At 38.4% G+C, this 124,101-nt stretch overlaps 2 protein-coding genes across 7 annotated transcripts; both read right to left on the bottom strand.

Moving 5' to 3' along the window:
* Positions 1–10,402: 10,402 nt before the first annotated feature.
* On the bottom strand, positions 10,403–19,362 carry EIF1AX (eukaryotic translation initiation factor 1A X-linked). Its single transcript, XM_062600629.1, has 7 exons — positions 19,137–19,362; positions 18,418–18,501; positions 16,764–16,867; positions 15,225–15,275; positions 14,245–14,326; positions 14,049–14,140; positions 10,403–11,751 (listed from the first exon to the last, which is right to left on the bottom strand). Exons 1-7 carry the CDS (start codon positions 19,150–19,152, stop codon positions 11,746–11,748), a joined length of 435 nt encoding a protein of 144 aa, XP_062456613.1. The 5' UTR covers positions 19,153–19,362; the 3' UTR covers positions 10,403–11,745.
* Positions 19,363–20,974: 1,612 nt separating this feature from the next.
* On the bottom strand, positions 20,975–95,639 carry RPS6KA3 (ribosomal protein S6 kinase A3). Of its 6 annotated transcripts, none has more exons than XM_062600607.1 (22): positions 95,370–95,639; positions 82,516–82,572; positions 62,604–62,720; positions 60,440–60,521; positions 53,522–53,602; positions 52,392–52,471; positions 51,741–51,847; positions 49,207–49,244; positions 48,691–48,833; positions 45,368–45,438; positions 41,413–41,501; positions 41,060–41,124; positions 40,853–40,955; positions 40,589–40,713; positions 38,644–38,769; positions 36,715–36,804; positions 32,946–33,104; positions 29,493–29,654; positions 29,232–29,308; positions 28,035–28,152; positions 25,668–25,808; positions 20,975–25,144 (listed from the first exon to the last, which is right to left on the bottom strand). In XM_062600607.1, exons 1-22 carry the CDS (start codon positions 95,439–95,441, stop codon positions 25,022–25,024), a joined length of 2,226 nt encoding a protein of 741 aa, XP_062456591.1. In that variant the 5' UTR covers positions 95,442–95,639; the 3' UTR covers positions 20,975–25,021. The 6 variants fall into 6 exon arrangements, with proteins under 6 accessions (XP_062456591.1, XP_062456598.1, XP_062456560.1 ...); XM_062600614.1 differs by having other exon boundaries at positions 38,644–38,766; XM_062600576.1 differs by having other exon boundaries at positions 41,060–41,118; positions 95,370–95,524.
* Between the last annotated feature and the right edge of the window lie 28,462 nt (positions 95,640–124,101).

The following is a 124,101-nucleotide window of genomic DNA, read 5'->3' as shown; positions in this document are numbered from 1 at the left end:
TTTGGCAGAAGGCTACCAAGATAGTTAGGGGGCTGGAGCACATGATATCAAAGACAGCCTGAAAGAACTGGGTTTGTTCAGCCTATAGAAAGGGTGGCTGAGGGGAGATCTTACTGCTGTCCACAAACAATTACCTACTAGGGGGCTGTAGAGAAGACAGAGCTGGACTTTTGTCAGCAGTGGAGAAATGGACACAAGTTGGAACACAGAAAATTTCCATTAGATGTAAGGAAATTATTGTTAGTATTTTTTTTTTTTTTAATCATGAGGGTGATCAAACCCTGGAACTAGGCTTTGGAACCTCCATCCTTGGAGATACTCAAAACCTGACTGGACAAGGCCACAAGCAACCCGCTCTAATTGGCCCTGCTTTGAGCAGGAGGTTGGTCTAGCAATCCCCAGAGGTCCCTTCCAACCCACACTGGTCTAGGATTCTAACATCTAACTATGGCCATAATTTCCTCAAAGTCTTCGGAGGCTCTACTGGCTGACAACAGTCTTCATACATGCGCTGCCTTTCTCACAACTAGTGCATTTCTCCCTCAGCTTGGCTGACACAGACATGAACTGATCTGGAAAACTAACCCAGCTTAAAAATAGGTATGGAAAAAAAAAAAAAAAAAAAAAAAAAACTTAAGCAAATTAATTGCACTGATCTGGTTCAGAACATGCAGCACAAATTGTTGTATTTGTGCACTATGACAAAGGTACAAAATGAGCATTATCTGGGGAAGTACCTTAAAAAGAATGATCCAAAAACATTGTCTTTCCAATAATCACATTGGTAGATTTTTTACTATTTCAGAAACTCTGATGCTTTAATATAAGTTGGCTTCTAGTCCTTTGTTGTGCCAGCTTTGCAAATGCAATATTGCCCTGCCAAAACAACCCTGCAGAAATAGTCTCACATAAATAGCAGCTTCATAAACTGGTCAATATTCAACTCTATTCTAATAAATGGAAATCTAACCTTTAGTGCCATTAAAGGACTAATTTCACTCTAGAAGTACAACAGGGGAACTTTTAGTTAAAAGAAAGACTTCCATTCTAACACCAATAAGGTTTCTGTAGCTTCTGATTTCTTATTATTGTATAAATCTGCAGAAGAAAATGGACAAATATAATATTAAGAAAACTAAGTGCATTCATTATTACTATGAAAAATATCAGAAACTGTGCTAGCATAGAGGATCCTCTAATCTGAATGTGTGATGTAGATGTAAGATGTAACAGTCTTTCTGCCTATCATTTTCTCCTGAGAGACTATGCTGTTCATTGTGCTCTGGGAATCAGTGCTAACTCCCCAAATGTCATGAAAGTTTAAATTTCTGAAAGTTCTGTCATGGTCAGAACTCTGTGGTTTATACCTTCTCTCTCTAGGGATGCACATATTATATACACAGAGGCTTTGCACAGGGATCAAGCATACAGTTATTCTTTTGGACCATGAAATAAAAGCTAAGTTCTTCAAAACCTATTGTCTAAAGGCATGTTACCATTGTGCTACACGTGCATGTGTTTATTTGAACTGGAAACATTTTTAGACCTAACAATATTTTACTTTGCAAAATTGCGCACTACACAAGCAAACTATAAAAGGGAAGAATGTGCCCCATCTTCTGAACGCATCTCACATCCAAATTTTGTTGAGTGACTCAGAGGTAGACAGAAAGGAAGAATGTATATTTTAAAGAGCTTCCAGTTCCTGGTGAATGACTTTTTGTTCCAAAAGATTGTCACAGGCTAGATGCCTCTGAAAAGTATATCCCCCATACCTTCACCTGGCTACACAGTTGAATGAAGAAAGGTGTTGGAAATTTGTTAAAATCTGCTAGAGGAACATGTAGCCACAGCACCATGAGGTCTAAATGCCTTTAAGCATACTTGGCACTAATGCTTCTGTGGTGCGGAGCAAAGGTCTGACCAGAGCTTGAGATGGCAGCTCTGCAGATCTCAGTAGCTTCTGGAGAATGCCAAAGGGATTGCTCAGAGAACTATCACGCTGGCTGATGGCGGGGGGAGGGGGGAAGAGATCTGCTCTGTGGTGTACCTTGGCAGCCTGCTAGCAAGCGAGGCAGACACCTCTATCTCTCTACAGAAGCAATAAAATTTTAAAGTCTCCCTAGACAGGTTGAGAGTAGGAAGCCTCCAACAGGAGCTTAGAGAGAGACTTGATTTGGAGTTGAAGGTCTAGCACTTTGCTAGTATGTGATGAATAGAGTTGCCTTCAAGAATCTGTTCAGTCCTGAAAGTTGAGTGCATTTTCCCTTTGTAAGCCACTGTTCTAAAATGAATCTGCTAGCATATACAGTGCTGTCAGTAAATGACTTACAGCTGAATTTTTTTAATGGATGAACAGGTTCCAAAAGGGATAATGCTTTTTTGACCAAAAAGATCAAATCTTGTGCTACCAGCTTTTTGTAACACAATTGAAATGTATTTCTGTGAACACTTGAAGCTCACATCTGGAGCTATACATTCCTGATGATTCACAGCACCAGAACATGCATGTGTAACCTGATTACACATGAAACCAAAAACCTCTTTCCTGCTTTTTTTGAATGACACTCTCCCTCCATCTCCCCTCACTCTCCCAATTCCCGTAACTGAAAAAGAAAAACTTTGTCATGTTAGAGTGAACTCCAGCTGGGGAAATCCCTACATTGGTTAGCATTGGAAATGGGGGAGCATACAAGGAAAAAGATTTCATTGTATATGATGCGTTTCTTACATTCTTCTCTACCTGCTTTTGGTCATTTTCAAGAATAGAATGGCAGGGTTCAGACGGTCCTTTCAATCTGTCCCAGAATGGCTAGTTTCATACATTTTTCTATGAAGTGCTTATTTTTCAGTATCTCAAACTTGGAACATAAAATTAGATTAATGGGGAAGTGCAATGGAGTATGGTGGAGAGAGAAAGTATAAATTAGAGCGTGAAGGATACAAGATACAGAACTTTACTTTTTCTGCCACCTTTGGATTCCTTAATCCAGAGTTTAGACTTTGTTGTAATAGAAAAAATGGATAGTGGTGGAGACAGAACAGCCATGTACAATACACTTCAATCTACTTGCTGTTCTAGTAGCTTCCCTTAAGCATCTCTTACCACATACAAGCAATAGATTGTAGGTAGAAGAAAGTGCACTGAACAGTAAGTGTAGGCTTTACTAAGCTAAATGTGAAGATGATACCTCTTTAACTAAATTATGCTTAGTGAGTTATGTATACTCTTTGAAGTAGCTGCCATACAAATCAATTATGAAATATTTCTGAAAAGTATTAAATTGCCTATGGCTTGATAAAGCATTTTCTAACTTCAATATCCACATTAAGCTATTTTGTGACATACAGTGAGATAACACTCCTTGATCCTTTGAAGTTTTTGGAATAAGCCAAGAGTTTGGCTAAACAGCTTTACTTTGGTATGTCTATGTTCAAATTACACACATATGCTCTTTCTTTGAGAAGAGTATGTTTTTTGAGGGGGAGAGAGAAAAAAAAGTATGCTTAGGAGAAAAATTAGCCATAGAAGGGAGTACTGAGTGTGTAACCACATCCTCATGAAATAAGTAGCTGATGCTTCTACCAAGTTCACCCACTTGTATGTTGAGCTAAAGTCACAAGAATAATATTTTAAAAGAAAATACATGGAAAGAATAATTATTAAGGCATGTTAAGCTATTAAGTATGTTGTATTCCAGTGATGGCAATACTTCTCACAACAGAGGGCTGCAAAAGTCCCTTGAGAAATCTCAACAATGATCAGTACAAGAGAACCAATCTGTAAAGTGTTTTTTTATTTTTTTGGGGGGGGGGAAGAAAGCTGAAGAAACAAACACACCAAAAATACAAAGATATGAGGAGTCTTAGATCCTATATGAAAAAACAGCAGCAAGAAGAATTGAAAGAAATGCTAGTATTTAAAAGCATATGTAGAAGAGTATTTTCTGTTCTAAATTAGTACTTGCTTATTAGGAAAACATGGCTTCTTCCAGCACATAAGCTGAGCAGAAACAAGGCCTGGATGAATAATTTTCCTAGGGTTTGGGGTTTTCAAATCTAAGGAAGCTCTAAGAGGACCCCTCAGTATGTTTTCGAGGAACTCTGCAGTCTTAGCTGGGAGACCTGTAGCACAATAGGGATGTCAGCAGAGCCTCCTAGTGGAGATGCAACATGTATTGGCAGAAAACATTTTCTGCTGGCCCAGTATTCTATCACTGAACAGCGTCTTTGTCAGCTTTCTTTGTTAGCATAGCTGTCTCCATAGCAAAGCTTTGCTAAGACACTGTTAACAGACATTAACTAGGAAATCACAAGTTCAAAGACTCTGTCTCAGAAGAAGCAGGGTGTCAAAAGATGAAAATACATTATTGTGCAATAAGAGTAAATTAAGAATTTAACACAATATAAAATATTAATGTGCTACAATGATATATATGTGCAGATGATTATATGAATATAGAATGAAAAGAAATGAATGAAAATTCCTCTTAAATCCAGAATAAAGATTATTTTGAAGACCACTTATAAGGAAATAAACTGTTTCAGGAAGGGTTTGGCATTAAAGAGGGACACAATTGTGTACCAGACTCTCCCTCTGCCTCTTTTATTATTTTAATTTACTTAGATGTTAATCTATACAAAGTAGTCATATCTGGTCATGCTATCTTTTCAATCTATATACTGTTATTGGCTACTTGGCACACAAGCTTTTTCTTCTAAACATTTCCCCATGCCCTAAATCAGTCTCACACCTTCAGTATTTTCTGATCCTCTAACTTCTGCTTAGGCGACAATTGCCAAGTTAATCTAAGCTGCCTGTAATAATATGTGTATGTTCAGCTACTAGCTGTATTCTCCTCCCTCATAGTTACATTTTTTCCCTGTGTTACCACATTATCATATACTAAATATTATAGTTAATCTTGTCTTTTCATAGTCCTAACCAACAGATTTACAGCAGTTTTACATTTTTTTTCCTCTCACAAATCAAGCTAAAACACCTATCAGTAAGGCAACAGATTAGATCAAAACCTAAAGCTACAAAGCAGGAGATGACACTTCCTAGCTTTGCAGGCAAGATGTAAGGTTACCAATATCATATTATCAACTCATATCAGGAAGAGGAAGGAAAGAGAAGAATGCAGTCTGTTGAGGTTTACTGCATAATTAAATACAGAAGAGCGCTAGCTAATCTCAGTTTGTTCACTTTTCAGCAATTGTTTTGTTAGTTGATGGTGGTATTCCAATAGACCAGCACCAGTATATGTTCTACTTATGGGTGGAATAGTAACATTTGTAGTGAATTAATCCCTAAAATGTTGCAGATTTCCAATGCTTTGGTGAATTGGTGCCCTATTTTAGAAAGGAGTTTCTGCTCACTCGCTAATGCTCTGGTACTAGTAGTGGTCCAAAGACATGCCACTACTTTGCATGAGGTGAAAGCCACTATGAATGGTACATAGCACTGTCCATCAACCGCATTGCTGTACTGGGTGCCCATTACTCCTATCCCAGTCATTCAAGTGGCACCCACTAAGGCTGGAAACCTGGGCCTGCTGGGCATAGGGCTTACACTTTTAAGATGTATTTAGCTGACAGGGCTGGCAGACCCATCCAACATCCTAGGGAAAACTAAATCAATAGAAGCGAACTTTTGGTTTTCTTCTCTAAATGGCCAGTGCTGTGACAGTAGTGCTACAGTACCAGATATTCCATTAAAAACTTAAGATGCCTTGGGTTCCCTGAGAATAGGACACTGCAGGCCCTTCTGATTAGGCTAACAGCTGCCACAATCTAAACACCACCTCTCCAAAGCTTAAGATGTTATTTCCCGCTTCTAGGAAAAACCTACTCCTATGCACACTGACAACTTACCTGTAGTTTCTTCCTTTTCATTTGTATTCAGGCTCTTACTTTGCAGTCAAATAGAGGCAGAGAATTGTGAGGTTACAGGGTCAATCTGAAGTGCAAGCTCTATATGTTCTGTCACACCCTGTACAGTCTCCTACAGCTGGCTACTTCTGCCTTTTCCACAAAAAAATTCTTTGACTTAGGATCTAGCTCCGTATCATCATTTGCTAAAGACGCACACATTCCTATGACTGAGTTGTTAAACATTCCCTTTAGCCAGCCTGCTGCTGCATCAGCTGATAACGAACACCTCAGTCCTATAATAAAAAAAACTTGAGGCGGCACTGCTCATGTATCCCAGATCATGGGTACAGATGAAGGCAAGGTCCTTCACCTGTTTCACCTGTCTAGAAAAGACAGGTGGAGGTTTAGGCTCATCCAGCCTCTATGCAACTTTGCAAAGGTGCAAGAGAATGGCAAAGTTGCAGGTATTAAGTATATAGTGTGTTGGCTGGCACTTCTGATCCACAGGACTATCAGATTCTTCCTCTCTTTTCCTCAGAGCCAGTGTAGGGGCCATATGCAAAAGCAAGTGTTGATATCTGTTATCTCATCTTGGGAAGTGGGCCCTTGGCTTCTCATCTAGTCTCCAGCATTGCAAGTTCAACCACTGCAGTGGTTTCGGGATAAATCATCACTTGGTTTTAACCATCAGCAGGGGAAAACTTTCCACTAGCTCAGCCAGCAAATGAGTATGATTCCTCTCAGAAACCTTGTTAATGCATTTCTCTCTTTTCTCAGCACTGTCTAGTACAATTAGCTTTAAAGCCTTGTAAGTCAGAAGCTGTTTCTTCAAACACTTCATGGATTTCTTTGCCTTCTGTAAGAACAAAGACTAAACACAGTAACTAAATGATGACTTCTCAAAGGCTGTCACAAAGCTGAATCCTCTTTGACAGTAAGTACCACTCGTGGCAGACATGCCCCAGGCAGGTCCCATGGGGATCCTCTAGCATATCTGCCACTCTTTGCTATGCCTGCTGCTGATGGGGACAGCAGTATTTATCAAATGTTGCTCATTAGCAGTGACAAACTTGCACCTCAAACATTACATGTGTTAATCAGCTTGTTCTTTAGGAAGGTGCGTTACTTCAAAACCTTGAAAAAATTCTCAGGTTTTTCCACTCTTAGCAATAATTGCTCTTGCAGACACAACGCACCTCAAGAGTTCCCCAAATCCAGTGGTAAAGTCTTCTTCTACCCAAGTAGAGGAAATCTGCCAAGTGTCTTTTCAGTAACTTGTCTTCTCTCTTCAGAGGCCACACATGCACGGGCACTTTGCTGGTTATCTTCCTCAGTATGGGAATAAAAGTTATTAACTAACTGTAAATAGTAGGGCTGGAAAGGTAGTACATTTGCTGGTGACTATTGGAAGAGACTCCCATACCATCATGGCTGACACACAAGGTGCTGGAGTGGAGTTACCCACTTTTACAAGAGGGAAGAATAAATGTCTGTAACAGTACTTCAGAAAGTGAATTTACTGTTAGGCAACTGATACAGTAAAAAGTTCTGATTAATCTTCCCTTTCTTGAGCTGACAACCTGAGTATAAATAAAATGTGCAAATGTCCTTTCTGTCTACATTTGAGGAAACATGAAGAAAGGCTAATTCACAGGACAGATAACACTGAAAGTGCTAGAGGCGAGGCCTGCCATAGCAATCAATAGACTGGGGGGATGAGGAAGCGTGTGAATTATTTGAACCATCGTCTAGTCTATTATACTACAACATCATTATTATTGGAACAAACGAGATTGAGATGAAGATGAATTGAGTGACCATCTATAAATGTAGAGGAAAAAGAAGTATTTTTATTCCACGAAACCTTTACAGGAAAAGGCAAAAGCGTAATGGATATAATTAAAAAATCTAGATCCCAAAAGTGGGCCATGAATAGACTGTATGTAAACAAGCACTTGGAAGAAGAAACAGATTGAGATGCTCCAGACAGTGGTACTCACATTTAGTGCCTATTTTCTGGATGGAATTAGAACATGAAGGTACTTTTCTATTATTCTTAGCTGGCCTCTATACTTGGTTGAGATTGTGAATATAAAATAAAAAAAAATTAATCTTCAGCATAAATTTAATGGTCAAGATACAACACAAATAACCTTAATTAATCAACAGGAACTCTTGACTGATGGATACATACTTGCTGTTGATAAAAACAGTAAAAGAAAAGTATCTTCTTGGCTCACTTCTCCTTCCTTTCCCAAAGGGCATGCATATCCACAGAAATAAATTCTACAAACTCATTTTGTATTGCATCAGAATGAGAAAATGTTGTCAATAACTCTCTTCACAGAAGCCAACAACAAGCACCACATTTAAAAGGGACAAAGAAAACTGTACAGAGACTACTCCAAGATTATTTCAGGTAATAATAATTCCCTCTTCCACCATTTTCCAGAAGTCTGGGCTTATTTGACTTTCAAGTCCTCACTTCTATGAGCTACCTAGATAGCATAGTTTTTGTAGATGGAAAGCTAGACTTGAGCCCTCTACTGCAACCAGATGAGACAAGTGTTCAAGTTCCATAATATTCAAAATAAACAACAGCAAATGATAATTTAGATAGACTGCTCCTGCTGTTGAAAAAGCTTCAGCACCCATCCTCAACTGAGAACAAGACTTACCTCACTACCTGAGCAGCCACAGGGAGGAGGCATTTCCAGCATTAGTCCACAGTCAGATATCATGCCACAAATCCTATCAGTTCATTATGGAGAAGCTGATTAGGGATAGAGCTGGGTACCACACCAAGCAAGTCATCGCTCTCAGTCAGTCAGCTCATTTCCATTCATGAGCATCATTCAGATTCCCCAGCCCTACCAAGTCATGCATCGTACCGTTATATATATACAAATATATTCGGTATATATATGCAAATATAATATACAGTCATATGATATAACCCATAAATAGTTACATGCAAACAGCACAGTGCTCAACATTCATGGATTACCAGCTCCTCCTCTTCCACAAGGAAAATTGAGTTGTCTTTTTTTTTTTTACTTGACTGTAGGTGGATAATATCTACTAAGGATTAAGGTGGAAAAGGTCATTCTCATTGTCCAACCAAATGCACAGCTGCAATTATTATAAAGTGTAGAAACAAGGGTGAAGATCTGATTTGAAACAAAGAACAGAAATCATTTTTCAAGGTTTTAATCACAGAGAGAACTACAAAGTGGGAAGCATCTCAGAGAACACAAACTTTTTAAAACTTGAGCTGCAGGAAAATCATCTTTAAATCCCCATTTTCAATATTACACTACAAGTAAAAAGCTTGCAGCAGTTCCCCAAGCTAAACAAGAATCTTATTAAAAATTTATCAGGAAAACACTCTTACAGATGGAGCACCTTTCATGGCTTTAGTCAGCAATCTTGCAATCCTCCTCCAGCTACTGTTCTGCCACTGCTTGTTGCACAGAGACACTAGAAAGAGAGCTATTTGTATAGGTTTTCCTTCCTCCAAGGAAAGGAGAAACAAGAGATTATATAAAGCTTTCTGAAATGTGCTGAGAAAGGAGTTATAATAACAGACAGATGAAGAGAAGATGAGAAAAGGTGTTCAAGAAAGGCAATGCAGTCTAACATGTAAGTAGAAATTATATAGTCTTGAGCCAAAGCACTAATGGAAAAAAAAAACAACAGCTAAATAGGAAATTCCCTCAAAAGCTCTGCAAAGAGGTCGCAGACATGAGCATGTGAACAACAGACTGAAATGAACCTGAGGAGCAAAGCCAGGAACAAAATTCCATCCCTGTCCATCCCTGAGCTGAAGTATCCATAACAATATGCCAGGGAACTCTGGTACAGTGAATGAAATTCCTTGCAATACGGTATTCATTTGTATTTCTCTTTATCACTGTTCATGCACTCTACATTCTTCACAAGTGTGGAATATTGGTTTTGGCAAGTATAAATTCTGTAATACCTGTCTCTTCAGTAAACATTCATCATGATTTAATCATTAATCTTTCTGCTAGCACAAATAAAGAGAACATATACCTTCTGCTGTTGGATCTCAAAGCAAATTTTGAGTTTTTAAGCTATTTTCAGAGCTGTTTATAGACTGTTTAGTACACTGAGAAAAACAATAACCTAGGAAATGGCTTATAAACATTTTCCTGAAACATTACAGCTTTTCTGTTTGTTTGCAGTTGAACTGTACAGATGGTCACATTAATTTAATACACTTTCAGATCAGTATAGTAAGAATGTTATGCTAATAGTATCTTTTCCCGGTATTTAGCAAGTCTTTACAACAAGTACATAAACCTCAGGAAACACTTGGCAAAATTACTTAGTACTAAGAAAAGATCAATATCTCTAGAGTAAGATGCCTGATCCATATAATAATAATAGAAACTGCAGTAAAAAAAGGAAAGAGAAGCCATTTTCTTAAATGCCCTTGAAGTTCAGATCTAGTAGAGAATTCCTCCTTAAAAATCACATAAAGCAATGAAGCCACTCCATATTTAAAGCCATTTTGTTTTTATCTATTGGGGGAGTCACTTTACATCGTACGAAAAGACTGTATAATCAATACAAGTGTCAAGAATCAGATTTTTATGGCACAAAATAGTTTTCTATTAACCTGTCTTCAGAGTTGTTAAATACATAATTAAAGAAATAGAAACTAAGGCTGCCACAAAATATTTGCACAATGATGTTAGTCTTTATTCAACTTGTTAACTGACTCCTCCAGTCAGAAGCTGGAGAACAATCTTTCCATTAGCTTGTTTCAGTGATTAATTCTGGATGAAAAGATCCTTTTCCTAAATTTGACACAAATTCAATTTCTCATTCATATTGTTATTCAGAATTCACATAAACTTTAATGTTGTACCTTACAATGTATGGAATTAAAGATTAAAATAAAACTCTACTTTTAACATAACCTTTTCTATAATGTAAAAATATTCTACATGTTTAACATATCAAGATTGTTAAGCATTCACTCTGGGGAAAAACTATTTTATGTATGTTTCAGTACAAAACCAACTGTTAACCTTTTGCATTAAGGTGTCTCTTAAGTTGGGTGCCACCCAGTGTTCGTCTTCTGCAACTACAGCTTAGCTACTGTACTCAAAATACAGAAAAGCTATGCATACAAGATATTTTTAACAACTGAAAATTTGAGATGCTGCTTACTTCTTATCTTCACTTTCCCCCTACCACTCCTCTGTGGCAAATTTATATCTCTGAAATAATGAGTGTTAATTATCAAAATCAGTATAAAAATAGCAGCATGCTACTAGACATGAAAAGCAGATTCTTACATTATGAATTTAAATGCAGATTTCTGCCTTCCTTTTATATTATCAAAATCTTTTCAAAGTTAACATCAAGGCAAGGGGTATAAGGACAGACACTGCATAGTATGATCTGATACTAATCTGAACTGGGTATTTAATCAAAATCCATGATAATCACAGGGTAAACAATTTTTATTTCAAAATACAAGTTTAACTGGAATTGTAGTGATGAAAGAAGAGGGAAGAAGGCAGTCTTTTACAGCCCATGTCACTGTATCTCGCTTACATCCAGAGGTAAAAGCTCTAATTGGTGAAGAAACAAAATATTTGTGGCATTTCATTTAACCTTTGTGATAATCCAGCATTATCCATTTCTAAAGAAATATAAATACTTTAAAACAAACATTGAAAATAAATCCTTTTGATGTAACAAACTACACTCTTTACCGAGAATTTTCAGTCTTCTTAAAAGAAAGGGACTTCACCCAAAAAATAATCGAAATATCAATGTAGAACAATCCTTGGAGGAAAACTGTTGGAATGTAAACCTCTTTGTTCCAATTTAGATCTGAAAAGTAAAAAACAAAAGACTCATTTGTAGTCATTTCACATACGTTTGTTATCCAGCAACTCTCTTTAAACTATTTTAACTTAAAATAGGAGACCTCAAAATCACAGTAGTGTTTCTGCCTCAGCTCATCTCCCATTTTTTCCAAAATGCGAACAATTACTCTTCTCCTACATCCTAACCAGTACAGACATAGTTAAGCCTACAATTCTCAAAATCAACACACAGAACTGAGTTTAAGGCAAGCTTCCCAAAGTACTTGTCTATTAAAATGAACCCAGTGGCAACATGAACAGTTTTCAAACTATTCTTTCAATATAAACTACTAAGGAAAAGTTCCATCAACTCTCTCATTTTAACTACGACTTTGGAGCTCACAACTCATTCAAAGTAGATCAAGATGATCTTCACAGAACTTACTTATACTTTATCTCTGTATATGCGTTCCTTTATTAAGGCATATTATATTGCATGGCTGACAAACTTAAACAGTGTTAGCTGCACAATTCAATACATTCTCCCACACAGAGTTCTGTTAGTTTGCAAATTTTATTCTTTTGATATTCCTAGAGCAACCTATGATTTTTAACATCTTACAATAACTTCATTATTAAAAGCATGCAGTACTAAAATTTTTAACTTCAGTAAGCTAAACCTCAACCATTGGCAGGTCCAAAGTGCTATTTTAAGTGTCTGAAGAGCAATCTTCAGACACTATCATTTTGAAAATGTTTTTTCGAATGCACCAGATACTGAGAACCTCAAAAAGGTAAAAATAATGTCACAGCATTTGAAGTGAATTAGTCGTATTACCCACTTGGAGAAAGGACTAAAAAGATGAAGAACTAAAACACAGGAATACACTTAGAATGATCTATCCAGTTAAATTGACTCACTGGCTCAGTAAGTTACTACTTACCCTCTGAGCCAACAGACCCTGCACATATTCATCCTCCAATCCTCACAGCAGATTCTACTTCTGCATTTTAGTATATAAATTTGAATTATAAGTAACGATTTTACTATTGTAATTTGGATTAAGTGTGTACAGGGTCAGTTACCACAGTTTAGTGATAAGCAGTATCACAGTCGACTCTGACAATCTAAATTCAGGATTACATAATGTAAGTAGCTGCTAAGACTCAGCTTTTTATGATTTTTTTGTAATTCACAATGTGCAACAAAAATTGCAATTTAAAGACCCCCCCCCAAATCCCTCAGTTATTTCTACAGTTATTATTAGATGGTGAGCCTACTAAAACAGAGAAATCAGAAAGGTGAAATCCACACATATTCATGCAATTCATCAAAACATCAGTTATTTCCATTTTATCATTTGCTACATCTATATAACCTGTGACCTGTTCCAGTGTTTGGTGTCCAATGCAGTTTGCATCAACATGGTTTATGGCTCGCCTTGCTTGAGATAAACTGGACACATCTGCTCTGCATGGCAAGGAGGCAGACCCCCAAGTCCTTTTGCCTGCTCCCTCAAAGATCCTTCTAACCTTCCATGCAGGAGAGAGAAACGAATCCCACAGGTCTGGCTCTACCTTGCTGTATCATCTGCTCTACTTTCCATCGTGAACTTGTTTTGAGGAGTTTAAACTTTAGAGAGCAGTGCGGAGGGCTACATTCAATTCCTTCAGTATTAACACTGACAGTTACATCTGCGTACGTAGTCAGAAACTTTTGTAATAGCAACTCCTCACATAATATACACACACACATATGTGCATATCGATACAGAACCACTTGAAGGGCACTGCTATACAAGTCTGGGTCTTTGGGGCCAAATTATTTCAATGATTTTTTTTAAGCATCTGAAGAAACATTGTAAAGTTTGTTTTTTTTAGGTAGTGAGAAGATTGCTTTGTAGCTCACCATATTTGTGTTGCAATAACATGACACCAAGCACACACGCTTTGCACAGAAGAGAATGGTCAACTAGAACAGCCTTGCAGGAGAGAGGAGAGAATGGAGAGGTGGTATGCATATATCCATACCACTTACTGAAACAGGCCCTGGCTTAACCAAACTTCTGTCAGGCTTGTCTGAGGGAAACTGCTCAGCTGTTCTTCTCCAGAAAAGATTCTAGAAACTGATACAGTAGAAGAACAGGACCCTGGAGCAGTACAAAATACACTGTCATAAAAGGCTAAGAATAAAACTCTTAACCAGGTGAGATATTCTAAATATTAATATGGTATTTTACTTGCACTAAAACAATAAAGAACAGCTTACTGCCAAAGATGAGCACTTCAAGCATATGATATTAAATATATGTTTATACTTACGTCATCGATATCTTCATCATCATCTCCAATATCATCAAACTGGATTTCGTCATCATCCCCAGGACCAAATGTGTCTGTTTCATTGATTTTAGCTGAAAAATAATTCAGAGAAGTTAAGGAGTATACTTGTAACAAGTCAAGATTAACTGGATATTCTTGTCCAGGAACTCTCAATTTGAACTGAAAAGATTCTTACCATGTTCTGGAAGCTCCCCATATGCTTTCAGACTTCTAGCTTCATCTGCATTGTACTTTAGAATAACATCAGCCTTGTTATCCTAAGTAAGAATTTATTAAATTTATTAGTCATCTGTGAAAGCAGACTAGCAAACCCCATTATTTTATTTATATATAAAAGCAGTGTCTTGATCCTTCTTTTCCCACCAGTTCCTCTAATTCTGAAGCAAAAAATGCTTATTTGTAGAATATCTTCATTTCTTCTAGGCAAGATTTAATTTTCTCCTGTTACAACTAGCCTGAAAAGTTGTTTTATGTCTTTGAGATTAATCTTTCTTCAAAGACAGAGTGAGGTGTTTGGTGGTCCCTACAAAAAAAGTGCCACAGCTTCCTAGTTTTAAGCAGTTTAATATATGCAGTAATCTTAAATATTTTACTATTCTATAACACGTTTCAGAAGCAGAATCCAGCTTCTAACAACTGATGACACTAGAAAAACAGTCACATAAAGGCATTTACCCAATGAAAATTTGGTAAGTGTAGCTTTAAATTAGGTGAAATTATTCTATTTTTGGAATTTAAAGTAGAAACTAATCACTGATTAACTGACCTCTTAAAGTAAAAGCCTGAATACCAAGGCTCCAAGATTCTCATTACCACTGTAAAATGTTTGGTGCTTTACTCCATCTTCCTTTTATTACAAGGCCCAAATACCAGGCCTGGGAAAAAGAAAAGAAAAGAAAAAAAAAAAGCTCTGGCATGATGCCAGTAAGTAGCTTCACCCAAAGTCTCAGGGTACAATTAATTAGAAGAAAAGTGGAACCAGAATTTGTCATCTATTTATGACAAACTTACTGGAATTAAAAATCATTCTTTAGCATAATAAACACAAATCAGAAGAAAGTTAAATAGGAATTCCCTCAGCAAGCTGCTGTAATTTAACATTAAGCACAGCCATTTGTTGTAAATTCTTCTACGGTAAATTGATAAAATTTTTACCTGGTAGTCTCTTAAGCCCACCAATATAATATCAGATGTATTTATCCAAACCTGAAAGAGTAAACATTTGTTATATTCCAGGAATTCAACTTTTTCTCCTGTAATACTAAATTTAAGCACAGCATATTTAATTTTACTGAAAGACATTATACCTTTCACTACAGTCACCATTTCCACTTTCTAATCAATAAGCTGGAAATATCCAATTTCACATTTTAACAGCAAAACCAATCTCACAAATACTAAGCATGTTACAGAGCTAAGGTAAATCACATCCCTCTAGGAGCTTCTTTCCAACAGGATGGCTAGTTAGCTACAACTTTGGTGAAAACAGCAGAAACTGTCAGATGATCACTTTGTGAACTGAAACCCACAAGGGCAAAAAAAAAAAAAAAAAAAGCTGAGAAGAGGTGATGGACAAGTAAAGAACTCAAGAAACCTGAATGAAGTTGTTTCTAGTGACTATGCTAATCAGTCAAACCAAACCAAGAAACCTGCAAAGCAAGAAATACTAATTTAAATGCACAAGCCAGTTCTGTCCCATATTAGCTTGATTTTTTGAAGATGGAATTTAATTCAGTCAGGACTTCCTTTTAGGCACAAGGAATAGCTAAGGGATGCCTTCTGTAGTGAGAAATGAATTCTGCACCACCTAGCATTTATTTATGTATATCCATCACATTCAAGAGTTGAAGTGAGTGAGTGAAAGAGAATCTTTTTAGAATTATTATTTTTAAAGAATTGTATTAGCTCTTACACAACCTAATATTCCTATAATAATTCAGGGAGAAAAATATCTAGCCAATATCTCAATTTTGCCATAGCTGACACGTAAAAGGCTTTTCTTTTCAAGCATCTGACATTTCTTTGGTCCTTTTTACATAATGACAACGTTAGAAAGTGTAATTGATGTTTCTTTCCCATAAAATATTTGAAGTATTTTTGTGATAAGTCATTTACAGTCAAGAGACTATGCATCATCTGTTTATAAACAAAGCTATTATGGGTGTTCTTTGCGATGTAAAACAAGCCTTGAGTGACTTAAAGAACATGAGGTATACCAAACTTGAACTGAAATCAATCCAGTTCATAGCAGTTTAAAGTAGAACAGAGGAAAAATAAACCCCAAATATATGCAAAAAGTATAGAAAGTCTTCATTATAGGAAGCCTAATGACCCAAAAATTGGACTACTGACCCCTTCTGCAAAGTCATTTAAATAAGCATGGCTTTTAAACTGCACTATCATTATATTTCACATTTAAAGCATGACAGTGCACACTTCAGTAATTCAGATCCAATATAAATGCAATTTTAGGAAGCCCAATTAGTAAGATGTTTCTTCAATATGAAGACTTAATATTTCATAAACAACCCAAAAATATTTCCTGGGACACACATCAGAAGAGCAGCCCTTCACTCACAAGCTAGACTTGGAATCTAAAGGTTGCCAATTTTTGTGCTCAGACAATACAAAGTAATTTAATATTTAAAAAGTTTGAATACTACTTTTTTTTCTATTTAAATGCTTTAAGATTACCTTTTTTCTTAGTTTCCCTCTGATATGACATAACCTCTTCACACCATCAAAACATAATGCCTCCAGTCTTCCATTGCCTAACATCTTGATCACCTGGGCATATTCTGAAAGAGACAGTAACATACAGTAAAGCTTCTATACAAAGGCAGGTTTATGAAATGACCAGTAACTTTTGTCATTGCAGTCAAAATCTGCTGTAGTATTTTATAAAACACCAACAGCTGAGAGGAACTTTGATCAGCCATAACACAGGCTGCTATAGTTTTCGTATCATTGTTGAACATTTTCCAATGCTGCTCACCCTCAGTTGTATCCTTGCTTTTTTTCCCTCCAGAATGTTTACAAAAGACAACTTTACAGCTATCAAGAAGAGTTCTCAGTCTTACAGAGTTTAGAAGTTTATTACAGCACCACATCTGTTCTCCCCACTGACAAAATCTTGTGTATCACTGAGGCAAAAGGAGAAAGTGGCACTTGAACATTCATTCTGCATTCCCCCGATATTCTGAATCCCTTCTGCAGAGGTTCTACAGAGAAAACTCCTGTTCTTAAAAGGATGATACTCTCAGAAACTATCCGAGAGGCATTCCTGTACTTACCAAACTTCAACTGAGAACATGAAGCTTCTCCCTAAACCCCGTTCCCCCAAGCAACTCTCACATTGTATTCGATCTCCTTGCTTCACTTGCCTCAGTTGGAAAGGATTTTAAGTTTTATATGGGCATCAAAAGTCAACTCCTTTTTGCTTTTGTCACAGAATTATCAGCAAGAGCTTCAGAAATGCATTCAATCATCACATATGCCTTTAAAATGATGAGAAAGGCTCCAGTGATTTAAGTCTGTACCTTTCCTGTACATCCTTTGATTAATGCGTCATCTAATTAGTTAGCTGCCAGGCAAGTACTCACTTACATGCATGCTGGTACGACAACGTTACACACAAGACAGGGTGAGCCAAAAAACAGGTGAGATCACTGCCACCAACAGCAAGGGAGAAGGGAACTCTCCCGGCCATATACTCACAGCGCTTACTTGACTTGACAAGATTCAAATAAGGACCTTATCTATCGTTTCTGTTTTAATAGTTGCTAGACATCTCATTCCCAACTTCCCAATTAGTAAACTAATTCAACTAAATCAACAGAGAATGGTAGAAGAAGAGTGAGACATCCTTTTTTGCAGTGTTAGCAACTTCAGGGAGCTCACAAAAATATGCAAGAAATGATACAGTTAGTATAAAGCAGTAAGCAGGACTGAGTTAAACATCCAGCAACTACTGGCAACATTGACTTAGGTCACCTAAGCTAGCTGCTTACGGACCCTCACAGAGAGCAACTCAGAAGACTTCCACAGAACGTTTACATGTGGACGGCATGACACACAGCATCGCATTAAGGTCAAGAAAAAGCAAGCTTCATTCTTAACTGGTGAGTCTCCAAAACTTCCCATTTCCTAGTATCTTCCTCCTACACTCAATGTATCATTTAGAATTCAAATATAGCCCCAATAAGAATGCATCTTTCTATTCTATAATAACTTTGTGTTTCTCAGACACCCATACACGTTTGCTTTCTGGACTAACATCCAATGTGCGTCAATTCCATACTGGACTGAAAGCACCAGCATTAATGGCTTATTGCAGTTAAAAACTCACCTTGCCCGTCCTCCTTGAACACCAGTTCTCTTTTTTCTGATTCATTCTCATTCTTACCTCGCCGTCTATTTTTACCTCCTTTGCCTAAATTAAGGGGGGGGGGGGAGGAAAGGAAAAGAAGAAAAAATGTTACTACCTAGTTGGTTACTACCTATAATTACAGCGAATGAAATAATCTATTAGACCTGGGGGAATTTCTGTCCTTGCTCTCAATATGGCAGTTTTGAGAGTTTTATCCAGGCCTAGACTATTTTCTTATGCTTAAGCATTTTTAGCTCTACGTTTTTAACTGACCGAGTAGCGGCGCGCCTGTTACGAGATCGGAACCTCCACCGCTAAAGGCTTCCTGCTCGCTCGGGAGTGACAGTGGCTTTCAAAAGGGATATGCCCCCAAATCTCCATTTTCGGTTCTTGTGGCGACTACGACCGAAGAGCTCCAAGCAGCGGCGGGGCAAACCGGTGCTCACAGCCAACAAAGAACAGCGGAGGACGAACCCGAGCGCTTCTCGCGGCGCCGCGCCCCGGCACCAGGCCGCGGCGGCGGCTCCCACGTGAGAGGCGGCAGCGGCGGCGGCGCGCGGGCAGCGCCGCTCGCGCCTCCCCAACGGCCGCCCGCGCCTCCCCAACGGCCGCCGCCGCCGCCGCCTGGACCCAGGGAGGGGTCGCGGCCGGCCGGCCGGGCTGCCGCGGCAGGCCCGGGGGAGGAGGGAGCGCCTCACCTTTATTCTTGGGCATGGCGCCGGTCGCTGCGCAGCGAGGGGGCTGCAGGCAGGGAGGGCGGTTGGGGCTTCACGCTGCTCCTGCGAGGAGGAGGCGGCAGCGGAGGAGGAGAAGGAGGCGGCAGCGGCGGCGACAGTAGCGCGCGGCGCGAGTCGGGCCGGGGTCGGGGCCGGGGCCGGGGCTGCGGCGGGCTCGTGCGCTGCGGGCGCTGTCGCGGATTTCCCCCCTCCCCTCCGACAGCGCCCCTCGGCGGGCGGGCGGACTTGCGGCCGCCGCGCCGCGCCGCCCTGCCGCTGCCGCGCCTGCGCGCCGCCGCCGCGCCTGCGCGCCACTGGCCGCCGCGCCACGCTCGGCGTGGAGCCCCTCGGCGGAAAGGCATCAATGGGCACGGCGGACTGCGGAGGCGGGCGGGAAGGGGCGGGGGAGGAGCGGCGCCGCGCCATTGGCCCGGCCTCTGCGCTAGGCGGATCGCGGCGGCCAATGAGAGGCTCCGCGTGGAAGCGCCTGGCGGGAGCCCAGTGCGGGGCGGGGCCCGGGCGGGGGACACCGCCCGCTGCCCGCTGAGGCTGCCGGGAGCGGCCTCGCCCGGCGGCCGTTGAGGGGCGGCGCGGTGAAGCTGCGGGCAGAGCGGCCGCCGGCGGGAGGGCAGCTCCGCGCTTCTCGCGGCCCGGCGCGGCCTCCGAGCCAGCCCGGCCCGCAGCCCCTCCGGAACCGCAGGACCTGGGGCTCATGGCGTGCTGGCAGGGGGTAGGGGGGAAGCTGGAGCAGATCTCCAGGAAACAGATCCAAAAAAACCCCAGATCAGGCCCCCCATCTCTGCCTTGCGGAGACTGCAGCTAATGCCAGCCCCAAGGGGATAGTCATATCTCAGTGACAGGGGAAAACCAAAGTTGTCGCGACATCGGGACCATCGTCAGAGCCAAAACACGAGGAGCGTGGTTGCCAAGTTCACTGTTTCCTTTTCAGAGCAGTGAGAGGCTTGCAGGCTGTTTGTTCAGTTAATTCCAAACTTTTATCTGGAAAATGTCCATCCATACACAACTCTTGATGGGCAAGTTCCAGCCAAGAGATGATGCCCTTCTCACCCTTCAAATTCCTGGTCAAGTGTGGTCTGATAGTTGCCAAACCTTGTGGCCACTGAGGTTCTCCTGAAAAGTTGAATGAGACCTTTTGAAAATTCTTGAAATATCCTCCATCATAATTATTATTGCAGTCATTTTATGTGAAATATGACAGCTCCTAAAAATCACCTTTCCTAGGGTGCAAGGCTGAAGAGGGTTGCTCTTCCAAGACTGCAGTCGTGTGAGCTGCTGAATTAAGAGGGTTTAAGCCTGGACTCATTTTTTTGTTTATTGAGTTCATACGTATATATTCTCATTTTCTAAGTGCTTAAAAGTTCATGGAGCATCAGTACGACTTGATGCCACCCATGAGATTTGCCTCATCTTCAATGACTAGCATAATGCAACTATTATTTTGGGGGGTATTGTAAGTACTATTTAGCAGCATTAAGTGTGAACTACTTCACAGCAGACTGGAGTCTTTATGTGGTGGTAAAAGGTAACATCCTTGCATTTATTTCATCTTACTGATTTAAATATATTGGGTTTATAGTTTCTACTGAGTAGAAGTGTTTTTCCTTCAGGTCCCAACTGATCTTAGTAATAAAGATCAATCTGATCAAATATGCAGTAATGTATTTGAAGTGACTTACCTGCTTATTAAAAATTTGCTGGTTGGAAATGCACATGTGGTATGTTGCAAATACAGTTCAGTATCAGTTATGAAAAAAACTTTCGTAACTGTGCAGAACAAGCGATTATCCAACAGAACACGATATGTTTGAAAGTTTATTCATTGTAGAAATTTCAATTTCTTTTGAAGACTACAAAACCTGCCATCAGGCAGGGGTACAAGCAATGATACCTTTCCAGAACTGCTCATAGTTACATCTGGAACAGTTCTAATTACACATTAATAACATGATTGGAACATTCCCTAGATCAGACTCTGAATAAAACAATCATTTAAAGTATTCCATACAATTTTTTACTAGCATTTCAATTCTATGACAGCAATGCCAAGCATCTAACAGATGCCATTGTAATGGTCTAGAATAAGGTACAATACCAACTGGTTTCCTGGAACAGTACCTTAGACTCACTTACATGCCATGCTGAGAAAACTAGTATAAAGTATGATTGTATAGAATTGTAGAAAAATATTTTATCTGTGATTTTGTCATTTTTTAAAAATGTTTTTAAGTAGACCCCCCCCAGCTAGATTGCAAAATAATTACATCCCTCATAAGTACAGCTTCCCTTTGATTAGGTCAAGAGTATCAAGATAAAGCTAATCATTTACATCATTTTCATGTGTGAAAATTCATCTGTTAACCACTGCTGCTTACCAAGGACCAGCATACCTTGAATCCTTTCTTTACAATAATAGAAAAGCAGAGCTTTAGTTGGTACACTACATTATAAAAGCAAAACACACAGAGAAAACACCCAGACTCATACATCTCTTTTCTTATGCACTTGGCGCGCTTTCCAAACAAAAAAGTTTTAAATACTTATCTTGAAAAATTCCAAGTTTCGTTCAGAATTACAGTGACATGAATAAAGAACTTTGCCCTTATTAGATGTCATTAAATGAGTATTGCAACTGTTCCCACTGTTCTCTCACAGTGTTAAACACAGTAACTGGTAACTTTAGACTCAAAAATAAGCCATAGTCTATAAAGAAAATTCACCTGCATCTGCAGTTCTCCCCTCCGCCCCCATGACTGCGCGTCCTAGAGTCATTTGCTGTGCTTTGCAGACCAAGATGCAGTCCGGCAACAAAAATTTACACAGTCGGTCATGTATTCTCAAACAGTCTAATACAAAGGTGCTGGGATTTTCAAAGAAGCATTATGTGGATTTCTTTATAGCTTCTTAACAACTGCAGCTACAAATAGATGATAAAAATAAACATGATAATTGTGAACAAAGATCCAAGGGGGGGGGGGGAGGGTTAAGGTATATAAACCTACCAAGTCTAGCCTGTAAAACATACTACCTGCATAGATCTTCCCTTTATGCTTCGGTTTAGAAAGTATCTTAAAAACGTTGTGGATCTAGACCTTAACACATTAAGTTATCATTTGCTAACTGCCATGTTTTGACTAGCATTTAAAGTGTTCATCCTATGCTGCTATATACATGACATAGTAGCAACACCTTTGAAGTCTAGTCTAAACTAACAGCTTACTTCAGAACATAGATGCATTAAAATGTAGGAATTAACTTTGCTCGACTATTTGGCTAAAGACCAGTTAGCTAGAGGGCTGCAAAACATGACTAAAATAAAACTAACACATATTGCCAATAGAAAAATGGCATAATGCTTCCTCCTGTTAGTCTGTTCTGTGCCAAGCACACACACACACACATATATATATGCTATTAGAATGTGGGAGAAATTCCTTCCTGATTCAAAATGCCATCGTGAATGTACTTGCAAGTACTGCCATCCCTTTATTTCCACAGTACTAGTCTTAAATCCTATTTGTTGATTTGATACGACAATCTTCAGATAAATACATTTAAAAGCAACTCCAGAAGGTGTAGTTTCTTGACTTTGATGAATCTGACTTGCAGTCACTTAGAGTTGAATATACTCTTTTCTGAAAGGCAAGAAGGTTTTGCTAAATCCCACTGGAACTGCAGTCATTATTAAAGGAAAAAAAATGCCCTTTTCCTGCTACCAATTGCTCTGAACAGTTGAGCGTTTAGATTTGAGATTATGGTAATTTAAGGATCCTTATCATAAAAGAGATTCCTTTACAATAAAAAGTAAGGTATAAAGACTGTATATGTAAAAACAAGTCTCCATCATCAGGGTCTGCTAAAGCACTGGAACTTGATTTAGGGAGTCCAGCAGCTAGCTTGGCAAAATTAAGGAGATCAGCATCAGAGCAAATTATGAAGGATTAAATATTTATCATATTTTTCAAGAGCAGCAATAAAATTGGCTCCCTTGCAAGTTTAACAAAGGAAGCTTCCCCAAGAAACTCAGAAAATCTTGCAACAGAAGAAAGATTCTCATTCATATAGAGCAAGTCAGTGGTATCAAAAGTGATTCTCCCTTTCAACAAATCTATGATTTCAGAGAAACAGAAAATTAATCACGGTAAGAGCAACTTGATACCACTAATCAAGAAAATACAAAATGCTAACTTGTATCTATCTCTTGCTTTTTAAATGTTACTGGTCAAAGAGGTGTTCAGCCAGAGCTACATGTATTAAAGCTGAAATTCCATAATGGCCATTTTCTTACCTGGAGTGAGCTGATGTAGCATATTATTTTGGTGGAATGGGATACTCACTAATTTCAAACACACTCCCATACACCTTCTCATTTGGGCAACTGATCTTTCAAGACTAGACATATGCCTTTAGCTACTTAAGACACCAAAAGGCCAGGATTATTAAAGGCTTGTAGCAGTATTTAAACTATGAGTCTTTCACTCTTGCTTCTATCTAGGGAAAAGCAAGAGCACTGACTCTGAACAATTTCATTTTAACCTCACCTTGACAATACTATTTTCATGTTCAGTTATAATGACAGTTTCCCACTCCAGATTGACCTGGATGATTCTTCTCTCATTTTGCTTCGGCTATTAATTACAAATATTAGACAACAGCTGACTGAACATCAGCTTAATCAGTTTTGCAACCACAACGCATGTAATTTAAACCTATTTTTACCAAGCTACTGGTTATTAGTGGACATTATATTTTGCTTTATCTTCAACACTGCCTTTCTTTTATAATGCCAACATTCAGTGAACAAATCATTTGCAGCTTATAATAAAAGAATAGAGATAAAATATTAACAATGTATTATAACAAACAATACAGAAGTGTCCTCTATCAGAAAGTATTTAGCAATGATTCCTGAGTACAGATATTAGATGGGAGAGAATAAAAGGGGAGGGATGCGTGTGTGTGTGTGTGTGGGGGGGAGGGGGCGGAGGGATGACACAAAACACAGCGAGATATGGAGCAAGTTATTTTTCCTCCGGGTTATATTATCTATTGTATATATAGTATGGTGAGAGACCCACTGTTTTAATTTTGAATACTACAAACAGTATTCTGACTTTCATAACATGACATGCAAACTCAAAAACATGGAAATGTAGAAAAAAACACAGGTAAGGAAAAATACATATTCATAGTATTACATTCAATAGCTGTTTAACAGTCAGGCTTCTTTTAGAGCTGTCCAACAATACTGATTAATTCAGGTGAACTGTTTAATCAGACTTAGCTGTCAAAATGATTAATAAAATCTAAGTAAAAGAAGGCATGTATACATTAAAGAAAACAGCACACATGTACTGCTTATGAACTGTTTACAAAAACATACAAAATGTTGGATGGCACAAAGTATATAGTGCTAATATAAACAGATTGTTTAAGCTAAGTGCTTAACATAAACTGTCCATCTCTACCTGTAACAAAGAATATCTTAGGGGACAAAAAATATTCCTTATAAAAATAATGCTATGTGGTGCAGAGTGCTTTATTCAGTGTATTTTTGACAAAGGTGGTGTTCGTAATTCTTCTGGTTTATTCGATCGTGAACATGATCCACTCATGTGAACGTGATTCCACTCATCACTCCATCTGAAGCTCCAGTAAGATCAGTAACTTGCCATCAACAGTTTAAAGCGAGAATAGATGAAAGCAGTAGCAGCAGCAGGAGCAGCAGCATTATAGGTACCAGCTGGGACAGAGTGTGCTTGCAGGTATCTGTCAGATATGTGCTACCTGTCGCCATGATTTGTGCTATCATCTTATACCATGGTACCAAATATCTGATTGAGGTCACTTCACAGGGCTGTTGAGGTAATTTTTTTTATACCTCTCCTCTGAGCAAGAGTAGATCGGCCAACTGGCTCCAGAACTGGTGACTGATTACGATTCAAAGCAGAGTAGGTTGCTGCCATTGCACCCTGATGCAAGAATGCCAGAAGAGAAAAAAATACACTGTGTTAACAGACCTATGTACTAGAGATCACACAACATTAAATGACTGAGATACTGAACAAATTTTAACTTCTGTCCATTTTCATCTACAGAACAGAAACATACTTCTACATTACTCAAACAACTGCAGTGCTATATGTGAATATTTTAAAGTACAATCAATAGTCTTCCAATCTAAAGCAATTTTACCATGATTAAAGAAACAAAAACAAAAGGTGTAACATATATTGCAAAATTATTTCCTCATGCTTTGTGAAATAATTGGGAAATGAAATCCCATCAGTGGAGTGTTCTTTTTTGTAATTCATATAACCATTCCAGTTTTCAGCAAAATATTCAAGAGTTGCCAACATTATTCAGCTGTATAAACATTTAAGCTTTAAAAAAACCATAAGGTTTTAAGTTGTAGAACTGGAATTTGTTCCTCTTCCTTCTTGTACTTTCAGATGCTAGAAATTTTTAACAGCCGACTCAAAGATCTTAACTTACTTTCACCAAATGGGGAGCATCCTGCCTGTTCAGCTGGTATTGAGGCAACTGGTCACAGTGAACTATCCAGGGGTGGCTAAGTACTTGGGCTGCAGTCAATCTTTGATGTGGGTCAACATGAAGCATTTTTGAAACAAGATCCTGTCAGTAATACATAAAGAGTCAGCTCAGATAATAATAATAAAAAAAATCTTAAGCTTTATTATTAAGATCAGCTTTAAAACTGAAGATTTTAGTAGTAAAATCTATATACATGTGTGTGTGCATGTGCATAGATGTAAATATACTACATATACATGATGTAATATATAATATACAAATGCGAGTATAAAACATATATGTTACATATAAACATTAATATGCATATGTGCATGTAATACATACACACACACACGTATAAAATATCTGTTTGAAACAACTGAAAAGCTGCCCAGTAATGCCAATACTATGTTTATTAGTTATATTTCCTACTGAAAATTAGGCCATGTAACAGGAAAAGTATCCAGTTAAGGGATGCAAAATACACAAGCAGGCATAAGAATAAACATACGGGGCTCGACCAGAGATCCTGCTATAGCGGGGATGGCAATGGCAAATAGCAGATATTTAGGAAAGAAGCATTGAAAAAAGAATAACTGAGAAAATAGAGATGATCCTTTCCCTAGCATGTCTTCTGAGTTTCTAACAATCTTTTCAAGGATTGCACCAGTTAGAGGTTGAATTTTAGTACTCCTTTTAGCCATGAATAACCCTCATTTTGCTGTTGATACTTTTGTTCTTCCCCCTCCCAAAATACCTTTTGCACTTATTTCACAATTAAATACTGTATTGCATGAAACATTTTTATTTTGTTGATTTACATCATCTGCAGATTATATTAACTGAATGATCCTTGATTCCCTTAATACAGTCTTCATACAAAAAAAGGAATTACTGTTTTGTTCTTGCCTTCTCGGTATCTTTAGTGAAATGTTCTCTCATCTGTCAGTCAACTTTTTTCAGTTGAAACATCCTATTCTGTTTATTCTCTTCCTATAGAGGAGACTATTAACTTTTGCTCATGATTTCATTTCTTTGATATATCCTTTTCTAATTCTATCTTTTCTGAATTACAGTGGTGAGAACTGTATAACACAAGATATCAAAAAGACGAATTTATGCAGCAGCAGCATATGTTAAGTGGTTTCAGATGTCAATCTATCAGAAAGGGCACAGCATATGTAGCATTTCTACATTAGATAAATCTAATTGCAATCCATAGTGGCTAAGATAATTTAAGTTACATTAGCAATGTCAGTTACATTTTCATACACGATGTTGTTTGGTAGTTCCAATCAAGAATCTTACACAAAGATATTATTAAAAAGGAAGTTAACAAGATTTTTTCATAGCTGTTGGGGTTTTCATTCATTCCAAACTCCCAAGTAGAACTGAACAGAATGATTTTTGAAGAAAAAAACTGCTGATACTACAGGGTTAGCGTAAACATGTTTGTATAACAGGCTGACTTGTCATTCAAATGAATGACATGAATTGTGGAAAAATGTCTGATTTGACAGAACAGTAGAAAGCACAGCACAAATTAATCATCAAGACAAGGCAAAACATATAAGTAAATTATCTGAAAACACTAGCACCTTACTGTAGCTGCACAGAAGGGGCATAAACACTATCATTACCTAAGTTCAGGGTTCATTTGCTGTATAAAGTGCACTTAAAAAAAAAAAGTTGGCTAAATTTTTTACCTTTTGCAAGGATAGTAAGAAGAAGATACAATAACTTCAGTGCTTTTTATTTTTTAAGTAGCTATGATACCCTTAAAGGCCAAGAGTTCTTAAAGTACTTAAAAGAATAAATTGCTCAAATCCTAGTGAAAGTCCTCCTTGAGTTGTTCTGAAGAACTGATCCCAGTAAAAGTGTGAATATATTTTTTATTTTTCCTAGCCTGAATCAATGAGGCATATGGTAATTAGCATATTATCATCATTACACTGATCTAGATTTTCTGTATGATTTCAAATGTCATGCTTTCACATGAAGTTCTATTACAGCATTTATCGGTATGATTGTCTGTGAATACTGAAAAAATACACTAAATGTCTAGAGAACTACAAATATACCTGTTGACAGCTATGGAATAAAGGAGCATGTTTTTCTTCCTACTAATCTCCTAGTGACTCACTGTTGAAATTTGAAGGGATTATAAATAGGAAACAATCTTTTATGAATAAAAAGGATCAGCTCAGTATTTTAAAATAACGATGGGCAAAATTTACCAAATCATGTAAGATATGATATATGCAACATAAGCAACATGTTACACTGAAATCCATTTCTCATCCCCCAAAGAACAATAAATACACTTGCCTTAGCTGTGTCTGAAACTGTATTCCAATAACCACCGCTGAGAGAGAACTTTCCACTACCTATTCGGGCCAAAATCTCCTCTGGGGTATCATCAGGACCATTTGCAAAAGGAGTGTAGCTAATTAACCAAACAATTTCAATGTTAACTTCCATAATCTGGACCTCAGTTATTATTGTAAATTTAATCACAATATTCAGCATGTTCAACATAATTATAGATGACAGATATTTACATGCCACTGGCTATAGTCTAACTGTTAAAAGAAGTTATTCCTAGGTGGTGAAAATGCCTGACAGACAATAACCAAAGATCTGTTCTTACTATATTCCCCATATATCGACTCTTTAAAAATTCTATATCCAGTCTAAGTACTGGTGGTTCTAAATTACAGAAAGGAATCCTTAAGCACTTTATCTTAGTGAAATAATAAAACAAGCTGTTATAAAAATGAAATGTGAAGATTTTATAACTGATCTGAAAAAGAATTTGAGTTGATTTGATACTAGAGGAAGCAAAGTACAGCAATTTTACTTGCTTCACTGTAAGTACTCTTGCTGCTAATTAAACAGCCAAAATGAGAATTATATATATATTTAAAACAAATGTGTTTGCCAACTTTGATTAACAGTTAATCAGGGACATTTTGGCATTTTAAATAAGTTACAATGAGAATAATCCAGGCTAAAGATTATTTGCCAGATGCAAATTTTTGAACTTGTGGAACTGTTGAACTTGTTAAATCATCTTTTGTGAAAACCATTCTGTTGCACGCAATAAATGCATTTCTATTGCATGTATTATATCCTAACTACATTATTACAGACTATCCAATTGCTGACTTGCATACAATCATGCTTCAAAACATGCTACATATATTTCTTTCAACATATATATTTTGCTGCTTTTCAGCTACTTTTCACAAGAAACAATTAATTCTTACTCCTAAATCATTATGATGCAGAAACTAGACACCCAAAATAACACGAGAAACTAAAAATTCTTTGCATCAATCTCTGCAAATTTGAATTCTACTAAAGCAAAGCACATTCAACTTACTCCCACTGAAGCCAATCAAATTGGAGATTAATTACTGCCTTGATAGAAACATTTTCAACAGTGAATCTACAATAATTATTCCTTTTGTTTACAAAGGTTTGCTATTCTAAAATAAACAAAAACGTGAAAAATATTCTTACCCAGTAAGCATGGTATAAAGTAGAACACCAAGGCTCCATATGTCACATGCAGCATCATAACCTTGCCTCTTTAAAACCTAAAGGAGACAAACACTTTTCTGCAAAAAAAGGCTTAGGAATGCTTTGATTATGCCATAAAAATGGTGATATTTCAAATACTTATTGTTTCTAAAATGATTACACTCTTTATACAAAGAAACATCTAACTAGTAAAAAAAAAATCAAAATAAATCAAGGCATGTAGGCTAATCTGGTATTTACCTCTGGTGCAACAAAATTTGCTGTATAACATGGAGTCATCAGAAGACCATTTTCTGCTCGCAGTTGTTTTGCAAAGCCAAAATCACAAATTCGAATTGATTCTGGATTACCAGACTCATCAACATAAAGAATATTGCTAGGTTTCAAGTCTCTGTGAACAACCTAAAAAACAAAACAAAACCCTCTAAATATGCTAAATATAGGAAAGGGCTTTCTATTGTAAGTATTCTGCTACTTAGCGTTAAATTTTTATCAGCAATCAATTTCCAGATTTCCAGTTTCTAATCTCAATGCAGTACTCTAATAGTCCGTACTACCCAGAGTACCATAACTTTAATGTGGAAACTCTAATGATAAAAGAACATTTATTTGTACAAGAAGTTTTACAAGATGTCTTGTTCCTACAGGAGTGCATGTATACATATATATGATTTTTTTTATTTTTAACATGTATAACTAGAAGCCTCTTTAGATCAGAATCTTTGGCCAGCAATGTCTTCTGGACTTCTGAAGTCCGTAGGTTCTGATATGCCACTGTGCCGTGTAACTACACTCCAGTTATTGCTGGAGTAGCTTTCTGTATTCCCTTCTATCCATTCAGATAATCTAAATTGATCTCAATGCAAACATTTAAAGCCTAGCTAAGGAGGAACTTAATACAACTCTGCTCCCCACCTCCTCCCCCCCCAAAAAAGAAAAAAAGAATCAACGATATATTTTTCTAATGGAATAGCATTTCATAAAAGCTGGTACTAGTTCCCAGGTGGCTATTTTGTAGGGGTTCGAGTTGTAAAATGCTTGAGAAAAACCACAGAAGTTGCTAGAGTTCTGGCAGAATAAACTTGGTCTTTTTTGAAGATGTGTAATAATGAACCTTAATAAAACCTGGAATATGTAAAGGCACTTTTTGAAATCAGATGACACATTACACTTCCTGAACAAGACAAATTATCCTAAGTCTCAGGAGAAGACTTTGTTCTCTGTAAAGGAAAGGCTATGTACCTCTGTACACAATATAACGGATTTAAACTACCTCTATCAGAGACTTAAATAGACCTACTGTGAACGCCTTTATCTTCCTGATTGTCCTATATAATTTGATTACTACTAAATACAGATTTTCATGATTAAATTTAAATAGAACATTCATTTACTTTTGGAAAAGACTATGGTGAAGTGTTTCAAGAATGTAATGATATTAGAACAAGCAGATATCCCAAACCTCCCCAGAGTAAGTTACGAACAGAAGATATACGTACTCTTCCAGAAAATAAGTATCATGGGGAGACATAGAAATAAGACTGCAGCTGGATCTGCAGTTTGCAAATCCACTTAACAGAGCAAGACTACTTAGTAGCGGCTTTTTCTACTATGTAAATACTTTGCAAGTACAAGATTTAATAAAATAGATATTTAAAAGTCTTTTGAGCTGAAAGGTACAAAAGTATCTTAAGAGAACTAGACTTGGCACAGTTGACGTTCAGGAGAACATCCTAGTTTGAGGTATCAGATAACATATAGAAGAACCAGCTCATTCTTTGGTGTTCAGATAGATTAGAATCCTTTCTTTTTAAGTAATAATAAAAATGAGACAGAAGATCAGAAGAAAACACACTTTCAGTGTAGTTTTTTTTTTGAAACAGCTCCTCAAAGGGGTAGAAAGGGAGTGGTGGGCAACAGAAACAGCACAGAACTGGATGGAAGATTTGGCCAACTATTTCTGAAATTCTATTCTAGAAGCAATTATTGCACTAGATTACATTTGTTCTTGAGTTTCACATTTTTTTGGAAGAAGGGGAAGCAATTCTCATATCAAAGGAAGAACAAGTGAGTAAGCATAACAGGCTAGTTCAAGTCCAAGCCCTAACTCCTAAGCAATCCATCAAAAAGTTTATGTGAAAAAGTAAGCAAATATCTTCCTATATTAAACTGCTTTCCCTACAATGATTTTGAAAAAGATGTCAGCTTGTTTAGATTATACTAACATTTTGCACAGGAATAACATTTTATTTTGCAGCAACAAAATAGAGCAGAAAAAATGCAGGATGTTTCAGTTCTTTATTTTTTAGTAACATATTTTTGATTAGCAACATCTACCCAAACATCTACCAGCACGTATAAGTATTCTGCTCCAAGATGACATGACACTTTTTGTTTATCCTTTTTATGATACCTATTGTGCTGGTTTGGAAGGATTCTATTAAATCTGATTAACGAAGAAGGCCAAGAACCTTAGGCATACTAGTTCACAAAAGGAAAAAAACCCCAAACCACAGTTTGTGTGAAGACTGAAAACTTGTTTCAGCACTATCTGTGGAAAAAGCCCTTAATTCTTATATACAAGCCTTGATGCATTTTAGAATGGCTTGAGTGAAAGTTGAAGTATTGCTTAATGTAAGAAGGATGATTTCACTGCTTCCTTAGCTAAGTTTTCAGCTCAGAAGTCTCTTATGTCTATGAAAGACTGCAGGGTTATAATGAAGGCAACAATCGCCTTCTGGAAGTGCTGTAGAGATTGTACATAGTCTGGTAGACTGTCAGACCAGATGCTGCCTACTACCACATTCAAATGAGCTCCTCTAGCTTTCAAAAGAGTTATAAAAAGAAAATCTGCTGAAGATAAGGAGGACTTTCCCAGACAGAAGTCACACACTTCCAGTGGTAACTGTTTACATATGTTGCAATGCTTTATGCTGAATTATATTTAAAATAAGGAAACGAGAAAACTTATGAAAGTGAGTAATTGGAATACTATTTATTCTGAAGCTTCTTTTCTCTCAGATAATAACATTAAGTGTTAGCAGCTTGTCTTTTTTTGCTGCACCTTTACTTTCTGCCTCTTCTCTAGCCTGTTTTCTCATTTACTTAAAAATGCAATAGGATTTGTCATTCTTGCCATGTAATTGCCACACTCACCTTCTCTATCCTCTGAACTGCTTTATCTGTCTTCTAGTTAACTGTTGAAGCACTAGTATTTTTTGCTTGCTAACAGTCCACTACAGCTTCCTGACCCTATGGTGCAGAAGCTACACAATAAAAATCATGTTCTTCAGAATCAAGAAGAGAAAGGAAGTATATGAGTGATAGGCAGAAAACAACAGATTTTCAGGGTCCATCATAGGATGAGGCTGAGAGTACATTAGGCCTCAGGACTACACAACAGTCCTCATCCTAGCACATTCTCCAGGCTTACTTCCTCCCCATCCCCTCTATTATAGTCATTAGCTGCGTATTCCCCAGAGCTGCTTACAGGTGCACGTAGGATAAGAGAAACAGCGATGTCACCTCTGCTACCTAAAGAATCCATGAGGTTTCAACAAAAATTTCTGTTGCAATGTAATTATTTCACCAGAAATTACTTAGTATTGCAAAGAAGAGCACAGAGATGCAGATTTATGTACCTAAAAGAGAATATTAGCCATTTTATGCTGTTTGTCCAAGATGAGTACTTACCCCTTGTGCATGGAGGTATTCAACAGTTTTTGTTATTGTGAATAAAACAGCACTAGCTTCTCGTTCTGAGAAAAATTTTTGCCTAAGAATTTTATCCAGCAGTTCTCCTCCTTTCATAAGCTCTGTTACTACATATACATATTTTCCATCATCATACACCTGCAAAAAACAAAAGACGTAAACTTTAAAAATATTTATTCTCTTCTATCTTCCCATGAAATGCACAGGTAGTGCAGATGGGTTCACAAACTGTTTTGATTAGATGAGCCACTAATTATTTTTACCGTATTTCTTCTCCCCACATACTATTCAAACATTTTTGTAGAAAGCTTTGTGTTTGAAGATGAATAATATTACGTACAAGAATGAAATAATACAAAAATATTGGCAGTAAACTTTTAACAACAAGAAAGGATGAATAATATGTAAGTTTTTCCAAGTGGCTTTACTGAAACAAATTCAACTACACATGGGAGAAATGAAGAAGAGGTAACAAATGGAGACTGTTCGAGTTAAAGTATAATTATAGTTAATTCTAGAAGCAATTACTGCTCTAGATTACAAACATGAACAGGGATCATTCCAAGTGAACAGTCATACACTATTGAAAAATATTGAAGCTCATCTCAAATAATGCCTCTGTGAACACTTCTGTGAAGTTACCATGAAAGCCTACAACTTGCACATTACTCTGCAAATAAAGCCTATTCCAAACTCTGAAATCAATGTATACCTGTATGCCCATATTTTTAATTACAGAAAATTGCTTAAGTGACTGTCAATTTTCAGGTAGCTTCTATCTTAGGTTACAATAGTTGAGAAGTTGGCAGAGAGGAACCTCATGAAGCTCTAAGGCAAGTGCCAAGTCCTGCACCTGGAGAGGAAAAACTCCAGGCACTAGCACTGGTTGGGGGCCAATTGTCCGGAGAGCAGCTTTCCAGAGAAGGACCTGGGGGTCCTGGTGGACACCAAGTTGACCACGGGCAACTTCATAGCAAAGCTGGCCAACAGCATCCTGGGCTGCATTAGCCAGAACGTTGCCAGCAGATCGAGAGAGGCAGTCCTTCCTTCCTACTCAACCCTGATGAGGCTGCATCTGCAGTGCTGGGTCCATGTCTGGGCTTCTTACTACAAGAGAGATACAGAGCTACTGGAGCAAGTCCAGCAAAGGGTTACTCAGATGACTGATGGACTACAGCATCTCTCAGGCGAAGACAGGTGGAGACAGCTGGGGCTGTTCAGCCTGGAGAAGAGAGGGCTGAAGAGGATACTATCAGTTGTATAAATACCTGATGGGAAGATAGAACCCATCAAGAGGATAGAGTCAGACTCTTCTCAGCAGTGCCCAGTAACAGGATAAGAGGCAATGGACACAAACTCAAAACACATGAAATTCTGTCTGATCATAAGAAAATGTTTCTTCTCCGTGAGAGTGCCTGAGCACCTGCACAGGTGCCCAGAGAGGCTGTGGAGTCTCTGTCTTCAGAAATAATCAAAATCTGTCTGGACAGGAAACCTGCTGTAGGTGAATCTAGGTAAACTGGAAGATCTCCAGAGGTCCCCTGCAGCCCCAAGTCTTCCATAATTCTGTGAAATTATTTGTGCTCTCACCAGGGGGCACTAAAGACTCTAAACTATACAGAACATTTTAACTGAATACTTAAGCATTTCATTTCAGTTGCACTTCGTTGGGGCTTTAAATGAAACTCAGAAATTGGTTTCTGCTTTAGAGAAACCTTTTACAGACTGTTCCCTATTATTTCAACACAAACTTTTTCACAATGTAGTTCGTGTTTAACACACGAAATAACTAGTTTGTGTTTAAGCAGAAACAGTTGTCCAAGGTATAGTAAAATATATTTAGGAATAGATAATTACATTAAGAAAAAGTTATTCCAACTTCCTCCTCTTAAACTGTCTGGCAAATACAGGCTACTAAACACTTGAAAACTAAAATTTCCTTCAGTTTGAAAATTGAAATTTTCTAAAGCTAGAAGTTTCTGTGCTTTTAAGTACACTAAAAGAATCATTTCCTCACAAATAAAAAGGAAATGTGTTTAATAATTTTGCAGACTTTACAAGCTTATGTTCTTAAGGAGAGGGAGATGTGACAGGTTTCTATGTTCTCATTTCAAAATAATTTTTTCTCATGAAATATGAACGATTGAAGATCGTCTAAATACATTTGTATTATGACTTCAAATATTATGCAGTATTAAAAACAGAATTACATAATTCTAGATTTCTAAAATGCCATTTTAGAATCAAAGCAAATTATTTTAATAGGCATAAATCCTGGTAAAATAGAAAGAAAGAAGCTTAATTCATTTGATACTATGAAGTATACACATTCAAGCATTACAAAGGACAAAAAAAATCTGGGTTCGGATACTATGTCTGTTGCTCCTTCGCTGATCCTGTGTGGCTGGAGGAAAAAAAAAAAAAAAAAAAAAAAAAACACACACACACAACCAAAAAGGCCCTCTACCACACCCCCTTAAAATCTCTCTAATGGTACTATCAATGTAATTGTCTAATCTCAGGAAGCTGTTTGTACTGAATAAATGCTACTGAAATTTCTTTGACAGTTAAGCACACAGTATTATGCTGAAATGGTGAATGGGACGCCAGTTAAAATCCTGGGAGATCCCAAGGACTACTAAAAATCAGTCAGTATGTCATATCTACCAGGCAAACTGGAGGAAGCTATTATGGAAAAAAAAAATCAGGCTATGTGGACGACATGAACAAATTATTACCTAGTGGACAGAGCCATGGCTTTTTTAAAGTAAAACTGCAGTTCACATAATTAGGAGTTTTTTGAAGTTATAAGCAGTTGGACAAGGAAAGTGGGTTGATGTAATGTTTCAGGTTTCCAAAAAGCTTCTGAAAAGGTTTTTTATCCAATGCTTTAAGTAATTTAATTCAAAACAGGATAAAAGTTGTGTTATAGAAGAGTAACTAATGACTTAAAAAAAAAAAAGTAAAATACATATAATAGTCTGGCAGAGGAAGTTCCTAGGTAATGGATTGTTGGAAGCTGTGTGCTTCCTCAGTCCTTAACACTGTTTCCTAGGCACCCATTACTGACCACTGTCAGAGGCAGGATATTGGATAAGCACATCTGATTTGGTACAATAGAGCTCCTTCTTTTGTTTTAATACTACGTAACTGAAAGAGACCACTGAAAACAATCGTAAGAAAAAAACCTAGATGATCTTGTGTTGCAGAAAGAATGTTCTGAATATCCAGTGTTTCAGTACAAACACATTTACAGTTAAATTACTGAATAAGGCTAAGTCAGAACAAAAATTTCCATCCTAAGTCAAGTATTACTGCATTTATTCTGGAGTTACAAGGAAAGAAAGAACGAAATTATTTCTTGCAGAAGAAACATTTCCCACAAGGCCCGCCTGAATGCAACCCTGTCTACCATGCTCTAGGTGACCCTGCTGAGCAGGGGGGTTGGACTAGATGATCTCCAGAGGTCCCTTCCAACCTTACTGATTCTATGAAATGCTGAAACATTATATTTTGGCATTTCAAAATAGAAGCATTTGAATTTTGGTTGTGGAACTGAATGAAAAGCGAGTCAAGTCAACACTAATTTAAATCTTTCTGACGATACCTGGTGTTTTCAATGAGTGGAGGTCCAAATGCCCCACATTTTTTCTTCTGAAAGTTGTAATAGACCACCAATATATTGTGGAAAATGCAAGGAATTTGACCAACACATTCACATGAAAACAGTGAAAACAAAGTTACTTACATCTTTTAGGGTAATAATATTTGGATGTTGTCCATAGCGCAGTAGGATTTCAATTTCCTCTGTTGGATCTCTTTTACTCTTGTCAATGATCTATATGATCAAATAGATAAGTAGGCATCATTTTTGGAATGTTGAACAGTGCAATACTTCAGTGTGCTTACTAGTATCAACATAAGCACTATTTACCGTTGTTGGCAAACAGTATGGATTATAACGAAGATGAATTTTCCTAATTGAACAGCAAAACAAAGCAAAGAATGATGGAAAAATATGCAGAATCTCTCAGTTCAAAACAGTTTTAGTAGATAAATGGATTCCCTAGGTTAGGATAGATAATGCAAGTTTGGTAGCAAGACTTCAGTCGCCCACTATTTAATAAAATAGAAAGTTCAACTTGACAAAAGATGGTCGTTTGACAAATCTAATGTACCGATGTTCACAAAGCTAATCCCAAACAAACATTTAGTGCAGCAAAAACCAAAAGGAGGACAGGGCAGGAGTCAAAAATTAGAAAAAGGAAAAATCATCTATAGTTAATTCAGATGAACTTTTCATAGTAAGATGCTTATCTGAATGTCTGGAGACTTGCTATCAGACTCCGAAGTTCACCTTGTGCAAATAAAGTAACACTATTTTGCCCTAATTAAGAGGATTCTTATTCCTATATTTAGCGTAATTGGAGGTGCCTGCTACGCTTATTTCTGCTATCTGCAAATGAAGATAATGATTCTCATTTTTTCCTCTTCTTCTGAATTGCAGAATCTCCTCTAATTTCTTTTCCACCTCTTACTCCTTCTTCTTCTTGACATCTTAGAGCCCTGACTGCTATCAGCATCATCCTAGCGTCCTGGACACTCATTGCCTTATTTATCTTAATAATTTCTTGAGAAGCCACAAGAGAGGCAGAACAAAACAGTCTTAAAAGAGAAGGAAGTGCAACAGTTAATTGTTAAGGTCCAGAAAAAGAGCAGTAAAGCAAATTATTTTCTTTCAGTTTCAAGAAATTACTCCAAATTGTGAGCAAAGAACTCAAATCTGTTCCTGGTTACAAGCAGGATAATGAAAAGTATGCAAACAGTATTGAAACTGGAGGGTTTCCATTGGCAATCTGTATACAAGAAATACAGCAAAACGTTTATCTTTTACATATTTGAGTGGTAAATCATTCAATTCAGCAATTCAAAAAAAAAAAAAAAAAAAAAAAACTGCTTCAAGAGCAGTGTTTAAAAGAAAAAAAAAAGAGTTTAAAATCTGCTAATCTACATGCCTGCTTTCAAGGTATTCAACTCCACAATGCTATATGGGAAGTGAATAAAAACCAAACCAACTTATCACTCCATTTTTGTGAACCCTAGTAATTTCAGTAAGAACTTAATGCTTTTAAAGAAGAGTTAAAAAGCCTGACAGAATAACACTGAAATAACACTAGAAACCCCGTTAAAAACTAGCGAAGACAAACACAGTTGAAGTTTATTCTGGAACACAAACTAGACAAGCACTGTTGGGAACACATATCTGAATCTGTGAATCTACTTTAGAAGCAAGAAGAAAAGATTTAAATAAGCATAATCAATTACAGTTATTAAAAATGATGAAAAGCAATACAAGCTTTTCAGAGTAAATTTCCTTCTAGAAGCAGTCCTGTAACTCCCATTCTTACTGGAATTACATAGGTGTTTCAAAGACCAAAGATTGCTTTTCACCACCCAAATCAGTACAATATAACTAACAAAACTATTGCAATGCTACATAAATATTTGCCAGTAAATATTGTTTGCTTAAACAGTAAAATTCCCACTGTTATCTAAAATAATTTTATTAAAGTGAAAATATTTAAGCTTGCTATGTTCTTTATGATATATTAACAATGACTGAAGGCTAGGATGGTAAATCCTGAAAAACAGGCAGTGCATTTTAAAACATAGTTACCTTTACAGCATATTCCATGTTTGAAGCTTTATGAATACATCTCTTGCAGATAGAGTAAGACCCAACTCCGATATCTTCCTTTACTTCATATCCATCAGTAAACTGAATGCTGTTCCTGTGCAACTGCTACCAAAATAACATTATCAGTTGATGAATATTCTAAAATATTCTTAATATAAATTTCAGTTACCCAGTTCCTACTGATTTGCTTCTGATTTTGAACTGATGGCTGTACTAGGTCAAAGTGTTTTCAATAGCTCACTACCTTCTATTTGAGATCAGCACAAAATAAACAATATACTAGACACTAAATAATGCATACTTTATTTTAGAAATTCACAATGTAATATTTCTGGTTACTCATTTAGACTGTCCAAGAGAAAGAAGATCAGAAGACTATAGTTAATGCTAAAAAACCACCACTGTTCATATTATCCACACAGATGAACAGTGAAGTCTATTTCCTTGCATGTAAAATGCTAGCTGGAAAATTTAGATGTACTGAATATAATCAGAATAACTGGAAACTGCAAGTATTCATAGGAGCAGGAGTTAAAAAACCTTTCAGAGAAACAAAAAGCAGAAAGGAGAGGAAGTGTTCACTCTTGCATGAGAAGGAAATGGTGTTTTGGTGTAAGTGAACAGTTGGAGTTTGTGCAAAGGATGCAAAGCATTTGCAGGAAACCATCTGGGTATCCTGCAGCAGAGAAAAGAGGAAATTGTAGTGAGGAAGTGGTTGAGGGGCACAAAGGAAAGGCAGTAGAGAAATGGAGATTTTTAAAAGAGAAGGAAGCCATATACAAAGTGGAAAAAAAAAAAAATCATCCACAAAACTATGCAGGAAATAAGGAGCACAGTAAAGCTTCTACAAACTGTTAGTACAAGTCATTCTGATGTGTATACCAAATCAGACAGCTTCTTTAAAATAAAAGAGCATCTAAAACCCTTAAAATTTAACAGTTTATTAGAAGCAAAACAGGTAATGCACAAATAGGCGTATTATGCCTATTCTAGAAGTAATAAAAGGATTAGGTGAGAAATACAAGAGCTATTCATGTTCTGAACAAGCAGCTTTTCAAGAATTAACCTTCTTAGACATTTGAAAAATGTCTTACCATGAAAAAACAAACAAATCCAGTCTTACAGGATGTCATTTTAGTTCCTACCTACACATCAATAAGAAGTTTTCACCACATAATGAATTTTCCTCCGTAATTAGAATTACTAAAAGCAGAAGCAGGAGGTAGAAATACAATTTTTACTGACAGCTTTCATTTTCCTTTCCTGTAGATAGATACGCTTTTTTCCCTTTAGGTAACACTCTCTAAGCACAAAGTATGTTTTCAAAATGACCTCAGTCTTTTAAGGCAAGGCATGCCTCTCATTCTGGCTTGAGGTCATCTAGACGTCTAGCAGACGTCTGTAGGCACCTACGGCTTTTTCATCCAAATATAAGCAGCACTGACAGTAATAGAGTATATAAGAATAGCAGCCACTTTAGGCTATTAAAAGCAGTAATTTCACAATAATTAATTCAGGATACTATATGCTAATTTACAATTTTACTTCCATTATAGGAAACAACTGATATATTCTTGCATAAGAGAAAATGCTCAAAATATCTGCTGTTTCTCCCCCACATTAATAACTATGGCCTGATATTCTAGAGGCTTAAAAATTATTACAGTTCAGATGATAGAATGTTTTCATTTAAGGGTTGATGCCCACGTCTGTTCACACCTACGGCTGCTGCGTAATGAAACAGGTCCTGCATCTTCAGAGATCTTGTTTGCTTAAAATAATTTCAGCTCCAGTTTTCTTGCAAAAGGTTGATAATGTTTTTTGTCACGATGCTTTGTCTTATGATGAAGGACTCCCCCCCACCACTGCCCGAAGTGAGACACAAACACTGCTTTATTGCCCATTTCTCAGCAAAAGTACTCACCTGAACAATTGAATGAACTCCAACTGTCTGCATTGCTTGGCTTTCATCATCTGATGCAATAGCTACAAAACTAAATCCCCGAAAAAGTTGATGTGCATTAGCGCTAGGTGGAATACCAGGTGAATCTGAAAAAAAAACCCCATGTCATCTACTTAAAAATGCAACAAGTAGAGTTTTTAAAATGAACAGATGAAATCATGTAAATATTTTATTACATAAAAACAGTACTTGTAATTGTTCAATCTTGCTTTTTTTAAATTTTACCTTTTGGAGTTTTTGCTGTAAACTCAGGATCAAAATAAAATGTATCTTCAGGTCTGCCAGTTGCAGGTTTAAAAGGGGGATGAATTTCTCTCCTGTACAATTTCTGAGAAGAAGTTATAGACCAGAGTGGATTAAAAAGTTAAACTACACCACCAAATGCTATTTTACCATGAAATTTATTAAATTATTTTTGAATTCAGTACTCACATTCCAGTCTATTTTGGAAAAAAATGGATGTCTCTTAATTTCTTCAACTCCATCCGGACCTGCTCCTTTTATAAGGAAGAAAAATGGCTATGAATTTTCTTTTTCTTAGTCAAAAGAATGTCTAGCTGACAATTTTATTTCTTTCTGCATTAGTTTTTGAAGCATGAATAGCAAAAATGATATAATTTTTGACGATCATTAGAAAAAACCAGTAAATAGACCAAATAAGTTCTTGCTTCAGAGCCCATTTTACACTTAAAACTAAACTTACCCATTCTAATGATCACTTATTTGCTCAAATTTACAGTCAATTCAAAGCCAACCAATTTAAAATATTCCATTAAACACTTCACCTAATCTGTTTGCTGGGTTTCTTTTGAAGAGCATTCTGAGAAGACTCTGTGCTTCAGGACTCAAAAACTGGGGCATTCCAAGTTTGGCCCTATACAACAAAAATAATTAATAACATACAAACATGGTAAGGATTACCTTTGTACTCCCCACCCCCATGTCATTCAACACATTCATATTGAGCAAAATAATGTCATCAAGATATTGGTTTCAGACATCAGAGAAAGAACAAAAGTGCTGTCAGTCATGTAGACATGTAACTTCAAATTGTCTATTTTCAGTGCTGACTCAGGAACATAAGCGAAGAATAGTGTTATAAAAAAGGCAAAGAAGAATAGAAAATTGTAAACTTTTATCAAGTAACTAAGTCTTTAATCTATTTTGATCCATTTTTAAGCATACTTATTACAGAAGCATCAGGTAAGCAAATTCATTTTGGTATTAGGATAAAAGACATTTTAGAAGGTGTAAGAAAGCTACCACAGTGACATACACCCAGCAAGACAATAGGAGACCTAAACTAGAAGATACAAATTGAATTCAGACAGGACAGATTTTGAAGATTATCAGTCCAAAAATGGAAGATTGTTTCCTTCTTTGTCACCTTCCCACTCCGTTTAATTTCAATTCTTACCTTGAAACTTGCCACGTTTTTGAAATCTTAGATTTTGTACCTCAGTCATTTCACTGATTTGAAATCCTTGCCTCATTTTTCTCCTCCTCATTTAATGTTTTGTCTCTAGTTAACCAACTCTCTCACTGTTACTAGATCTCACTTTTTATTATGATAGCGATAATGGACACTATAAAATAGTTCAGGATGAATATAATTCCCTCCTTTCCATCTCTTATTCAAGCTGTATCCTAGTTCCACTCTAAAGTCCCTTGTATTTGCCTGTACAATCTATGACACAGTTTTTCTCTGTTTTGGACAGAAGACATGACTTGCCTTGTATTTCAGCTTTTACAGATGTCTTCCTCCCTGTGACTTCAGCAAGTGCACGCACATTGATATCAATCCATTATTTATTACTTTGAGAACACAGAACTTACTAAATCTGCCACTCCTTTTGCAGGAAAGCAGCTGGAACACTTTGCTTTCATTGGGCTCTTCAGTAACATACTTCAGGCAAATCAAAAGATCAGTAGGCTGGTTGAATGAATAATGGACCAACCAGCCCATGCCTGATTGGCATAAACCTGTAGCAAGTGAACTCACACATGCATTTGATTCTCAGTGATTTCATTGCAGTTTCACTTGATGTCACTTCTGCTCACAGCAAAGTAGCCAAGAGCTATAATGTAAGAAGGGGGCAAAGAGCACAACATCTACAGAAGCAGAATGGTATCACTTACAGTAGAACAATGTTATTAAAGGACAGAACAGACAACTAAATATGAGGGGACTGTACTGGAGTGGGTGGAAATCTTTACCCAATTATTATTATTGAAAACAACTCTAAAAAGATGCAGCTCTGGAGGCTCAGCATGAGAGGTCAACTGCTTAGAAAAACTAGTTCAAAAACATAACTGCAATTAATCTCAAGGAGAAGAGACTCAATGATCAGAAGTAGAATATGTAGAAGAAATTCTAGAGGACAGGTATGTCCACACTAGAGTGAGACAAAGGCCTTTCTGTACACCACTGAGACTAGGACTGTCACTGCTTACTTCTATTATGAAAGACTATCCTTCTGAAAATGCTGTACTGGCCACCTTACACAGAAGAAAAAGTGACCACTATGTCCTGTGAGTCCCTGGGTTATACATCCATATAAATGACAGCAATTTTATTCTGACATTCCTGATGGATGAAGACCAAACTGTTATGTAAAAGGCATACCTCTTCAGTATAAGAGAAAAGATACTTAAAAAACAAAAAATCCACACTTTTGTTGCAAATTATGATTTCTTCAAATGGCAGTGTTTCTCAATTACAGATAAAAAAAAAAAAAAAAAAAAAAACAAACAAAAAAAAAACCAAAAAACAACTTTTTTTGGTGATGTTGTGAGAAACAAAGTTCAGGAAAACATGTTGTAGGAAGAATGCACTTCTGTGGATTTTCAGGAATAGAAAGAAAGAAAAGCAGTATACCTTAAATGGCACACAATGAAAGATACGAATTCAGTATGCACGCATCTCCAAACAGTTTCTGCAAATGGCTTCAAGAATAATTTGAGGGGAATTACAGTAAATTTGTCAGTATAAGGAAAATAAAAAGAAAACATACTGCCATTCAGTAATTCTTAAGGAGCCAGGAAAAGAAAAAGAAAGAATTCATCAGAAAGAGTTTAAAATATTTTTTGGTTCCAAGCTGTTCATATTACTAACAGCGCAACAGATTTATATCTATATAATAGTTAGAAATACAGAATATTAAAAGAATTAAAATTTCTTCCAGTTCTTTTTAATTTGTACCAAATTTTTGTACAATTCTCCAAAATAAAGAATATGATTACAGAGACTAGAAGGTACGAAAAGAAGGAATTCATAAAGGGAACCAGAGAGATACATGCTGAAAGCATAACTGAAAGTAGTTATGAATGTCAATTAATGGAGAGAGACTAAGAAGATATTCTATATGGCAGCTGAACACAGAAAATTCTTATACCAATAGTGGAAAGACTGTTGAGGAACAGAGTGGAGTCATAGGTGGACAGCAGAGAAAAGAAAAGGTGCAACTTGTGAGACATGGTTAGAAAAAAAACATATGGCTCCTGAAATAAATGGGCATACAGAAGAACTATCTCAGACTTGTTTCTTGTTAACAGGAGGTGGGCAGAAGTTATTTACACTTGCTGTGAATAGATAGAACCTTTTAGTCACCAAGGTATTCAACAATCACAACACAACCAAAGATTTGCATTGGTACGGTTTTGAGGCAGTAGTAAAAGTTAGCATCATCAAATACATTGGCAAATAGAAGACGAAAAAGAAAAATGAAGGCCAAGAATAATAACACGTATGCATTATGAAAACAAACGTGAGGGAAAGAAATGGCTTTATATTTTCCAACAGTTTTTATATCAAATTACTTGAAAAAAATCAGAAAATTTCATATATTTACTTTTCAAAACAGGCTGTTGGTGCAAAAGTAGTGTTAGCCTTCATATATAGGTAGATAAGACTAAGGACAAACAGTGAAGTGGAAAACACATGAGAAATCAAAAATAGTCTTATGAGCATCCATGGAAAAAAAAATAGTATTAGTAAATGATTGTTTAGATACACAAGTGAAATTATGACACAAGGAAACAAATGTTTGCAGAGTTAGGCTAAAGTCCTGAGCCTATTAGAGTGTCACTGTCTGTAATTAGTTCAAAGAAAAGATAGGGAGCAACAAGGAGAAAAATGCAGGCCTTCATTAGCAAGAACAAGAATGTTAACTGCATGAAGGAAAGCAATTTCCACGATATAGCTTATGCAAAAACTACGCTGGAAATAGTATAGGGGAAACTCAGAGCTACAGCAAGTCACAGGAGAGTACTTGAGAGGATGCCCTTTAGCAAATAGGGGAAGCATCAAGAAAGCAAGCTGTTGGAAGTAGCAGCAATATCAAGTAGGGTGTGGAGTTGGTAAGAAAGAGAAGAATAAGGAGAGAAAATACTATCAAAAAAACCCTGCTAAAACAAAAACATGGAATAACGTACAGGGTACCAAAAAGGATAAGAAAGTTAAAAATATATGGAAATAAGATGGGAAAGATCACATAGCTGGAGAAGATTATTACAGGTTAAACAGTTGCTATGAAATTTTTTGTACCTGGTATGAGAAAGGAGTAAAAAGGCAAATCAGGTAAGTGATAAAGGGAATTAAAGGGAATTAGTAGTACTGAATAGGGAGTGAGGATTTACCAGTACCTTTGGAAATGAGGGAAGAGTAGAAATTAGATATTGCAGCCCGGAGGGCATCCCTGTAGAATACCTGATGAGATATATAAATAAGAGTGTACTCACTTGAGAATCATAGTCATGGTTTCTTTTCTGTCTTTCCCTTGGAAAGGTAGAGTACCAGTGAGCATTTCAAACTGTATAGAGTAAAACTTTCATCAATTACATTACCTGAACAAAATCTAATTTTTGACAAAACTACTTAGCATCTTAACCTTTCAAAATTCATGCATGTTAACAACCAAGTGTATGCAAAACAACCTCTCATTGTACAGACTTAAATTACTATGAATATCTAGCAGCCTCTGCCATTTTTAAAGCTGCAAAACGTTTTCCTATATAAAAACCTTGCTTTACATGCTTTCATCTGAACAGTTTAAGTTATAATTTTCTGTGCTGCTTTTCTACCTAACCAGAAACCAGTTGGAAAACTCGAGCTATACAACTGTATTTCAGTTTTCAAGATGATGGTGGTAGAGAAAGATTCCCCTTTCAGAAGTTAGTGACAATTTCTCTTCATGCAGAGATATTTAAAAAGGTCAAGATTAAAAAAAATGGCATGTACATAGTCTTTAATGGAAAAAGGAAAAAGGTTAGCTGATTGACAAAGACATGCATGATGAAAAGTGATTACTGTATGCATACATTGGAAATAAAGTCTGATGGAACACATAAGATGCACAGTACATGCATGCATATTCTACAGTGCCTGGCAGTCAACAATGGACACTTAAAATACTGATCTGTTCTGAAAGTGACTGAATAAAAATAGGTAAATATAAAGACACTTCCACCGGGCTGCAGTGTAGAGCAGAGATACCAGAGCTACCTTTGGTACTGAAAACAGTCTGGCAGCAGTCATGGCAGCCATAACACTGTTGAGGCAAGAATTCTTATTTCTGGTTTAAAAATTGCAAAAATTTAATTTAAAAACATTAATGAAATAGCATGGTATACATTTAAAGCTATCAAAATTAAAATAATTATAAAGGTACAGTCTGATGAACTTATATCACCCTGTGCTCAAGGCATCTTGTATTCCTGATTTTTCCCATATGACTCAAGTACTCATTCATGTACATTTCTAATGTTTAGATTGAGTTGAGCAAATAACGAGCAACTCCAGTAGCTTTAGACCTCAGATAAAAGCAGGAAATTGCACTAATCGCATTCTTTAAAACATCTTTCTATGAAAGTTATTTATTAAATTTCTTACTGTCCTATATTCAGAGAATAAGAGCTGCCAACTCTGCACTACTAGTAGATACTTTGGTTTTGTACTCTAATCTTTCATTAATTTAAAAAAAATTAACGTAATGCCATTATGGAAAAATGTTACTTTTACCTTTAATAGTTCTTACCATAGTTGTCAGAAGGATGTCCTGAATCAAGGCCTAAACCAAAACTATCAAGAAGTAATTGAGTATTTTTGTTTTCAAGTTTAGAATGAAATGCTTCATAATATATACCTGCCAAAAATGTATCTTTCTTAAAAAGGTAAATTTGTGGGTTTGCTTGTTTCTCATTTGCTTACTCAAAATTCTGTAGACCAGCAATAAAGTTTCTTTAGCAAGCTTCTATTTGTCACAAGCCTACCCACTAAAATCCAGACAAAACCAAATATTTCTTATATAAAAAACTAAGCAAATACATTCTTTGTCTTCCTCCCCAAAACACCATAGTCCAATACATAAGGCCAATAGTACTCTAAGGATAACTCAATATTGGCTTTACCTAATTATCTTCTAATTTCATCAGGAAAACACTTCAGCAAATACCTAATGCTTCTAAAAACTTTAAAATAATGTTTCTAAATGTCTGGCATCCCTTAAAACATTCACTGTTTTAGAGGACAAGTAAGAATATACTTCCCAAGGACAGTTTAAATACACTTAACATGTAACACTAGCAGAAAAGTGGCCAAACGATTAAGATATCTTTCTAGTCTCTGTTTCTATGCTATAACTGCCGTTCAGTCTCAGATAACATGTACAATCACTTGAATTCTTCTCAGAGATTGCACTAATGAATTACTTAAGAGTGGGTACGTACAGATTGTCTATGAAATTTATCATGTGAACTAGAGATGCAAGCAATGAAAACATGTCTTAAAAGAAAATTACACTGTTTTCCATTTATTAATTTAGAGAATTTTAAGGCCATATTTTCAAATTCAAAACAGAAGCAAAAGTATTTTAAATGCAGTGCACTTAGACTGTGGAAGTTACACCAGTCAAGTCCAGTATCTTTCAGCAGTTTTTAATCTTAACATAAATACTTTAGAAGCACAAAATTATGTTTTCCGATTCTATAAACTAAAGTTGAAAATTTTAAACTATGCTTTCAACAACAAATAGCCTCAACTACATTGTAGTTATTTAATTGATGCCCAAGCTTCATTTTGACATAGAGGCTGCTCAGAGCTTACAGCAATGCTAAAATGTGTTCTCACTGATAAAATGTGCAGTTGCGAGGGTGTACATGTGTGTGTCTATCTGGAGAAAGTTTAGTTACCAGGTGCTACTTTTACACAGTCAACTTTCAGATCATATCAGCATTCCAAATGGTAAAAAGGTGATAGGATAGCTTATTTTCAAGACATAAGAGTCCTCATACTACAAAGCCCATAGATTGGTTGTACTGTTATAGTTACATAGGTACTACAGAAGCAGTACGGAACAAAACCATTTCCTTTCAAAAAATACAATTATTTAATCTTGCTGTCAAAAACACACACAAAGATAAATATTAGAAGTCACTCAGCATGCCTAAACTACCATATATGATCATTTTCTTTTTTAAATCTGTATTTACTATGCAAATTAGTTCCTCTGACCCTGCAACTTAACAAGTTAGCTTCCTGCAGAATCATCATTATGGATGGTCCTGCTGACAACTATACTGCATATCAGCTCTGTGTCATTCAGATTATTTTGAGATGTGCAAAGTAAGATCTGCCAATATTTCCTTAACTTTTAATTACACTAGAGAACATAATCAGAAAAATAGAGTTTACAGGTTTTTTTCCACTTGAAAGTAAATTCAATTTTAAAATTTGGATCTAGGTTTCTCCCTCACCTTGAAAAACAAATCAATATTTTTTACTCCACATACTTATGTATTCTTGTTAACCTCTCTAATGTTCAACTACAACAGATATGTAATATTTCACTCAAATGGAAATAAAAGGGTAGCATATTACTGATACTGAAAGGAGATCTAGTTCGCATCTTGATCCAAACTCTGCAGTGCTGTTAATTTCACATGATTTGGATTTTTTTTGGTAGTTAAAATTCATTTAAAGCTCACCTTACAATTTAATGTTTGATTTGTTTCAGCAATCTCGCTCAGTACAGTTTTGGTATCATTTACATTTACCAGAAACCTACCATCAAAACACCAAATGACCACCAGTCTGCACTCTGTGTATGGCCTCGTCGATTAACAACTTCTGGTGCCATATATTCCACTGTCCCACAGAAAGAGTAGGCTTTTTTTTCATGATCAATTGACTCTTTGCTTAAGCCAAAATCTGGAAGGGAAAAATAGGTCTGAAATACTATCTGTCTATAGCTGTTTATATGTGCGTGTGTGTTTGTCTATGCATGTATATATATCATTCATATTCTTACCATAATGTGAAATGCAATGCCTTTACCATTCATGTGTATAGCCAAGTATATATGTAAATTAATTTCCCCCACCAAATGATTACAGACCTATAGCATCAGCCTTATGTTCAAAAAAGGTATCTTATTTAAATGTTAATACATTTCAATTATTCAACATTAAATAACACTCTCCACTCCATGAAATTACTTACTAATATTTCTCTGAAAAAGAAAATTCAGAGATTTTTATTATAAACAGAAAAGATCCAGTTGTTGCAATTTCCTTTTATTCACCTGTCAATTTGATATGTCCTTCTTCGTCAAGCAGTATGCTAAAAAACAAAGGAATAAAGTAAGCTATTTTGAGTATCTTAACTGTTATTTTGGAAAATGCACTGATAAGATTTAAGAACAAAAAAGAATAGAATATACAAAGACAGGTAAAAGTGAACATGCATGGAAATGAAACATTAGGATGAGATAATTTAAATGCATATGTTTTGTTTCCTTTGATTCTTTCATATTAAAGAATATAAAACAGAATCAACATATCAGATTTTTGTTAAATTTGCTTGTATTCAGTGTGGCAGACAGTAGCTTTTATCTTGAACTTTCATTTTTAGCCACCTGCATGTCATTATCACAATATTGTTAGAAATATTTTTATTTCTCTTATACTAAGCAAGAAAGCTGTAACAGTTAATATAACATGTCTGCATACATATAAATTGTATATTCATTTGTATTCAGAAATTTCAAAAGGGTGCTGACCTCCAAATAAATATACTCACATAATGAATACCATCACGCTGTTTTTATCAAAGCATAGGACACTAGGTCCCGTAGGACCTATATACTTAAAGCAGGCCTTATGTTTCCATCTATGTTTATGTAAGCACAAGAAAAGCCACGCTTCTCTCAGACACCAACTATCCTTAACAATCACTGAACGCAATGACAATTCAAAGCATTCAAAATGCAGGTCTACGACAACACCTGCACTGCAGTCTGAGAGCTGCATTTCCTCTCTGTGATAACATGCAGACGCTTGTCCATTCCCCCCGTCCTTTCCTTTCCTCATTCCCGTTTCCATGGTGGGAAACGGTCCCACAGTATAGATACAGCCTGTGAGAGTTACTATCATCTCATCTATAACTTGCAAAAAATTTCAACTTTTGAAAAGATGTTGAATCAGATGCATGCAAGACTTAAAATCAAGGTTTTGATAGGTATGGACATACGCAAATTTAAGAAAAAAGCACCTGCGGTATTTGCTGTTTAGTCTTAATAATTACTGTTTCATCTTCCTCCTTATTAAAGTAGATGTTAGCAAAAATTGAAAAAAACTGAAGTCCTCTTGCTTTCCTTTCAAAATTTTCTATTTGGTAAGCTTGTTTTCCTCACTTCATAATTACTCAATAGAACACTTTCAAGGTTTAAAGGTAATTCATCTCCCTGTTTGTCTGTAAGTCATCAAGGAAGATCATATATATCTGAAAATACTGTCACAGACAACACAGAATATTAAGCATCAAATACCTCAAGATATGCTGCAATTATGTTTGGGATATCAGACACGAGAAGAAATAAGAAAAATGATTTCTCCCCCTTAGATTAGGTGCAACTCCCACTCAACCCCTAAATATGTCTAAATTGCCCATCTGAGTATGAATCTTGCCCCTTCCTGTCAGACAGTACTAAAAATTTTTAAGTTTCCGTCCATCTTTTACAAAATCTATACTAATGGAAACTCCATGTAAGTCAGCTTTTCGGATTTTTCTCATCCGTGTTTGCCCTTTCCACCAATACTCTACATGAGACAGTTAGCTCACATAAACTTTTCAGGTTTTCTATATAAGGCGTAATAGAGAATTGAGATCAAAGACATTAGGGCTGCACAATAACTACAGATTTCCCGACACTAAGACAGAGTACATTAACCATCTGATTAAGCACAACTGAGGAGATGCACACTTTGTATTTTCGCTTAGGACATCTCTCCAGGTAAACAGTAATGCTGCAGCATACACAAAAACTTCAGCATTTTATATCTGAGAGGTCCAAATGTTCCAGATAGTACTACTGACAAGACAAGAAACATTTTCTTCTTCATATCTTGTAAAACCTAAGAGAAGTAATGAAGGAAGGAAAGAGTAGATAGAATTCAGTCATTTGAAAGAGGCAGGGATGAGTAAACTATTGAGAAGTAACACTACACTGTAGTGCACTGTAGTAGTGTAATTGTAGCTTTAAGCCTGTTCTAAGTTTTCTGTGTAATTATTTAATTGTCAATAGTTTAAGTAAAGTAGGTGACTTACTATTTTCACATTTTACTTCAAACTGCAAACTCCTTTCCAAAGCTGACTTTTAAAATACATTGCACTCAGAGCATAAAAAACTGTTTATAGTTAAGCTTTCAAATGCAGAAATACAAAACTCAGCTGTAACCTCACGCCACGTATTTGTTTTTACTTTATCTTTAGTCCAAAAACTCTACAGTAACACCAAAAACAAAAGCATAAAAAGAACTCTTCCCAAAACAAACAAAATACACGTATCCTTCCCTATTCTGCACTCTGCAACACTTGGAAAATGAAAGGTGTATATTTTCCAGTATACTTAAAGCCACAGTAACAGGGATGTACTCAAACTAGATGCTCATTTTCTAGTGGAAATAAAATCCAATCCTTTTAATTAAACAAGGTTTTTTCCTCCCCTGTTCACCCTACAAAGTAAACTACAAAGTTTAACAGCTGGGAAGAGAAGCGGACAAGTAGAACTGCTATAAAAAACAAATTAATATTGCATTTGCTGCAGCTGATTCTTACTTTTCTGGTTTCAGGTCCCTGTATATTATTCCAAGACTATGTAGATGATCTAAAGCAAGTGCTAATTCCGCCAAGTAAAATTTAACATCATCTTCCGTGAACATCACCTGAAAAAGCAAAATTATTTATTTAAAATATAAAACTTCTCAAGTTCCCATCAGCACTGAGCATCTGAGTCGTTTTGCAAAACATGTCTTCAAAATAATCACAGTCATTCTGATAAAAAAATCAGAAATTCAAATTGCTTGCTTAGACAAATTCAGATTTTATTATCAAAAAATGATACACAAACTACTTAATTTAAATCCAACAAATACTTCATATAAATATATATTCTGAGACACGTATTGAAACGTAGTAGCAGTAGCAGAAAAACTACGCCAGATGTAAAAACAACATAGAGAGACTGCTTGCCGAAGCTTTTTCAAAAACAATGTAAATTACAACAACAGCATACTGATGAAGTGGATACTTCGTGTAAGAAAAACACACACACACACACATATATATATATATGTATGTATGTATGTATATATTTAAAAAAATTCAAAACTTTATTCAATGAAAACAAAATCAAAACTAAACTCTCCTAATATAAGCAGCTAGTAGTCAATTTTTTTATTTTAAAAATTTGTTTTGATAAAAGTTTACCTCTTTGGATAATCGTGTAAACAAGTCTCCTCCCCTGAGAAAATCCAAAATAAGATATAGCTTCCCTTCTGTTTGAAAAGCTGAAAAGATCAACATAAAAAAATTAAACACCATCTTTTTTTTAAGATACCACCTATCTATTTTTACAGAAGAATAATATGTCAAAACAATTTACCCTTGATTTCATTATCTATACTATTCTTTTTCCTTTTTGGAATAATTTAATTAAAAAATTAACTTTTTTTTAATCATGAAGCAAGTAAGTTTTGTACTGTGTGAAAGTAAATCAAATCATTAATGGAATTCATAAAAAATGAATTAGTCAGCATTTCATTCCAAATTTTGGCAGTAGAAAGCCTAGACTTAAAAGGGCAGAACTAGTGCATTCTAATACTTCCAGAAACTCAGCTTGATAGGGAGATCTAGTATAGTGTGCATTAGAGAGAAAATTAAACAGTGAAAGCTACATTATATAAGCCACCTCAGAGAGGGACAGATCAGAAGACTGAACTATGGAAAATCTGGATCTTAAAGGAAAAGTATTAATTAAAGCGTTCTCGTTTGTAAGAATAGCAGCACAGCGTGTTCAAACAAATACTTTATGTTGATACAATAAACAACATTCGCTCTCTTTTTTGGTTTACTTTCTGCATGACACATTAAGAATAACTTTCTTTTTCCCCCCTAATGATTAAATTTTTATGGTTGCCAATACCACCGAAATGAAGAGTCATATTCCCACCAACAGCGATGCAATTGGAAGTAATGCAACTATATGTTGTTGTCTATAGAGCACTTTAAGGATAAGAAATCATTTTAAAAATAAGTGAAAGATATATACAGAAAACACTACATTTTAGAACAAAATGGCTACATATAAACAGATAACTAACTGTCCTTTTAAATAGAGCAAAATGCTATGAACTCAATCCTGTGAAGACTTGCTACTAAGTATTGAGTTAGCGGTATGCATATATGGCAAGAAATTTACCACATAGCAAGCCTTTGCAGGATCAGTGTTTAGATAGTACACTCCCTGCTATGATTCTCAGAACCACTAAGCAAGTATCAGGCACCATCTTGACAAGGACACTTTACTAAGTTTAAAATTGCATCTTTTTGCCACTCACCATAATGTAACTTGACAATAAAAGGATGATTAACTTCTACTAGGATATCACGTTCCATTTTTGTTCGAACTCGATCTCGAACTACAACAGAACAAAGAAAAACAAAACAGAAACCAAATCATACTATGAATCAGTATTTCTATGTTTTCCAATATGCTTCACACTATATACTGTTGTTTCACTGCTATCTACAGGTCATTATACTTTACACAGAAGGAATATGAGACTTGAAAGAATTTATTTCACACTACAGTCCAATAAATCTCCTTATGCATTTCAATTTGCTCCAGTTTCTGCAATCGGGAAAATCTGATACTGGGTAAATAAATTTAGCAAAAGCATAAGAAGCATAACAAAGTATACAGCAGATAGAGGTAACTGCTTAAACAGTATAAAAAAGATGGCCACAAAGTTATAAATAAATTTATAATAAAGATATAGTTATACTGTCACAAAGATGCCTGCACTGGTGCTCATTCAAATAACTTATATTATTAAGAAACAAGTGCTTTCACAATCTGGATGGAAGAAAGTTGTTACTTTCTTTACTATGATCGTGCAATATATCCAATGTACTCTGCTTTCAGACAACCAAAAGGTTTGTTTATTTTAAAGGAAAGTTTACTGACAGAGTGAAGATGTACATGGAGGAATGTATCAGAGTAGGACATCAGAAGCAGTTAATGCTCAAGCTGTCCATGCTGTCCCACTACACTCATTCAGAATGGGACACACGTCTCCTCCCGAGCCACTCTACGTTGAGCTAAGGATCACAAGCAGATGCTCCTGCTACGGGGCTGGCCATCCACAAGGACCAGTAGGGAGCTGGGCACAGTACTCGCACCAGCTACCTGGGTTCCTCCCCTGCCCTTCCCCAGCCTACGCTTGGCTCCCTTCTGAAGCTCCACATACCCCAAGGCACAGGTAAAATTCACCACTCTGACAGATAACAGCAGGCAAAGTTTGCAACAGTGATTTAAGATATTGCATTTCTCTTCCTTTCCCTTATGTACCAGCTTATTACTACCCCCTTGCCAAGCATTACCACTTTTTGAAGTAAATGAACATTTGTAGTGGGGATGCTGGGGTGCTTTGCGTGGGAGAGGGCCATGAGCTGCCCCACAAAAGAAGGGCATGCAAGGAGAAATGCAAACAGATGCACTTGGAGAAATGAAACGGAGATGGCATGTGGAGGGGGGCATTGCTGGGGACACAGCAGGAAGCATTCTGTGCTGCTGCAGGGACACCCCCAAAGGCAGCACAGAGTGCTGGGGACCCACGCCAGGGTAGGGACACCCTTGAGGGACCGCAGCCCATGGAGGACCCACACCGGTGTACGGACTGCTCCGGAGGGACATCAGCCATAAGGGACCCACAGCGGGACAGGCACGCTGCCGAAGGGACACGGCCCACTGGGTACGCGTGTCAGGGCAGAGACAATGAGTAAGAAGGACAAGGCAGCAGCAAGAAGCCAACGAGCCCCAGCCCCAATGTCCACTGCCTCACCAATGGGATCGGCAGGGGGCCAGAGCGCAACCCGTGGTGGAAACATGGGGGAATGGAGATGAGGAGTGGGGAAGAAAGGTGCTGGGCTGAAGCTGAGTCTGAGAAAAGGAGGAGGAAAAGGCATTTCCTTTAATATTAATTGTTTATCTTCTTAATTTCTTAATTCCTGAATCTGCAGTTATAAGTTTTTGTTAACTGGCAATGAATTCCTTGAGTCAAAACTGTTTTGCTTACAACACCACCCAAGTGCAATGCATGAAGTCCAGGTCAAAGTTTAAGGTGCCACCATACTTTGTATAGTAAACAAGCTGAAGTTCAGATTTACCATATAACAAAGTTGAAAAGACTCAAGATGTAAAAGGGTCTTTTAGAAGTTTAGCTCTTCTTTACAGAAGTAGTCACTTACAATAGAGGTATTTAGCAATATAGATAAATTTTCATGAATGAACTTATCAACTTTCCATGTCTGTGCTGAACATAAGATCTTTAAAAAAGAAGGCACGTAAAATACAGTGCCTCCTCAAATACAGAGCAAATACCACATTTGAATATTGACATTAACATCTGAAGTCATAGAAATGTCACAAGGCACTCATGCGATCTCACTATTTCAAAGGTTCAGATGAATTGCAATATTTAAATTTGGAACATTCCTTCTTTGAATAGATTCATTTCAGAAAAAAATTAAAAAGTTTAAAGTGCGCATAGTTACGAAATGGTCACATGGATAACAAAACGTCTTACTGAAAAGCTGGAATAACTCCAAATTCACAGAACCTTAAGCAAAGAAGCATAAGGAAATGAACACATTTCAGACATTAGTATTAGCCAATACTGGGTAATAATTATTATTAGCAATACTGGCTAATACTGGTGGAGATGGTGGAGTTCAGGATCCGGTAGGGAAGAAGTAAGGCAACAAGCAGGATTGCAACCCTGGACTTCAGGAGAGCAGACTTTGGCCTCTTCAGAGGCCTAATTGGTGGAGTCTCATGGGTTAAGGCCCTAGAGGGAAGGGGAGTCCAGGAGAACTGCCTAATACTCAAACATCACTTCCTCCAAGCTCAAGAGCAGTGCATCCCTATGAGTAAGAAGAGCAGCAAAAGGGGCAGGAGACCTGCACGGGTGAGCAAGGAGCTCTTGGCCAAATTCAGACAGAAGAAAATACACAGAATGTGGAAGAGGGGACAGGCTACTTGGGAGAATTATAGGAGTGCAGTCAGAATATATGGAGATGCATCGAGGAAGGCTAAGCCCCAGTTGTAATTGAGTCTGGCAAGGGATGTTAAGGACACCAGGAAGGGCTTCTTCAAATATCAGCAGCAAGAGGAGGACTAGGGAAAACGTGGGCCCACTACTGAATGGGGCAGGGGCCCTGGTGACAAGGGATACAGAGAAGGCAGAATTACTGAGTGCCTTCTCTGCTTCAGTCTTCGCTGCTAAGGGCAGCCCTCAGGAATCCTGTAGCCTGGACGTGAGGGAGAAAGTCCAGAGAAGGGAAGACTTTGCTTTGGTGGAGGAGGATAGGATTAGAGACCTTCTGGGCAGGCTAGACATCCACAAGTCCATGGGCCCTTATGGGATACACCCACAGGTACTAAGGGAGCTGGCGGATGTTGTTGCCAGGCTGCTCTCCATCATCTTTGAGAGGTGCCTGAGGACTGGAAGAAAGCCAGTGTCACTCCAGTCTTCAAGAAGGCAAGAAGGAGGACCCAGGCAAACACAGGCCAGTCAGCCTCATCTCCGTCCCTGCAAAGGGGATGGAACAGCTCATTCTGGATGTCATCTCCAAACACATGGAGGAAAAGAAGGTGATCGGGAATAGTCAGCATGGATTCACCAAGGTGAAATCCTGCTTAACCCATCTGATAGCCTTCTATGACGGAATGACTGGCTGGGTAGATGAGGGGAGAGCAGTGGACGTTGTGTACCTTGACTTCAGCAAGGCTTTTGACACTCTCTCCCATAACATCCTCTTAGGTAAGCTCAGGAAGTGTGAGTTAGATGAGTACACAGTGAGGTGGATTGAGAACTGGCTGAAAGGCAGAGCTGAGAGGGTTGTCACCAGTGGCGTGGAGTCCAGTTGGAGGCCTGTGGCTAGTGGTGTCCCCCAGGGCTCAGTACCAGGTCCCATCCTGTTCAACTTTTTCATCAGTGACCTGGATGAGGGGACAGAGTGCCTCCTCAGCAAGTTTGCTGAGGATACCAAGCTGGGAGAAGCAGCTGACACACCTGAGGGCTGTGCTGCCATTGAGAGAGACCTGGACAGGCTGGAGAGTTGGGCGGAGAGAAACCTCCTGAGGTTCAACAAGGGCAAGTGCAGGGTCCTGCACCTAGGGAAAAATAACCCCAGGCACCAGTACAAGCTGTGGGCTGACCTGCTGGAGAGCAGCTCTGCAGAGAAAGACCTGGGAGTGCTGGTGGATGACAGATTGACCATGAGCCAGCAATGTGCCCTTGTGGCCAAGAAGGCCAATGGTCTCCTGGGCTGCACTGGGAAAAGTGTTGCCAGCAGGTCGAGGGAGGTGATCCTGCCCCTCTACTCAGCCCTGCTGAGGCCTCATCTCCAGTACTGCCTCCAGTGCTGGGCTCCCCAGTACAAGAGAGACATGGAGCTACTGGAGAGAGTCCAGTGTAGGGCTACGAAGATGATCAGAGTGTTGGAGCATCTCCCATATGAGGAACAGCTGCAAGAGATGGGCCTGTCTAGCCTGGGGGGAGAAGACTGAGGGGGGAGTCTTATCAATGTGTATACTTACCTGCTGGCAACGCTCTTCCCAACGCACCCCAGGAGACCATTGGACTTCTTGGCCACAAGGGCACATTGCTGGCTCATGGTCAACCTGTCATCCACCAGCAGTCCGTGAAGGGAGGGTGTCAAGGAGACGGGGACAAACTCTTTTCAGTTGTCCTGTGTGACAGGACAAGAGGCAATGGGCAGAAATTGAACCACAAGAAGTTATGCTTGAATGTGAGGGGGAATTTCTTCACTGTGAGAGCGACAGAGCAGTGGCACAGGTTGCCCAGAGAGGTTGTGCAGTCTCCTTCTCTGAAGATCTTCAAGGCCCGCCTGGATGCAACCCTGTCTAACATGCTCTAGGTGATGCTTGAGCAGGGATGTTGGACTAGATGATCTCCAGAGGTCCCTTCCAACCTTACTGATTCTATGAATACTGACTTTAAAACCTAACTTTTGTCAACTACTATTTCCATGTGCATACTGCTGGAAATAACAAATTGGTTTAGGAGTGAAAACTTTCTTTCACGTATTTTGATAAATTACTTGCGTTGCAGTGTATGCCAGGAGACTGGTAAGTTTCCTGGTGATATATTAAGAGAAAAAAAATTGCTTTGTCAAATTAACTGAGCCTGCTCATTTTTAATTTCTTTCTTAATATGGTTGATGCCAGACTCTCTAGCAATTATTTAGTCCTATTTCTTTCCATCTCTCCTACAGGGGCTTTGAAAGTTGAGACATCCTTTCATTGTACGTTAATAAACTAGTCTCTGCACTAAAATTGTTGTGTGTATTCCTGAACGTGCTCTAAACATTAAAACATTGGACTGTGTTTAGTTACATCAGTGTATTCTGGCTAATACGGCTGCATTCCTCAGAATTGTCTCCCTAAATTTGCTTTGAGAATCATGAACATTGCCTTCAAATAACAAGAAATCTTAAAGGGTATTTTTTAACTCTAATGTTACATTATAAAAAGTCTTCTGGAGTAGATCTGAAAGAGCTGAAGATCCTTAGACAAATCAAGTCATGCAGTGTATTATTTAAAATTACAGTATCAGCTCTTTAAAAATACATCTACCTATTTTTTTCTATTGGAAAAAAATAATAAATATTAATAGACTTCAACAGTAACCTTCATTTGTCTATAACTTCTTTTCTTAAAGCATGAACTTAAACAGAATTCTGTTCAAAAGCACCTGAAAATCCAGCAAAAGCATTGAGAAATGTGGCATCCTCCTGTTACTGACACCTTTCTGCTCATGCCTTTTGCATCCTTGAATTCTTAATGCCTTGAAGCATCTACATTTCTAAGCAAAAGTCACGCTTTCAGTTTCAGGGAGTATCTATCAGTCTCCGCATCCACACACTAATCCACCTTTGACTCCAGCTATTAGCTGGCTTGGGAATGAAAATCTACGGAGAATATCAGAGCAATTGAAATAAATGGATACCACATTCAAAAAAATGTAAGTAAATAATGAGAACCTCTGCCACAAAACATCAAGATATAAGAAACTCTTCAAAAAACACTCAAAGCCTTCTCTAATAGTATTAAATAAAAGTGAAGCATAATGAGATCCACAAGACAGACATTCAACACTAGTTCTTAACCAGGAAAACTTCAGGTTCAACATTTTAACAGAGTTCGTAATTCAATGCAAGTATGCAGTTTTCATTCACTAGTCCCTATGAATGTTTTCAGATGAAAATTCACATTAAAATCACAAATCAGTAAAATAGAGCAATAACATAGGTAACACACCACAGGTTGTTGAAACTCTCCCAAAACTATCACTTCAATTTCAACTGTAGCCATGAGTTACTTTAAAAGAATCACAAATAGTCTCAAATACAGAAGTATAAAACAAGGGCATGAAGAAAAAAATCATACAAACACACACACACACATATATATCACAGTTAGGGGATTTACAGTGTGATAGATCCCTTTCCTTTTCATCTATAATTGAAAATACATTTTTTCCTTTTTTCTATGGTAAACTACAGGACAAGAACTGAGACTGTTCAGGTGTGAACTTTTTATTTTGTTACTGATATCACCCAAACACCCAAGAAACTAAACATTTTAAGGACTCTTTTTAAAATTCATTTTTTTTTCAAGCAAATAAGATCGACCTAAATTTTCATGAAATATATCTTATACCCAGAGCAAGTGCTAAAGTTTTGGGAAAATATACAGTACATTGCTGATATAAAAGAAATTAAACTCTTGTGTTAAGAGCTTTTATAATAAAACAGCTGATATAATGTCCTTGTAAATATCATGACCTAAATTTAAACTGAGCAGAAGGCTGGAACTATATCCTTAGTGATGTACAGCAAATGTAAAAAGGAAGGATATTAAGTTTCAACTAACAGCTCAGAAGCAAGTCAGCTGGCAGATATAAAACAGCTACCCTAGTAAAATCATCCTGCTACAAACAATGAAAAGGAGCTAACACTTAAAATAGGAGAGAATTTATATACCCACATAACCCTATCAATGCAATATTTCTGAGTACTACGTTCTTCAGGGTTTACAAAACAAAGCAGTAAGTTCTACTGTTTGCTGTTTGGTAACAGTAAGCTCTAAGATACAATCTTTTTAAATGCCTGTAAGTAAAAATTAAGTTTTGTTATTACATCTATCACTTGCTCTAAACAGTACATACCTTTCAAGGTGGCCTTTTTTAATACCTTCATTGCATAAAGCTGTCTAGCATCTGATCCTGAGATTTTTTTGACAAGAAATACCTGCATTGAAAAAGAATTTGTAAAAGAAAATAAGGATAAGACAGATTACTATATTTGGCTATTTACTTCTTCCATCACTTTTTTTTTTAAGATTCTGTAAAACCCGAATGCAAGGTTTCCTTACATTTTTATGTACTATCCCTTTCATAAACTAAAAGGTTCATTCAAGGCAAACAATCTGTGAAATTATGATTTAACTTAATTGATTTCAACAAATAAAAGCACAAATTTGAATCTCTCAGAAATTAAGAAAAATCTACATGAAACATGAAATTCAACTTTCTAATTGTCTTGTTAAAAAAGTCTTTAAATATTAAAATACAGAATATTAATATAAATCTCTCAAGTATAAAGTAAAATCCTGACAAAAACCCCTATAAACTTATGAGAACCAACCTCTTACATACCTTTTTTGATACATCATGGTTGAATTTTACATGCACCAATAAAGTAAAACCAGACTCTAGCAAAAGGAGCTCATTTCCTTTTCTAGAGTAATAAGATTTTGAGTGGAATTGATTTTAATATCTTTAATCCAAAACGAATTCCAGTAGAATCAAATTTTAGATTTAGTAATGAGAAAAGTAAAGTATACCGGTCATAGGTTTTCTGATTGTTTAGGAGAAAATGAGGAAGACAGTGGTAAATGAAAATGCTGAACAAGTGTTCTATTATATGAATTTTATCTGTTTTTCTTTTTTAAATACAATTCACACTTATGTTTAACATTCCTTTGCATTACCAGAACAGCACGAAGAGGCCTTGAAAAACAGGCAAGATAGTCTCTTTAAACAGAAGCAGTGAGATCTTCTCAAATTATTAGTATAAATAGATTCCTGTTTTTTTGTAATATTATTCTTTTTTGCATAAAGGCTAAAGCAACTGAAGAGAAGTAGTACTTTTCTGGTATTATGAATCAGCTGAATAGTTCTTTTTACTTTTTCAAAACTTGCCTACAAAGAAATACACAGCATTGAACTTAGTTTTATCAAGACAATCAGAAGAATTGCTGAAGTGATCACAAGTTTATTAGCTTATAGTTCTTTATCCTTGAATGATTTACTTTAGTATAATTCTGGATGAAATCAAACAACATAGGAAATAAAGAATCTTTGGAATCAGGCTTCCCCATGAATGCTTACTAGTTTGAGAACAGAATGTAACAGTTTCTAAATACCCAAATTTCCAATCTTAATTGGAACTGCTAGTTCAATTAATACAACTACTAGTAACTTTCTATCACTAAAACAGGATTGGACATTATTCTCATCTTCCTCATATCAAATATTTGTTTGGTTTTATATACTGGAATGTAACATTTTGCAGTTATGACTTTAATGTAAGGCTGAAAACGGACTTCAAGGCTCTATTTGCTTACATGGCATACTCGTTTGTTTCTCAAAGATCTCTTTGTCACATGAAATTAATGCTTTAAGTTGGATTTGAACAGCTAAATGTATGGATCATGTACAACTAGAGAGAACTCAGTGTGGGCAATACCCACTAAAATCAAGATAATTTGTGTCTTACCCAAATTATGACAAATAATCCCTAAAATAACACTGGGGTATATCATGTTTAATGCAATGACTAAATTGTCTAAAATCTGTTCTTAGGATTACAATCCATTACAAAAATAAATTCTTCCTATAGTTTCTGTATGGGCAATAAGTCACCATTCACAAGTTAGCAACTGGGATTTTTTTCTTCAATATTTCTCAATTACTTTTACTATGTTTATTACATTTTGTTGTGTCCCAACCCTGATCCCCTCAAACACAGTAGATTAAGAGGTATAGAAAAACAACACCCTTTTTTAAGGGTGAATACTTTTTACTTCATAACAAGTCAATTTTTTTTTTATGGATCTTTGCAACCTACATCTAGGACAAACTGGAATAGTTGTACTGCTTTAAGAAGTCCTGCCACAATTACAGCAGCTAGCTTGTGCAAATCTAGGAAGTGGTCTTGACTGGCAACATTGTTGGAATGCACAATTATGGCTGTTTTAAATAATTCACTCTTAATACTCTTCTATACTAGATCCTGGAAGACTTTATCTGCAGAAGTTCAGTCACCAACCTTTCCAAAGGATCCTTGTCCTAGTACTTTCAGAAGTTCAAATTGCGAAGGGTCTGCTTTCTCATGTCCTTCCTTCACATGATGAGTTATTGCAATTTCTTTGATAGTTCCTTCTTCCTGACAGAGGGGAAAAGTGAAGAGTTTTTACGAAGTGAAGGTCAGTACCTCCCTAAAATGCTTATAAATTCAAAACAGATTGAAAAATATAAATGCCAACACCATATTCCCAACAGTAGCTAAAAATACTGAGCAACCCCCAGAATTAAGATATTTTTGAAAAATAAACTACATCTATTACAAAAGGTAGTATTAGTTTAGTTACTACATGGTCTGAACTTTCAGGTATGCACCAGAATCCAGACAATAATGCAGATTTTATTCAAGGCAGCAGTTCTGGTGAAGGAAAAATCTCATTGCCACTAAACTCATGGAGAGTCTACTTTGTAAGAGCTGCCAGTCTTTATCATTTGACTTTATTCTCTGAAAAAAGAAATCAGAAAACTCTAACAGGCAGTGGATCTTCTAGTATTTTTATGCTCTTCACTCAATTCTATATTTACTTTACCATTATTATTATTAAACAAAATTTAAAAGTCTCCTGAAAAAACAATGCTCCTTGCTGCACAAGGAAAGAATTACAGAACTTATCAGCAACTGCAAAAAAGGAAATAAAACACTGCATTCTTTACAAAACTATCTGAAGAATAATCGAGGCATTACTTCTGATTCAACCTAAGCAGCACTGACTGTAAGTTAACATAATAAAACTTAACACAAATAAGCCTAAAGCAATTTCAACTTTCTGTGCACTCTCCTCTTGTTGTTCTTACAGCCCAAGGCAAGGAAAAGTTTAAATTTTATTCTTTAGTTAATGAAGAATTCTCAGATCTATATTCTATAAAATAGAGTAATTAATGCTAGTGGTGGGGGAGAAGGAGTAGCATTCTAAATCTGTGCTTCTGCAATGCAAATTTATATATCTTTCTAGTGTTCAGCAAGTATTTTTGTGCAAGAATTTTTGCTAAGTATCCTTTTGCACACGATCATTTCAGTACCACATGTAAATGCACAGCAGCTCTCCGTACATGCGTCTGTTCAAACACGTGCTTCTTCTTGATAAACATTTTTCTTTCAAAAGACTCTGAACTTCTTACCAACCAAAACTGGAAACAAACCAGATGTAACAAACCCTGACCACCTTGACATGCATGCACACACATGTGCATAGAATTTTCAATTGTACACTTTACAAGAAAGCACAGAGCATCCAGGCAACTTTTAAAACCCAAACGTGGAAAAAAAATTATTTTAATGTAATTTTTTTTCTTGGATACTTTAAAACTAGTGAGACAATTAAGAACATGTGGCAATTTCTGTTGCAAAACAACTAAAGTTTTGTGCACATGTATGTATGCCTGCTGTGTATTACTTCTATTACCAGAAATAATACAAAGAAATCAACAGAAATAATTGAAGGGTTTTATGCTGCAAAAAGATTGCTATATCTCAAATAGCATTAATTATATTAGTTGATAAGTACTGTCTTACAGCAAGCTGGGAGAGAAATAAGCCTTTCGGTCTGGTACTGAATTTGTTTTAAGCTCTGTCTCTGCTCATTCTCCAATATTTTAAAGAACATTTGCCCTGTGTGATATACCCAAACAAAATGGGATGCGGTACAGGGTACTCCTCTCCCCTTTTCTTCCGTTCCCTGACAACAACTTTCACTCCACCACAGATAGGTACCACCACACTAGCAGGTACCAGTGCTCTGGCTGTTGCAACAGTGGGACAGACTCTTTCTCCCAGTTGCAATGACAGCATATTGCCTTCTCTTTCTCCAACCTTATTAGTAAGGGAAGTAAAAAGGAGCTTTTCAAAGCTTATACTGCAGTCAAGTCTAAATGAAAGTCTCAAGACAGGGTATTTGTTTTTTAGAATCAATCACAGACTCAATCAATCAATCAATCACAGAATCTGTAAGGTTGGAAGGGGCCTCTGGAGATCATCTAGTTCAACTCCCCTGCTCAAGCAGGGTCACCTAGAGCATGCTAGACAGGATCGCGTCCAGGCAGGTCTTGAAGATCTCCAGAGAAGGACTCCACAACCTCTCTAGGCAACCTGTTCCAGTGCTCCATCACTCTCACAGGGAAGAAATTCCCCCTCACGTTCAGGCAGAACTTCCTGTGCTTCAATTTCTGCCCATTGCCTCTTGTCCTGTCACACAGGACAACTGAAAAGAGTCCAATCCCATCCTCTTGACACCCCTCTCCCTTAAGGTATTTGTAGACATTGATAACATCCCCCTCAGTCTTCTCTTCCCCAGGCTGAAGAGGCCCAGCTCTCCCAGCCGTTCCTCATAGGGCAGGTGCTCCAGCCCTCGGATCATCTTTGTAACCCTCCGCTGGACTCTCTCCAGTAGCTCCATGTCTCTCTTGTACTGGGGAGCCCAGCACTGGAGGCAGTACTCCAGATGAGGCCTCCCCAGGGCTGAGTAGAGGGGTAGGATCACCTCCCTCAACCTGCTGGCAACACTCGTCCCAATCCAACCCAGGAGATCATTGGCCTTCTTGGCCACAAGGGCACCTTGCTGGCGCATGGTCAATCTGTCATCCACCAGCACTCCCAGGTCCTTCTTTGCAGAGCTGCTCTCCAGAAGGTCAGCCCACAGCTTGTCCTGGTGCCTGGGGTTATTTTTCCCTAGGTGCAGGACCCTGCACTTGCCCTTGTTGAACCCCATAAGGTTCTTCTCTGCCTAGCTCTCCAGCCTCTTCAGGTCTCTCTTGAGGCTTTCTTCACACTAAGAAGTAAAGCTGTCACAGACAGTCTTATTTTTGGAAACTATATTGTGCTAGTCACCTTAAAGTGATTGCTACTGGCCTCCTCATTGTGAAACTAAATATAGAATGTAAGGAAACAAACAGAAGGTAACACTGCACCGAGTTTCCTTAACGTTTCCTCAACGCTATAATAGTGTAAAATCAACACTGGCCTGCAAAGGAAGTGAAAAGGCAGTGGAAAACAAGTTTGGGTCTGAATTTAAAACATAACTATTTTAGAATAACTTCCTGTATTGACATAATATGCAGCTCAGAATTATTCTGGTCAGTATTTAAGTGTGAATAAGCTCATAGTAGTGCACAGCACAACCTATGTCTATGCGCAGGAATACACACATGGAAAAGAACACAGAACAGACTGGGGAATATTCTCCAGGCAAATTAAATCCAAAAGAAAAGAAGAACTAAAAAATTAACAGCAAAGAGAACGAGTTTCTCTCTTCAGAATTCAGCTGCTAATTGGAATAGAAAATATACTCATCAAGAAAAAGGATATACATACAGCTGTTAAGCAAGCTGTAAAAATTATCCAACAGTTTAAGTTATAAAAATAATAGCCTAATCTTATTGCTGACCCCCCCCCATATTTTAAGTACTTATCCAACACTGTGAACACTTACTTCTGATAAAAATGCAAATGCTAGAACAATCTCCTTTACATTCACTTTTTATTCTAGGCTGCATTAAACTCCATTGTAACATAAAATACTTGTTTTTGTTTATGTGGTCTTATTACAGGAATAACTACTAGCTTATGTATTAATATGAAACCGGACTTCAAATCGTAAAAGCAGTAAAAAAAAAGAAAAGAGTCAACTGGTTAAACGTTTCTCAGTGGTAATGAAAAAGTCCAGAAAAGCAAGGAAAACATATGAGTTTATGTAGAGACTTTTTATTTCTCAGCTTTGTGAATTTTCAGCAGGATGTCTGACAACAGTTGCTCTTTAAGAAGTGCCCCATACAGAGTTGCAGAGCATAACTCTCTGCCTGTCTTACACAGCTTAGCTTATCTGCAGACCTTTTTTTCTAAAAGGTATGTTCTTAGGGAAAAATCAAAAGAAATAAAGAAATTAAGCAGCTCTGTGGCTGATGAACTGGGGGCTGTGGGCAGCTCTCTGAGAACTGCCAGTATTGTGGATGATACTATTCTTACAGGCTTAGACTTTTCACTTTCCTTATTGTTCCTAGTAACTCTGATATTCTTACAGATTGATTTTTTATTTTTATTTTTTTTTAGTAATTAATATGACTACTGAAAGAGTATATAGCTCGTCTCCTGATTCCAAGAGCCTCTAGGTGCCCTACACAAGGAATGAAGCTTAAGATGATTTGACAGTGGTGAGAGTAAAACAAGTAAAATGGGTCCACAACAGAAATCTGGAGTCTGGGATTAAGCCATCTGTAAATGCTTTAAGAAAAGTAGCAGGACATGCACTTACATCATGACAGTAATGAGAATGCCCTATAAGATATAATCCCATTGCACAACTTAAGCCTAATAAATTTAGAAAATACAGTAAAAATTGATTAGAATTTAACTAGTACAATCTCTGAATTATCTGAGTAGATGGCACAGTATCAGATTTATGCCCTTCATATTAGGGAGAGGAAAACTATCAGGAGTAAGGAACATGAATGCACACAAATACCACAGATTCTGCTGGGCCTAATATTTGCAGTTTCAGTCCTTGAATGAATGCATTAGCACAGTGCGGACATACCCAATGACAAGCACTCAATGAAGAAATTCCAAGAAGAGAATCAGAAGTAAATTCATTTTTGAAAAGCAAAGAGTAAGCGCTATTTCAGTTATGGAATGTTTACTTAGGAAAGATATCCTTGGAAGACAGATTCCACCTTTTCTGGACACTCAGTTGTGTGAATATCTGTAAGTTTTAATACTTAACTCTTCTACATTAGTATATTCTAGATAGAACATCATTATTAAAAGAGCAATTAGCTCATCAACTTCACAATGAGTAACATCTGAGTATACATTCCTCAATATACTGAAAGTGTAAGTTAAAATTCCGATATATACGTTATACTAAAGAGAAAGAAGCAGTTTGCTTAAAAATACACAGTTTAACAGCAATAGTAATAATAGAATGGTATGTTTGAATTGTCATGTGTGTAAATGTAGGGACATTTAACAGGTGTCAAATAATTAAGTGACATTAAGTCTGGAAAGGATGAGATAATATACAAGGAAGCACTTAGAGCTTAAGACACTCAAAGCATTCAGGTCAAATAGGATGTGACATCTTAAAATAAACTATGTCCACCCTTAACATAAAGACATTGTCTCTGCTGTCAGCTTCACCAAAATTAGACTGCAATCAGTTGAAGTACAGAAAGTCAACCAAAAACCAATATCCAAACACAGCATTTCTAACAAGGACATGCATGCACAAAGATATCAGATAAAAAGAAAGCAAAGATGTTTTCTTTGATTAGAGCAGTGTGCATTTTGTGGTCAAGTGGGCACAGAAGAATAACATGCAGTTTATTTTTATAATATCAAGAGCACATATAAGTATGTGTAGCATATGCTATGACTGCCTACAGATATTTTTGAAAGAATATTCCATATATTTTTAAATATGCTAAAACATTCAACTACCTTCAAAAGAATTGGCATTACACTTTTAATGACTAATGTCTGTTATTACGGAAAATGAGTGTTCAAGGTGGCAACAAAAAAAAATAGAGAGAAAAATGTAACATTTAAAGGCTAAACAAAATAAACGCTTCCTTCACCATACCCAAAATTCAACAGAAAGCTTCTAACAAATTCAGAAACAGACTTCTGAGAAAAGTTCTCTTTATAAAGACTGTTCAAATATGAATTCAGAAAAATACAGTAAGAACTTCTTGGGTAAACTGAAGAACTAGCACTATGACTCCCAGAATACTTTAAAGACTATGACCAAAAATATTCTTTTCATTGGGAAGGGAATATTAAATATAACACACGATCCATATTCCATTAATAAATTGGACCGAAAAATGACTGCAAAACAAGGTTGTGTGTTTGCTTTGCCAGGAAACTAGGGATAGGTGAAACTCCTCCCCTGGGAATTAAAGTGAAATTCAGCTGACAATTAAGCATTGATCAAAAAAAATTTCCCTCTGCTGACTACATGAAATATGCTGAGAAATACAACATCAGGCCTGTAACATATGAATAAAAAGTTTTGTGGCAAGTGAAAATAAAAGACCACATATCAACTCCTGTGTATAACAGCAAGGGATATTTGAAATTAAGTAACTGACAAAAAAGAACAAAGGTAAAACATCCTCAAACTAAGCTTGAATAAATCAGACCCTCTATTTTCAGCTACATCAGGTCTGGACAAAAATAAAATAAAATAAAATAAAAATCACAGTGTTTTTGCTTTTGCAACTGATAAGCAATTTCCCTCGCAGTAGGGCCATTAGATTATTTTTTTCTAATGAGTAGAGAGGTTCAGATGACTAGGACAGATGTAGTTCTCAGATTTGTCAAAAGCCATTGAGGGGAAATTCAGCATACATCAAAAAATCCTTAGCTTGGTCCTGTATACAAAATGTTCTACCTGAACAGCAAGCATTGCTGACATACTGACCAAAATCAGTCAAAATGAGGTTCATGTTAATTTCAACAATAACACTGATAAACAGATTAACACTGATAAACAGATTAACACTGATAAACAGATTAACACTGATAAACAGATTAACAAGATTCTCAGCTTGAAAAAAAACTATTTGCCATTCTATGCAATAACTACATTTTCACACCATTCCTCCAATTGCCCTCTAGAATTCTCTTTTAAATGTACAGATGTTTATCAGAAAGACATCCATCCTTTATAAAAAACTTTAGGTGAAAGAATTGAGAACATGCAAGTCAGGTTAGGTAACTACTGGAAAAATTAATTTAAAACTGACATTTCTGGTTCTCATATACCCAAGTTTCACCTTTAACTCTTAATTCTGTCCTTTTTTAAAAAAATTAAGGTTAAGAGTACAATCAGAAGCATTTTTATGCAAAGTCACTTACATACTTAGTTATTAAGTAACTTTCCCCTTAAAATAAGTAAGTTTCTTCAGTTTTCACTGGAAAGTAACTTTCCAGCACCTTGTCTTGCAAGGTCATCTCTGAACTACTTTTTATTTTTAATATTATTTCAGGATATTATTTTCCTTGCATCAGAACCAGATACAATAATGAAGGACCGGTTTTACGCTATGTTCAGAGCAAGGGCCCCATACTACTCCTAGCCAGAAACTTCCCGCGTTGATCTGCAAAAATTGCAGCTGCCAATGCACTGATCATGAGGTTGTATTCAGCTGAACTTTGCAAGTGGGTAAGCCCTTTCTGAGTCACTGCTTCCCAAAATAAAGCCACCCCCCCCAAACTTGTGCAACATTCTCTGTTCTTAATACACAATTTAGCACTTACCTGTATTAAAACATATTATTTAGGCCAGATCAGCTCACAGTGGGATCCCAATCACTACAAATCGAACTGTCAACAGTGGTGTTTTTAATGCTCCTCCTTTTTTCTGTTTGAAAGTTGAGCAGCACTAAAATTACTGCTGTTCTCAGCTTTCATTTGAAGTTTTAGCTTCATTAGCTACACAGAATTTTCTCGTTTTGTGATGGAAGTAGCAGCTTTGCTTTCATCCTGCTCAACCTCTCTTTCAGGAAAGTGTTACTTCCTCTAAAGAGATGAATTTTTTAAGTCATAGCTACGTTCAATACAAGTGAAGATACGGATGAAAACAAAAATGGATTCCCTGCTAAGTTACTTCACACTGCACCAACTGCTGCTACGAGTTTCCTTTCATTACGCTGTGCCTTCCTTGTACCTTCCATGGTTCAGTTGGACATTATTATAGCTGGCAAAATATTTTTGACTGTCACGTATGAAAGCATATCGATTCCTATAATCGAACACTTGGTATTTAAGGAATGACTTCAGTGATATTAAATGTTGCAGCTGCAGTTATGTTCTGGTATTTTACTGGTCAGGACAGTAAGCTTTCTGGATGATATCAAGTGATTTTAAACTGATGACTCAGTGTTGGCACAGCTTCTCTGCTCATATACATAATTTCCTTTTCCTCCCCTCCCTTAAGTCAGGAAGTCTCCTAGATGCATTTACTTTTCTGACTTGCTATGAACGTAGAACAAGTTTTCAGTGATACCTAAAAAAAAAATACAGTCTTTATGAATTATGCCTTCTGAAGTAAAAAAAAAAGGGCCTACAAACTGAAATCTTTTATTTTTATCTTTTCTGCTAGGCCATAAGGAAGTCTTTATCAAGGTAAAAATGGGAGTTAAAGAATATGGAGCAGCGTACCACTCACATCTTTGAAAATCTTATTTACTACCTCCAAATTCATTATACTTCTACCTTTCTTTTTTTGAAAGGCAGATTTGATAATGTCCTACAAATCTTTCAATCTCCCATGACTTCTGAGAGTAATGTTACTCAGGTAAACCATGGAATAAAAGCAGTTCTAATAAATATTTGTGATTGACATTCAGTTTCAGTCACTTGACAGAACAAACAATTCCTTAAATGCTTGTATAATTGTTCTAAAAGCTAGTTAAAACTGCTGCTTTTGAATAATTATTCTAACACAAAAAAGACAAAATAATGCAACGCTCAAGTTAAATCAAACTGACTTACAGATAGTCTGTGCATGTTTCCTGTTCTACACTAATACACAAGAGAGGAAAGAACAAAGCAGAAATAAATCCTAGTTAACATGGATATTTAAAGAGAGAAATACCGTTTTTCACAATTTATCACTGTTTCTTTATGAACAAGATTGGAAAAGTCACACTTCCAAAATATTAGAAAAATCTCATTTCAACTGACATCAAATAATTTGTTATAAACTGTTTTACCTGACAGAAGATAAGATTTTCTAAAAGCAAACTCTCTATTGCAAGTGTTTGATTTCAATTTTATTTTATTGTTAAACCCTCAAAATAAAACAGTATAGAGAGATAACCAAAAGGAAGCACTGCAATTATGTATTTACTCTGCACTGTTTGCCTTCTGCTGTTTTCCGCTTCTGGCTTTGTAGTGTAGCCCAACAGCTTTCAGACCTAGGCAGCCGTCTACATCCACATCTGTCCCTGGTAGCCAGCTCACTCGTATAATAACTAATGACTGCAGCCGTGGTTACTGTGGTGAACTCCTCCCATCCTTTCGGAGCTGTTACAGGTGAGCCAAGTTAGGGGGTCTGAAGAACTAGTCTTGTCCCAGAGCACTGAATCAATGGATAGATGAGGCCCTTTGGATAAACGTCACTGGCCAGGCTGGGAAAGCTCATTCTGAGAAGGAAAACATCTTCAGAATTAAATAGGGAGCCCGCGACAGAGGAGTGGGGTGCTTACTCCTTCCTTCTCTAAGCAACTGGGAGCAGTAGGTTGTTTAGCAGGTAAAGCTCTAAAGCCAAGGAATTCCTGTAATCATTTTAAAAGCCCGGTGTCTGTCACCAAAAATTAAAAAACAGTTTTGTAATGCAATTCTCTTTTCATCAAACACCGCAGAATTCTCACAAACTAGACTGAGCCTGCCAGCGTTGGAAAAAGATACTCATAGAATGGAACTTGCACTTGCCAGTAACTCTGATAGCAGTTTTGCTCCTACTTTGTAAACACTGATACTTAAGAGCATTGCAATTCAAAAACATTCTGAAGTTTAAAAAAATTGAAAAAAGGCACAAATATATTCTGTACCAATCTATGAAAACTATGATTTTTTATTTCAATATCACCCCAAAACTTATGCTGTCTGAAAACTTCTACTTTGGTCATAGCTATAAACTGTACTGTCTAGCATTTTAAACTCAAGGGAATGTTAAAGATAATATAGGAAAGCTATATAAGCAGATAGCTTCAGTTTTTGCTCACTTCTAAGAAATACCACTCTGTGGCAAATAATTATCTTCCGGGATTCTGAGATTACATTTATTAATTTTACAAGGTTTACAGAAAAACCTATATATATCTTAGCCTAAGTTCTGTTGTTCTACAAGCAGGTCCTATTTTAGTATTTCAGTTACAGCAAGCAAATTTAATTTCAGTTTTTAAACAGCTATTGCAAAGTATGAACCAGTACATCGGCTAGCAGATGTTAAACTACAATCCCTTTTATTTACAAATCAGTACACTTCCATCACTTAAGATGTTAGGTCAGCATATAAGAGCATGCAAGAAGTTATTTGCACCAAGAACTACTTGCAGACTTAAAGGAGAAACAGGATAATTCATTTTAGCTCTCGAGATAAAATGCCCATTACAATACACATTTACATATATTGTTAAATAGCTCAATGCTCAAGGTAAACTTATGTTCATATATATAAAAAACATTTAAGTTTAACAATGAGACAAACTGTACAGATTAAATATCTGATGAATAAATTATCACTTTAAAGTTGAAATTACCATAACAAACAAAACTCACTATTCTTAATACAAAATTCAGAAGTAAATTTAAGAAATGAGCCTGAGTTCTCTCAACTGTCATTCCATAGATAACCATACTTCACCATTTAAAGTACTATACGAACGATTATCTATTAAAGTAACCACTAAGCATTAGTTTTAGAAATGCAAACTTTTGAAAAATTTTAAACAAACTAAACTAGCACCTAGAAGACTTAAAACACAGCTATACTCAAACATATTTCTGAAGAAAATACAATACTAGGAAGTTTTACAGCATTTTCAGAGAAGATAAAAATGTCAATAAAGTAGAATTATCAATTACTTTAGAAACTTCAGCATAACATGAACCCAATATATAAAGGTTTTTTAGTAAAACTTAAAGACTTTACATTCAAACAGCGCTGTTCATGAAGCACTAAAGACTAAAATCGCTCAGAAATCAGAAGTTTAAACCCCACTTGCACTAATATGAAATGTTCTCTTATTCTTTTAAATAAGAAACTAAGCTTACCCGAACTGAACGAACGCGTAGAGCCAAGAACCTAAACATGACTAAGAAACCATGATGTTTAGATTTTCTGACTGAGCGATCATAAGTCTAGCAGGGAAGACCAACCCTAGCATTTTTGCTGTGACCAGCTGTTCCGGCAATTAGAAAATTTCCTGTTAGGCAAGTCAGACAATTAGGGGGGGCAGGGAGGGGGAAGAGGAGGGAAAAAAAAAAAAAAAGTAGTCCAAGAAATTGGGCTTTTTATTTTTTTTCCTGCGGGAAAGAAAAACTGAGCAGTGGTGGTACTCATGTTGCTGATGCTACACAGATTAACACAGAAAACTTCAACAGATTACCTGATAGTAACATGTTGTTGCATGTGTTATTTATTCCTGGGTCCCAGAAAAGAAGAAAAAAGACGAGCATCTATTTCAGAAATCAAGTTACTAAACAACATTAGTAGCTGTGCAAAATAATAACTACTTTAAGTTCTATATGAGATATTTGCATTTCTATGAATTTTAGCTTAATTATACAAAGTATTTTAATGTATCACAAATCATTACTTTTCAGACTTCCATGTAGAGAATGTGGTATGCTTACATTTAATGACAACTTTTAATTATTAGAAGTGTTAAAAGGACCAAATTGACCTTGTGTGCATAGCCCTTTGAAATCCCTGTGCGTAGGAAACACTACAGATTTTATAGAGGGTTAGGCCAAGACAGACTGCAGAAGTTATTTGAATTGCATTACCCAGCTTAAATGTCTGACCTATGCACAAATATTATAATGCTCTTCAAAGAATGCATTATTTTTTAATTAATAACACACACTAAGCTTTCTTCAAATGTTTGGGGAAGAAAGATAAACTTCGTATGTTTCTAGGAATTACAAGTCAATCGAATTAGATATAATAGCTAAAGACAAAGCATAAGTTTCTAATTCAATCTATTTAGTAGCTAAAAAACTGATCTGTTTAGTGATGTTTAAGTACTTTTAACTTTTTTTGACATTTATTAAAAACATTGAATTAAAAATCACTGAAAATCAGTGCATGCTCTAGTACAATATGCAGCAAGGCTGCTTCTCCTCAAGTAAAAAATAAAATGAAATACATGCAGGTAAAGACAGTCAAGGACACATCCGAATACTCAGCTATAAATGGTTCCAGGTGATTCCATTTAGTGAATCTCTACCTAAGGAAATACAAAGTATAACACTGTACTACTTCCTGCACAAGACATTAAAACAAACAACCTCCTCGAAGTACCATTCCTCCCTTTATTGATTCTAACTAATGCCCTGGATATATTTCTTTTCAAATTTGGATTACTCCAATTTCTTCAGGCTTTAATGCCTCTATAGAGGACAGAGCTGGTAATCTTTTCTTTTTAAAGTGAAACAGAACACGTTGCTTCCATTTCTATACTGCTTTTCTCTACCATCTCCTTGCTTGTCTACAGTATCAATTGCTAGCTTTGCCTTTAAAATCTGCATTACACATCTCCAGTGTAAGGGAATTCCCTCTTGCCTAAATATAGAGCTGAAATAAAGATTCTTCGCTCCCAGCCTTATCAGGGCTCCACAAGCAAGAACATCCTCCCTCTTTCTCCCCCTTTTTGCACTTTGTGTCCTTATGTCACATTCACAGGCAATGATCTTCTAAATTCTATATACAGAATATATACAATTAGTAAAATTATACAGACATTCTGTAACTACTATTACACCTTGAATCCTCAGTTGCAATGTGCTATTTACACTCTAGTATATTACAGCCTGTAGAAGAAGCCCTTGCTTCGGAACAACAGCAGTAAAGCCGCATAAAGCGCAATGATTCACTTTTTGTTTTGTGTTAAACAAAACTTCTGGAATACAAGGAGGTTGCTGCAATAGAAACACCAAGTATTTCATAAATGGTATGAAAATTACTTGACACTTTCCTTGCTTTAGTCTCTTTAACCCCCCAGCTACTTTCCCCTCAAAAACCGTAATTGAGAAACTATAGTTAACCACAATACAATTTTTTACATGCCCAAGGCAAAAAACACAGCAAAAAGAGAGGCAGGACCACTTAAGGCCTCTGCCTTGTCCTCCCAAGAACATGTATGAAGGCACTAAGTACACTGACCTCCTTCAAATCACTAAAAATTTTCAAGTCTGTAGTAGTAAGGATCATGAAAATTGGAAATAGATGGTAAAGTGGCGAGACCCACATCAACTACAATGCCTTTTAAAACTGTCAAGTTACTGTGGGTAAACAGCATTTTTCTTTTCTTTTTCTGGTAAAGGTATGAGCGTTTTGCTCTGCAGACAAACTGTGTTCGCTAAGGGTGACAGGAATAAGCCAAGTCAACCGCAACGTGCGAACAATTACCGACCACTGCTCTCCCAAAGCTTTTCTCCGTGCTTGCTGTGACGCGCACAGCCTGGCACTCCGGGTTAGCGGGGTTACTTCCCCAGAATAGTTCCCCTATAACTGGCATGGCTCTGCAGCAGGTGAAAGAAACTGCTTGTGCTCTGGGAAAATAAAGCCTGCCTGGTTCCCAAAGAGCACTGCCAGCCAGCCAGAAACAGCAGGTACATGCTACATAATCCACTCTGAGACCCTCCGAGGCGCAGGCTTGTCTTTTAAGATAGTCGGTCATACGAGGAGACAGGTTAGAGGGCCCCAATCCCCAACACAGAAGTTCGTGATAACAAGGACAAATTGCTCCAGCAAATTATCACAGACTTCAAGGTAAGGGGAGCAAAGATTTGCATAATATACACTCATCAGGAAACACAACTGTCCCCAAAACAAAAGGAATTTCTTATGCCTGTCATTGAGAGTCGAGTCTACTGCAGATTGGATTAAAAAAAAAAAACACACGAAACAGATTAGAGAAGTCTACTTGCCCAATACACTTTCTCCTTCTCTACAGGAATGCAGAGTGGATTTATCTCCCATCTTTCCCTTCAATAATTTCAATTTGGATGTTCTGAATTTACAAAAGTGAAGACGAGATTTCACGAGCCCTGCCATCCAGCAGCTCAACGGCAGGAGAGCTGAGAGAAGCTGGAGGAACTCTCAAAGCAGCACTGAACACGCGTGAACCCGCAAATTTCATCAAAACACATGTGCTACAGCTGGACATGCCTACAGGTAACCAGAAAAGTCAGCTGAAGCACTTCATCTAAATGGAGTCTATTAGGTGGCTTGACATAATCTTCCAATAGCCTCAGTCTGAGAGGCATAATAATGCAGATTAAGTCTTTATGCTACTAAAGAGGTGAGGCTCTGTAATTTGGATTACCTTCAATTATCTGGGAAAAAACAAAGACGGAGTATATGTACAAGGAATGAAACCCCCTCAATTGATAAAGGTCAACAGTGGAAGAACAGCAATCTACTTTTTGGAGCTTTCAAAAGCTGAATAATATACTTCATAATAAACATGCTTGTATAGGCAAAGCAGCAATATTCAGTTAATCAGAAGGTGTGGCAGTTTCCATCTGCTAGTTTACAGCTTCTCAGGGCTACCATCTGTTTTCTCTTCATGTAACAAGTAAACTGCTCAACTTCTAATGGTGCTTATGCTCTCAAATTACTCAGTTTTCTGATTAAGATCCAGGAAGTATGCCGCACCTAAGACACCAAGCACAAAAGAAGCCACTCCCAGAAAATTCATTAAGAGACCCCAACGAAAAAGTTTTGCTGTGACCTTTCCTCCACACCTGAAGACATCTTGAAAAAATGCTCTGGGTTTGATATACACCGTTACTTTTTGGACTAAGAGATTTGCAACATTTACAAGGATGCTGCAAATTCTTACAGAAGAACCAACCATTAAGTCCATCCTTACAAAGGTAAGGATACATGCACTTCATTGCAAAAATCTAGCAAAAAAAAAAAAAAAAAAAATCACCCAAGCTGGAGCCCAGCCCAGTGCTTTGGAAAATACTGAGCTTACGATTTCATTACATTGGAGATAAAAAAAGGTGTTCTGCCTTTTACAGTTTCTGGAAGAGTTGAGTACAGAGAAGGAAATAACTGCATTCAGTTTTTACAGGCTTCATTTATCTGTTTGCAAAACTTATTTGTTCAAGAATCAAGTTCTATTATAAAACAGAATAAAATGCATGTGTACATATATTTATTTAGTAAAATACATTAGAAGGAATGTAAGAACTATGAACCAAGTTAGAGTCCTAGTTCCGTATTTGTATCCTAGATTGTTTTTCTTCTTCCCATTACATATTGGGTCTTCTTTCATCAACCAAATTTTCTGCTGGCATTAACCGAAGCTGCAACTCACCACCTAACAACAAACATGGTATTGTATTGAATTATGTAATACCACGGATTCGAACACCACCACTGGTATGGCTGCAAAGAAAGCTTCCTCAATCTGATTTCCACATAAACAGGTAATAACTACACTTTCTTGAATGTGTTGGCCACATGAATAACTCATGTATATGTCTCATCTCTCAGTAAAACTAGCAAAACAGTAAGAGTTCCACTGTTTTATTACTGATAATTTTAGCTGAAACCACCACTTGGCTAACTTAAGTATCAACTGCACCTGAAAAAAATGAAAAATAGCAGCCTCAAAAGCCACTGATTGTTGGTCTATAAAACTTGTGAACTCAAATGTTTCTGTAGCATTGAAGGAACTTACCTCTCCTGCACAGTTGCATTAAAATAACAACAAACAAAAAAGTTTTGAAAGGAAGTCTCTCAAACATTTTAAACTCTAAACATTTATCAGTTTAATAATGTTTTTTTGCTTAAGTACTGCACTTCAATTTAACATTCCTATATTTTGCTATTTTCATAGGTGGTGGTAAAACAAACAAGATGATTTCAGATTAGACTGCTTTTAGTATTACTGCCGGCATAACGAGTTTTAGTTTTCTGTATCTGTTACATATCCAAAAATATGTAGCTTTGCAGGATGTATTATTATCATCTCTTACTTCGTGCACGCACGCGTGTGTATGTGTCCATTAATTTTTGGAATTTTCTCTAAGACTTATGAGTGACTCTAGTGTCAATTTTTCTTCACAGTTCAAGATGTCAAATATTATATAGCTATTTACAAAATCATTATTATTTTTTAAAAGGTTGACCAAGATTTTTTTTAGGTCCATCAGAAACCCTGCAGAGTGTGTGCATGCAAACATTATATATATATATATATATATTTATATATATATATATATGTAAATATATATGATGTTGTAGGTATGATACATATATACACACGCGTTATTACTACATATAATTTACTGACAAAGTCCAGTATTTCCTTAGACGAACAGACTATATTGCCTGCGTGCCTTAAATTTTACTAGCCTATCTTAAAGCATTTTCTAAGATATTTTCCTAAAATTTTTGTATTAGAACAGTGATAAGCAAGACAAAGCACAATTTTCTTCTCTTCTTACTGCAAACTATGTTTTTAAAATTCTGTTAAAGAAAAAAGCCACATGTAACTATTGTCTTTTCCTTGTAAACATTTCTTTCACTACCTTTTGACTACTCACTGACTAGTCTTAGTTATATTTTTAAAATAGTCTCAGTGACTGTCATCCTCCTGCTAGTATTTCCAATATATCAGCACATTTTAACCTAACACTTTATGATTTAGTTGTATTTAATTCTATCTATGCTTTAATGCTGCACATTTAAGTTTTATCATACAAGAAACAAAGCATTATAATACCATTCAACCTCCCCCACAGGAGGGAGGCTTTACTTTTTTGCCCCAGCTACTTGTGCTTTTTAAGTACAGGCAGGAAAGGGACAAAAGTAAACTGCAAAGACTGCTGATTACTGAAAAGAAATGCATGCGAACTGATTTGTAACTTAAAAAGAAAAAAAATTACTGAAAACAACTTTTCACAAATTCTTGGAATTAGTGATCTTAATGTTTTTGTATCTTCAATAATCATTCTTAACACAGTGCAGTGTGATGGTACTGCATCAATTGTAGCAACTGTTTTAACAACAAAATTGAATCCAGACAACAGAACAAAAGAAAACACAGCACGCGTGATATGCTTTTTACCTGTCTAAAAATGGGAAGCTTCTTGCTGGACCATCTATAGTTTCTGGCTAGCTCTAACTACTAGTAAAAGTACTAGCTCTTGCATCACAGTTGCAAGAGCCTAAAACAATTTATAGTTGTTCAATCTCTATAGATACATAAGTAAACAAAACATTGGTAGTCAGCACAAGAATGAAAAAGGTAGGAACATAAAAGGCTTTAGACAGCTTTCCTTCTAAGTAATTTTCACTTAGGTTTTCACATTAGGTCAAGTTTTGGGCAGATGTTGCTTTGTTCTTACATTTTATTTCTGCTTAACCCAGCTCATTGGAGAAATCAAATATAAAATGTTGAGAGCAAGCTGTAAAGCCAGATATAACCAGTATATTAATGCTAATAAAACTAAAACATTGAATGATTTCTCTTTTACGAGCAAGACTTTGAACCATGCATCATCTTGGACTCCTCAGTAACAGGAATGTACTATCATAGTTCTTTCTTTCAATAAAACACACCACTGGATTTGATTCAAAGCTATGCAACTCAAACTCTCCAGCCAATCAACTTTACTTTTGATCAAAGAGGATATAATTTTAGCAGATAAACACACACCACAAAAAAGCTAACAGCTAGCAGGTGAAGCTACAGACTCAAAATAAGGCAAATATCAAATGATGACACTATGTCAAAATAAATTAACAAGTGTTTCAGTTGATTCACTACTGTTATCAACATTTCAATAAAAATTGAATGCTTTCCTGAAAAAGAGATATTCTATTTCAAACAGAAGTTAATTCAGGTAAGCACTATAGTCTACATTACACAGAAGATCAAAACAAGTATCTCCTTCTGATGTTACCTTACACATCTCACTCCTTCCTTACTCATTAACACCACACACTAACTTGGAGTCATCTGTCAGCACATGACTTGTTTCTTCGCCTGGAGTCAAAGACAGCAGAGCCTTGCATGCTATAAGGAAGAATCTAAAAATGTTTATAAAATGCAGGCTTCCAATCTCCAAATTTTTATGCCAGTCTCTTATGCTTAAGAACATCTATTACTGATACATTTATTAAAGTAAACATGGAAAAGGCAACTCCACTCAGCATCTAAACTGGCTTTGTCCACAGCTTTAGCTAAGAGGAAACTGCTGTGCGACTACATCACCAAACAGCCTTGATCATCCCACATGCAGACTGCAGTTTGCAGATGTGTGATATAAGCATATGAACCCTGATATATTGTACTTCAAATTTGGAGTTCCAAAAGTTGAGTTTTATTGGTAAGACCCACTTACTGGCAAGTATACTCTGACAAAAAACCTCTGAAGGTTGCCTTCATGACTGAAGAAAAGTCACAGGCATCACCCAAAGTAACTTGAAGTCACTGTTATTTCTGCTTTACAAAATTCTGGGAACCGCAGATTTGACATGAAGATAAGGAACCTACACAGACTGACAACTAGTTTTCTTGACCATGATCTTCTCTTTAGCAGCCACTCCTATTTTCAAGAAGCCTGGGTTGAGGTTGCCTGTGAAACCACAGTTTCACATTCCTTTCTCATCCTCAGTCTCCCCTCTGAAAAACTATTGAATTTGTTAAGAATATCCCTCTTAAAAGGGAAAGAGGAAAGGAATTCAAGGTATGAGCTTTTAGCATTAATAGATGATCAGAATTAAAAAAAAGGGGGGGGAAGGAAGAAAAGAGGGTTGGATACCCCACTATTTTGTGTTTGTTTGCCAATTCAGGTTCAGAGAGGTTTGCAGCTCTCTGTACCATCCAGATGAATCAGAGCACATGCTCAATACCTACACTGACAGTACAGTGTTGGTCTTTAGCTATTTCACCACTCTCAAAGTTCTCATATGCATCAGCATTTAGCATACTATTTGAGCTAAGGAAGCATCTTAAATTACCAGCTGACAGCTATAGCTGTCACTTTTAAGCAACTCTCTACAAACAGTTCCAGAGCTTTGTTAGGACTGAACCGAAAAACAGAAGTTCTCTTTACCTTCAATTTAGGCAAATTAACATCACAAGAGCAATATAGGAACACACATTAACAGAGAAAAAGATTTAAAAAGCTACTGGGCTTCAGTCAACTTGCTTTAGAGCCCATTCAAGAATAGTAGTGAGACATATCTAAGACTTTTCAGTCAGAAGTCCAGGAAGGGGACCTAAAACTTTGTATCTTGGTTTTGCATAATCCCTGCAATCTATGGAGAAAGGGCACAGAAAGAATCTTTCAAGGTAATGAAAAATTATGCATATATTCTATTTTTAAACAGGTCAAGAAGGAAAAGAAAAAATGACTAATGCTGACAACAAAATAGCACAAACAGATACTGCCAAGAAATCTGTCTGGTAACTATGGCAGTACAGAAAAACAGAGGTGATAACTTTTCCGCTTCCAGTTTGATATGTAAGGTGTAACAGCAGCTGCCACTCAAAGGAACACATTTCATGCAGTAAGTGCACGTGAGCTTGTGGTAGAATCTATGTGGAATTTAACCACAAGAGAACGAGTTGCTGTGACATGACCACAATAGAAGTCTTAACTGTTAATAAGGCACGCCCTAGGACTCACATATGTAAAATACTCATCTATGCACCAATGGAATTAACAGAAGCCAATAGATGTGCTTTGCTCACTGGCAGTAGGAGAAATGGACGGTAAAAGAGGATTACCTGTTTTTAAGGTTTGCCAGGATAAGAGAAGAGGAATTTCCCTCCACTCCCTTCAGAAATGCGACCTAGTCACATCACACTATCAAGTCTTCTCATTCCCCCATCCCAATTATATTTTCTACCATGTTCAGCTTTGTGTTTTCAACAGAAAAGCCTGCATCATACTGAAAACACTATGGAAAGCACCTAAGTTCACAAGAACAAACCACTGGATACAAAAGTGGGCAAGAGTCGGTGACAAAGAACCCCTCAGAACTACTAGGATCCTAGATTACACCTTGTGTCCAGTAAACTGAAACAACAAAAGAGCAGTAACAGCCTGCCTATAAGTTAAGTGACATTTATGTACCACAGTATAGCACTATTCATCTTTATTATGCCCACCATATACTCACAGTTTGTGGGTTGATATCATCTTCTCCCATCGGTTCATCCACAATTTGCTGTCCATTCTGTAGGAAACAGACATGCAGTAAGTTACTAGCAACTCTGAATCCAACTGAAGAAATATATGTTTTGCAGAAATCCTTTTAAAGTACACTCTACAGAATAAAGAGCTTTTCTTTCTGTATTCTTAAAAAAAAAAAAAAAAAAAGGCAGGGCAAACACAGAAAACAGGTACAATGCTGACACTATAATGACACTCATTCTCACTCTGATTCTCCTGCATTATCAAACTGGACCAAATCACAGCAAGAAATACACTCTGGGGCTTTTGAACCACAACTAAACATTGTTTCCCATTACTACAAATCTCTACAAAAGAGGTGAATCTAAGTTTTACAGTAAAAAGCTACAACAAAGAACAGATAAACAATTATTTTAAGACCAAGATCTTATGTAGCAATACTCAGTCCTTTTCCTGCAATGATTAGTTCAAGTACACTGCTATACTATATCCTCATAATAACTATGAATACATCACTTAGAGTGGTTGGCTATACCTAGAAAAACAGTTCATTATCTTCAATACTTTTCTAAGAACCATTCTAAAGTGCCTCAAAGAAATAGCCTTCCAAATGCAAAGTTTAGCCATACTAGTTGGAAAAAAGCCTCAGTAGCTTATTGGTCAACAAATGCTCTTTTTTGCTTGTCAGTTGTACTCGGAGAATCTCTAGAAGGTATTTTTCCTCAGAAAGACTCAGAATGACATTACAACTTACTAGAACTACTTTATTGTGTAAGTAAAGAAAAGCATTTATACTACAGGTCATTTCTTGAAGTATGGTAAGGGATAGCAAGTGGGGTTTTAATTCTTAGTTTACGTCTCCATTCAACAGCCACTAGAAACAAATGAAAAAACCATTAGAAGTGATTATCACGCGTTCCTGTATCACTGGAAGTAGAGTGTCAGTTCATTTGTGTATTGTTCCCATACAGGAACTATATACCCATAGAGGGCTAATTAATCTGTTTTTGCAGAACTTAATTCACTTAAAATACAAAGTTACATGCATATAAGGAATACATATCTTCTAGATGTTTAAAAGTTAAAAAAGCCTCTAAGCAGGATTCAGAGATTGATAAATGGAGCAGATTTTAGCATTTAGCATACCACAACTGCCTTCCCATGGTTCAGTTTTTCAGCAGACTTCTTGTGGGGAACCTTTGCAGCATATTTTTTTTGTGATGATATCCAATTAATACAGTCTTCTAGTTTGTAAGTGGCTGGATATGGATATGAAGTGGTAGATCAAATCCTAACTACTTATAAATCCCAATTTTCAAATATGCCAAACATACTGAATGCTCAATCTCAGATGATTACCAGCTCTCTGCTCCAAGTTTCCCATTCTGTATCTTTGGCTAAAAGATGCAGCTAGATAAAGCTAGGTTACAAGAATTATGTATTGCCCAAGTGTGACACAGGCTGAAAAACCAAAACAAAAAACAAACAAAAAAGTTGCTAATTCTGTCTCCAGTGCAATGTTTCGGCATATGATAAAACTGCCATTTCTCTCATCTTAACCAGCTAGAGGAAGATAATAGAGATTTCTTGTTAGAAATCACATTTCTATGAGGAAAGACTAGTAAGAAACCAGCTCCACATATTACAGGTTACTACAGAGGCCAATATTATTATTATATGCTACATCAGTTAAGTGCAGTCAACATTTTACCTTCTCCTAATTGTACAACTAAGGGGTATTTGATAAGACAATATTCCAAAAAGCCTAAACTTCCCTCACTTTAGCATCTTTAACTTACAAAGCACACATAGTGACTACTGTACTATTCTTCTTTAAGATACATAGAAAGTTAAAATAATCAAACAGAAGATCATAAAAATACCAGCTTAGCTAAGTTACAGAAATGAGTATCTTTAATAAGCTTGTTTACAAAGAAGCATGAAGTAACATACTTTCCCTATGGCATATGTTTAAATTAAATTAACATTTATATCGTAGCTACACATCTCTATACTTCCTCCATGCCACAAGACGGCTTCCAAAGTAACTTGTCAGTAGGAAAAAATGAGAAGAAAACATCAGAACAAATAAGACAATTGACTCTAGACTTAAAGGAGGAGTCTATAACGTCCTAACAACTAATGATGGCTAAACTGTGAGGCCTAAAACAGAGTAACTTGTGTACCAAAGCCACACACTCCAAACCAACTCCGCAGGCAAACTGTCAGAAACAGTGATTCTTGCTACAACTATCACTCCACTGGATAAGGCACATTTAACTGCAGATGAAGCAAAAATTTACTAAAGAGCAAGCCAGAAGTTCTCACATCTACTGTTTTAAAGCAACTGAAACATAGTTGAAAGCAGAAGACACTCTCAGAAGTTGGAGGAAAAGTCTTTCTTCAGAGACATAATATTGAGATGAACCTATTTTTAAAAAGGCTCTGAGAGTATCAGTGAGGTTGAAGATCAGCATTTTATTAATCTACCAGAAAAAATAGAGCAAGCTTTTGCATCACAGAAGAAGTGTTTTGTACAGCATGGTTTTCCTGTTTAATCTTGCATCTCTTTGGAATTCATTTCTTGAATTCAGCAGGAAAAAGTAACACACACAAACTCAAGAAATCAGCAGGTACGCCATGTGGTCATGTCTGAGCCAGATCACTGGATTAGCATGATCTGTTTAAATAGGTCTACCCAAGTAATGATTATGCTAAAGAAATCACTGGATGGTAGAACCAGTTTTGCTCAGAACTATCTGAGCCATGTAAGGTAAAGAAGAATATGTATGTATGATTTATGGTTTGCTGTTATATGATAGTGTTAAATGGAAAGCAGCTGTGTGTTCAGAAATTCTGCAAAGTATATCACACGTCTTATGAGTTAAAATGTACGGCCAAAAGGCTCACATCGCAAGAGGCCACTTTAAATCACTGCGGAGGAAGGAGGTCAGCAATATCCTTAAGAGGAAAGCAAATGAAAAATAAGTTCCCTTTTGTTGGGTATAGCTTTGCTCTAGCAAGTAACTAGAACCACAGACTTGCCTCAGTAACACAACAGATTGGGACTAAATGTGATGAATGCAGAGCAAGACAAGGCTGGATATATCTTTTAAATGTACAGATTGGCCTAATTCAAAAGACAGATGCCAGAACTCTTAATATTCCTGAACGGCGCTCCCCTTCTGTACTGGGATACTAAGTAAATAGAATACTGGAAATAACTCAACCTTTGATTCAGTCTTTCTCTAAAAGCAGTGAGCACCAAAAATTCAAGATGACAGCAAAATAACTATAAGAAAAATGATACAAGAATTGGTCCACAGCAGAAAAGTTTCTGCTTACCTCCTAAACACATCAGCAATCAGTTTATGCCACAAAATAAGGGTGAACCACCCTTATAAAAAGTAACCTACAAAACCTTCCTCCAATCCATGCAAATACTGTCCCCATTCTGGCTTCCAATGAAAGCAGTCATGTTATGTTGTCCAGAAATTGCACCCTCAAATGCTTTTGGACACTTCTGCCACATTTCACCAAACTGATAGATAGGAATACTCAAACACAATTAAGTTCAGCAGTTTTCCTGAAGGCATGCAGAAAGAAAAACAAAAGAGATCTTACAGGTTCGCTGTTAGAGCATAAAGCAAACAAACATCAAACTCCACACCAGACAGCCGGTTTATGCGTGTCCCCCCAGACGAGCTTATATAACCTTTGACACAACAGTAAATCCGCTCTAAAACAGGAAATCAGGCTTCAGTATTTCTAGCACTCAAAAACTACAGGCTCATTTCCACTGAACTCTTAAGATATAATTGAATTACATGATTTCCCTAGTGAAATGAAAATGCAGTTTAAGGAGGTTGTTTTGTCTTTTTAAAATTCAAATCATTTTACTTCTTGACTAATAATGCAATCCTGTAAATAACTGCATTAGGGTGGGGGGGGGGGCAAAAGTAGCAAGTGCTGGGATAGGTTTGGGGACTGATTTTACAAAGCTTTTCCTGCAGAATATAAATCAAATTAAACCCTTTGTAACACAGAGTACACCAAGAAATGTAGCCCACATCCCACCCACAATCAGTTAACCACTTCTTATGATGAAAAGAAATATCCTGTGTTCCACACATCACAACTTACATACTGATCTACAGTCCCTAAAGTGACTTAGCAAATTTTTTTTTTTTTTTTTTTTTTTTTTTTTTTTTTTTGTGTGTGTGTAATTACAGTTCCAACATTTGCTGTAACAGATCCAATTCATCTGGTCTGGTGAAATTGCACTATTTTGGGCACTTGCAGAATAAACCTAGCGCTATCCTCACCTATTCATCTGACTGACACTTGGCCTACTTATGTGTAAGCTTGTACACAAAATATCTGATACAGCATCTGTCACAGCAATTTGAAGTTATCAATTTGTTGCAGAATATCTTATTCTAATAATAAAATTAGGTATTTTATCACATTCTTCTACAGGTGTTTACACTATATTGATTGAAATATTAAATGAAGATCACATTTAGGTTTTCTGTAATACTCCTTCTCCCTATTTTTCCCTTTAGTTTTACAAGTATTGCTACAGGTAGCACACACCTGAAGCTTTTAAATTTAGTTTAGTATCTACATTCTCTTTACAAATCAAAGTTCTGCTAATTTTGACTTAACTTGCTAAAGTTTATGTTCAATATGTTCATTTCTCTACCTATTAATAGTCAGAATTTGTTTTGCTGAAGGACACCAGTTTGGCCCCCAGACTTCACGAATATTAGACACCAACACATATCTTTTCACTTCCTCCCCCGAAACATCTCCGCTTTGTGTTTAGACTATTGCTAGACTATTTTGGGATGTTTAAGTAGTCTCTGTGCCAAATATTTTAAACGTCTTCACCCAACTATGTTTATCAGTTATTTTAAATCTCCTTATGGAAGCGATAGCTGGTATAGCTCTTGCTATAATTCTTCCATTAAGAAACCTTAACATTTTTTAGTGATTAAAATTGGTCTTGATTTTTTTTGGTGATTAAAATTGGTCTTGAACCTATAAGTTAGTGACAAGTTTTCACCCTGTTAGCAGAATTCATCATATTACATGACTATTGAGTTTTCCATGTAATTGGTGCCATTTAAAGGAACTGAAAATTAAGATATAATAAAAAGAAATGCTATGTTCTTAAAATTTATAACTAGCCAAATCAAGAATGATATTTTGAGTACACAAATAAGCATACAAGATAAAAGGTCTGAATCATCCTATTTAAACAGCAATATCTAAAAATTATAATATGCTAATCTAACACAGTCAGTGATTTAACTATGCTTTGGGATTATAATTTCAATAAATTATCTGGATAAGTCTAAAGTTTCTCCTCACTCATTCCTCATTTTCAGCCGCCAAAACTTCCAGACTCAGCCAGTGACTTTTAGCATAGAGTTATAATATTTAATGCAAAATGCTGGAAAAACCCAACCAAAAAAACAAACAAACAACAACAAAAAAACCCTAAACCACTAACCTGAAAAACAAGTTTAGAATTACAAAAATAATTATTTCAAAACATACAAGAGCTTCCAGTATTACTCATTATTTAGTGAATAAAACATCGATCGTATGAAGATCCGAGGACTTTCTGGTATTTTCAAGGGACTGTCAACTAGCAGATAAAGCTCAAAAGCCATGCAATGTTTGAATTGAGTGAAGCTGTAACAATGATCTTGGCTTGTTTCAAAGTAGCCCTAAATACAGCATTCCCACTGAAATGTGAATAGCAAATTCACTATTAGTACCACAGGACACTATATGGAACTATTCAGTAAAAGCCACTCCTACCATACACAGTCAAATTTACTATTCTAAGCAGCAACTACTCCAGGAAGAAAAAAAAAATATGTATTCGTAGAAAAACGGTTAAAATAGACTGAAGGGACCTTGAGAGGTCATCCAATCTCTCTCAGTGTACCAAAGTATGATCAGCTATTCCTACAATGTCACTGACAAGACATCATGTCCAACCCCCTCTTAAATCTCCAATAATGGAGTTTTCATAATCTATTCCAGTGCTAAACTAAAATATAAGGCTGTAATAGGATTTGAATTAATGACTTGTGCCCTAACTCCTGAGGTATGAAGCAACACACATCCAAGGCACTTGTCTAAATCCTTACCTGATTATAAGCTTATTATATATGTAAGTAGCAGAAGTGAACTAACATCACCTTAGATTGCTTTAGCTGTTATCTCTCAGCATTGCACATTCAACAGATTTTGCATATATCATGTTAAAAATAGTATAAAGGAACATAAAAAAAAACTTTAATTTTTAGTAAAAACAAACTTTGAGTCTTTATTTTATGAAAATGACTAAGTATTTCTTTATATAAACACTGTTACGTCAAATTCCATTAATTCCATGTAATGTATTCTAAAATTTATCTAAGGTGACCAACTTCTTTCTTTGCTGTGCTGTGCGTTAAAAACAAAAGGGCATTGAAACTTCTGCTTTCTGCAAACAACCAACCTCAGATATAAGCCACTGACATGCAGATTATTTAGGTACAAAGCCAAGGTCCCTTAAGTTAGGAAATATTTGGACAACTTTAACTGCAGCATTTCCTAAGACCTATCTACTTCAAACTGCCACCACCACCTTATGTAAAATGACCGAGCGTGCAGTTTAACACCACAGCCTAGCTGCGGCTCAGGAGCAGTGCCCTCCGCCACCGCGCCTGCCTTGGCGCTGGCATCTGTCCAACCCTGTGGCAAGCCAGGCGGGGGGGGGGGGGGGGGGGGGATCTCCTTTAGTCAGTTTAACTCCCTGAATTAACTCAGCTTGAAGTCGGATGTGTACCATGGCGATATCCAAGATGCCGGATATACAGAATCATAAAATCTTTGTCCAGGCTAATAACTTTCTGTAGCTAAAACAAGCTCCAAACAACATATGTTCACTTGCTCATGACAGAAAAAGGGAAGGAAATTTTTCATTTAGTTCCCTACCTATACCATTAGCAAATTATTACACTCAACACAATCGTCCAGCAGCCTTAGTTAAAAAAAAAAAAAAAAAAAAAAAAAGGCACCTCCTGTTATTCTCTGTCCCTCTGCTCCAAAAAGAAAGACTAAATACACATGCAGAAACCACTTTAATATATCCAGACCCTTGAAGCACATATGAAAATAAAGGAAATTCCCTTTCTGCTTGCACACGTCTCCCTGAGAGTGACGCTAGCCCCTCATAACAAACAAACCCTGTTAGCAAGCCAGCGTTTTCACTGGAAGGCAGGTGTGCTCGATGCCTCCCGCAATCCCGGGGTGCGCAGAGACTGCCTGCCTGGCTCCCTGCACAGGGCTTGGGCGCCCATGGGAGCACACCAGGCCCTCGCGCTGCCAGTCAGGGTCCAAGCCGACGGGTGCAGCAGGGCTACACGCTGCAATCCCTTACAAAGCAGACAAGCGCTTTCAGACACGAGCTGGTCTCCTATAATCTTTTTTTTTTTTTTTAATATAAATGACAAAGGTTGCAGTTTAATATTGAAGGCAACTAAACCATTGCCCATTTATATGCATTTTGTCATTTAGCTATTTAAACAAATTCTGGTAAGAAGAGAGACTAAGCTGTGAAGCAACTTTATTTCCTAAATTTCAGTATTTCCAAAACTGACTATACAACTGACGCTGATTGCTGGAAGCAGGAGATGGAAGAGTCCTCATTAAGCAGTGAGGAAAGAAAACAAAAACAAACAAAAAAGCCACCTTAATATGCAGGTCTAAGTTCTAATAATAACTTACTTTGGCAACCATCTTATGTAACAAATAATCCAAATATTCATCGTGTTCTAATTACATCAAGAAACCACTAACTTTTGAGCCTCCAGCACAAAGTAGTTTGGCTTTAAGAATTAACTTAAAACTGTAAGAAAATTTTACTTTCCAAAGCTATGTTTTGCTGGACATTTAAAATCATGACAAAATATAGTTTCTTTACATTTTCTATGTACACTTCAATATGAGTCGTTTTAACAAATTAATGGGTGAAGTTAAATATTAATAGAATTGGAATCTCAGAAATTATGTTAGAAAACAGACCTAACCAATTAATAATGATTTTAGACACATGCCACGTTTTATACAGTTTGCTTCACTCAAACTCTGAAAAAGAGGGGCACATTTCCTCCAAAAAGACTATGCGGAGCTTTAAACATACCACAGGGGGTTCCTCGCATCAAAAGGAGCATATGGTAACTGTTACTGATAAGGATGAGCTAGCAGTAACTTTGTGGTTCAGCCACTGGAGTAGGTCCCTGGAAATCAGAGTTGATCTCCTAGCTCTGGAGCAGACCCCATGAATTAAGCTAGACAGAGTCACTATGCTGCCGAGCCTCATTTTCCCCATCTGCTAAACAGGAATTCCAACCCCCCAAATCCCAATTTCCAAAGGGTGAAGCATTTAAATCCTATCTTAGACAATAAGGATGCAAGAGAGAACAGAACATTATATACGCAAGTGCAGAAGTACGATACTTGCAATAATCCTTGGTTTTAGTTCCTCTGACCTTAAAAATTCCCTGAAGAGATTCTAGCTTCTCCAGGTTTGTTAGTTAAGTTATCCTTAATCTCAGCAGTCATTAAGATGGGGGGGGGGGGGAAGCAAACTCCAACCCTGCAAATTTTATGTAGTTTTTCAGGTAAAAACAGGAAGTTTTACACCTGGAGTATTGCTATGAATTATATCTGAAAGACAAAAACAATGACTTGAAAAAGTTCCTAAAAGCAGACAGCTTTGCCCATTGCCAAGAGAAGTTAAGCAATAAAGCTAACATTTTTGGTGCACAGAAATAATTAAATACTCGCCTTAGATGCACAGTGATAATAGGCTTTCCGATGAAAAAGAGCTACAGTTAGTATAATCAATCACAATCAATACGGAGAAGACATACTCCTTTAAACATTTCAATCTGTTTACATCTGTTTTCTATTAAACATCCAGTTGTAAGAAATATTACATAAGCTATAATGAACAAAACAATTACATGCTTAGAACTGCCAATATTCTAATAAAACTAATGGAACAATTCAGAATGACAAATTCAAAATCTTACATGAGGAAACTGAGAACTGTGGAACACCACACAAAGATACTTTACCCAGCAGCACGATACCCCCTGTCAATAGCAAAAAAGTAATACCAGGTCATATTTATTAGGAATGTGTTAACTGAAAAACACCGCAGGTAAATTTGTACCATTAAGGATCTGAAAAGCTGGTACTGGGGGGGGTTAAACCTCTTTCATGCAGATGATGTTTCTGAAAACAGTATTCACATAGATATAACATCTGTTTTACTGATGGAATCAAAATCCGTAAGTCTATATCACACCAGTTTTTTGAATACAGAGCACACTTCTTATCTATAGATAAGAACTATAATGCTAAACTCAACTGTTAACAGTTTAGCAAAATTTCACTTGACATAGCTGCAAAAATAAAACCTCAGGATACACTGTATGACAACAGATATGTATCAAAAGAGATAAGTGAGTGTTGCAAGGACAGAGACAAAAATTCTTAGTATAATGGAGAGATAATAAATCTTTCCTAATCCACATACTACACCCCATTTAGATTACTCTACTTTGGTTTTCTATCTGTTCTGACTATAGAAGAAATTACTGCAAATATAACTTTTTCTCCCGTGGACACACAGGAACACTGATTACACTGTCTAGTATAGAATGCAAAGAGGTAACTGCAATTAGAATTTTATAACTGAAGGTGGCAAGACATCTAATAAATTTCAGATTCCATACCAGAAGCATATATTGACTTAAACCATGTCACAATGACACCAGAATTGAATTACAAAGCAAAATTTACATTATAGCTGATTCTTTTAAACATCAGCATGACTGTTTCTTATTTGTTCTGTCTGTTAATTGGTTGCACCACCCATTGTCTTCTGCAAGGTTCAAATAATTCTGGATACAGGATACGAAATAAGGCATTCTGAGAAAGCAAATTCACACAATGTATTTAGGCACGTAAGCAGGCAAACACAAACTCACTACCAAAAGCAGCATGGAAAAAAAAGAACCATCTCACAGCCGATTTAGAGTACCTAAATTAAAACTCCTACAGAAAAATGGCACAAAATCTTCCTCAAACACCTAGCAAACGAGATCACTTTACAATAATCAATTTTCCCACCATATTGGTGTCTACAATTTGGCTATCATAACTATTCATTCTCCTCCAGTCAACATTTATATACATTGCTGGGAATACAAATCAAAGGATTAGGCTAGCTATTCAGGCATTCAGATCATCAATGTTTAATTTGCTTGAAAGCAGTTGTCTTGGAATAACAGGCACACTCTCACCATGAAAAATAGACCCATGCTCTTGTTGTAGGTCTGGAGTCAGACATCAATAAAATTGATTCCACAATTCCACAGGCTTCAGAAGTGCCACAATTTAAAACAGGAGATAAAAAAAAAAAAAAAATCATGAATACCCACACACTTTAATATGCTGCCTTTAAAATAACTTGTCCAATAAGTTTAGACACTAAAAAAAAGCTGTCAGAGACTCAATGTGGATCGCCAATGTATTTCTGTTGTACCTGCAGAAACAGAAGTCCTGCAACTTATCTCTGAAAACTAAAAATCTATGTTACACTTAAAAAAAATTACTTGCATTATTTCTTAAGACCAACCACATTTTGCAGATCTGTCCTGCACACTCTAAGTTACAGCAGTTGTTGACAGTTAATAATAATATTAAAGGTATTTTACTCCTCCCATAGAATTTACCCATATATCACAATAAATCACCTCTTCAGTGATACCAATACAAAATTGAGTACAGTACTGCATAGTCCTAAAAAATTAAGCCAGTTAATCAAAAAATTCAGTAGAAGAATTAATCCAAAATGAAAACTCACAGAATTGTTAAGATTGCAAAAAAAGGACTTGAGATAAGTTTAAAGCTCATAATTCCATGTGGATAATGTAGCGTTACAAAAAACAGCATCAGCAGATCTGACACGTTAGTGGAAACTCTCTAGCCTGTTATTACTGCTAAAGACACTATTACTATCAAATATGCCTGAAAGCACAGCGAGGTTTCAGGTGGATATAAAAAATATCTTTGACCAGCACGTGCTTGCAGGATAGGGTCTGTAATTAGGATACTGCTACGCTACAGATAAACAACTTATGCAAATTGAAAACTTAGTTACATATTTAGGTCATTTCTTTATTTGATCTACATTTATACATTTTCACTAAAATATTTTATTCTTATAAAGGTTGCTTACCTGAAATGAGTTTTTAAGTCTACTTTTTTCTTCTGAGGTTCAATGAAAAAGCTTTTACAGGTGCAGTCTGGTCTTTTAAAGTACTGGGTGTTTATTCTAGACTAGGGCCTTACATTTTAAACCTGTCAGCTCAGTTACTGTTTATGTTTTGTTAGTGTTCCTCATGAATATTTTTATGCATCTTATGATACACTGCTGTAGATTCAAGTCAACATAAATCCTTAACTCCCCCCTGGCTTCCCTGCTTTAGGAAGAGGAAGAATATACTAGCTTCAAGAAATTTATGACAGTAGTTTAAAAACAATTCATGGCACTGAAGTACACTAAAACAAGGAAGTAACAGGATCAGTATAATTAACCATGCACATAGGTACTTTTCAAAGAACTATTTTTTACTGCCTTTCTAGTATGTATATACCCTAGTGTTGTTCAAGACACATGAAATACATAGAGTGAGCAAGGAAGGCTGAAGTGGCAGCTAAGATATATTCTCTAAATCATTAGTCTAAATGGTCAGGAAGAAAATCCTTACTTGCCATCTCCCTTTCCTTAGCATCACACTACTATTCCAGTAATTCTTCATCAAAATAATAATAATAAAAATCTAAGATCACCATTCCAGAAGTCAGAGAGGGAAATTACAGTAAATGGCAATAACCAAAGGCAGTTCCTCCGACCTCCAGAGGTGCAGTCACTTTAAGCGGAGGGAAGACAAACATCAGAAGGACAAATACTTTGATACTGCAGAAACTTTCCAGTTCGGTCTGTCTATCTTTGCTCGACTCGCTAGGAGTAAGCCCTAACCTTGAGGCGAACTGCTGCGGGCCGCGCTGTTCGAGACCGCGGTCTGGGGCACCCGGGGAGACGCAGGCACAAGCTGCGCCGTCACAGGAAGCTCTTCCTCGCATTTCAGATGGCAGCCTGGGCACAAACGGGCCCGCACGCTGCGGACGACCAGGGCACCTGGGAGCGAGCACAACTGCCCGCGTAGGTGCCCTGCAGACCCAGCCCAACGGCTGGGTCTCGGCGAAGAAGAAACAACTGGAGATAACCGGAGGCGCCCGCCGCCCCGCGGGATGCGAGCGAGGCGCCTCTCCGGCTCCCAGCGTCGCCCGGCGCCGCGCCCGGCGTCGCCCGCGCCGCTTCCCGAACGCTTGCGAAACCGCGGGGACGCACAGCCCCGCGCTGCCCGCGGCCGGGGCGGGCGGCCGGGCGCGGCCCCTCCCCGCCGCGGGGAGGCCACGGCCACGGCAAGGTGAGGCCGGGCCGCCCCCGCCCCCCCCCAGCCGGGGCCGGCTCCGGCCGCTCGGGAAGTGCGTGCGGAGGCGGGTGGGGGGGGGGGGGGGAAGGAACCACACACGACACCCGGCTCCCGGCGCCGAAACAACAAACCGCCGGGCAGCGGCGGGAGCCCGGTAACGGCCGGTCACCCGAGCCCCCGGCGGCCGCCGCGGGAAACTTTCCGCGCCCGCGGAGGGGCGGCGGGAGCGCCGCTCCCGTGCGCGCCGTCCCCCGTCCCGTACCTCCGTGCTGCTCTCCGCCGCGCTCTCCACGGCCATCTTCTGCCAAGGGTCCGCCAGCTGCGCCAGGGGCATCTTCCCCGCCCGGCGCCCGCGGCCCCCGCGCCCCGCTTCACCACACCCCCGGCGGCGGCGGCGGCGGGACAGGCAGCGAGCCCTGTAGCGGGCGTGGGACGCCCCGGCTGCGGGACACCCCCGGCCGGCTCTGGCGACGACGGCTCTAGCGACGACTGCGGGGACGGGAGCGGGGACGGCCGCGGGCTGCCGTCCGCCCCTCCCCGCCGCCGAGGCGGGGCCGCGCTTCCGCCCTCCCACCCGCGCCGCCGAGGCCGCTGCTCGCGCCCGGCTTCCGCTCACAACATGGCGCCCGGGCCATACCTGCCCGCCCCAGCGAGGCTGCGCGCGTCACCCGAGGGGGCGGGGCGCCGCCGGGCCAATCCGCGCCGCCCGCAGGTAGCGGGGGGCGGGGCCAGGCGGCGGCGTGAGGACAGCGCGCGGCCTGGCCCGGCCCGGCCCGGCCCCGGCGGTGCTGGAGCGCGTCGGAAGGGCGATCCGGCGGCTGGCCGGAGTCGGGTGGAGAAACGTGGTGGTGGTGGTGGTGGTGATGATGATGATGATGATGATGATGATGATGATGATGATGATGGGGGGGGGTGGTCACGACTCAATACGTGTGTAACCGGGCGGGTGCAGGGGCTGGAGGCGCGGGGCGGTGTCGCCGGGCGAAGACGCGAGGACGGAGCAGTTTTGTTCCCGAAGCGGCGGGATAAGGATGAGCCCCAGAGGATGACGCTGTGGGAAGACCTTTGTAGAAGTCCTTATTAAAAGATGCCCTCAGGCATTTCCAGGTTTGCAAGGCCACAAGCCACGTGCTTTGTTTCATCCTCGGTAAAAGTTAATGCAGTTTTTGTGGGTTGGTGACGGGGACGACGGGGCAGGAGCGCTAGTAATTAAAAATGTGCGCGCAGGTGCACTCACATGCAGACGCTACTGTGGCAAACCAGGCACATGTGCTTCTGCTTGGTAGCGTTGGGGGGGGGTTGGTTTTGTTTTTTCCATCTCACTTTATTTCTGTAAGCGTGACTCCCTGCCCGTTGGGAGGTGCACAGCGATGGGTAGGCCGTCCTCGATACCTCGATAACGAATCGCGCTTCAGCCGGTGCCGCAGCGAGCTCCTGATCTGGCGCAAAGGGTCACCGCTGAGGCAGGAGCAGCAGCTGTGCTTGCTCGCTGCTCTTCATCCCGGCCCATGCTGCAGCCTCTTGGCTGAACTGGCAAAATGGCCTGCGCTGCTGCGTGGTGAGGCAGACTGCAGCGCAGAGCTAAGTGAAAATGAGCCCTACCCTTTTCGGCCTCTCTGCTCTTTCCTTCCCCATGCCCCCACCAGGACCCCCCCCCAACCTAGTCGCATCCAAGTTTGAGTGAAAACTTACAGAGAAGTCAGAGTTGCCTCCTCCCAACAACAGGGCGATTTGTAAAGCTCTGCGTAGTTATTGGTATGAAGATTGGAATAAGGTAAGAGAAAACAGAGAGAACTCAGTACTACTCAACAGCTTTTACACTTAGGTTGACAGCAAGGAATGACTTTCTGTAGTCTGATCAGAAACAGACTACAGTCTCAACTGGTGGCTGGAATGATGAATAGAAAGCTTATGTTCACAGCAGTTGTTCGTTGTGTGTTTGACACACAAATCAGGACTTTTGTTTATCTTTCGAGTTTATATAAGAGTCCATAAAGAAAAAAAAAAACATTTTCTTCCACCCCTTTAGAAGTGTCAACTTCTGTTGCCTCACAGAGATAATTCAGTTTACATTACTGAAGCTCGTTCATTTGTACCTACATTAACTACATAGTCAAGTGCCCACATCTGAGACTTGCTGATAGGGAAATGAACCTGATCAGCTGAAAGGTGGTAATCACAGTAGAGAAAAAATTACTTAATGTGCATTTAACATAATTCAGGCAATCTCTCTTTATATGGTAAGACTTCCTTCCTCCAAATAAAATCTATGCTTCCCTTCCTCGCTTCCCTTCATACTTGTCTAGTCATTTCCTGCTGTAGATACCTGTTCCAAATTATTCATTTGAATTTGAAGCTCTTCTCCGAGGGAGAGACGGTGTCACATTTCAATGAGGACATTCGAGGATGCTGATCATCTGTCGTCCTTCCTTGTATGCACCCTGTGAATCTAGAAAAATAAAGGCAAAGATTTTATGACCTATTATATAAAAAGGCTGCGAACAACAGAAATCTGACCATTTCATTTTTGGGGGGTTTGTTTGAGCATTATCATATTGCACTTTCAGATCTTACAAAGGAAAAAAAAAACTTTCTCAGGATTTTAATGAGAGCTACTACAGAGGGATGGGCTTCAGAACATAAGAAACATCTGGAGGTTGTCCCCGTGGGGAAGAGAAAAACATCAGTTGATCTCTGGGAGATACAGGGGTTTCTGACTTTTGGATCCTGCTAAATTCTGGGCTGGATCATCCTTCCAGTGAGAGTAAGACAAAGAAGATATTTTGCCTCAAGACAGCAACTCCTGTTTCATTCCTTCCATCTCAGGCCAAAGCAAGACTCATGCTTTCACCTGTGGCAGCAGACCTTTGCTTTTACCTTCTTCGCCTTTAAGCACAGCTATCACATGTTGAATATAGTCACTGCTAATAACTGCCTGTCACCAGACTCTGTGGGGGTTGAATTCACCTTGGTGTAAGTGGTTGCTATCATATTGCATCTGCACAGCTGTTTTACATGCATTTCAACTTGATCACATTTTTTTAGGAGAAGGACAGTGGGTGGTACTGAAGTGATAGTGCTCTGTAAAATCTAGTTAACCTGTCATTATATGAATTAGATGGGCTTCACAAACTGCACCATTTTTGATACCATGTACAACAGATCTAAGATGTCATCTTATTGAAAGGGGAGACATGAGCTTAATAGGACTCACCTATCTTTTTCCCTCCCCCCCCCCCAAGTTGGGTTGATGGGTGAGCAGTAAGAATAAGGGAAGCTTGCTCATGCTCAGTGGTGCCTAAGGCTTTGCATAACTTGGAAGTAGTACCTACTAACTCTTTGCGCTTATGACAGAATTCATGGCAAGGTTTGCAAATCACTGCAGTCACACCCAAAAATCAAATTAATAAGCATAAAACAGAAATTGTTTGCTAGCATCACTACCACACCAAAAGGATGTGAGAAACCAGAGCAAAGTTTTATTTCCACAAAAGTGGAAGGCAGAATTCCAGTTATTTAACAGGTTTGAAATCTTGTTTCCCTTGGTCACAGTACTGTGCTTTCAGAAAGTATTCTGACAGGATTGATAAATCAACTGCATTTGGGGATCACAGTATAATATAGGAGCTTGAGCTTGTATTTTCTAAATGTAAATAAAAGGAAAAAAGGGGGGGACCAAACAGTTTATAAGAACAAAATATGCAAAGCCCACATTCATGATATAGATGGTATAGCAGTGTATAAGGTATGAATTACAATGTGGTTTCTTCTGGCTTAAAATGCGTAGAGTACGAAAAAGTAAATGCATTCTGAAAGCGCAAATTGAAATTCAGTTTCAAATGTTACAACCATAGTGCTGTCTAAGGTATACCATACAAGAAAATATACAGATGTTATTATTCAAAATTATATAGAATAAAGTTTAGGAGTTACAAATAAAATCAATACAATTATTTGTATAGCTAGAAGGAGCAGAAGAGGCTCTTACTCTCAGGACACCTGGATTCAATTCTTGCCAAATTACACAATTGTCCGTTGTGATCTGCTAAGTCACTTCATAGAAGAGATTCAGCTAAGGAGAGTTAGTCTTTCTTAATGATGTTTTCAAAAGTATGAGGAGGCCTTAACTGGAGAAGTGTAGATACATCCTACCAAAATACAATATGGAAGCTTTAGTGGAAATTAGAATTGGTTGCTCTGTGCTTTAGTTGCCTCATTGGGATATTGCAAGCATGTTTTCACTGATGTTTGGAAAACTGATGATGGCGGGGGAGAGAGACTATATGATAAAAGAAGTTTTCAGCTGGTGCCATTTGTCATGAGTGAGAGGCACTTAAAGTTGGGTAGTCTGCCCCCGTATGTATGGAATCAGCTATGCAGAACAGGGTAAAGGGAGTTAAAACCTGCAGCTGAAAACCAAAACCTGAAATGAATAACAATCGTGTATAAGTGCTTAACCTGACCTTGCAAACAACATCTGCTGAAGGGTGCTTTCACCATTGCAGGCCCCTGAATGATGGAATTGTGCTGGAATGCAAACATTTCCTACAATTTCCTCTGGCAGGCTCTGCTTTGAAGTTTTGATCCTGCAACTGTAGCGGGAGATGCAATAATGACAATAAGCATGCTCCTAAATCCTACATATATTAGAGGTATGGTATCTGACTCACCACTGAAAATACTCTAACCTTTGTTTTTGTGTGTTTTGGTTTATATAGAATCATGCACTGAAATAGAGGAAAGCATAATGGATCAGACCCTATGGTATTTACTGATTTGAGTTTTATCTGTGGTTACTGTACTAGCAGGAAATATTCTGCCTGTGGTTTCTATATCCTGAGTGGAAATGTGGAATTCAATAAAATATAGTCTTATTACAGCATACCCGTCTCCAACATATGTTCTCATTTTAGTTTTTCTGTCTATATGGATAGCACAGATTTATATTCTGACTAATGAAGCTTATCCTGTACACCACAGAATTTGAGAAAACTTTTCCTGAGCTTTTGCATCTTACATGGAAACCTACTATCAAATGCTGAATACAGATTATCACTCAAATATGGTGCAACATCAAGAAGCACACCAGAATTTCAGATTGTGGTATTTTGAGACAAAATGGAAACACTACAGTACGAATGAGCATCAGTCTCCAAGGATGAAAGATCTACCGGTTTACCTATCACACAGGCTATCTGCTCACAAGTTAGATACAAAGATGACACAAGCAGAATATGAGATTGTGTAAATGCTGTACCAAACTAGTCAGCTTCGCAAGTTACTTGTATAAAACACACCGGGCCCAGAGCAGCCACAGCCTTAAAAGTACCCTTTGTTTCTCTTCTCTTCCCCTTTCGTTTACCTTCCTAAGCGTAGGATGGTAAGGATCACATACCCTTCTATTGTCTTAGTAAATCTGATGTGATTTAAAGAGCCTTCTGACAAGACAGACAGAGTTTATCTACTTCTTATGGGATCTAACCTTACTACCTCAGTTATCTAATTTTAGGTTCCAGCCCTCTCCTGACAAAATAGTTATCCTCCTCTAGCTTCAGATCTCTCCAAAAGACACCCACCAAGTCATCTACACTAATAAGCCTTAACCTTAACTTCATTTTACAGAATTACCAGAGTCTTTTAGCCAAGAATCCATTTAGAATCTAGAAAAATTTACTATCTCCTGCATACTCCTTAATTATACTCAAAAGGATCTTCCTGACTGTGCTAACAGCTACCCTTTATCATCTTAACCTTACCTTACAAACACCTGATACTCATTCCCTGTTGTCTGCTGATCTTTTCTGGAGCTGCCTGCTGTTGAAGTAATCACTCACAATCACAGAACATTGGAGACTGGAAGGGACCTCTGGAGATCATCCAGGTCAACTCCCCTGCTCAAGCAGGGTCACCTAGAGCATGTTGCTCAGGGTTATGTCCAGCCTCTTTGAGCATCTCTGAGGATGGAGACTCCACAAACCCTCTGGGCAATCAGAGTTTTCTTATGTTCAGAAAACTTGCCAAGCTTCAGTCTGTGCCCATTGCTTCTCATCCTTTCACTGGACACCACTGAGAAATTTGACCTTGCGCCCTTTACACCCTCCCGCCATCAGATGTTGATCAGATCATATTGATCAGATCACCCTTGAGCTTTCTCTTTTCCAAGTTGAGCAGCCCAGCTCTCTCAGCCTCTCTTCCTGTGAGAGATGCTCCAATCCCTTAATCATCTTTATGGCTGAAATATAATACCGAAAAATACAGTTTGCTACCTCTCCTAGTCTGAAAAGGTAAAAGGTCCTTGTGTTCTCTCAAGATGGTTCACTTGCTCTTTCACCAGGATCTATCTAACATATGCACCCTGTCTTCCACTCTGCATGTTATCCAAGCAGCTCCTTTCAGAGGGAGGCTCAGGTTTGTAGCCAGCTTACTGTGTCCATCTATTTTCTCCAGTGATCGATAAAACCTGTAGCATCATCAGCTGTAAATCAGAAGGGATTGTAGTTGTGCATGCTGTACAATGGGCAGCATGCGTTATTTATCTCGTCTCCCTGTACGCTCTCTGCAGTTCCCCTGTGCTTGGGGAATTCCTATGGCAAGCCCTGTTCCCCTTGTCATTCAGGTGTGTTGCTGATTCACATGCATCTATATTGCTGATCTACCTGAGTACAGAGCTTGGCTGATGGTTGTCTTCTCCTGAAGTGGTTTTCCACCACTTACTATGAGCTGGGGGTTGGCAAGCTCCAAAGCATGCTGGCACACTTCTTTTCAACAGGATTTTGTGTCCCGTGGGTGAGGGGCAGGTACCCACTTCAAATATGGAAATTTTAGATCCCCAGCAGTCATTCCAGGACCATATGATGATACAGTTGCATGATGAGAGCTCATTTCTGTCACCCAGAAATGGTGTTTATAGAAGAGGAGATGTGAACCTGATGGAAACCAGTTCAGTTTCCCAAAGGAGTGAATAGAAATGTGTTAGCTGAAGCAGTCCTGCCCTGCCCCCTCTCTGCCTCTGCCCTGTTGACCAAGTTTGCCCTGTTTGATGGAGCAAGGACATCTTCAAGACATTGCTCAGCAGCCACGACCTTGCCAAAATGACTGGAAAGATGAGGAGGCAGCAACATTTTTTTTCAGTATTGCGAAGCAGCACCTGAAGGCTGTGTCAAGGCCTGGTGCCTTACAAATAGTCATAGTGTTGCAACTAGGTATATGTGAGACAGATGAATTAGGAGCCGTAAAGTCTGTCCTGTTTGAGCAGCAAAACATTCAGGGTTAGCTGTTAGAAGGGCTATGGTGTGCCTCAGCTAATAAGCGGTATGGGCTTGATCTAGCTCAGACAAGATAGTTTAGGTGGAGGATGGGAGATTATGGACCATTTCTTGCATTGCTGGTCCTTCTCTATTACATGAAAAGGAAAGCAGAGTAGGAGGAAATAGAAAGGGGAGGCTAAGAAAAAGTGAGGGCTATTTAAAAAGAGGAGAAAAAGCAAAACAATTTTAGGGAGCATTTAAGGAGCAGCTGTGCCTTACACATGAATAGCCTGTTAATTCTGTAAAAGATTATGACAACATTTAGCAAGTCACAGAAAATGGGAAAGGCTGATGTTTTAACACTGATGAACCGTAGTTGCTCTAAGCTGCTGTAGAGATCTGCCAATATTTTCTTTTTTAGAATCACTCGGTACAAGATTAATGAAACAAACAACTATCTGTGTCTCATTAAATCAATTACAACCAGATAAAATTTCCAATGGCTTCAGCTGAATGTTTGCAGTAGGAAGCAAATTTTCAGCTCATGAGTGGGCCTGCAAGTTAATAGATCACAGTCTTCGGTATTAAATCACCACAGACAGTAGAAGGGATTAAGTGAGTTGTCAGGATCATTTTCCTCCTCTTTTGATTCCCTTTTAGTAAAACTGAAACTTTGTCTGACTTCAAAGACGCTATTTTAGAAATCACCATTTTCAGGAAGGAATGACGCTGTTTTGCCTGTTCCACGAGAGTGAATGCTCCCTCCTAGGCTGTGCACAAGCGAGTGGCTTGCCCTACTTGAACAAAAGCTATGACGAGGGCCTTTGATCAGTGTTGACAGTGTTCCTGCAGTATTTCAGTGTCTCATTCGTCTGTGCTTTCTAGAACCACTACTAATGATGTTGGTTAAGAGAGAGTGTAAATTGCAGTAAGATGGCCATCTTCAGAGCGCTGGAGCGGTCCGTTACAAGGAGTCTTTAATTATTAATTCCCTTGCAAGAGATTTTTTTGGTTTTAATAGTTTCTCAAGACAAATAGATCCTTTATGAGTTCTCTCAAACCATCACTCATCCATACTACAAAATCTGTCCACTCTAGTCCACAGAAACCCCTTTTACAGTGGCATCGCACCACCGCGCTTGTTTAAAGGGTTACATTCCACACTGGGTTTATTTTTCCTTGGAGACAAGCAGGAAATCTGTCACTAATTTCCTTCCAGCCAGCTCTAACTGCCTTTTCTCAGTGTTCCTAATCCTCTGTGCATTTATCCCTCCCCATTTTATCTCCTGAAGACTGACCTGGTTCTCCTAACTTCACTCTTGTGTTTCTTCCAAGGTAATTTTTGCTCTTCACACACAGCCCCATGTTAGGTACTTGGCGGAAGAAAAGGGTCCTGTGCTCTCCCCACAAGATATGAAGTGGATCTGAGGTGTTCACCTGCCTGGGGTAGATCTACTTCCTCACTTACCACATCTCCTCTTTCCTGTCCAGCCACCTTCATTTTTACACCTCTCCCTGTGTTGCATGCAGCACGTCTAAAACCTCGCTTCGCCTGTTTACACCTAAACCCTTCCTGTTAGCAACGTCCTGCTTGCTATGAGAAGCCACTCTACTCCTTCTTGCCAGCTCACGAGCCCCTCATTAAATCAGGTACCTTCGAGAGCTGTGTGTCTGAAACACAGCGTTTGCTGTGCATTGCCCTGCTGGGAGCTGCAGTCCCGTTCGTCGTGATGTTTCCATCCTGTCTCCTCCCGCTGCTCGCTGGCAAGGTGGGACCGCTCGGACCTCTCCGGTCATTCCCGCACCTCCACTCCCTTCTGCTTCCTACTGAGGCTCGGCTGCACGGCTCAGCGTAAGTCTGTCCTGGTTTGCTTCAGTTTTCTCATTTCACCCTTCACCTTTCTCGCGGTTCCATATCCTCCTGCTTCTTCTTTCCTACCTCGTCTCTTATGTTGCTCAGCCTCATGCATTTTTTATGTCGCTTTGTGCTTCAGGCCTCTCATTTAGAAAGCCCTGTTTTCTCCCAAATTCCCTCGAGTCTTCCTGCATCCACCTTAACAGTGTCTTTCAGCTGCTGTCCCAGAAAGTGTATTTTTCCTGAGTTAGACAGTAAACTCTTCAAAGTGTGTCTTTTGTACTGTCAAAAAGCAGAAGCATTTCCACCTCCACTTTAAAAGTAAGCAGAGCTTTACAGAGAGATTTTTGCAGATGCACGATCATTTTCTATACTGTCCCCCAGAGCTCACAAACCGGGCACCTAAAGACTAACAGGCTCTGTCCTCAGTACAAGAGAGACATGGAGCTACTGGAGAGTCCAGCGTAGGGCTACAAAGACGATCAGAGGGCTGGAGCATCTGCCCTGTGAGGAATGGCTGCGAGAGCTGGGCCTCTTCAGCCTGGGGAAGAGAAGACTGAGGGGGGATCTGATCAATGTGTAGAAGCACCTGAAGGGAGGGTGTTAAGGGGACAGGGACAAACTCTTTTCAGTTGTCCCGTGTGACAGGACAAGAGGCAATGGGCAGAAACTGAAGCACAGGAAGTTCTGCCTGAATGTGAGGGGGAATTTCTTCACTGTGAGAGTGACAGAGCACTGGCACAGGCTGCCCAGAGAGGTTGTGGAGTCTCCTTCTCTGGAGATCTTCAAGGCCTGCCTGAATGCAACCCTGTCTAACATGCTCTAGGTGACCCTGCTTGAGCAGGGAGGTTGGACTAGATGATCTCCGGAGGTCCCTTCCAACCTTACCAATTCTGTGATTCTAAACCAGACTATCTATACTTCTGAATGTTTTGGCCAATAGGTTAAACTCTCCCCTGTTTCTTTTTTCTTTTTCTTTCTTTTCCCTTTTTTTTTAGGGGAAATTCCAAAGTCTTTTTGGGGGAGTTGTTCCCCCTTAAGACAAGGCCAAAATTGCTGTAAACCTTAGGAATCTACTTCCCCTTGAAATAATAAAAAAATTATTAAGTTCCCCAGCCTCTGGAAAAAAAAAGTATACATACTTGTATGCATACATGCATACTACAATTGCAAAAAATACCTAGTTTGAAGAAGCGGGTGCACAAGCAAATCTCTCTGGGGATAGGCATAAGAAAAAGTTAAGTTTCCCTTTCTCTTTTGCTCCTCCTTTACCAGCGCTATAGCGACTGAAAATAACTCGGCTGTGAGTGATGTTGCCAATGTTAGAGGCACACTGTCAGCTTAATTTGTTTTCTGACTTCAGCAGAGGAAACAGAACCTGACAGCTGACTCGCTGGTTAGGCTCGGAGTAAAGCAGTTCTGTTTACTTCATCTATCTGGCCACGAGATTGCTGTTTTGCAGAGCTGTCCCCTTTGCAGACGGTAGAGCTACTCGTACTCACGGCGGAAAGAGGAAACGAAGACTCTTTGAAATACCCCTGCGCTCCGTTATCGTGGAGAAGATGCGGTCTGAGGCAGGAACGGGCCAGGCTTTCTGCAAAGTTGCCCCGTTTAACCGCTCTCTTCTTCCACGCGAGGCCGCACTGCGCTGGTAGCCGCGCTGCGCTCTAGCCCAGCACCAGCGGTGCCTGCGAGGGGTCGTTCGGCTGCAGATCCCTTGATCAGATGCTTTTATTTTTCTCTCTCTCTCAGCCTGCCCGCTAATGTCTCTTCAAGAAGCCTCGTGGAAAAGCTGTGCGTACGTAGGAGTAGACGGGCCCTCTTTGGTCTGTGAGCGCGCTTGTATTTCATTGGGGCAGGATTTGCCTTGCCTGTGAAAAGCATTTTTGGTGTCTGCATGACAGATTTTGCACCGATTTTGAAAGAAAGAAAAGCAAAAGTTCGCATTTTATTTTGGAGTAGCAAAGCAGCAGCAACCGAAGACTCCTGCTCTCCTGACAGGGTGCTTCTTTCAGCTATCCTTCTTGAAGTACCCCGGGGGCAGATCCTCTGCTGGTGGAAACAGAGAGAGGCTCTGGCTTTCCTAGCCGCTTTGCATCCTCCAGGGTTTTAATCCTACGACCACCACCGACTGTCATGAGCAACGTGGACTTGTGTCTCTAATCAAAAGACAAAGCACATTTGAAGGAGGTGAATGGCTTTAAATATTTAGAGCAAGGGAGAAGCACACACTAGAAACAATAGTAATAACAAAGACACAAATTGTCTCAGCTGTGTGGTTTTCCTGAGGATGTTTAAGTAGCACTGCTTTGGTTTCATTTTATCTTTCTGTAATCCTTAGAAGCTATTTAATATCAGATCTAATCTTATTTTCTGTCCTCACTTGGCTTGTTTTTAATTCCTCCTTCCAGAGTTTAGAAATTATCCCTTGCTGTTTTTTCACCCTTTTGTTAGGATGCAGGACCATACAGGAAAAAATATACGGATGTATTTCTAAATTCTCACTGGATTCAATGGCTTTTCTTTTTTAAGTTGTCACACTTTTAATCCTGTGCATGCATTTTGATGATAGAACTGTGTATTTCTGCAGGAAAAACCCAAGGAATTCTGGAAACTGATGTCACGACAACATTAACAATACTCTTCTATTGCTCTTTCCTCCTGGGATCAATTTCCATTACAGAATGTATCATCTTCTTAAAAACAAATTGTTCAAACTAAAGGTAACATTCAATTTATATGTAAGATACACCGGAAGGAAATGTACTAGTACCTTAAATCAATGAGCATAATCCTTTCCCCATTGAAGCCATACGCACAATTCAGGTAAATACCAACAGGAGCAGAACACAACCTAACCTGTTGATTTTGCATTTCGAAGTGGCAAAGTTTGTCCAGATGTGGAGGGTCACTGCATTGCACCCTTCCACTTGTGAGCTTTGCAATAAGTGTCAAAGCAGCTGCCTGGTATAACAGCATTCATTCAAAGGACAGAGCCTCTGTCCTCGGCATCAGATGTTGGTCTATAGGCACGTTTAGGGTGGTTTGGAGAATACTTTCATCCTAATGCCATAGGCCAGTGTGGTCTAACTTAATCCTGCTTTAAGAATCCCCCTAGATTTAGGATAGGACAGATGCATGAGGAAGAAAGCCTTCACTCCAGCCATCTACATTTGGTCAGATTAATTTTGTTCTAAATACTGTAATGAGTCGTTCATAAAGGCGAGAAAAGGCATTAGGCTGAGGGAGCAGTGTTTACTGCTTGAATAGATTACTTTGATACCCATAGTTTCCATGAAAACTTCTAAACACTTCTTTTCCAGGTTGTGATGACTTAGTATTAATTAGTATCATTAGTATTAATGAATACTTTCTTTGGACTTTACCTTAGAAAATCAAATTGTCCATGCTTCAAGGGCTCTCTGTCATAAATAAGGCCAGGAGAGGCTCCATCTTCTATCCCACAGTGACATCTGCAAGGCTCATTCTTAGCTTTGCATCTTAGCTCTTCATACACCTTGGCATGCTCATCACAGAAGTTGCTCTGTCTCCTACTGTAGCGCTTATACTTAGGGGTTTTCTAAAGGCAAAGCCTGTTGAAAGCTCATGGGAGTTTTATCTGGTGGGAAACAAAACAAAACCTAAGTAATAACCTCAGGATTTGGTCCAAAGAAACTCAAGTAAATCATTCTTCACTGTTACTACTGGCAGTTACTGAATTTAGTAAACAAGCTAAAGGAGACCTCAGCTAAAGAAACAATATCCAAAATAAACAAGAATGACATGGAAGAGTAAGTAAACTACATTGAAAGAAATAGAAACTCAACCTTCTTGACAAAAAGATGGCTTTTAAGATGACTTTTAAGTCAGTCAAAAACTGACTTAGTGCTTTATTGCTTTAGTGCTTTGTCTACCATAATATTATTCTGTTTAGACAATTGGAATAACTAGATTGAGTCTCATACCTTCAGAAAGATTCGTTGTTTGAATTCGTTGAATTTCTCCAATCTAAAGACTGGAAGAGCATAAGGGACAGCTAAGCTAGTCCCATGTTTAATGCTGTGTGCATTAGGTAAACATGCATCCAAAATATTTCATAACATATATGAAGAATCAATGGAAAAGAAATTCTTCTTGCCACAAGCAGTGTAATTTTGTATTTCAAAACAGAGTAAGACCCAAGTTCTCAAATGTGAATGCCTCTGATCAGGTCCTGAAATAAGCTATGGATTTGTTTCATCTCTTGAGTCCTGGCACTAATTCTTCTCACTCACGGGCTAACTATTTCTATGAGCCCTATTCAAAGGAATACCTGGGCAGCAGCTGACTCACATGCTTTCCACTTGTAAGCAGAGCAAAAGAAATAAAAAAAACAACAAGAATACAGTAAAAGGTAGTTCAGCTTGACTTTTTAGTGAGAGGAAGAAGCTAATACTGGTGTTAATCACAAGCATTTAAAAACGCAAATCTTCATTACAGCTATTGTTCCCAACTCAAAATCAGTTAGATTTCCTGTCTATCATGGTTCATAGCTGCAATTCTTAAGCACTGAGGACTGCCTCCATACAAAAGGCTGCAATCAAGGACTTGCCAAAATTAAATAGATGGTCAAAATGCTCATCATAGTGCTTATGATGTAATTGTGCCAGGTGGATGCATGGGCCATGATAGAATAAAAATTACAGAGCTGTCCCAGTTTTATGATCTTGCATTGTTTTGTAAAAGATAGCTAATGCCCTCTTTTCAGAGGCGTCGAGACAACTTACTTTAAAAAAACTTTCCGTATTTAAAATGGAAAGTCAGGGTTAAACCAAACGTTTTGTTTTTCTAGCACATCTTTAGCATATTTTGATGGTAATGTAGCTAAACATTGCCATCTGACAATTGTGAAGTAGAATGTGGAAATTATAACTGACAATTTTTCTATCTTGAGGTATGTGCTCTTAACTTCTAATGGTCTTTAAAACTCACAAACAATAGAAAGATGTACAGGGATGCTTATGTGTGGTTCCATATTGGTTCTCTGCCTAAAGAGGAACTTGCACGTGGGAGGAAAAAATATTTATCATTTGAAACCAAACTCGGCATTCATTTTATCCGGGAGAGGGTTTCTCTGCTCAGATAGCACTTTCCCAAACAGAACAACAAATTGTTGTGTTTCTTCTGGGCAAGCGTCCGTACAGCTCCTATTCCCTCTGGCCGAGCCTGTTTCAAACCGCTGCTTGCACACACACTGTCATTTCTCATGGCCTTACCTCCTGAGGGCAATGCAGATGTGGGGGAGAGAGAAGGCAACTTGGCAAAGGTCCCTTCTCTTGTTTGTGGTCAGGACTGTAAAAAAACAATCATTCAGTTGCTTGAAGAACCTGGAGAAAATCCTTCTGAGCAGCACAGCACAGCTCTGCCTGCCATTTCTAATGTTTGGCCTGGGCAGAAGAGCCACCCTCCACTCTACTCTCAGGTCTACATGGAGTGGCCTGGCAAGAGATTCCCACCTGCCCCACTCGCCACAGAGGGTGGCTTTGCACCTGGGCTGAAACTTAAAACCACCAGAGCCCCAAGCATGTGGGTGACTCCTGGTACTTCAAAGTGCCAAAACACTTGCACTGGTAAGAGAAGGAGGATTGTGGTCTGTTGAAAGGCTAGGAGCAGAGCTGAGAGCAAAACCTGGAGAAGGGCCAGCTGGGCAAACTACATTGAGGGAGAAGTTGTTCAGACAAACAGGTTTGGAGAAAGTCAAAATACCTGCCTTCCTGGTCCTGGAACGGATGGACAGACCTAGGTCTAATACTGGTCACCGCCTTGTCAAATTAGACATGTGAGCTGGGCTCCTGAGCCTAGGATTTTTACACAGAAAAGCAGAAAAACAGTAAACTGAGAGATGGCAAACTTTTCCCGATCTTCAAACATGGATAGCAAGAATAGGTTTTCCGTACACAGCGCGGGCTTTTCCTACCCTCTGTCCTGGCTTTGCCAATTTTAAACACTGAGAGAAGCACAGGTGTGTAGGGCAAAGCTGTTTCCCCATCACTGCTAGAACCTACACTCAGGTACCGTCTATGAGTAGTGCTCCTTGGAAAAAAGGCCTGTGCTCAGAGCATAAAGAAATGCCTACAAGCCTTTTCCTTCTTACAGTATCTAAGTGAGAAAGCATGTGCCAGTGAGCATTTCTTTCTTTCACACTGAGGAGAATGTGTTTTCCTCGGCAGCTCCCCTACATTCCTGCAGCCACTGTCTCAGCTGTCCCATGGTCCAGGCTCTCAGGGTTTACTCAGAGCAGCTCACCAGCTTCAGTGTAGACCTTAAGTTTAGGTCTGTTCACCCATTCATCCTTTCCAGGACCAGGAGGGCAGTGACTGTACTAGTCTAGTCCCTATCTTCTTCCCAACATCTCTCCCAAGTCATGTTGCTGCCTTCCAGCATACCCTTCCCTAATCTAGCCTAAAATCTGGAATAATTCAATCTACGTGGTTTCTGTAAAAATAACATCTCACATCTCTCTCTGGTGTTGGGTCACTGACCTAAGGCCAAGGAGTCAATGTTTATGTAGACTAGGTGAGCCTCATGGACCATACAGGAGCTTTGGCTTTCACCCCGTGTTTGCATCGGCCAGGGAATTTCCCTCTGTAAGTTCAGAGGAAACTGAGGGAGCAGTGGACAAAAATGGGTTTTAGAAGACAGGATGTTTAGGTTGGAATATGGCCTGTACATGTTACAGAATCTGCATGATTTTTGGTTTTGGACATTTGAGTTAGTGCTAGAGATTCATTGGAGATAGATGGGATGAATTGCAGAGTAGGATATAATTACCTAAATTGCCTTAGACAGCTACTTTAAATTTGATCAGCCTAAGCACTAACATTTAGATGCCTGAAGTTGTATTATGAAATAATTCCCTGCAGAAATATCCTGGCAGTGCCAAAAGGGAATGACAGAAGTGAAAAAGTACTTCGGGCTGTATTGACTGATCAGAGTATGAGTATGAGCCACTAATGAGAGGCTTCCATGAAGAATGGCCTTATCAATTGAGATTATTTTAGTAAAAATGAGACATATTCATGCAGGTGTGGGTGACTGCCAAAATCTTATCTGGAGTATTGTACGCACTTCTGAGCATCAATCACTGAGGAAGAGGGAATTCAAACTGGAACAGGTGCTGAGAAGTGATGATGGCAATGAAAAATGTTTTAAAGATGAGAGCTTGCTCAGCTTAGAAAAGCAAAAGCTGAAAGGTGCTGTGGTTATTCTCTGTGAATGCATAACAGGTTAAATATCCGGGAAGGAAGGAGCCACTTATGCTAAAGAGCAATACTGGTACCAAAAAAAAAAAGGGGGGGGGGAATAAATTGGCCATGCATAAATGTAGATTGAAGGCTAGGAGGCTCTTACCCATCAGTAAAGCTTTTGGTTTTTCTAAAATAACAGTGAAAATAATGGAGGACGGCATCTAAATAGTTTAAAACCAGAATTTGTCCAGTTCACGAAAAGGATGATACAAGCTGCTCGCCTGTAACAGTCATTTGAGACTTGGTCTCAAAGGTAACCACTTTTTCATCATGTTCCATAGTTCTGTGTCTGAATTTCAGCACTGAGGATTCCAGATGCTATAAAAAACATTATTATAGCACAACATAGTATTAAAGCACAGCCATGTCTCACTGATGCAGACTGTCTGGTTTAGCCACCCAGCACGACAAACTGCTGCAAGCGCCAAGCCAATATATTTTTTCCCCATAATTATACCATTTTTATCCCTGAGTGAGATTTCTCAGACATGCTATTGTTGTCAGGGACATAAGACTCCACTACCACTATGCTGGAAAGCTTTTCCCTGCCCCCACAGTGCATTCAGATGAATTTTTTAGCTTTTAATAAGCAGTGGTTTCATAATCAGAGACCGAACAAAGTGTAGTTTTTCTTAATAGAAGTGCATTAGTACAGACATGGTCATTTTCTTACTTAAATCTAGAAAAAAATTCTGTACAATGCTATTTTAATTATTATTTTGAACCACCCACATTCCTTCCTAAGACCCAGATAGTGTATCAGAATTAAAAAGAGAAGTCTGTGACTGGAGCAGGGTAAAATATGTGGGTGTCATGCCATAAGAGAATTAAAAATGAAAACAAACTGAAAAGCTGTATTATGTATAAAATATCTTCCAACTTCACCAGCAACTGATAATCAGTAATTTGGACTAGTGTTCCTATTATTTTCATACAGCAGTTCAAAGGCCTAGATTTTTAAAGAAGTCTCATTTTTATTTTATTAAGTCTCACTGAAATTGATAGAAAGACTCCCACTGATATCCTAAAAAGGGATATTTGGTTGATTAGCCTAAGTGGCCTCTTTAATGGCAAACTATAAAGCCTTGTGAAGTTTATTAGCCACTGTGGCTGACTGGGGCCAAGAATTGACTTGACCTGCGGCCCCAAGCAGGGAGCAAGTGGTGAAGGCTCTGGTAATCCCCCAGTCCCAGCTGGGTGGGATTCACCTGAGGGGGCTGCCCATGTGACATTATATTGGGAAAACATTTTTAAATAACCCTTTTAAGTAGCAAAACTACAGCGAATAGAAAACAGAGCCTGCATGTGAATAATTTTAGCCATAGTTGAGCTGATTTAGGTACTTTGGCTATTATAACGGATAGAAATTCTCACAGCTGAGTGGGCTGTGGGATTAGATTTTCATATTTCTTGTCCTACTTTTAAATGTTTCTGGGACATCACATATAGCAGCCTTCATTTTAAAGACCTGGGATTTGGGGTATTATGTTTCTGAAACAAAAAGGAAAATTTTTCTTAATCTAATGCTGAGGGAAGAGGAAAAATGCAGTATTGAGTGAAGTGCTACTTTTAGAAGCTAGACTTGATATGAGCTTTCACAACCGCCATGGGTAAGATAAGCTGGTATTTGGTGAAATAGTCTTTTGACATTTGAGGAGAAAATGCTGTGAGGAAGTGAGCTCTTACCACCAGTGGGCTGAATCCCAAAGTTTCTGCCAAGTTTTAGCTCAGCAAAATGCTCTTTTGAACCAGTAGGATTTATCTCCAGAACTTAGATTTGCACAAGGACTGTGAGTCATGATCATGTTGAAAACCCCCCAGCAAATTTCAGACCAGTGAGTTTATGGGTTTTAACTTGTGAATCTTAGTTTCCACAGATCGGTATCTGACCTACCTAAGACTCCTGTCATGCTCGTCCTATCTCATCTCTACGTCCTTCGATTCCCAGCTGCCGATCTTGCTATCCACCTTGGCCAGACTGGCTTCGAGCTACCCACAGGCCAAGCAGGACGAGCAGCTAGCGATCTCACACTGTTACTGAGGCCTTAGAGGAGCAACTGATTGGCTTTTTTTTCCTTTTCTCTGCCGATTTTCCCCAAATTTGTAGGAATATTACCGCTCTGAGATCAGTAGCACTCTCTCAAATTAAATCAGAATTATGCAGAAGGTTCAAAAGTTGCCGTGGGAGTGCGGGTCAGCAGGCAGACCCAGTGATCAGTTAAGTGTCTTTTCATTCAGAAACCAGACTAAATGTATAATTAATGTAAGAGGGAAGAGAAAAAAGGAACATAATGCTGGGAGTGAGAGTTACAACTAAGTCTAATTTTTTCTCTCCTTTGCATCTTTGGCGGTTGTGCTGATGGGTTTGAATAGGAACAGAACTGAACCCTAATTCACTTATGGATATTTCAAAGAAATGCGTTTAAGTTTTGGGATGAATAGTGAGATTATGATTGAAAAAGAGGAAAAGAGAGACATTATGAAATAAGCAGTGGTCTTCACTCCATTTATTCATTTCTGTTTGAAATTAACAATATTCTGTAATTTATTAACAACGACCTACAAATAACTGCACAGAAGAGCAATTCAAGGAAAAAGTACTGGTTTGGGGGCTAGGTGAGGATATAAAATAAATGTCTTGATACACTGGAAGAAACAGAAAATAGATGAATGTTATATGATCCTTCAGTTAAGAAATAGTGAAAGCAGCTCAGTTAAGACCGAAGGCATAACCTCAGCACTGTTGTTTTCTGTCTTGCCATATTTAGGCAATTTATAGGCTCTTTAAACAGTTTTTAGTGAACATACAGGTGATACGATGCCAGCGTATGTGTTGAGATCAATTCATTTTCACAAGGGTTACAAGATGTACATGGTGAATACCTGTAACGAAACGGAGTAAAACCTTTGTTCAGGAAAGAACTTAAACTTATGTTTAAAGCTATGTGAATTCTGCTGGATATGGCTACATGTCCCTCCTCCGAGTCGTGGCCTAGGGTTGCCGTGATTCACTGCTCACATGTGGGAAGGAAGGAGAGAAGGCAAAGAGATGAGGGGGAGAAGCTTTTCTGAGGAAACCTCATCTTCCCGGGAGACTGCAAGTGGCTCAGGGCACTTGCAATGTGCAGCCTCCGGATATTTAGAGATGAACCAGGCGGGAACCAAACTCTGCAGCTGAATTCCCTGAGGAACCAGGGAGCATAGGGAGCACAGTCAATGAAAGCTTTCTGGATTATTGTATTTAAATTCATATGCAACCAAAAAACCTCCCAAAAAACAAAACAGAACAAAATAAAACAAAACGAAAAAAAAAAAAAAAAAAAGCATCCTCTAGCTGAAGGGTTTCTATTTTCTGACAACTTTCTCTGTTCCTTTCTTCCTCCCGTCTTTGCTCCAGAATGGGTCTTCTGTACTATTCTCTCCAGGTGTCTTTGCCAGGGGCTCAGCATCTTTCCATAGCATAATTTATTGCTTAGTTATCCCTTACTTTGGATATCCAGAGTTGAAAACTGGTTTGCCCTGGCCAATAGCCAAGAGCATCTGAGAGCGACACATTAAAGGGCTGACCTGGCTTTAATGTTCCCATTAACCCTGTGCTACCCACAAGAATTTGCCTTGTTTCCTCCTATAGGGTCCATGCCAATTAGGGGGCAAAAGACAGCAGCAAAGGCAAGAGAGGCCCACACTCAAAATAATGTTTTCTGCCTGACCTTCATATGAGAGTGCTGGAGGAGAATGAAAGGCCACAAGGAGAGACATTTCACAGATCTTTGTGGTGGTCAGGACTGTTCGTTAGGCTGCCTTACACTGCACGACTTCCAGTCCCAGGCAGTAAGTTATCTCACTGGCTGAGACACAGAACTGTTTACAGTGAAAATTCACTATACAGAGTGAATAACTATATATACAGTGGAAATTCATGATCTTGTAAAAGCCACTCTAGGCTGTGTAGAAAGAGAATGGCTATGATCTGAGACACAACTGCTAAAGTGGTGCTTTCTCATCTTGCAAACACTAGTTTTGGGTGTACTTAGAGCTGTAATCTGTCTTTTGAAAGGAGTTAATCTGAGTATCAGGAGTGACGAATGCAGTTATTTGCCTTTTATAAGGCTTGCGCAGAGTTTTTCTTTCTGATTACTCTGAAGACATTTTCTGCCCCAAAAGCCTATCTACATGCAGCTCCTGGGTTTGTGGGAAAGGTTTGCTGTCATTTAAAGGTTACTTGCCTTATTTTCAAAATGTGAGCAACAGTTTCACCCTCCACCTTCCTTTTCTTCTCTTGCCTGCCCTCCCCCTGGCTTAGCCTTCACAGAGGGCTCCCCAAAAAGCCCACTCCCCAGGTCAGGAGGAAGCTGCCTTTTTTTCCTGAAGACTTAGTCTGGAGAGGCTGAGTTTCAAAACTACTACTCCTGTCAAATTCCCAGACCATTTCTCTTCTCTTATGGAAACACTTTATTAAAGAGGTGGTCACCACTATAATTTAGGATTCAACACATCAAAATCAGGTAAGAAAATGAGAGCTCTTTCACCACTCAGAAGTTGTGCATTGGCTAAGTTTGCAGCCAAATTGTGTGCAGAGAGAGGGCATGTCCACACATCCCAGCCCAGCCTGAGACACTTACTCAGGTACACAGATCAGAAAGGGGAAAAGCCTCCTTGCCTTGGTTCTTTCCAAGATGTAATTTGTCTGCTTTTAATAAGTTCCCTCTCTATTACAAGGTACTGCAGTTATAAATGATGAAAGCTTCAGTAGTTTGCTCTTGCTCTTTTTCTGCTTCTCGGTTTCGGAAGGGATCACCACATTGGGTTTGAACTTCCCTTCCAGCAGATGGTTATCTCAGTTTCCCAGTAAGCTACAACAGCATCCTGGGTCTGATAACACTTTCTCTTCCTAAAGGAACAAGTGCAGAAAAACTCTTGGCTTTTGCAGTTCCCTTTTGGGGCCTTCACAGCCTGCCAGCGTGAGACAGTTTGATAGCACAAGGGAGCAAAGCTCATCTTTAGAAACATATCTCCACCCAACTACAGCAATCCTCAATCCTGATGAACCAGAGTAATAGTAATAAAAAAAGTAGTTCAGATTCTTAGAATGAGATATTCCCACCTCTGTATTTAGCAGTTGCTATGAGCTTAATCTTCATTTGTTCTTTATCAATTTCATATTTTGAATTTGTTGTGAATTACAGGGGTTTGATGTAGAACATGCTCAGAACTACAGGAGTCTTTTTATAGATTTCAAAGAGCTTTTTATTATTTGACTATTCTCATTCAGTAGGAGGTAGACATTTCTGGCTCACAAATTGGTAACATTATTTTGTTTCGCTTTTAGAAGGAACACTTAACTAATGTTTCTAATAATATTGCAGCTAAACAGATTCTAAATATGACAAAGTGTTGAAAACACTGATGTGCAGGGGAAGTTGTACAATTGAATAAAAACTTCACTTCTTGTGCCTAGCAGTTTAACCTAATCTGTCCAAAGCCTAGAGGCTTCTTGGTCTTTCAGCTGCACTTATCTGATAAATGAGCTTTTAAAAATAGAGACGGGATTAAATTCAATAGGTATATTCGAGCTTCTGGGAGCACTGGGAGGGCACAGATAAACTGCAACTTAGATTAAAAGCAGCTGCCAGGCCAACACACTGTACAGAACCAGAAACAGGCCTGAAGTGGAGTAATTTATTGAAATATCATAGTATTTGGACATGGTAATCTAGTTCTTCATGTGTTATTCTACAAAACAAAACCTGATTCCAGTTCAAGATCAGTATCATTATCTTCTGGAAGGCATTTGCTGTTACTTATATACACTAACATGAAGTACACTCACATGTGCTAGGAGCTGGCTGTGGTTTTGTTGGCTGGTCCTAACGAATTGCCTCCAGCAAAGCCTCCGGATAGACATGGTCATGGAGTTTCATAAACTACTTTTTAGAATAAGGGCCAAAAAGAAGAGAGCTATGTACTGTGGAGACCTGGGAGATTAGCAGGAAAAGAACAACACTGGCACGATATTGCCATATCAAGACAAAAATACTATTATATATTTTGTGCTTTTAAGGTACATTTCCATACAAGCAATTTAGAACAATCTGTGATTTTACCCTTGCTGCATCGTGCAAAGAACATCTCCTTTCCTGCAGTGTTGTTTTATCTAGTAATAGTCCCAAGCCGTTGTACTTCCTACACAACAATTCACAGCTAGAATTATAACTGTGAGCAGAAACATTGCTTTAATAGTCCATTAAGACAAAGAGGAAAATTCAGTTTTCACTGTGGATTTATTTCAGTTGCATGCAAATTTCTGGATGATGAGGCTGCTGTAAGTTTTTCCACATCTATGAGGAATAGAAATGTCACAGAAGAGAACTTTGCCATCAGGAAGCCCCGAGAAGCTAGCAAATTTAATGTCAGTATTGTCTGAATTGGAGAGAATTCATTGTTCCTGCTTGCCAAGTATCTCATGTTAGTTCTGCAGCGAGCTACGTTCTGTGAAAACTCAGAGTGTTTTCTCCCAAAGAGGTGTGCTAAAACTTGCCTGAGGCCAGTGGCAATGATGAGGAGCGGAGTGACCCATCCCCGCTCTGCCGCAGCACCGAAAGGCTAATGCCAGGCTTGCAAAAGCACGCATGCAAAGCGCTGGAGGGTGCTGGCTGCACGGTTACCTGCTTTGTGCAGTAGCGGTAACTGGATAACTGAGTCCACCACTGGCTGCTCTGTCAGTAACTACTCATTACTGAATTATGTGTGAGTGAGGTACAAAAAGCCCCAGTGTCTAAACGCCTTTGTTACAGAAACTTTTATTTTGTGAAAGCTTGTCCTCCTTTAAAAAACATGTCTATTCACTGTGATCTTCTGTTTGTTCATTCCTCTGGAGTCAGGAGAGCGTATACAGAAAAAGAAACACAACTGAACTGATAAAGAGGCTCTTACGAACACAGAATCCTGATTTTCTGTTCTGTTGCTCCCCTGAACGTTTGAAAGAAAATTACGGGAAGTTAAATAAAAAGGCTTTTAATGGCCAGCCTTTGAAAGTGGCATTTTGATGTATTTTTTCAGTGCGATGTTGTTATGTTTTTTCCTTGCCTTGCCTTTTCACAATTTTATTTTCAGGTGCTTTCAGGGGAACAAAGAATGACGACTAGAATGTCCTGAACCTAAAGCAGTTTTGGAGAACTGAATCCTGGTAACAGCAAGTCCAGATAGCTTAAGTAGCCACCACATGGAGAGAAGCTGAGAGTGATGGGCAGGACTGCGTGGCTTTCGCGTGAGAGCTCCAGCGTGACACAAATGTGCAATGGCTGAGCTACTAACGGCAGTGTCTAGCCACTTACACCCTTCAGCTCCAGCCCCTTGGATAGGAGAGGAGTGGACGGTGGAAAAAGCGATGCCAGTTTTTAAAAGGAGTTGCAAGGATTTTAGGACATTACATTTCCAGCGCTGGGCATTAATAAGAGAGCAGAATTGTTGGATATGTAGATAAATATGATATGTTGGGTGAGATTCTTCTTCTTCTTCTTCTTCTTCTTCTTCTTCTTCTTCTTCTTCTTCTTCTTCTTCTTTTTTTTGTAAAGGGAATTCATTCTTCCTGTCTATCAAAGTTCTTTGAAGAAATGAACAAGCATGTTGATATGTGAGATGCGGATTATCTAATCTACTTCCCAAAAGGCGTTTGACAAGATCGTTCACTAAAGGCTCTTAAAGAAGCTAAGCTTGGGATGAGAAGGATGGTGCTGATACTGATACATAACTGATTAAAAGAGTAAGTAAGTAGTTACTTATCTCACTAGAGGGAGCTTACCACTGTAGTCCCATAGGCATGTATCTGAGGAACCCTGCTCCTCAATCTATTCGTGGACAAAGGGGAAAAGAGTGAAAAATGAAATGACTAAGTTCTGTGATTGTTCTAAACTCTTCATGGTAGCAAAAGTAAAAGCTAAGTGTGAAGAGCTGCTACAACATCTTGTGATACTGAGTAACGGTGGGGGAGAAGAGGACATACGAAAATATAAAAACAAGAACTCACAAGAGAAATTGTAATTTTATATATGCAGTTATGGATTCTGAAATAGCGACAATAATCCTGAAGTTATAATAGCAGGTTCTGTAAGAACATCCACTCTGTGCTCAGTGGCAGTCAATATGAAGCAAATTACTAGGAAAGGAAAGGAGAATAACCCATAAAACATTATTAGGCTACTATATCTTGAATGTTGTGGGCATTTTAGGTCCTCATATCATAAAATATATATATATATAATAGAATCAGAAAAGGTACATAGAATAGTGACAAGGACAATGAAAGATATGAAATCGCTTCAATGCAAGGACAATCAAACATGCTAGGACTCTAGCTTGGGAAAAATTGGACTCAGAGGAAATATGAAAGAGAGCTATAAAACCAGGGCTGGAGATCAATATGGCTGGTTATTTTTTTTTTCTGACATAAGAAAGAGGGATGATCCAACTCACTAAGCAGCAAGTTCAAAGCAAAGTAGGGGAGATATTCTTACAGCTTGCAGTTCTGCTGTAGAACCCAGGGTTGAGAATACTAAAATATTCTAAATACTAAATTTTTAATTTATAAATACTAAAAATTTACATGGATTCAAAAAGTGATTACACAGATCCACAAAAACAGAAAAACACCAAGGCCTATTAAATGAAGAGATTAAACATGTGCCTCTGGCTCAGGAAATAGCTGTGTAGCAATTGCCAAAGGCTGGAGGAGTATACTGAGAGAGTACCATTAAGTGCTTGCCCTGTTTTTATCTGCTGTATTCTGCTGTTGGTCACCCTTAGATACTGGACTAGATGGTTTGGATCTGTCTTTCTGTGGCTGCTTTTATGATCAGTATAGTGATGCCATGAGATATATTTCAATTAGGAGATCTTTTCTGGCTTTGATAGCAAGCAATAATGCCGCTTCTGTTGTTCCTGTATGAGGACTTCAGCTTTTTAAGAAGAGAAATCTTCTTTCACACTGATAATACTTATCATTTTTGGTACATAATTGCTAAAGAAATAAGCAACATTATTTCAATTTTCATGGGTAAAATCTCTGAGAAATTCCAGATCAATGAGTGACTGGGATATTTCAGGAATGAATTTTGTGTTGTAACCTGCATGCCACAATTCTTGAGTTGGCAAGAGTGTAGTTTTATAGCAAGTAATACATATCAAGACCACTCACTGTGTCCAGGAGATTTTCAGCTTACCTTTTGCAGTATTATGTTCAAAATCAAATAGGTGTTCCAGAAGGAAGGTAGAAAATGAAAATAGGCTTATAGCTTATTTTTTATATAATTGTCAATGTGATTCTATGATTCATAAAGGGGCCAGTGCCGGTAGGCAGCAAATCTCATGATTTTCAAATAGTTTTGATTATAGGGTTGGTCTCAAATGTCTATTTTTTTTAAGAGCATATGAGGTGGTTGTTTATCTTTTTTTAGCTTCTAGATTTTGTATCTGTTTATTTTCCCTTTTCTTTTATTTCTTTTTTTCTCATAAGCCTAGCATTTTTTTTTGATCTGGGCAAGTGCTTGAAGTACTTTAGAAACCTTCCCCCCCACTTTTTTTTTTTTTTTTTTTTTTTTTTTTTTAATATCTGTAATGCTAGCCTTGTCCTTTGGCATTCCAAGAGCCCTCAAAAAAGCTGGGGTCTGCAGGGCCAACTTATTCTCCCTGTCACACACAAGCCTCCTGAATACACATGCCAAGTCGATGCTTTCGCCCCTCATCGGAGCTCCTAAAAAATGCATCACAGCTTTTTGAAAATACTGACATGCAGGGACGAGCTAGTGTCACATCCTTGCATGAAAAAAAGGAAATGAGAGTGACAAAAATAAAGACCAAGTAAAGCAGGAGTTTAGTTTCTCACTGAGTGTGCAGACTCTTTGGGCATAGGTAGATTATTTTAATGCCATCTGTGCCGACTTGCAGGTGTGAGTAGCCCCTGGAGCTGCCCTGGGCTTTCAGGCATTGACGCTCACAGCCAAAACCACCCGCAAAGCGACGTGACGTCCCTCGACCTGCTCGAGTGCTGCCGAAGGGGCTTAGTGCTGACCTTGGGCTAAGCGTGGGGCTGAGGATGAGCATGCTGCGGTGCACGCTGCCGCACTCCTTGCTCCCCCAGGGTCAAGTGTGTGGGCCACCCTGCCTTCCCCAGGCCACGCACCCACCCAGGAGTCCCCAATGGTGTTGCTTCAGGAAGCCTATGGCTTTCCGAGATAAATTTTTGAAAGTAATCTGGCAATCAGTGTCTCCCAGATTTTGATTTTTCTTTATCCTCCGAGTTTCTCCATATTTGAACTGTGAATTATAAAAATATTTTCCATTCCAGCTGTGTGTGTCAGTTTTCTCAACTTGCTTAAAAAGGACATAGAAAATCACACAGCGAACGATATAAAAATGTCAGCAGATTCAGGATAATTAGGCAGCATTTGCTGGAGTAGCTTAGCTAGGAACCGGAGCCAAGAAGCATGACTGCTTTTTGCACTTTATAATCTTGGAGAAACAGCTTTGTACAGCAATTAGGTTCATGTACTCAGACCTCTATTTATGCTTAGCATTTGCTTCTGCTGAAAAGGTGTTGCGGGCTGAGTTCTCCTCTAACTTTTAATCACAGAAGAACAAGTAATTCCTTTCTGTTTTGAATTCATTCAGGCAGCCTCAGTTTCAGCAGCTGTGGGGCAGCAATGAAGCCCGAAGATGGCTATTTGCAGATGTTAAGACTCGTGGATGGTCACAGGTATCATCTGCTCAGCTCCGAAGCAGTCCAGGTGGCAGAGGAGGCTCCTGTGGCCTAGTAGGGCAGGGTGGAAACTGCCTGGTCTAAAAGCCCTTTTACAAGGTTTGTCACCCGTAATATCTGTGTGGTGTATTCTCAGTGAGAAGCCAAAGTAATGGTAGAAAATGTGTCTAATGATGTGTAGTTAGTAACAGAGTGCACAGGCAATACGCAATTAGCTGAGCACAGCAACAGACTTATGAATGTTGTAGCAACCAGGAAGTGCTTTGAATCGTTGAGATAACTCCTCAACCCAAGATAAGCCATGAATACTTCACCTGTATCTGGACAGGTCTCTAGGAGCTGCTCAAGATATGTGTGAATAATTTCCCAGCTGAATTAGGGAAGTGGTGGAGGGAGCCAGCAGCTCAGGTAAGACTGGTATCAGAAGTAATCTTGAATATTAAGGGCAACTATTCCCAAGTAAACCCTGAATACCTTGTTTGCATTGAGGAAGGAAGAGTGAAGGAGCTGTACCGAGGAAGCTAGGCAAGGCAGGCATTCAGCTCTTGGGATGCTACTGGAGCACCTGGTGCTGCACTTTTACTGGCCAAGGCCTGACTTACGGGTTGTAAGTGGAGGACATGAAAGTAGCCTAGAAGCAACCTGTGGTCAAGCAAAGCCTAGAGCCAGGCTTCATTGCTCTATTTCCCATCCTGGAGCCTTGCCTCCAATTTAGCAACTAATACGTCAACCTTTGTCTCTTCTAGAATAGCCTGTTGTGTTTTCTCCTGCAAAGCTGGACAGTGTAAGAAGCAAGTCCAGAGTAAAGCAGATGATAGGTTTGGTTTGTGCCCTCTATCTGGAGGCACAGAGCCAAATCAACCAGCATCCACCTGCGGCCGGAGATGTGCTCAGAGGGGCTACAAGTCAGAGCTCCAGCATTGCTCAGCTGGGAAGGAGTTTGTAGCAGCAAGGAGCAGATTTTAGAAGGACAGTTTGCAGCTTCAGGCAGACCCTAACCCACCCCAGTGACACTATCTGCTCATAGAAATAATTAGTTTGCTCTAAGCATTTAATATTTTCTTCTAATAGTTTGGGAATGCTGGCGGAGTCTTACTACAGATCTCACTGTTAAGAGCACACGTGTGACACTCTCTGTCTCAGAGACCCACTGATCATTTACTGTATTGCAGCGGCTGGACAAAGCTGCTGGGTCCTTAGGGAAACCCAGGCTCTGACCTTCAGCAGTGCCATGAAGGTACCTGCCAGGGTACAGGCCCCAGCCGCAGTCTCACTGGGCTGGCCGCTGGGCCTGGGGGGGTTTAGTCTTCGCATGCGTTCTGCAGTTTAGACAGATCCTTTCCCAGAAGAGTGGTGGCAAGGCAAGCGTCTGACTTGCAGCTTAAACCCTCTGGAGCTGCAAGATAGACACAGAGATGGATGTTTTACAGGGAATTTACACTCGTACCAGTACTTTACTTAAGATAAAGCACAACAGTTTAGAGAAAACACAAGCTTACTCGTCCTTCCTTGGGCAGTTAGAGGAAGAGAGTTTTTCTCCACCCCATGTAGCAAGGTATGATTGTAGTTTCTGTTTCTGCTAAAATAAATTTTCCTAAGGAACAGATTGTATAGATTTGCTTGACCTTTCCCTTGCTGTTCAAATTCGATTTCCTGAAATGGGTAGGTAGGTCTAGAATTGTCTGTAGCTCTGTGGCAAAATAATTTGCTTATTATTAACTACTGGTGTTACGTTGATGAATAGTAAGATAATTTCTGAGGATCATTTTGATAACATAGTTGCAAAACCGTAAGGTGGTTTGGGTTTTTACTGGCATCTGACTGTTTCTCCGAGAACAGTAACAGCCACAATC

The sequence above is a fragment of the Rhea pennata genome, chromosome 1, assembly GCF_028389875.1.
Source record: "Rhea pennata isolate bPtePen1 chromosome 1, bPtePen1.pri, whole genome shotgun sequence".
NCBI classification, from domain to species: Eukaryota; Metazoa; Chordata; class Aves; order Rheiformes; family Rheidae; genus Rhea; species Rhea pennata.
Note: the sequence above shows the minus strand (reverse complement) of the source record. Positions and strands in the feature narration are given on the sequence as shown.

What these genes read in the sequence shown, in the direction of transcription:
- RPS6KA3 (XM_062600607.1), bottom strand. Translation starts at nt 95,441, where the DNA reads ATGCCCCTGGCGCAGCTGGCGGACCCTTGGCAGAAGATGGCCGTGGAG. An exon ending in AGGGACCTGAAACCAGAAAA is followed by an intron (nt 49,245 to 51,740) that starts GTAAGAATCAGC and finishes TTTGTTTTTTAG; the next exon opens with CATACTGCTTGACGAAGAAG. An exon ending in CAAATTTTGTTGCACCAGAG is followed by an intron (nt 29,309 to 29,492) that starts GTAAATACCAGA and finishes TGTCTCCTTTAG; the next exon opens with GTTTTAAAGAGGCAAGGTTA.
- EIF1AX (XM_062600629.1), bottom strand. An exon ending in TGGGCTTAAGAGACTACCAG is followed by an intron (nt 14,327 to 15,224) that starts GTAAAAATTTTA and finishes ATTCTTACTTAG; the next exon opens with GATAACAAGGCTGATGTTAT. An exon ending in TGGGGAGCTTCCAGAACATG is followed by an intron (nt 14,141 to 14,244) that starts GTAAGAATCTTT and finishes ATTATTTTTCAG; the next exon opens with CTAAAATCAATGAAACAGAC.